This window comes from Hemibagrus wyckioides, linkage group LG08, assembly GCF_019097595.1.
Source record: "Hemibagrus wyckioides isolate EC202008001 linkage group LG08, SWU_Hwy_1.0, whole genome shotgun sequence".
In the NCBI taxonomy this organism is placed as follows: domain Eukaryota; kingdom Metazoa; phylum Chordata; class Actinopteri; order Siluriformes; family Bagridae; genus Hemibagrus; species Hemibagrus wyckioides.
The window spans coordinates 25154104-25256875 of NC_080717.1; the positions used below are offsets into that span (position 1 = coordinate 25154104).

General features: G+C 39.8%; 4 protein-coding genes across 6 annotated transcripts in view; all 4 read right to left on the reverse strand.

The window, feature by feature from the left end:
• Positions 1-6549: 6549 nt before the first annotated feature.
• On the reverse strand, positions 6550-52432 carry smpd3 (sphingomyelin phosphodiesterase 3). Of its 2 annotated transcripts, none has more exons than XM_058397707.1 (8): positions 52285-52432; positions 28527-30307; positions 19393-19468; positions 17173-17334; positions 16270-16359; positions 13713-13776; positions 12310-12472; positions 6550-9950 (listed from the first exon to the last, which is right to left on the reverse strand). In XM_058397707.1, exons 2-8 carry the CDS (start codon positions 29934-29936, stop codon positions 9849-9851), a joined length of 2067 nt encoding a protein of 688 aa, XP_058253690.1. In that variant the 5' UTR covers positions 29937-30307; positions 52285-52432; the 3' UTR covers positions 6550-9848. The 2 variants fall into 2 exon arrangements, with proteins under 2 accessions (XP_058253690.1, XP_058253691.1); XM_058397708.1 differs by lacking the exon at positions 52285-52432 and adding an exon at positions 32499-32652.
• A 13101-nt stretch (positions 52433-65533) lies between these two features.
• Positions 65534-68592, reverse strand: LOC131357512 (olfactomedin-4-like). The gene is made up of 5 exons (XM_058396497.1): positions 68429-68592; positions 68084-68206; positions 67586-67804; positions 66927-67080; positions 65534-66586 (listed from the first exon to the last, which is right to left on the reverse strand). Exons 1-5 carry the CDS (start codon positions 68483-68485, stop codon positions 65757-65759), a joined length of 1383 nt encoding a protein of 460 aa, XP_058252480.1. The 5' UTR covers positions 68486-68592; the 3' UTR covers positions 65534-65756.
• A 1366-nt stretch (positions 68593-69958) lies between these two features.
• LOC131357459 (olfactomedin-like) lies at positions 69959-78634 on the reverse strand. The gene is made up of 6 exons (XM_058396433.1): positions 78605-78634; positions 78395-78517; positions 76731-76889; positions 73480-73692; positions 71917-72043; positions 69959-70799 (listed from the first exon to the last, which is right to left on the reverse strand). The coding sequence occupies exons 1-6, from the start codon at positions 78632-78634 to the stop codon at positions 69991-69993; spliced, it is 1461 nt and encodes a 486-aa protein (XP_058252416.1). The 3' UTR covers positions 69959-69990.
• A 21077-nt stretch (positions 78635-99711) lies between these two features.
• The window catches only part of LOC131358147 (olfactomedin-4-like), a 6540-nt gene continuing 3479 nt past the window's right edge, over positions 99712-102772 (reverse strand). Inside the window, exons 3-5 of one of the 2 annotated variants that reach the window (XM_058397699.1) lie at positions 102459-102671; positions 101038-101170; positions 99712-100571 (exon numbers count right to left, since the gene is read on the reverse strand). In XM_058397699.1, the coding sequence (XP_058253682.1) occupies positions 99760-100571; positions 101038-101170; positions 102459-102671 (1158 nt within the window). In that variant the 3' untranslated portion in view covers positions 99712-99759. Of the gene's footprint in view, positions 100572-101037; positions 101171-102458; positions 102695-102772 lie in introns of both variants that reach the window. The other variant, XM_058397700.1, reaches the window with a different exon arrangement.

A 102772-nucleotide genomic window follows, 5' to 3' on the forward strand; every position in this document is an offset into this window, starting at 1 on the left:
CTTGCTGCCTAATATATCCCACCCACTAACAGGTGCCATGATGAGGAGATCATCAGTGTTATTCACTTCACATCTCAGTGCTCATAATGTTATGCCTGATCAGTGTATATTGCAACGCAGTAGAATTCCGGATTGGTCAGAAGGTGTTTATGATTTATATATATATATATATAGAACAGCAGCCCTGACTGTAGCGTAGCTTCAAATCACAGGCTTATTTTAATGCTCTTGTTATAATACGTAAACGTTTCTATAGCTTCACGTAAATCAACTTTTAAAAAATGTTATTTTTTTCCTCTCAGGAAATATTTATGGAACTTTTGTGGAAGGAGTCTCCAGTGTCAGCGCTTTATAACAGCCACAGGAATTAAAATTTTTCCGAATTCTCCAGGATGCTCAATTTTGCAGATTCTCTGTAACACGACTATCTGCATATTTTTTCTTGATTTGTTTTCTTTTTTTAACTTCAAGAAAGAGAAAGAAAAAGCTTGGTTTGTGAGATGTTTACATCTGCTATAACACAACCGAGAAGAGGAAGCTGTGTCTAAACAGATATGCCCAGTCATTTTTTAGTTTTTAAGAGGGAAAATGTCTCTTCATTCTTGGGAGAAATTCTCAGTAGGAAATTCTTCTCTGGAGAATTCCACAGCGGTTGATCTTTAGAAATTTCTTCGGATAAGGAACTTTAATTATCTGCTGAATGTGTAAAGAAGTTTTATTAAAAACAAGTCCATTATTGCATCATCATGGTTTGGCGTTTTTTTCCTTTTATTTCCGAATTTTATTTCTTCATCATGTCTTTTATTAGTAGCTGAATATTCTGTAAATAGACATTCTATTACTCTAGTATAATTCTAAGAATATATATGCATTCATGAATAGAAGTCTTCTGGAGCCGTTTTCTTTTTCCTTTTTTCTGAACTTTCTTCTGAACACTCAAATTATTGCGGATTAATAATTCATTGCATTAAATAAGGGATTTAAATCTATTATATATTTATATTTATTTAATTATTTATTATTTATTATGATTACGAAATCATTAAATGATTAATTCATCCTGGGCTCAGAGCAGACTATTATTTAGAAAACAAAAACACGTCCGTGAAAACAGTCGAATTACTCTCTAAGAAAGACTGATGATCTTTACTCAAGTGCTTTTTGGAAAAATGAGAGAGTATAGTGAATTTGTTTGTGTGTGTGTGTGTGTGTGTAAAAGATAACACCAGTTTCCCACAATTGTTCGACTTAGAATGTTGGCTCCGAGCCTAGACTCCGCTCCAGTCAGTGATGCTGGAAATTACAAAAGTTTCCCACATGATTCTTCAGCACCATCAGGTCATATATATTAATGTTTTTACTATTAAGTGGAAGACCTGTAGTAAATGACACACTGAGTCACAGTATTGCTAATCACATCACATGTTTCTACTGAAAAACAGATTAAAAACACGGTTGAAATGGAAGGAGTCTTCAGTGTCAGCGCTTCGTAACAGGGTGACAGAGACGTAACAGGCCGTAGTTTTATGTTTTCTAGCAGTTTTATGACAGAAGGCTGTTTTATTTCTTTATAACATTGTGAACTGCATTTTTCTTGTGTTACTGTAGACTGAATGACTTCATAGCTGCTACATATAACCCAAGCGAGAACAGGAACTCACTCGTCTAATGAGGTTTCAAAACATCAAATGTAACTGTAAATGGATAAAAAGTAAATGTAAAGTTATATAAATAATATTAAAAAAAAATAACATGTATATTTAATCAACACACATCGATCAGGGATAACATTATGACCACCTGCCTAGTATTGTATTGATGCTGCCAATATATACATAAATTATTAAATTAAAATTATTAAATTATAATTATCATATATAATAAAATGTTTATTATCACACATGATTATTTTTCGTTAACAGCTTGACCTGGAGTGATTCATGACACAGTCACAAAAATAGAAGAACATGTTTTCTTCCCCTAATTTGCTTCTCTGATTCACACACATACACACACACACACACACACACACATACACACACAAACCCTTTTTCCCCCTGTTCTGTGGTAAACTCCACAAGACTTGAGGCAGGAAAGCACCCACCAGCAATCCAGGAACACACACACACACACACACACACAGATTTAAAGCTTCACATTGTCTGTCTCTCTCTCAAGCAAAAAACACAAAGAGTATATAAACTGAGCTGAGGTGAAGAAAGCTTGAAGAAACCATCAGTGAACCAGTTTCTCTAGGAAGGAAAACCAAAAAGAAGAATTTAACTCAGATGGCATTTTATGGTTAAAACCAGGAACTGCAAGACGCCCTACTCTGATTCAGGAAGTGTTTTATTTCTGAACTCCATTGAGGAAGTGAGAGAGGCACGAGAACAGCCACATCACTTTTACTCATGCCCTTTGACCCTGCGGTCTGTATGAACATCTCTGCAGAGTGCAGCTCACTTTTTCATCAGTCCATTGTCCTTTAAACCGTCTTGAACCATTTGCAAATGCGCAATGCATCATGGGTGCTCTATAACATTGTGAATAAGACTGATGATCTCCTCATCATGGCACCTGTTAGTGGGTGGGATATATTAGGCAGCAAGTGAACATTTTGTCCTCAAAGTTGATGTTAGAAGCAGGAAAAATGGACAAGTGTAAGGATTTGAGTGAGTTTGACCAAAAGGGCCAAATTGCGATGGCTGGACCACTGGATCAGAGCATCTCCAAAACTGCAGCTTTTGTGGGGTGTTCCCGGTCTGCAGTGGTCAGTATCTATCAAAAGTATCCTTTAAGGTCTGTAAGTATCTGCTGCTAACATCTTGATGCCAGATACCACAGTACACCTTCAGGGATCTAGTGGAGTCCATACCTTGACGGGTCAGGGCTGTTTTGGCAGGGGGACCAGCACAATATTAGGCAGGTGGTCATAATGTTAACTTAACTTTTATCTCATTTATTTTTATACAAGTGACCAGTTGTGGGTTAAGGGCCTTGCTCAGCGGCCCAGCAGTGGCAACTTGGTGGACCTGGGATTCAAATTCACAACTATCTGATTCGTACTCCTATTACTATTACTACAATGGTTTGTTGGATTGTGGGAGTTCAGGCTTGTCAAATTAAGTCTACTTCACACATCCGCACTAAAGAGTACCGCCAATCTGATTGCTCCATTTGAAACTCATCAGAAATCTTCCTTTTTATTTTTTAAAAACAATCAAGCAAGCTACATTCATCCATTCATCTTAATAAAGCATTTATTAACTCTTTATAAGATTACACAGTCCGTCCAAAGCACCATGCTAGTGCTAGGGAGGTAGGAGGAAACCAGAGGAGCTCCACAGGAGCTGCGTCCTAAATAATGTACAAAAATCTACACACTTCCACTCTGCACTCTAGCGTATGAACGTGTCGAAGGGTCGTCTGGTCTCTAACGGAATGCTTAAGTTTGTTTAATTAGTGGAAGTAGAAGCCATTTCCCTGTTGATGGCGAATGACTCCGCCTCAGTAGCTTTAGCAGAATATGGTGGATTTTTTAAATGGTGAAAAATAAATCACACAATGTGTACGAATTTAAGAGATGCTATAAAAGACCAGCGGAATCTTGTCGGACATTTAAAAAAAAAAATTCTCACCCAGCGTGAGCGTCTGCTAGCCCCACTCCTCTTCTGCTATGTAAGTTTTTAACATTCACACTTGGTCTTTTTTTAGTTGAATCATTTGGGGTATTTGGCGTTCATGTCTTCTTGTTGGTGGAAAATTTCAGTGTGAACTTTACTTATACTACACAATAGTTTACACAAGTGTGTGAGAACACACCTAGAGAGAAACTCTCAAGCTAGCTATAGCATTTTAATATTAGATTAGTTAACCGTAGTTGATTAACTGTAATCCAGCAAGTATAGTGAATCTGTGTGTGTGTGTGTGTGTGTGTGTGTGTGTAGAAGATAACACCAGTGTAACACAACTGTTAGACTGGGAATGTTGGCTCTGAGCTCAGACTCTGCTACAGTGTGTGATGCTGGAAATTACATAACTTTCCCCACATAATTCTTCAGCACCATCAGGTTATATTTATATATATATATATATATTTTCCTTTTAAGTGGAATACATATACTAATTGACAAAATGAGTCATGGTAATCACATCACATGTTTCTACTGATAAACAGATTAAACACATGGCTAAAATGAGGAAAGGAAAGGAGTCTCCAATGACAGCGCTTTGTAACAGTGTAACCCGAGATAAAAGCTGTAGTTTTACGTTTTCTAGCATTTTTATGACAGAAGTCTGTTTTTTTTGTTAGGTTTGAGAGAAAACTGGTAATAAAATGACTTCACAGCTGCTATAAAACAGGAACTTACTTGTCTAATGAGGTTTCAAAACTAGACAGAAACTCACGGGGTAACCAGAGCTAGCTAGCATTTTAATATTAGATAACTGATTGAACAAACTAGTAGCTAATTATAATTAACGGTAATACAGCTGTAATGACGGAATCTCATCAATTCCCATCTCTGTTAGTTTCCGGAAAGGGTTCCTCATCACCTCTCACAGCCCACATTTCTGTTCTCGGTGTTTGTGATGGGATTTTAGTCGCTCAGGCTGTACGGGTTACATAAATCGATAAATCGACCTAATATATGAAGTTAGCATTGCTGTCAGGATGTTGACTCATTAGGGATTTGGGGGGGGGGGGGAGCAGTAGTGAGGCAGACTGGTAAGAAAGCATTCAGACTTCTGTGTAGTTTTTTTTGGCCTGGAAATATTTAAGAGAAGGTGAAAACCATTCTATAGTACAAGTGTGTGTTTTTTTCATTTTCTCTTACTGCAACATTCTCACTTTCATAATCACGTCTATGGTCAGATGTTCACCTGCTCCTGAGGGAATTCAGACAATATTTCACTAAATATACATTATGTGATTAAAAGTATGGGCACACTTAATATGTGGTTCTTCTGCAAACCGTTACTACAAAGTTGTATAGGACATCTCCATGTGTTGTAGCTTCCCCAGAACTAAGAGGCTAAGATAAATCCTGCTCCAGCATGACCCCAATGCCCCAATCTATCAGTGATGCATAAAAATAGCTTTCCCACTGACTTATTGTCCTTCTTCCTTTATTTTCTTCTTCTTATTATTATTATTATTGATGGCTGTGGGATTGTAAGAGATCTTTCGCACACACTGAGAGGAACATTTTCAACTGGATTATATTCATAGATAAAATTCTATTTGTTTTTCGTCACCTGATGATTCCACACCCATGTTTTTCGTCTCACGCGATTGTCCAGAAATTATCACTGGAACTAAGAGGCTAGAAACCTGCTCCAGTTTGACACCAATGCCTCCTGAGCTCCATGAAGTCATGGTGTGGAGGTAAGGGTGGAAGAATATGTTAGAGTGTCCTGCACAGAGCCCTGACTCTGACTCAACCCCACTGGGATGAACTGGAGAAACAGAGTCTCCTGAATACCAACAACCCAACATCAGAGTCTGATCTCACTAATGATCTTGTAGAACGAACGAATGAACACTAATCCCCACAGCCACCATCCAACATCTAATGGACAGCTTCCCAGAAGATAAGAGTGGAGCTGATTCTAACAAGGAAACACGGGGAATAAATCTGGAACTTTCACTGTATGAGTGTGATAGTCAGGGGTGCACAAACTTTTCAGCAGATATAAATTAGTCATCAGCCTTGGAGCTCAAACATCCTGTCTATGAAGGTTTCCAGCCGTTTGGTGTCATAGAAGAGAACTAGAAATGCTTTGTGTTTTAATCCTGAAGATGTTTTGCCACACAGTGGAGACCAAGACGTGGTGAAACATCAGAACAAACCCGGCTGCTTTGATGTACTACACTACGCTCATGTGTAAAAAAAGGTTCCTTAAGGGTTCTTCACTTTCTAAAAGGAAAACTCTTTCATGTTAAGGTCTTGCACAACACTTTTAAGGGTTTCCCCAGAGAGAGAAACCGAAAAGGCTTCAGGCTTAAATGTGTAACCTATTTTTCCCTGAATGTAGGAAATGAAGCAGCATGAAAACTGCAGCGTTTCTGTAAAAGAGCTGACCTTCCTGAAACATGCTCTGAGGTCAAGGCTCCATGTTTTGAGGTTTTCAAGTAGATGATACGTGGCCATGTAGAGCAGTGTTTCTCAATCCTGGTCCTGGAGGGTCTCCACTCTAAACATTTTGACAGTGATTCGACTAAAATCCACCAGTCTTCCTTCATCACAGGTCTGAGGATCGTCTAAAACGATGAGAACATTATCGCATGGTCTGTTATAGAATTCATCCAAGTTCAGTATTGTTTTTTAGCTGATGAGTTGAATCTAGTGAGTAAAAGAAAAGGGAAAATATGAAGTGGGTGTTTCTCCAGGAGCAGGATGAAGAAACACTGAGGCACAGCAGGAACATCAGTGTCCATAATCTCCTCAGAGAAGCATGTCACAGGTCCTAGTGGTGAAATAAGACCTCCGTGCTACACTTCAGTCACAATGGGAGGTTCATTGTAGAGCAACTAAACATGGAAAAGCAGATGGCTATTAACTTTATTTTGAACATACATGAAATCACATACAGAAAACCCATGAGCCCGAGACTGCTATCCAGGGCATCTGCAATGCATTCTGGGTAGAGTGGGGCAAAAAAAGGCTTCTGCTTTTTTAAACGGATTTCTACAAAAGAATCGCATAACGTAATGAACATATGCTCGAGATGGTACTTGTGTATGTTACAAATTCCACGGTTTTGTTTTCCTGATGGCGCTACAGAGCACCTCGATGAGAATTAAAAATGCGTGAAGTGCTATAGAAATAAAGCTATTGTCTATAAAAAAGATATAGGTTTTTGAGGTAAAAGTACAATATGAAGATTATTTCTGATTAATTATTTACATTAGATGATTTGGCCTCGTTGGGTGAAAACTCGTCATGATTGATTTAATTGACTGATTGGTCGATTTCTTATCCCATATATTTACCTGTTAGCATTTTTCATATCTTCTCATGAGCAGTGAAAACAAACGTGATTCGATTCATTTAAAGAACAGAAAGAGTTTACACTTAATCAACATGGCAACCTTTAAACATATTGTTCTATAACTTTGTAATGATTTAAACATTTAGATCAATATCAAAAAACTAACACAATCTGAAAATTTAAAAAGGAAAAAAAAAACAACAGAATATCTCTGTGGCATTCGTCATTACACACACAGTCTGGTCCGAAAGTCTGTTTTCGTTTCATCAGGCATTAAACCGAAACGCTGTTTAAACGCTCGATTCTCACTGGTCAGCAAGTGTTTCATTCCTTTTCTGATTGCGCTTGCTTTAAAACATTATGGGACTGATGCTCCGCCTACTCGGAGTCTGAAATTTAAAAAGACCTACAATACAGTCAGTGGTATGGTGAAGTTTTCTGTAAGGAGACGTTTAGAAATGAGTCTCCGTTTTCAACGCCGTCACTAACCTAAACTAACTTAAATGCTTCCAGGGCTCTTCATGTCCGATTCCACTTGTATAATCACTGCATCTCAGTCTATAAGCAACGGTCAAGTCCAAGTGTGACTTTCCTGATAAGACTGAAGAGTCCTGGTCTATGTTTTGTGTCTGATTCAAAGATTAAATCAGACGAGGGTACGGGCGTTTATAGCTGCTATAACGTAACTTCATGAAAGCTTCACAATTTTAAATGTCTAACTAGATAAAAATTGCCTCTTGTTTCCTAGAATTTATTAATGAAGCATTAATGAACTTTTCTGTGTAAGAAATTGATATTTGATGAAACACAGTGTGTGTGAAATAATTAAACTAATTACACTAAACAAATATTTATAGCATTTCTTTTCTCTGCTTATGATTATTTTTCTGTGATTTGTTTTCTGTGATTTCCCACCGACTTGGGTTTTATATTCGTGTTTATTAACGCCTGATGAAATGAAACGCTCCTTGTTCATGGATTCGGACCTTCAGACCCGACCGTGTGTTTAACTTCAGTATGTTTTGGCAATTTCACACTAGAACTTTAAGAAGGATGCGAACAGGATGCCAATTTCTGTCACAGCTGAACTGTTTAGCACCTAAGCTAATGCGGGGAAAACACTGCATTGCTTAATAATAATAATAATAATAATAATAATAATAATAATAATAATAATAATAATAATAATAATAATAATATACAAAGCATATAAAAGCAAACAGATGAATAGAAAGTACAGCAGTTCGTCTGATGCAGTGGTTTCAGGTCCGAGTCATTTCACTGTCCTCTGTAGTGTTGAGCAAGGGATTGGAGTGGGGGTTGGGGGGTGTAAACATTTGCACAGGCGCGGTCGTCTCGGGTCGGGGGGGGATACAGGAAGCCTTGTTACTCTGAACAGAGAGCCTTTCTACTGTACCGCAAACTCACTTAAAGCATCGGAGCAATAAAAAAAGTCCTGAATTTGCGAGTGACACTCTGCAAGGCATCTCTGTCTCAGCAGCGGCGGAGCTTAAACCAAACATCAACCAAACGCAACCCTGCTTCTTCAACGTTTAGTATGTTTAGCATGAAATACTGGTTTTACTACACAAAATAATTCAGACCTGGGGCGCGTTTTGCAAACAGAACGTCACAGCTTAATGTTAAGTAGCTTGCTTTTTGTTTACACTACATGTTTGCTAGACATCGTAATGACCTAATGTTAGCTTGCTTGCTAGGCAGCATGGCTACCGATTTATATAGTCTGATATTAGCTAGCTAGCTGGATAGGGTCATGTTAGCTAAACGAACTAGTTACCTCAGTAATGCGTTTAAATGACTAATAGCTAATGCTAAAGGTCTATGTAGCACAATTAAAACCAGTATTTATGCTACGGCGAATGAAAAGAAAGGTTGTCTGATGATTTTGATTGGTCGGCTGATGGACTTCAAATCATTACTGTAGCAATACTGAAGAAAAAAAAAACAAGGCGTGTGAGACAGAGAAAGTGTGTAAGAGAACAAAAACCTGAAGATCTTTTCAGGAATTTTCTAGATTTTCATGGCTGTGCATTTATCAAACTGTTAAAAATTATCAACCGGAGAATTATTCTTGAGTAAAACCCATTTCATGTTGCGCGCACACACACACACACACACACACACACGCTATCACTACTTTATTTCAAAGACTGGCTACAATAAACCTCTAGAAATAGGAGAGTGAATTATTCTGACTGTAGTTAATGAGTCGAGTCCACTCGCATCAGGTGACTCGGTGTACAAACTTTCTACAAAGACGGCGCGCTCGGCCATAGAAAGGTCTAGAAAGAGGTTTAGAAAAGAAAGACACTTCTCGCTGAGGTTCTTGAGGAGAGCTAAAGGGAAATGTCTCACTGTTCGTGTGTTACAGTAATCATCGGGACATGCAATACTCTGAATCCAGGCTTCCCTTTAAAACCTCCTTGAATCATGGCACGGAAAAAAAAAAGAAGAGTCTTCTCTTCGAGTCGTAGGTGACGGAGAAGCAAAAGTAGAGCAGGAGAGTCAAACAGGTGTGATAAAGCGCGATAAGGACGTAAAATTTTCACTGGAGATGTACAGAGTTGCGAAATGGGAAGTGAGAGAGTGAGATCACTGTGTTGGCTCTGGCTAAAAAATGAGGACAGTGTGTCCATCTGTGGTTTGTGCATGTGTGTGTGTGTGGGTGTGTGTGTGAGTGACGCCTTGCCTCCATGATGAGGATGAGGCAAGATTTAAAACGTCACACACTTCTTTTCCTTTCCACTATGCAACTGGGAAGGATTTAGTTCTGCTTCCTCTCTCTATCTCTAGCTCTCTCTCATTCCGTGGCATTGTGTAACAGGAAGCTGGATTTATGACTCTTCCTCTCCTGTAGTCACGGCCAGTCGCGCTGACACAGAGAGATGATCGGTCAGTCCGGCCAGCTGAGTGATGAAACTGAACTCCTCGATGTCCTGCAATAATACAACAACACACATGTTATGACTCACGATGCGGCCGGCTTTTTAGGAAATAAAATGACTCTCATAGAGTAACTGTCAGGTGCAGAAAAAAAACATGGTTGTGGCTAAGAGGTGGGAGAGAAATCTTTTAGACATTTGGCAGATGAACTCCACTCAAAAAAATGTACCTTCAGAGCTGTGTTATTTCCCACAGATGATCTAACGGCATTTCCGAGTCTCACATAATATTATTATTGATTATAACTATCACACAACATCTGGAAGCTCCGACCCTTTTTCACTTTTCCCACTGGTAATGTTTTGGATGGTGCAACTGTTCTGAAACTCCGCAAAATGGGTCACATGGGAAAAAAAAATCAGAATGTACCGAGACCATAAAAACATGTTGGTTTTCCTCCGTTTTTACCACTAAATGCTCTCAGATCCTCATTTCAAACGACAAGGAGTCTATGAGGAAGAAAAAACATCTTGTAAATGATCATGTCATTACCACAGTGAAAATGTTACCACATATTAACCAACATCACTAAGATAAAGCTTCTGATAGCCGGAGATCAGGAGTTCTGTTCACATGTCTATTTTAATTGCTTTTAATTTATTTCAGCCACACTGGAGAGCTTTCCCATCCTGCCACAGCATCTCTACAGGCTTCAGTCAGCCACTCCAAACCCTTCATTTTGTTTCTTTTGAGTCATTCAGAGGTGGACTTGCTCGTGTACTTTGGTTACACTTGGGCTTCAGATGATGAGCGGGGTGGGGGTTGCTCAAGTGGTTAAGGCTCTGGGTTGCTGACCAGAAGATCGGGGTTCCGCCAAGCTGCTACTGTTGGGCCCTTGAGCAAGGTCCCCAACCCACCCTGCTCCTGGGGCACTGCATCATGGCTGACCCTGCACTCTGACCCCAAAGATGGGATATGTGAAGAAAGAATTTCACTGTGCAGTTATGTATATATGACAGATTTCAGGATTTTCTGGTAGAAAGCAGAATTTGTGGTTCTAAGCAGCAAAGCATCATCACACCATTACACTACATCCACCGTTTTCTTGTTCGTATGATGCTCTTACTGTAGAATGCTAATGTAACTGGATCCATGTCTTTGTGAAAGTTCCACAGACATGCCAATTTGTTCCTCCTAGTTAGCAGTGGTCCTCACCTTTCGAGTGGATACCATTTCTTTTCTGTAACAGTGAAGTCTGAGGCAAGCCGTGCAATTAGATGCTTCCTGAATGAGTCATCACTGTGTTCTGGGAGGAATTTTGGTAGACCGGACACTTCTGGGAAGATTCACCACAGTTTTCTCCATTTGGAGATAATGGCTCACGCTGAGGTTTGCTCGGGTCACATTGCCTTCGAAATGGATTCGTAACCCTTTCCAGACTGATATATTTCTCAGCTCTGATGGTGGCATAGTGTGCTGCTTACTGAGACCCTTTCTGGCCAAATTGGTGGAAGGTGTTTACATGATGTTTAGTCTGATAAAGCGCTGGAAGAAATCTAGCCTGAGTGCGTCTTAGTCTATGAACTTAACTGTCTACCAATTAACTGGTCAATGGAGTAAATAAGGGAGCAAGGGAACTCTTTTAAAAACTGTATTCAGATTTTCTTTGTCTAGTGTTAAATGTGCTTCCAAGATCTGAAATCAAGCAAATACTTTTTTTTCCCCAGCGCTTTAGATTCATTTTAATGAAATGATTGGCTTATATTATATTTTATATATATATAGTATTCTGTTCTTCTCAATATAACTTTATCGATTTATCTGTTCATACACCGAGACACTGACTTATAAAATACAGAGGAAAACATCAACAAGATTTACTCAAAGGATCCATCAGAGGAGCAAAAAAACTAATCTGGGCAATTTTTGTCTTAATAAATAGCTAATTTCTACCTAAAAAAAAAAAAAATAAGAGAGACGATAAATGATGCCGAAAGTCACTTCAGGGATGTTGACTGCATGTAGAAATCAGTAGAACTATAAGGCAGGTAATAAATAAATAAATAAATAAAATTCAGACATATTTAGAACTCTTCCTCACATCATGACATTTTGATGCCTACAATATTTAAAAAAATATCAAATTCCCTTTTTTGCCCTTCAAGAGCACCAAATAAAGACAACCTGGTGAGGGAACTACAGTTTATTTATACTCTAATGTAAGCAATAACGTATTCTAACAGCAACTAGAAACAAATAAAAACTTTTTTTTATTTTTTATTATTTAAAATAATTGTTCTGACTTTTTTACCAATCAGGCTCGTCCTATTCTCCACCACAAGGTGGCAGCACCGAGCTTGACAGTGTTGCATAAAACAGTAAAAGTACAGTCCGTTCCTTCTTCATACTCACCACTTTCCAGTCGGCGTGCAGGCCTTCCTCTCTGTACAGGATGTAGTCGATCCTGCGTCCGTTTCCCTTCAGCGGGATCTTACGTCCCTTCTGACTCGGACACTGGTTCTTACTGGCAGGGAAAACCAAGTACTCCTTCCTGCCTTCTTCGTTTTCCATAACCCTGTTAAAGAGGAGCGTAGAGAGATGGTTAATCAGGGGAGGAGACGTGATGCGTGAGGACATCTGAAATGCCAAGTATTCATAGAAATGCCAAGCTTAAAAAAAGCTTAAAGGAAATGCCAAGGATTCTGAGAAATGTTTTAAAAGGTTGTTTCGTTCGTGTAAATGTTGGCGCAAGGGCGAAGAGGAGATGTGATAGAAAGCCTGTTTAGCAAAAATTCCAACTCGCTACAGATGACAAAAGTGCAGCGTCTGTTGATCTGAACGGGATGCTAGTGCAGTGCATTGTGGGATATCAGTGAGCATCATGAGACTTTCACGGAAAACATGCTGAACAGTGCGCAGAAAGGCACAAGTGTGCTTTTAAGCACTAAAATTAAACTGTTTCATAATGTTCGAGTTCTTTAAGTGCTTGTTGGGTTCTTAGGTTCGGTAAAGGTTCCTAGATACACCGGTCAGGCATAACATTCAAGATTCAAGAAGCTTTTATTGTCATTTCAACCACATATAGCTGGCGCAGTACATAGTGAAATGAAACAACGTTTCTCCAGGACCTGGTGCTACATAAACATACAACAACAAGTTCAATACTAAACAACAAACAACACCACAGAGCTAGGACAGAAGTTTGTCTTAGCCACGTAAAGTGCACAGTGTGCAGCTAGATGCAAACAGAGCATAGACAAGACAGTGCAAAAAAGACAATAAATACAATAAAGACAACACAAAAGAACACAGGACACTTAGCGCTGAAAAGAAATAAAAGAAACCTAACATTGTGAGCAGTGAGAGGTGAAGTGAATAAGACTGATGATCTCCTCATCATGGCACCTGTTAGTGGGTGGGATATATTAGGCAGCAAGTGAACATTTTGTCCCCAGAGTTGATGTGTTAGAAGCAGGAAAAATGGGCAAGTGTAAGGATTTGAGCGAGTTTGATGAAGGGCCATAATGTGATGGCTAGACCACTGGATCAGAGCATCTCCAAAACTGCAGCTCTTGTGGGGTGTTCCCGGTCTGCAGTGGTCAGTATCTATCAGATTTATAAGTCAGAGGAATTAAAGGATCTGCTGCTAACATCTTGGTGCCAGAAACCACAGCACAGCTTCAGGGATCTATATAAATACATACAGTCATTAAAAAGGGGTTTTATAATACACTACACAAGAGGCGTGCTTACTTTTGAACAGTGGGTGAAAGGGTGTGTGTGTCTGTGTGTGTGTGTGTGTGTGTGAGACTAACTTTTGTAGACTTTCTGGTGAGCTAACTTCTTCATCATACAAACCGCTCGTGTCCAGCAGAGTACCTGTGAACACACACACACACACACACACAGAAAGGTCGCACAATGATTCAAAGCGGATTCCTCTGCGACTGGCATTTATCTTACGTTACCACCGGCATGAACATTCTGCATGAATTTGTTCCTGGATGTTCAGAACGAAAGCCGCTGCGCTCATTACAGGAACGTCACATTTTTCTGCAATCAATCCCCCTGTTTTGCATTAATCTAAACGCCTCAGCAGACACTCCAGTCATTATGAGAACAGATCTGACATCTTTGTGTAATCAGAACCCGTTCAGAGCCTGCGCTTGAGACGCTGCACCCACGCGTGGGCATCGCACCACACTCAAAGCAGCTCCAGAGCACCGTGAGTCATAATTACGCTTCCTCTATCTCTCGTTATGCTACACATCTCGGGGGCTTTTGAAAAAATCACCCTCTCAGGTCATTCTTTCACTTCCTCACTTTCTTGTTTTGTCCGTTTTCTCTTCAGGGGCTATTATTAACAGACGATACGGCAATTTAAACAAGGAATAATATATGAAAAAGGCTGAACAGATGAATCAGAATCGCTAAAATATAAAATAAAAATACTATACAAGGGGACATGACTGTAACAAAATCACTAACTCATTTCCAAGAATTCACTGCAAGCACAAACAAGAATTTCCAAAATGGCTGATCGACAGTGCAAAAAATTTTGGCACCCCACATTTATTTATTCATTTACATTTATTTATTTAATTTTTTTGTGTGCTTTGTGGGTTCTGCAATTATGTGCTAAACATTTGTAACATAATTAAAGAAGGAAATAAATTCTATTCTTTTATTTATTTATTTTTTCTTCATGAGTTGTGCATTTTTCAGCTCTTTTCTGTGTAATCATCAGGAATAATCTTGTGTTGCTGGTGTCTGGAGCTTGGACTGAGTTTGTAAGGATAAGGAGCAGGAATCCCAGGAATGACATGATTCAGAATGACTCCACAGAGTAGATAGGGGGCGTGGTTTGGAGATTGAAGGCGGGGCTGTGTTTTTGGGTGCTGTAATACAGAGGTGTTCATTTGGCAGACTCCAGAAAAAAATAAACGTAAAAGCCTTAGTTCTTTAAATCTCTTGTAACTGTGGCAGATCCAATCATGTGCATTTATGTAGACTGATCGGAGCACTGACTAGCTCCAGGGTTAGCATTAGCACAGAAAAGGAAGAGCGAGTCACAGGATATACCTTCATCAGAATGTTTTAAGAAGGCTAGACAAAGTAGGTGGTGCTGTTGGGCTAATATATATATATATATATATATATATATATATATATATATATAAACACTTCCTATTTTCACCTACATAAGTGAGAACTTGAATGTAATTGGATATTTTAGTTGATTATGACTGACTGACCATTACTTAGCTACGTTAGCTATGTAGCTCCAACCATTTTTGACTCCATTCGCAGTTCCTTTACCACAAAAGACTTGTGTTCCTTTCACAGACTCTTTAGGGAACAGAACCGTTTTACAGTTCTGGGGAAAAAAAAAACAGTGAGGGTTAAAACTAACATACTCAGCAAACACCACCTTTTTAAAATTCAGAAGGTTTGGCAGCCGTGTTGTTTTCCCAGAGCAGGCCGTGATCTCCTGAGGCTCCTCACTCAGGGGAGGTCAGTGTTTAAAGCGACTGGACGCAAGCCACTGAACCACCGCTGCTGCCGTTTAGAGACCTGTCTGTTTGTGGAGCATGCTGGGAAGGCAGCGTCTCCACGGGCGCTTCCTGCCAGCTCATCTCGCACACCATCTGCGGGGCGAGCGGCGCCCGCGGCACGTCTAAATTTGCTCTGTGCGCTTACGCACACATGAAGCATAAAGCTCTGAAGAGCTCTCGAGCCGCGTTATACTGTTTCTCACCAAATATTTAATGGGGAGACATTTTCTGAAGGACTCGCTCGAATGAGAGGCTTTTCAGTGGAACCGCTTTCGCATGATGTTCACATTGATTTTGATTCATTTTTAATTTTAGTTTATATCAAGTCATCACGTTTCAGACTATTTACACATTTTTCCCTACACTTATTTTAAAAAAAAAAAAGATCCAAGAGCTACACTCCTATAAACCTTTCGAACCCTTTACAAAAGTTCAACTTTCCAACGTTAACATCAAGGCCATGGTGCTGATTATCTCATAGATCGCTAACTAGCTGGTTCGAGTCTCTGCCTTAACCATGTCATGTTGCTGCAATGGAACCCTCAACGTGTCCGGTACAGTTTTAACTGAAAATCATGTTGAATTTGATGCAGTCGTGCAGAAAAACTAGTTGCTTTAAATATCAGGGATATTTTATCTCTCACTGCTTTATCAGTTATGATTTGTTTTGTTTTTTTTCCCTCAGTAAATATATGGTGAGATTGAAGAGAGCAGAAATAAGAAGAAGCTGAAGCGTGATGCATAAAAGCAGGTCACAGTGTCAGTAATGAACCACAGGAGGGCAGTAATACGTGTAAGCAAGCGAGAGGCGTCTCACCCAATGCCCACGGTTTGTCCTCTCCAGGCCCCAGACGGCACGGATCTCTGTACTGAGTAAAAATAGCGTGCTGCTGCTCCAACTTATCCTCTAAAACAGAGAGAGAAAAGAGATTGAGAGAAATATAATAAAAGGGCTTTTAAATGAAACCCTACCTTGCCTTCCTCTACATTTTCAAACATATAATCATCCGGCGTTTGGATCTGGAGTGGAGATGAAGGAGGCTGGTGATCCGACTACGACTGAATGATCGACTTAATTAAGCCGAAAACCCCCTTGGAATCAAGTGGAATCGGACGGAGCCGAGGGAGGCTGACGCTGATGAGACGTCGATGTTTGTCCTAGCGATCGGAGCGAGACTAAGACACGACTCGAAAGCAAAAGTAGTTAAAATAGTCGAAATTCTTTTGATCTGATTCTGTTAAACTACTGTTAAAGTTATTAGTATTGTTTTAAATATGTTTGCTGTCATTTTTAAGGTTTTGGATTAATCCTGGAACTCTACTGATACTGTTCAGGATTTTAGGGGGCCAAGCACTGAGGCTTTCAATTTCTACTTATTTGTCATTGCGGTCATTTAAAGGCGTCCAGACGGAGAGCATACTAGAAGCTTATTGCTTTTTTATTTTGGATAATTTTATGTTTTGTGCATGCTTGGGATATTAGAAGGCCAGCTTAAATAACTCTAAGCTATAAAGTAAGGATTTCAATTTATCTTGAAATAAGAAGAAGCTGGAATAACAACGTGGCACTTGAACTCTTTTTCCCAGCTCATTGTCCAGGGCTTTCCTGCTAATGTTGTAGCTGTACATCATCTCTGCAGGGTCTCCCTTCTCTGACTGACGGTACATTAAAATGAAAAGCCGTGTATTAGATGGACACATTTTCCATCAGTGAACTCACCTGAGGAGCAGTTATCAAAGTTGAGGTCTCCGAGCACGACGTCAAAGGCGACATGGTCCTCCATACCTTTCTCCTGACCTGCGGATTGAGACGTGACCCTCTTGAACTCGGCGCCCCACTGCAGGAGCAGATCCAACTGCTCGCAGCGCACCGATGCGTCGCCTGGACGAGGCCGAGAGAGACGATGAGAACATGGAACATCTGAACAACTGTTGTGGTCTTCTTTTATCGGTCTAGCTATCTTCAACATGGATTAAAATAGCATAACTGATGCTCAGGGCTAACCAATTAAACACCGGTTTGATAAACAGATGGTGACGCTAGTGATTAACAAACTAAATGCTGGCTACTGATAAATGTCAGTCAACTCTAACCCCTAGTGGGACCCTGGGAATTGTCCAAATACTCAAGATACAAGATACAGTACATACATACAGTTTACATACTGCTAAATATGAAAGAAAGAAAAAAGAAAGAGAAAGGAAAAAGGAAAGGAAAATAAAGGAAAGAAGGGAAAGGAAAGCTTATGAAAGCAAATAAAGAAGTAAGAAAATGGAGAAGGAGTAAATGCAAAAATGCAGACTCTCTTAGTCAGTAAACATGGCTGAAAGTAAAGCACAAGAGAAAGAGTGTGAGAGTGTATAGGAATGAAAGGTGCAGGATTCCTGGAGCATATCTCAAAGTACACATTTCAAAGAGTTGTGTGTGATCTTCTGCTGCATGTGTGTGTGTGGGATGTTGTGTATCTCTGAGCATTAAGGTGAAATCAGGCTGTATTTAAAGACAGAAAGCCCATGAGTCACAGCTGTGGTGTGAGCTGAGACTGTACACGGACGATTAAAGAGCGACACACAGCCTCCTCTGCGCTGTCACAACCTCAGATCTGCTTTATATAACGCTAACGTTCATCGATTCAGAACAGCATGAATCGGGTAAAAGCTGCTCGGTGACGGTGACTGAATGAATCCGAGCTTCTCCGTATCGCTGAGGATGGACAGCTTGGCCTGGATATTTTATTATTGTTATATCGTTATGAATAGACATTATATCACATCAATTTCCTTTGAAGCATTGCTGTTGAAGAAGAAGGTGTGGCTTTTGTGCCTGTCAGTCACAATAAAGAAGGTGTGGCTTGTGTGATTTTTAGTCACAGTGAAGAAGGCGTGGCCACTGTACCTGTCTGTCACAGTGAAGAAGGTGTGGCTTGTGTGCCTGTCATTCTCAGTGAATAAGGCGTGGCCTCTCTACTTGCCATTCATAGTAAAGCCTTATAAATAGTCTTTTTTTAACCAATCACAGTGAAGTAGGTGAGGCTTTCTGATGACTTACTTAAATGATGGCTTACTTGTCAATCAAAGTAAAGGAGGTGTGGACTTTCTACCTTTCAGTCATACTGAAAGAGGTGTGGCCTCTGAAGAAGACATTGTCTCTTTACATGTCACTGACTGTGAGGGAGGCGTGGCCTCTCAACAGGTCAGTCACAAAAAAAGGAGGGTCTTTCTACATGTCAGTTACAGTAAAGAAGGTGTGACCTCTTTACTTATCAATCCCAGGAAGCAGGATTCCCCTGTCAGTCACAACAAAGGAGGAGTGGCCTCTGACTTGTCAGTTACATTACAGGAGGCATTTCCTCTTTGCCTATCAATCATGAAGAAGGACACACACACACACACACACACACACACGCACACACGCACACAAGAAGATGCAGGACTACAACAGTGTTTTATTATTGAGTAAAAATCTAACTCCAGCTGATAAAGATCTCTTTCTCATTCATATTTCATATTTCACGCACGAGTTGGGAATAGCTGAGTGCGCTGTAATTAGCATCGCTAGCAGACGTGAGTGTGTGAGGCTCCAGGAATAGCAGGGAGCTCTGTCTTCCCTACGTCCACAGCCTTTAAATAGCAGCACTGACGCTGAACTCGGCCACGACCCGTTGCCATGGTTACGCACCACTGCATGCGTGTGTGTGTGTGTGTGTGAGAATATGTGGGTAGTTGGAGGGGCTGTGATCGTTAATTTGTGCAGAAAGTGAGATCGGTGTGTGTGTGTGTGTGTTTCAGCATTGTGAATGAGCAGGAGAGGTGTACAGTGTGTGTAAGTGTGTTTTTGGTCCAAGCAGAAACACACACACACTTAAAATGTAATTTCCCTTTTAGTGCTTAAAGTGTAGGCGTAACTGTGTGTTTCATGTGTGTGTTCATAGTCACTCACCTTCTATAGCATGAAGGTGAGTGCAGGTGATGTATCCCACAATCCTCTGCTCCTGATGCGAGGTGCCCACCTGGACCTGCGGAGACACAGGGAAGTTGTCCTAAACTTGTGGAATGTGACATTAAATTATTTTCAAGCAACATGCTGTGTGTCTTTGAAGTTGTCCTGTGCGTGTTTGCACTGAGGTCATCAGCAGCGCCGACGGTGAGGGAGGATTCTCACCCAAAGACATCAGACACGTCTGAGTGATATTACTGACTCATACACCTTTAGTCATTTCCCCGCCCAGAAATCAGGAAGATCGTATGTACGAGTTGAACGCACATGAAAGCACCATAAAGTCGTAATTACGAGAGGGGATTTTCACAAAACACACCTGATGCACATTATTTGTTTTTCATTTACAGGAGGCACATTTTAAAACCTTTGCTGTCATTTTTGTAGTTAATTAAAAGAACCGCCATCTCGTTCCGACCGAAGCCACTCCAATGCTGATGATGTCGTAATCACGACTTCCCAACTCGTAAATACGAGCTTCCCAGGAGGACTCGAACACACAGTTAGCATTTGTATATGAAACTCTAGCTGGGGTGTGTTTTCCACTTGAGTCTGATGGATACTGGTTTAGAAAGTTGGGACACATAAACGGGAAGTTTTCCTGACCCTGTATGGATCATTTTGAAAAATAAACACACATCTGTTAGTTTAATACGTGATTTACATATGAATAGGTTGTTTTTCGCTCATGTTCACCAACTACATGCACATGTACATTAGCATGTCTCTCTCTCTCTCTCCCTCTCTCTCGCTCTCTCTTTACCAACTTTCACCAAAGATGTATATTCTAGCATTACGAATCCCCTATTTGCTCATATTTGCTCCCAAAAACCGGCTACCATGCTAGCTGAGTAAGCTAGCTAAATTGAATTTCATTCGCTAATGCTAGCCAGATCCCAAAGATATATATCGATAGATTAAAATTTGAAGTACATTTATTTCCCATGTACATTATAAATCATTTAAAAAATTTTCTAATGAATCTCATTTTGACAACACGTCAGTTTACAGCTAGCTAACGTTTCAGCAAGCTAGCTAAATGCGTAGGTCTATAGACACAATCCTAAAAGCTCATAGCTTCGAATTCATCCACAACTTCTACAACATAATCTTCAAAATGAGATGAATTTAAGGGACTAACGTTCATTTTATCCTCGATTAAAAGTGTTGGTACAGACATTTATGGATATTTTATCATTTAATCTCATCAATATTCCCTTAGGTGATATACGGCAACGGTGCTGAGGAAGACGGTGATGCTCTTTTGTCATTTCGATTTTTATTTCCGATTTTAAGCTGAAGAAGTCGAGCGATGATTTAGATGTGCAGTTGAGTCATGGTACCTGACACATTGGCACAGTTTCGGGTCAGTTTCCTGTATTAGGTGAAACATAAGTTTTCGAGTGTGTCATTCTCTCTCTCTCTCCTTCTCTCTCTCTCTCTCTCTCTCTCTCAGCTTCTTACTGATGATTTATGGGGAACTGGCTTAGTGAAGTCTGATGTCATTTGGATCGATGCAGGTTTTTGTTCTTAATGCAGATTAAACGGCAGCAAAGAGACAGATCGTCTCCTGTGTGAGACACACACACACACAGAGAGAGAGAGAGAGAGAGAGAGAGAGAAACACCCTGCCTGCTTCCTTCCCTTTTCCTTCTGTCGAGTTTCTAACCGACGGAAGAGCCAGACAGGAATCAAAGAAAGCTTTCAGCATCCAATACATGAATAAATAAATAAAGCCCGCAAAGGTGACTATGTGCTTATGAGTAATTATGAAATAAACAAATATGCATGTTACTATGAAACCTTCTTACACATGGCGGCGTCTGAGCCAGAGCGGTCTGTGTGCGCTGTGTGTTTATTCATGTTTTTGTTTAGAAAACATCTGTTTTATTTCATCATTTAACATCTTTAGAGAATCTCTTTTTTTTAACCACCTCGCCTTATTTCATATAAACATATGAGTAGATTTCAGAGTGGATTGAATAATATTCTCCAATCAGCGTGCAGGTTGCACCACATGACTTCACATGGACGTGAGGGGAAAGAAACGACGTCATAAAGTTTTTGGGCGTGTTTTAGAATGACACAAAACAGTAAGGAGACTTGGCCGAAATTTTGAATCCAATGTACTGAATATTAAATTCTGGACGATTTAAAATTACGAGCGAGAGTGTGCGAGAGTCATGAGACCGCATGAGTGGTTTACGCTGTCACTGATTATTTTCCCATAACAGCACACCAAGGAGTGTTTGATTCCTTACAGAGTCTTGAATTCTTGGACGCAGAGTAGCTGCGGAGTCCAGACGGATTATAAGCACTAAGACAAGTGGTTTAAATCGATCAATCGTAACAAAGATTTCCTTTAACTCACATGGTTCGTTGCCAAAGCAAAAAGCCTGGATGCTTAATTAATGCGGGTGGATAAAATGCAAGCGGCACAGTTTATAAAGGCGGGGCTAGTAAATGTAAGCGCTCCTCAGTGGTGATTTGTAGATTTAATTCCATTATGGGATCGTGATGATCCACTGCCTTAGTGCAGAGTGCAGCTTGTCTGGCTCGGTGTGTGTGTGTGTGTCCTGCAGTGTGAAATGAATATTTCAGGTACTTATGCATGCTTGGCTGGAAGTGTGTACCACCACTGAGCCCAGAAACTTTAAGCGTCAGCAAATGTAGGGGCTGAAAACAGGGAACAGCGTACGTGTGTGTTCGTTATTATAGCCGTCAAAATTCATGACCTGGAAACTTTAGGTCCAGTTATAGCATTTCATCAGCAAAAAAACTCACAATGGAAATGAAATTATTTTGACAAACAAACAGTGTGACGCTGCAAAACTTTCACAAACCTTGCATCCTTGGGCAGTAGCATGAGGGACTTTTGGATGAACTGGATCCTAAAGGGTGTATTATTTATTTATTTATTTATAATAATAATAATAATAATAATAATAATAATAATAATAATAATAATAATAATTATTATTATTATTATTATTATTATTATTAAATAAATCTATTTGTTTATATTATTTATTTATCTTTTTATATATTGTATAATGATTCTCAAGAAACAATTACAATACACACTTAAACAGAGAAGGCACTGATCCCATACCTACAGGATTGATCTATTGGATATCAGATCCTCTTACACACTTCCAAAAATCTGGATTTGTGAAATTTGGAATTTTTTGGAATTTGAAATGTTCACATATAAACAGTTTGAAACCTGAAATGTTATCAGGAACTTTTATGTAGCAGCTTTCGAGAAATGAATTAAAGAAGTGCCCTTGAAAATACACTATGAATGCAACACAAAAACCTTTTTAACACAAGTTGTGTGTTGGAAAGATGAGGTTTTAGTTTGTAGAGACTTAAGCCTACACGGTGAGCGACGAGGTTGGAGTGTGTACGGTATTAAAGTGCAGTAGGTGTGTGTTAAAGTACAATAAACACACACGTGTACACACTGATGCATGAGCTCCAGGGGCGGCAATACTTTTGTGCAGAGCAACAGATGGCCTGCAGTCAGTAACTGAACACCTACCAAGTGACCTAATATGGTGGCCCTGATAACATGGAAACACAGTGTACACACACACACACACACACACACAAAAGGCAGAGAGCAAGACACATAGTTCAAACACTAAGCGACACTTAGACAGGCACTCAGACACCCACACACACTCACACGTAACAGACTCAGGCACCAAGTGGAGACAAATACAAAGTGGGACACACACACACACACACACATAAACACACACATAATTACTGCAAGAGTAAGACAGAATCAGAGAAGTGGTGAATAGTATTGAGTAACCGAGTCCACACACACACACACACGTCTAACACAAATTCTAAGTGAGACTTTGACACACAATGACACACACAGTTCAAACACCAAGTGACACTTGGACATTCGCACACACCCACACACACTTACACAACAGTCTCAAGAACCAGGAGAAGACAATCATGTTATACTGGGGGACGCTCTCTCTCTCTCTCTCTCTCTCTCTCTCTGTCTCTCTCACTATCAGACACACACACACACACAAACACACACCCCGGTGCTGATTCCGTTCCCATTGAGACGTCAGACAGCTTTTAAATAAGAAGAAGAAGGATAAGTGTGTGCTCAGGAAGGCTGAAATTGGAGAGCTGCTGCATCCTATGGGAAACAAGTTTAATTAATATTCTGCCTCTCTTCATCCTCGCCTCACTCCATCTCTCCTGCCTCTTTTCTTTGCCTGTGTTTATTTCGCCGTCAGCCGTATTCATTTATCACATCTTGACAAATTAAAGGAAAAACCAATATGCACTAATAAGGTGTCAGAAAACACGGACCACCAGAACAGTTTCAGCGCAGTCATGAGTCATGAGCACGAAAATACAAGGCTTTTAAAGTGTGTGTGTGTGTGTGTGTGTATTGTGTATATGTGTGTGTTTATCCAGATAACATTTTCCAAGTTCTATATATTCGTAGGCTTTTATATTTTCCAAGTTCTCAGGCTGGAAATTTATAGATATTCCTAAGTTCACAGAATTAGATTTAGAATCTAGAAAACTGGGAAACAGTTTTCTAGATTCCCAAAAAACTGCTTTTTGATAACAGGATTCTTTGTTGCTCTGAGGTTCTCTACAATGCTGTTATTGTAATACAACACATTCAACAGATGTCTGCAATTGTGTTTATTAAATTTAATAAAGTTATTATTCGTATTATTATTATTATTATTATTATTATTATTATTACAGATTTCCTTATGATTCCAATCATGACCTCAAGACACTTGAAGTTCATGTATAAGTGCAGATTTAAGCTCTGAGATAGCACAGGTAGCACCCTGTAGATGATTTATATACAAAAACTAATATCAACTAACATTTCGGACAAAGCCATATTAGTTAATGAGTCACACTGAGAGATCTTCGGTGACTGATCACACCCATGCCTTATTACTTAGGCAATAAAACTTTAGCTATTATAATGAATTATTATAAAGAATACGTCACAAGGTGGTGTGATCAAAGCCGACTTACAGACACCAGCTCGGAAACCCATTATTTATTTATTTTTCTCCCCCAGTATCAATCCATCCTGCGGCGTTTCATTGCTTTCATACTGCATCACACCCAAAAGTGCAACTCTTTATTCGTTAAATAATAAAAATGTCATACTTTTTATCCATTTCTAGTTACATTTCATGTTTCCCAGATGAGGATGAGGTTCCCTTGGGAGCCTGGTTCCTCTCAAAGTTTCTTCATCATAACATCTCAGAGAGCTTTTCCTCACCGTCACTTCAGGATTAATCATTAGGAATAAATGTTAGGGATAAATAGCAACTTTATAATATTTCTTATGCTCTTTGGGACAATGTCCATTGTTAAAAGCGCTGTACAAATAAACTGAATTGAAATTAAAGAGACATTTCTTCGAAGTTATTCAGATAGAAAAAGGAAAAAATGTTTCATGTTACAGAGATACTGCAAAGTGTAAACTCCTCTGTCGGATTTATCTCTGGTGATCGTCTAGCACTGAGACTGGAGACTCCTTCCACAAACTGTAAATAAATGTCTCCTTCCAGGAAAATGCACAACATCAATATTTACCTAAGTTTTGGGTTTTTTGTTAAAATCCTTACATCTGTCGTACAACCTCTGTACTCATGAGATGTACACCAGCAAGAATACCATATTAGAACAGGCGCATTAATATAAACTTGTGATTTTAATCTGCACTACTATCAGAGATTCTGTTGTAAGAAATGAATCAACTCCTTCTGTCCAATCACAATCCAGGATTCAACAGTTTGAAGAGCAACACTTCTGCACTCCCACAAGCGCACCTTGCAAAGTGCAAATGCAAAAACAAAAGAGAAACCTGAAGATTTGACCATCTTGAGCAGTGTGTGTGTGTGTGTGTGTGTGTGTGTGTGTGTGGTGGGTGGGTGTGTGTGTGTGCTGTCAGCCACTGTCAGCCTCTGGCATGCTGTTGCTTAGCAAACGGCACTTAGTGTCTAACAACTCTCTGTCTGTCTCTCTCTCTCTCTCTCTCTCACACACACACACACACACACACACAGCATTTAGCAGGCTTGTCTGGCAGGCACTGACAACAGAACTGGAGTTCAGCCAGGGACTCAGGTGATAAACATGAGCACTACTGTTCTTCTCTCTCTCTCTTACACACACACACACATAACATGACCCTTACATCTCTCTCTCTCTCTCTCTCTCACACACACACACATACACACACAAGCATGACCCCTATGTCTCTCTCTCTAAAGACCTAGCCATTCATGACCCATTAATACACTCTCCACATGAAGAATCCCTCTGTGATGAAAAACCCAGCTCCACGCTGGAACGGCTCCAAACTCATAATAATAGAAACCAACATCAATTCCACAGTCAGAAGGAACAAAGATCAGAACAGAGGAGTCCGTCTCTCTTTGCGAATTACGGATGAGAGACTTCAAAAAGACGCTCTGCTCTACAAAGCCACGATTATAAATTATTCAGCGTGTGTACTCACAGAGCACACATCCAGAGTCAAGCCTGACCAATGGCTGCTCTAAACCGCTCTAAATTACCCTTTGAGATGGAGGCTGTTTGGTGTGTGACCATAAAAGTATCCAAGCTAGGCAGAGTTTTTATTTATTTATTTATTTATTTATTTATTTATTTATTTATTTATTTATTTATTTATTTATTTATTTTTATGCAGCCTCATTTCTGTGCTCCTGAGATTCAAATTCACATTTTTTGGTCAGATCAACTGTACACATGCTTTTTCGACTTATTATATGACATAAAAATAGAATTTATAATACAGATTTTACGCATTTACGCATACAAGTAGGAAAGGAAAAAAATATGTATAACATATCTAAAAAAGATAATATATGAATATTGCAGGTGCAGAAATTAAGATATAATTTCAATTAAAATCAAATCAATTTCATTAAGCTAAATATGATTACATGTTCCACAGTTATTCATCACTTCCCTGGAAATACTGGAAATATGACAGATTTCCAGTTTGGGAATTTTTCTTCAGCTTCAATTAAAATAATTCAGTCTCCTGAGAAGTTTCTTTTGACTTTTGAACATCTGCAAAAAATGTTCACAAATCTTTCGCATCTTTGGAGAAAAATTCTCTTCCATCATTCCCAAGCCATCATTTTTTTTTATTCATTTACTTGTTTTGTGTCTTGGTTGTAAAAGTAGTAGGTGATGAAAAATCCTGTCACACAGATGGAACTGTAATATTTTTCCTGTCAGAAATTTTTCATGGACAAAATAAATGACCTAAAAAGTCGCTAATATATAACAGGCTGCTGCCGTTTCAGTTAGCTGACATTTTAAGCCATTAAAATGTTCTTTTTTTATGGTGAATAAATGCCACATTTACATAACGTAGAAGAATTTGTGAAGATAAAGAAACATCAAGTTATTCAGACTTCCATTGTGTGACTAAAATTAGCGTATACATCTAGCATTTGCATATGGCGTAGTTACGTTCAGGTTAAACATGAGAATGTCCGATGTGAGTGGTATTATATCTCATTTTTAATTCTATATAAACTGAAATATACACTAAGATTCCTATTTTAAAATGCTATCTCCTTGTCCTCAGTTGAATCACTGGTCAGAAATCAGAGCTGCCAAAAAACCTGAACTATTGTGACTCACAATTATAGTTATTAAGACGTGAAAGCAGCAGAAGAGCTGCCTGTTTATCCATTTGTCGATTTTTTTATCAACTTGACAGCTAATAAACAGTCTATATTTCATTGCTTCCAGGTGAAATACAACATTCTCAGGATTGCACAAGAATCCAGTAACTGATATATGAGATCTTCACTAGAAATACACAAACACACCTCTACACAATTCCCAGGTTTTTCTCTTTATTACATTACATTAGCCTCTTTGTTGTTTTTAATAGTGTATTGGTTCAATGCAACAGGTCTACTTTCAGATCAATCTAACATAAAAATCCACCCATCCTTCCGGTTAAACTCAAAACCCTTTTAAATTTCCCAATTCCATCTCCAGAATTGAACATTTTTATTAGATTTGATCTACTAAAATAAAACAACAATCAGTAAAAGGCTATACCTTTATTTTTAAACAAATTGTTCCACTAGACGGCGCTGCAGCATCCTCGACATCCTGGTTGTAAGGAAACAACAGCATCTACGCTAATGTTGTGATGACACAGCAAAGCCACATGAGTCACGAACCTTCAAAGGTAGCTTGGCTTAGAAGAAACCACTGCTAAAAAAAAGCTTGGACTAGCAAAATGCATGTTGCTTGCAAGCAAAGGACCAGCAAAACCAGCAAAAAGTTGCACAAGACCTGCTTTAACAGCAAGATTTCACCTTAACAGACAATCTAGGGAAGTCAACCTGGCAAACAGTGATATGGAATTCTTGCTGGTGTAAAATGTTTTCTTTTGTTCCAAAAAGAAACACATTTTTAGACTGATGAGGACCTTTTGGTGTTGTTTTTTTATACAGTACCAATTTATTTATAAAGCATTAAATCACTAACCTTGACAAATAAAGAAACAATAAAATCATTGTTCAATCCTAGCCGACAGAGTTTATCTCTGAGGCTTCTCTTTGTCAATTGAATCCTCTCATTTGTATAGGTTTGCATGATATTTAAATTAGAAAGCAAGGAAGTGGCTGCAAGAACAAGTGCAACTGCTATCAATGTGTGCAGCAAACCAGCTTGACCACAGAAAGCCAAATACACCCCTAAAGAGACTCTAGAAAAAACCCCACCACGAAAGATCGCCATACAGTCAAGCAAATCCAAATCTTTGTAAGCGTTTCATGCTAAAACCTTCTGATCAATTTCAAAAATATGGCTAATGCAAAATGTAGACAGGTTAGTTCAAATCCACAATCGTGCAATTTTTGTAAACCTGAAACAGAACTAGGAACTTAAAACAAATACCTCTCTGTACAATGAAAAAAAAAAACAGAACTGCTTAGTCATGGTACACTACACTTGATTTAATTACCACTTTAAACATACATAAAGTGCTCCCTTACCTTGGCATAAAGAACACCTTTGGAAGCGAGGGCATCCTCTGCACGACCGTTGGGGTAACACTCATAATGTGCATCCAGGATGGGGTAGCGACTGGCCAGGAGAAGGCCACTGTTCAGGAACTTGAATCTTGAGCAGCAACCCTTCCAGCCATAGCGTCCGACATCACTCAGGATGTATGGGAAATAGCGGTGTAGCTGCCCGCAAAGCCGCTCCGTTGCCCGTCTGTCAAATGCTTCCTGCAGGCACAGGAAATCCAAATTGGCTGGAAAAAAGGCTGAGATCTCATGGTCGAAGCCATCGTCCCCATGTCGACGCTTGCGGCCTACGGGCCTTTTGAAGAGAGAGGTACGGTGCTGTGAGAGTGTATTGTTGGATGGGATTCCCCCATCTGTGGCACCATGGAAACGGGTCAAGGACTCACGGGAGGCAGTGCGACTATGCAAGCTGCCTATGTCTCCCTCACTAGGTCGATGATTTTGGTCTTCAGCCTCAGAAGGCTCAGGCTCAGGTGATGTGATGCTGATTTGGACCCCAGATGGATGCACGGGACAATCTTCTGAGTTTGTGACAACTGTGGTGGAGTGGACTGGACAATCACTGGATGCCTGCGTATCTGCCAGTTGGTGGATCGGACAATCTGAAGATGCTTCTTCCCCATTAGAGTGCAAAGGACATTCAGGAACACTTTGAACATTGTGGACAGGACAGTCTGAACTTGTTCCACCAGATGAATGCACAGGACACTCTGCAACAGGATCACTGTCACCGTCATTTACTGTTGCTGGTTCTGGACGGTGGTCTATTGAGGATGTTCGTCGGAAGCCTTGGGTGGCTACGCTGCAGAAAGATGCGGCGCTAATCGAGGTGTTTGTTGGAGAATCAATGTAGATCTTGATCTGTGGTCGACTTGCACCATTACGGATGCGCTTGCCCACCTCTCGTGCCCTGCGCTGTGTGTCTGCCAAGTTGTTAAAGCGAGCCAGCGAGTCCGGAAGAAGGCACACGTTGGCACTGCCAAAGCAGAAACTGCGGCCCTGTGGGCGCCATTCACTGATTCCTGCCCCAGATCCTGCAACAGTACCATGCTCGGCCCGATTTGTGTCTGGTTTGCGGTACGAGTAGATATATGGGTGACGGGATGCCTGCAGAGGCGCCCAGACCAGGAATCCCAGCAGGGCAAAAGGTAATGAGGCAAGGAGCAACACTAGATACAGTGGTGTAGAAATTAACATCCCTAGGGCCAGGAAGGAGCAGGGGTCCTGTGAGCGCCTACGCTTTTCAAGTGACGTGGCTACACATGAAGCAAGGAGCCTGTCCAACATCCAGTAACAGGGGAAAACTAGGGCCCAAGACAGGTTGCTGAGAAAGCTTAGAAAGGCACTTGGGTACGGGGATGTGTGCAGAACCATTTTTATTTGGCAATCTGGTTCAGAAAATTAAGACAGAAAAAAAAAAAAGACATAAATCAACCATAAAAAGGAACTAGAAAACTAACCCACACCCCTTATGAGCAGAACAAATTTCTACATGGTTCCGTTGTTATAGCCTGCTGATAAAATAAAGTCTATCCAGGCTTGAGGCGTTAGATCTGCCGTTTTCCCTCCCCAGTGAGGCTGCCTGGTGGAGGACTGAATTTCTACAATTGTTTAAAGAATCTGAACATCCTGACAGCAAAGTCGGTCCTGGGTTTGATAGTTTTTGACACTTCTCAGTTGCAGAGAAGCTTGTCAAATCGCCGGCACCACCGCTGTCATCTTTTTCGTTGTCGTTATTGCCGAACCTGCAGGTAACCAAGAAGGAGAGGGAAGAAAGGGACTTAGATGAAAGCTGAGGAGAATGTGCAATCAGCAAAAAAACAGGAACTGGAAATCAGAACAAATCACGATGAATAATGAATAATATTAGCTGCACATGGAGCACAAACACTTTTATCTAACGTTATGCTTTCACTGATTTCCATGTGTGTGTGTGTGTGTGTGTGTGTGTGTGTGTGCATGGGGGTTTATTTTGGTGTATAAGACAAATGTCTAAGACATGAAATCATTTTTATATTAAAAATAATGGTACGTGTATGTAGAAAACATTCCCGAAATCCTGTTTGATATTTCTTTTTCAGAGAAATATCAAACATCTCAGCACAGACGTAACTGTAAAATATAATCATTACGGCGCTAGTGCCGTCTTCCTCGTGCCTACCTGTACCTGCAATGCAATCCAAGGACTCGGAATTTGAAAAAAAAAAAAAATCGATATCCTTGGTCTTTTCTTGTTCTTTATGTCTAGCCTTCAGTGCCATCACATTTGTGCATTTTGATTAAGTATATACCTCCACGCTAGAGTTTATTGCGTTTTATGGCCTTGTTGACCTTCTTGACACTTGTGACTATGACTCTGATGAGCAATAATAAAATCACTACTTGCATGTACGGTTCCAGCATTCAAACAGGGCACGTCTACACAGGAAGAGATGGACACATGGGTATCCTTTTGACTGTAAACTATATCCATGTCTGTGCAGTATAAACAGTATGGAAAACGTTCCCCTAAATAAGTATGTAATTAAGGAAGGAAACTAAAATTTCTCAGAGTTTGACATGACCTTTGACCTTTTGTACATATCTGACCACACACAATGAGTAACCAGGAAGTTGGTGATAAACACAAATAAAAGCAACGTCAATCTTACGGTTCTGATGGATCTGTGAGCATCCTGAGATTAGATGCTAAAAGTCACTAAGGCTGCAGCTCATCAGTGCGTTCCTCCAGCTCCGTCACCCTGCTGTGCCCAAATCCACCCCTAATTTCACACAGCTGGCTTTCAGTTTGCTTTTTTTTAGACGCTGAAAGCTTTCGCGTCTTCCAAAATGCTAATATCAGCCGTTTCAAGAAATAAAAAATGCCAGAATGCATCGAATTAGCTCTTAATTTTAAACAAAATATCTTGATAGTCAGTATTTTAAAGTGCTGTTAGTGATCAGTGATACAGTCAAATAGTGATTCATTCATCCATCCATCCATGATCATTCCATCAATCGGCAATCCTCACTACACAATTAACTATTCATTCATTCCATTAATTTCCACCCTCCATTGATACACCAGTAATTCATCCATCCATCCTCTCATCCAGCCAGCCAGCCATCTATCTATCCATCTATCTATCTAGCTATCCATCCAATTCTCCATTCATTCACCAGTGAAGATTCATCCTATTCATCCTCAGTCTACCACTATCTATCTGTTTAATCACCCACAGCCATTTGAACAAACATCTGTTCACCATCGATAATCCATCCATCCATCCATCCACCCAGCTACCTATCCCTCCATTCATCCATCCATCTACAGATGATGCAGGATCTTATTTTATTTATGCACTAGTAATCCATTCATGTTTCCAGCCATCTAGCTATCTCCACCCACAAGAGATCATTCATTCATTCATCTTCCCCTCCATTCATCCAAACCTCAGGCCGCCAGCCATTGATCCATCCATCCATACACACACCTCTGCCATCTATACATTCACCAGTGATCCATTGTTATCCAGCTTTTTATTTATTAAAAGACACTGTATATAAATCTATCTATCTATCTATCTATCTATCTATCTATCTATCTATCTATCTATCTATCTATCTATCTATCTATCTATCTATCTATCTATCTATCTATCTATCTATCTATCTATCTATCATCCATCTTCATACACCATCTGCTACATTATTTATCCATCTATGTCCATCCATACACTCGTCTCTGCCTCAACCCATCCATCCAGTGATCTATTTACCATCCATCCATCCATCCATCCATCCATCCATCCATCCATCTCTGTCCTCTATACAGACTGAGGAATAAAAGCAAGACAAACAGTGCTAGAAAACTACTCCCACAGCGATTAGGAAAGAATAACACTTTCCCACTCAAACACAAACACACACACACACACACAGAAGTGCTGTACCCACCATGGTTGTCCCTCTGCTCTGGATCTCTGTGTGTGAGTGTGTGCATGTATGTGTGCAAGTCTGTGTGTGTGTGTGTGTGTAAGTGACGCTAATTTTGTGCGGAGGCTGATTCTTCGATCACACGTGCTTGGCCGAGCAAGACAGGAACAGGAAGATAAGAGAACAATACATACACAAAGAGGCTTTGCACACACACACACACAAACACACATGCACACAGCATAATATGCTAGCATACACATGTGCACACAGGGGAAAAGGGGTTGAAGATGAGCTTGATGAAAACCAGCAACAAGGTCATGCATCGACACTCTCTCTCTCTCTCTCTCTCTGTCTGTCTTTACTTCCTGTGAAAGCTGGCTGTTGACTTCCTATATACACACAGGTGTTTTGTGCATGTCTGTGTGTGTGGTATGTGTGTGTGCTTGTGCTTGTGCATATTTTTATGTGTGTGTGTGTGTGTGTGTGTGTGTGTGTGTGTGTGTGTAGCTCAGAGCGCAAACATTTTTAATTTGTTGCTATGGCGACCTCCTTGCCCATCATTCATTTATGATCTTTAATGCTGTAATCAATCTGGCCACACACACACACACACACACACACAGTATTTTCAGTATGGTTTTCATTACAGTTTATAATTTGGGGTTTATTGGCAGATACTGGCTGTTGTTAATTAAACACACACACACACACTGTAAATGTTTTACAAGAAAAAGCCCTCTGTTAAAGGGCTTCCACAATCCAATCCCTTTAAGTATACACTAAACACACACACACACACACTCTGTGTAACTCTGCATAATATATAATATGGAATAAGAAATAAAACACTCTGAGTCATGCTGTTAGAGGAAAATAATCAACAAATCAGAGTTACTGTTCTTTTAACATATCAGCATGACTGAGTGTTTTATTCCTTCATTCCAATGGCAGTGTTCCAGTGAGACAGCCAGATCTAATAACGAATGACATTAACTTTTTATCTGTTTCGTGTAATGTTGTGCAAAAAAAAAAACCACACAGCTCATGCAGTGTTACCCAGCAACTGACACTGGAGACTCCTTCCATACGTGCTCCATAAAGAAACACCTTTCTCCTTACTGACGACATCATCGTATCAATCATTCCCTTTTAATCCGATTATACGGATTGAATGAGCTGTTACTATGGAAACCATAACGTATCAGAACGACGATCGCATTAACATAAATCTAAGATGTCTAATCTAATAACACTAATAAATCTAATAACACTTTCCCACTAAACATCTATCTATCTATCTATCTATCTATCTATCTATCTATCTATCTATCTATCTATCTATCTATCTATCTATCTATCTATCTATCTATCTATCTATCTATCTATCTATCTATTTACCTATTTGGAGAATTTTATTACGTTATCCCCATTAAATAAAACCCGAAGCCCATAAAACACATGAATCCGTGTCTCTGTTGTTTTTAAATATAATGAACTGAACATATAAGCACACTTATCCCCCCGGCTCGAGCAGACAGATCAAAACCAGATGCCTTGACTAACCCATTACATGGCGTCTATTTAGGATGCCTAATGAGTGCGACACATTTGTAGATGGATAAGAACTGTCAGATTCTCGATAATCCTCAGTTCATCTATCAGGATTTAATACGCCATAATACTCAATCTGGCAACCGGGTCCGGTTCTGAACCGCACTCATCACAGGACGTCTGTTTCAGGACGTCTGTTTGTTGTCTGGTAACACGGCTGATACTTGGCTGTGTTTTTCTTCGTCTCTAAGACGGGTATCTTATTTATTTATTTTATTTACTTTTTATTTTTTTTAAGCCTTAACAAAAGAGCCCTTTCTCATCCCCGCTGTCTCGATTTTCAAGATGCTGCAAATCAGCGAGATCAAAGTTAATAAGAAAATGAGGACAAAATACTCACACATATAATATAAAATGACTTCTTTACGACCGGTGTTTATAAAACTGACGCATTTATATGCAAACGTTTCTCCCCTGAGATTGTAATAAATAAATGTATTTGAATATTAAGCATATTTCTAGACAAAAGTTTAACTTGGAAAATCGACGTTGTCTTGTTTTTATCATCTCAATTAGTCTATAAAATATTAAATATTATATAGATGGCAATATATTTCAGATGATTTCATGTTTCTGGTTAAGGAGACAGATGTTCTGAACTATTTGCTGGTGTAATTACATGTAATTAATTAGGCAGATTTCTGTGCACCGTTTTATTAAAAAAAAAAAGGTTTAATTGCACAAGTAGCTGATCATATCTTTTCACTGAATCTGGCTAATAATCAAATCTGCTGTGTTAATGACCTCCACGACCCCGGCTTTTTCTTTTCGATTTTTTCGGAGAACGTAATTTAACTCGCTATGTTTTTCGTCCAATTTTGCTCTTTTGTTTAGTTTTTTAAAAGGCTCACTGGGTAATTATTCCCACTTCACACTGTTCGCACCTCACATGGAGTAAAAGCAGGACTTGTGTAACTACAGCCTTTTTTTTAAAAAAAAAAAAAAATTAATTTCAGACCTTTTTGAAGCCGCAGCGTGTCACGTTTTTGTATCATACCTCCTCACTTACCCCTTCGTCTTTATCCACCACCATACACTTGACTTTATTGGAGTTCTTTAGGTCTTCAGATTGAATTTTGCTTCATTAACAATTCTGCAGTGGGGGGGTGTTATAACTGACTAAAATGTCACACACACACACACATATACACACACACACACACACACAAACCATCCACGCCTGGCTGTTATGCCGATGTAATGCAGTCTAAATAACTGCCGCTCATTTCTTTCCCCCTAATTGGCTAATTTCAAAATCACCAGCTAGCTCTCACTCATGTAACTAACGTGGGGGTGAAACGAGGAGAGTAAACCTCAGACTTCCACACGATTTCAATTCATACCAGTATCGACGATTCGCTATTTGGCGATACCGCTGAATCCGCACGTATCGCTACGATACGATACAGATAAGTTTATGATTTTTGATTCGATATTCAATGATACTACAGGATTTGAATAAATATTACACAATATGATTCGGTATCACTTTTAGGATGCTATATGATATGATAGAATTTTGTTTCTTGGGTTAATGATTCAATATTTGGTGATAGCATATCATCTGCTAGGATATAATATGACAGAATTTCAGTTTTGTTCTGACACACACTTGCTCTTTAGCTCTTTAGTAAATTGGAGAAAGCTGCACCTAAATAAATATCCATATTTTTGCTTTCTTTTTTTTTCTTTCAAAAACCACTCTTACGGTGGCCAAGAAGTGCAAAACACAATAACAAATTATAAAACAAAACCTCTGTTTGGATGAGACATCTGTCACTCAGGATATTCAGGAAGTCCAGCAGGCTGCAGCAGTAGAGAGTGGATTGGTGTGTGTATGAACACAGCTCTGCTCTTATAGCGCTCCTTACATCCTTTAATCTGGAATAGTTTGGTCTCCCAAACATACATGTGTTTTTCAGGTGTGTTTTTAGAGATCACAAACTAATCTTTACGCCATGATACGCTATCAGTATATCCAAAATCACTCCATATGAATGTTCTTCCTCTGATTTTCTTATTAATCTAAATATATATGTTTGTTATTTTCTTTAAAAGATTTAAAGTCAGACTTGTACAGGAAATGAAGTTAGATACACAATTCTACTTCTTGAGTGAGGTAAAAGAGATAAGAATTCCATTCACAAACTATACCTACCTCTTTCCGGTTTGTCTGAATTGTCCTTGTGTTTTTGGATTTGTTATTTTGTGTTGAACTTCCTGGTCATCATCGATTTTTCTTCGACCGCTAGAACAAAACAGTAGCATCTCTCAGTCCTTATACCTGAGGATTGTCTCGGTACCGGACGTATCGTATCTGCATTCTGTCTGTTTTCTTTTCTCACTCTCACTCCTTCATGAGTGTGTCTCTGTAAGGACAGAGCCGGATGTGCTTGTTGAAAGTGTAATGTGATTAGCGGATATGAATAACTGTGTAACTATTAGCACAATGCAATTAGCAGTGTAACTCAATCAGAGCTGCTGCCTCCCAGTAGAAGAGTCATCGCTCAGCCGGGTGTGTGAGCCGCTTCCACTGGGAAGATGTGCGTCTCTGTGTGTGTGTGTGTGTGTGTGTGTGTGTGTGTTTGTGCGTGCATCTGTGTATCTGAGGGATGTGAGGCACAAGAGCACAACAGGAGAGTGAATATAATTCAGAAAAAAACCCCAGAAAGCACCCTAACCCATTTCTGCCACACCCTTAAACATCCTCTAAATTGTTTACACTGTGTGTCTGTAGACTTCCTGGAATGTGTTTATACCGAGAAAAATGTTAAAAAGCACAAGATAAAGCACAATCTTTACCAACATGTCGATTCTCACAGGTTGTATTCCAGTTAAAGCCTTTATTTGAAAGCTCTATTCAGATTGGCTTAGTTTTCCCACAGGAAGTGTGATCATTGCTACAGGAGAAGCTCTGTGATTTTGGTTCCTCTCCAATTCCGCCATGTGGATAGCTGTTTACAGATTGTGTACGCACGTGTCTGGAAAGATAACCTTCTATAAAATGAGCCGTAGAAATAATTCCGGAGCAAAACAATTAAATATATCCCATCTGAACCGTCATGCTGCTAAGGAATGTATTAAGTCGTGCAGGAAAGGTTGTAAAGGATTTAGTCTTGAACTGTAGTCTAAAGTCACTCCAGAAAGGAGTAGGGAATAGTGGAAACTATGGAATAGTGGAGTGTAGAGATTAATGGTGTGTAGGGAATAGTGGAGTCTTGGAAATACTGGAGTGTATAGATTAGTTGAGTGTATGGAATACTGTATTGTATGGAATACTGAGGTGTAGGGAATAGTGAAGTGTATGGAATACTGTAGTGTATGGAATACTGAGGTGTATGGAATACTGTAGTGTATGGAATACTGAGGTGTATGGAATACTGAGGTATATGGAATACTATAATGTATGGAATACTGAGGTGTATGGAATAATGAGGTGTAGGGAATAGTGAAGTGTATGGAATACTGAGGTCTATGGAATACTGTAGTGTGTGGAATACTGAGGTGTAGAAAATAGTGGCTTGTATGGAATAGTGAAGTGTATGGAATACTGTAGTGTATGGAATACTGAGGTGTAAAAAATAGTGGCTTGTATAGAATAGTGAGGTGTAGGGAATACTGTAGTGTATGGAATAATGAAGTGTATGGAATACTGTAATGTATGGAATACTGAGGTGTATGGACTACTGTAGTGTATCGAATACTGAGGTGTATCGAATAATGAGGTGTATGGAATAATGAAGTGTACGGAATACTGGAGTGTATAGATTAGTGGAGTGTATGGAATACTGAGGTGTAGGGAATTGTGGAGTGTATGGAATAATGAAGTGTATGGAATACTGAGGTGTAGAAAATAGTGGCTTGTATGGAATAGTGAAGTGTATGGAATACTGTAGTGTATGGAATAATGAAGTGTATGGAATACTGAGGTGTAGAAAATAGTGGCTTGTATGGAATAGTGAAGTGTATGGAATACTGTAGTGTATGGAATAATGAAGTGTATGGAATACTGAGGTGTATGGAATACTGTAGTGTATGGAATACTGAGGTGTATGGAATACTGTAGTGTATGGAATACTGAGGTGTATCGAATAATGAAGTGTATGGAATAATGAAGTGTACGGAATACTGGAGTGTATAGATTAGTGGAGTGTATGGAATACTGAGGTGTAGGGAATTGTGGAGTGTATGGAATAATGAAGTGTATGGAATACTGAGGTGTATGGAATACTGTAGTGTATGGAATACTGAGGTGTATGGAATAATGAGGTGTAGGGAATAGTGAAGTGTATGGAATACTGAGGTGTATGGAATAATGAGGTGTAGGGAATAGTAAAGTGTATGGAATACTGAGGTCTATGGAATACTGTAGTGTGTGGAATACTGAGGTGTAGAAAATAGTGGCTTGTAGGGAATAGTGAAGTGTATGGAATACTGAGGTGTAGAAAATAGTGGTGTGTATGGAATAGTGAAGTGTAGGGAATACTGTAGTGTATGGAATAATGAGGTGTATGGTATAGTGAAGTGTATGGAATACTGAGGTGTATGGAATACTGTAGTGTGTGGAATACTGAGGTGTATGGAATACTGTAGTGTATGGAATACTGAGGTGTATGGAATAGTGGAATGTACAGAGTGCTACAGTGTGCTGAAAAGCAGAACTGGAAGGCGAGAATACTTATCATTTCAAACTAATATCTAAAATGAATGAATATTTAATGTACACTGGAGTCTAAAGTCACTCCAGAAAGGAGGAGTTCAACACAAATACGATATTTACAAGGACGTATCAGAGAAAAGGCAATTCCTAGGGTTCCTAACCCAGCCTACGGTCATTTCGTGAACCAGAATTGTTTCAGCCACATAATTTTAATATTAAAATCTTACATGTAAATTTATCTGACAGACATCCCAGAGATACTCCTTTATAATCGCACTACCTCAGCGAACAGGGATCGTCCAAGTAGCTACTCAAGCATTAAAATGTCACCTCCGTGGTGTAAAGCGCATCATTTGGAACACAGCCAAAGCTCAGAGAGAATCCTCTTCCTATGCAATGAACAGTAGAGGAGGATTATGACGGTGACTCTGAATTACCCATAATGCTCTCAGGCAGTGGCCCAAATGGGTGTTCTTCATGACTGCGCTCTAAATACACTCAAATCTAGATCATGGCAGATCAATACACACACACACACACACACACACACACACACACACACACTACATTCCCCCTTCCCCTTGACACTTCTGTATAACTATATAACTGATCTTTGACTACTTCATCACAGTATAGGAGCTCTGAACCATTTATCGCACACACACACACACACACACACACACACACACTTGCACACATTTGCACACAATGCCTTAAATTCATATGGAAAATGTAATACATTAGTCACTTTGGATAATTAATGTGAATTACCACAGTAATATAACAGATGTACCACCCCCTCCACACACACACACACACACACACACACACACACAGCTTGGCCCATTTTTTTTTCTTCACATATAAATATAGATCTGCTTTTATCTTTGCTTTGCTCCACATTTCTGAAGTTAGAGGTTTTTGATGTGTTTATATTTGGATTTGAGCAAACTACTGAAGTGTTAGGAATGCTGGAGTGAACGGAACACTGAAGTAGAGGGTTTAGGGAAGTTTACTGAATACTGAAATGTAGGGAATGCTGGAGTGTACGGAATAGTCAATTGTGCCGAGTCAAGTGTACAGAACAGTGATACTGTTGTGGAATACTGATGTGTAGGGAATAGTGGAGTATATGGAATACTGGAGTGTATAGATTAGTGGAGTGTATGAAATACTGAGGTGTATAGAATTGTGGAGTGTATTGAATAATGAAATGTACAGAATACTGGAGTGTATAGATTAGTGGAGTTTATGGAATACTGACGTGTAGGGAATTGTGGAGTGTAAGGAATAATGAAGTGTACGGAATACTGGAGTGTATAGATTAGTGGAGTGTATGGAATAGTGGAATGTAGAGATTAGTGGAATGTATGGAATAGTTGGGTGTATGGAATACTGAGGTGTAAGGAATAGTGTAAACTATGAAGTGTAGAGATTAGTGGTGTGTAGTGAATAGTGGAGTGTTGGGAATACTGGAGTGTATAGATTTGTTAAGTATGCGAATTACTGTATGGTATGGAATACTGAGGTGTAGAAAATAGTGGAGTGTATGGAATCCTGTAGTGTATGGAATACTGAGGTGTAAGGAATAGTGAGGTGTAGGGAATACTGTACTGTATGGAATACTGAGGTGTATGGTATTCTGAGGTATATGGAATCCTGTAGTGTATGGAATACTGAGGTGTAAGGAATAGTGAGGTGTAGGGAATACTGTACTGCATGGAATACTGAGGTGTATGGTATTCTGAGGTGTATGGAATACTGAGGTGTATGGAATACTGTAGTGTATGGAATACTGAGGTATAAGGAATAGTGAGGTGTAAGGAATACTGTACTGTATGGAATACTGAGGTGTAAGGAACAGTGAGGTGTAGGGAATACTGTACTGTATGGAATAATGAAGTGTATGGAATAGTGAAGTGTATGGAATAGTGAGGTGTATGGAATATTGAGGTGTATGGAATACTGTAGTGTATGGTATTCTGAGGTGTATGGAATCCTGTAGTGTATGGAATACTGAGGTGTAAGGAATAGTGAGGTGTAGGGAATACTGAGGTGTATGGTATTCTGAGGTGTATGGAATATGGAGGTGTATGGAATACTGAGGTGTAAGGAATACTGTAGTGTATGGAATACTGTAATGTATGGAATACTGAGGTGTAAGGAATAGTGTGGTGTAAGGAATAGTGAGGTGTAGGGAATACTGTACTTTATGGAATACTGAGGTGTATGGAATACGGAGGTGTATGGAATACTGAGGTGTAGGGATTAGTGGAATGTACAGAATGCTGCAGTGTGCTGAAAAACTGAACTGGAAGACGAGAATACTTATCATTTCAAACTAATATCTAAAATTAATGAATATTTAATGCACAATGAAATTTTGTGATAAATCGCCCACCTGTGGTTACAAACGCAAAAGAAAGACATTCAACACGACTCAGACATCTCCTGTTAATTCTACACAGCACACTTACACTGTGGGAGAGAGAGCGAGAGAGAGAGAGAGAGAGAGAGAGAGAGAGAGAGAGCAATAGACAGAGAGTGAGAGAGAGAGAGAGAGGGAGACAGAGAGACAGAAAGAAAGAGAGAGACAGAAAGAAAGAGAGAGAGAGAGAGAGAGAGAGAGAGAGAGAGAGAGTAACTCAAGCATGAGAGGGGAGGGTTGTCATAGAAACGGCCCAAAGTTCAGAGTACAGCAAACAGAGTGAAAGAGAAAAAGAAAGAGAGAGAGAGAGAGAGAGAGAGAGAGAGGGATGCACAAAAAGATAAACTCTGAGACAGGTATAAAAGAGAGAGATATGATAAACAGGCTTTTCCATATCCTCTCGTGTGTGTGTGTGTGTGTCTCCTGCTGTTTATTAACAGAATCCATGGAACAGCCATCAATCTACCTCTCTCTCTCTCTCTCTCTCTCTCTCACACACACACACACACAATGGCAGAACAAAACGATTTGCTCTCACCTAATTAGACACACACACACACACTCTCATGATAGCTTTCCATCCTCATATAACCTAAAAACACGTATGAACATACAGTATGTCCACATGTGTACAACACACACATGCACATACTCCCACAATCCCACACACACACACACACACACACTCATGGCCCATCCCCTTACATCTGTTTTAAGGTCAGCATATGGTAGATAATAACAGACCTGTTCTCTCTAACAGTGTGTGTGTGTGTGTGTGTGTGTCAGGGTGGTGTTCAATTCAGAACCAGTGTCTGTAATCTGCCTTTAACACCACACACACACACACACACACACAGAACCACAGAACCACAGAGTCTAGAAAAAGACACAGTTAGGGAAAGAAGAGCCCACAGAGCTGGAAAGCAGTGGGTGGGTGCCCTTAAATTAAGACTTTAAACACACACACACACACACACACACACAGACATATACACACTAAAGTTCTACAAACTAAAATGCAGTTCACTGAAATAGTTCAGAGTGTCTCTCCTCACAGACGTACATCTCATGACTATTAACACACAACACTGTGTCCTGCTGAGGAAGGAAAATGTCAGGATTCAGACTAAATGTACAAATCTGAGTGAAATCAAAGAGAAACATCTGTGTGAAGAAAAAAAAGTTTGCAGATAGATAGATAGATAGATAGATAGATAGATAGATAGATAGATAGATAGATAGATAGATAGATGGGTTTGTTTAGCTGCATGAATAGAGCAGGTAGATGGAAGGATGGATGGACAGTCAAATGAATTCATGACTGAATGGGCAGACAGATGAATAATTAGATGGATGGATGGATGGATGGATTGATGGATGGATGGACAGACTAACAGAAGAATGGGTAGATGAATGAATGAATGGATGGATGGATGGATGGATGGATGGATAGTTGAATATGTGGATGGATGGATGGATGGATGGATGGATGGATGGATTGATTGGACAGCCAGATGAAGAAGAACATGGATGAATGGACAGACTGACAGAAGAATAGTAGGATGGATGAATAAATGGATGGACAGCTAGTTGAATAGGTGGATGGATGGATGGATGGATGGACAAATTGATGGATGGTTGGAATGGACAGCCAGGTGAAGAAGAACATGGATAAATGGACAGACTCACAGAAGAATAGAAGTATGGATGAATAAATGGATGAATAGCTAGTTGAATAGGTGGATGGATGGATGGATGGATGGATGGACAAATTGATGGATGGTTGGAATGGACAGCCAGGTGAAGAAGAACATGGATAAATGGACAGACTCACAGAAGAATAGAAGTATGGATGAATAAATGGATGAATAGCTAGTTGAATAGGTGGATGGATGGATGGATGGATGGACAAATTGATGGATGGTTGGAATGGACAGCCAGGTGAAGAAGAACATGGATAAATGGACAGACTCACAGAAGAATAGAAGTATGGATGAATAAATGGATGAATAGCTAGTTGAATAGGTGGATGGATGGATGGATGGATGGATGGATGGATGCATGGAATAGACAGATGAACAGATTCATGGATGGATGGTTGGATGGGTCACTAGATGGACAGACTGACAGATGTATGGATGGATGGAGCAGATGGGAGGGGATCCAGGAATACATTTGGTTAGAGAACAAGTGACCTACACAGGTTTTAACATTTTTACACACACACACACAGATTAACAGAACAAAACCCACAAATCCTCTGTTTCTTTTTCTCCGTGTACCAGCTGAGTACACATAATCTCTCTGTGTTCATCCAGGCTGCTCACACTGCACTGCCAACACCAGCCATGACACACACACACACACACACACACACCACACACACACACACAGCATTGGAAGAACGTCAGCCCAAAGCCCTGAGCTAAAAATGACTCAGTGTGAATGTGTTTGAGTTGTAAGCAGGAGAGCGAGTGTAGAGGCAGCGTGGGACTGGACTTTCACTCTACTTCAAATTTGGGACGATATTCATGCGAATCCTTAATGTGAAGTTTTGAAGCATAGAACGGCAGAAGGTCTGGACTCCATAGCAGTTTTTATTGGCTGAGGACCAATAAAACCAAGACATCGTCTGACTGTAAAGCAACCAATCGGAGATAGTTTTGTTCATGTTTAGGGACGTGAAAATGTGCAACCACAGATTGTTCAGTTAAAAAAGTTTTTAGCTTCTAAACTTCAGATCATTTGTACTTCACATCACACATAGTTTTCAAGAGCTCTTGGTTGCTGTTGTAGAAAGGACATTATCAACATTTACATCATTTCCTGCCCAGTGTCACCTAGATGAGGATGAGGTTCCCTTCTGAGCCTGGTTCCTCTCAAGGCTTCTTCCTCATATCATCTCAGGGGGTTTTTCCTCATCACTGTCACCTCAGGCTTGCTCATTAGGGATAAATGTTAGGGATAAAACTAAGTAACTTAACTTTATCATTTTTTCTGTGTTTCTGTACTAAAGCTGCTTTGAGACAATGTCCACTGTTAAAAGCTCTATACAAATAAATGGAATTGAATTAAATGGAATTTGGAAAATCCAGCGTCTATCCTCATAAGACTTCTTACTTCCATGAGGGATGTAGAGCATCACAATGATTTTGTTTCCACTTGGACCTTTAAAAAAAATGCCACACATCCATCTTGCAGAAATCCGGTAGAATTCAACCAATCAGATGATGACTTTGAGACTCTATATCATAAAAACATTAAATGTAGCCAGAAACGGATAAAGAGCATGCGTCGCTCTTTAATAAACAAAAAAACTGTGATTGTTAGCGAGTTGCTGTTGTAGCGTTTTGGTGCTTGAGTGTTTTATTCACTACAAAGTTATCTCATACGGCCTTAGAAACACTGGCACAGAAGTTTACCAGGGAAGGTGAAATGCTAATCTCCTAGCTAGCAGTCGTAGCTGTGTTTGTGCTTCTACCATGTTCGTACAATTAACAGGATTGACTGACGCGGATTCACAGCTTGCTAGCCGCTGAGTCTGGATTTCTAGCTAACCGAATCTAGCTAGCATCATTATTTTGATAATCTAGTGACTTATACTGAACAAAAAAAAAGTGTGTTGAAAATGTTACTAATACAGCTATTCGCAAGAGTCTGAGAGCCTCTTCTGATGGCATTGTTGTTGTTAAAATATACCTGAACACACACACACACACACACACACATACACACACACACAGATCAAGATAGGATGTTTCTCCTAAAAATAGCTCCCGAAACGTCAGAGCTGAAATCCAGCCTGCTGTTGTGTATGATTATGACTGACATAATCAGGAGAATTCCCTTTCAGCACAGCGCAGAACAAGGGAGAGAGGGAGAGAGAAAGAGAGGCAGAGACATGGTGAAAGAGAGAGAGAGAGAGAGAGAGAGAGAGAGAGAGAGAGAGAGAGAGAGAGAGAGAGAGAGAGAGAGAGAGAGGCAGGGTGAAAGAGAGAGTGCGAGAGAGAGAAAGGCAGGGTGAAAGAGAGACAGTGAGGGAGAGAGAGAGAGACATGGTGAAAGAGAGAGAAGCAGGGTGAAAGAGAGAGTGCGAGAGAGAGAGAGAGAGAGGCAGGGTGAAAGAGAGACAGTGAGGGAGAGAGAGAGAGAGAGAGAGAGAGAGAGATGGTGAAAGAGAGAGAGAAGCAGGGTGAAAGAGAGAGAGAGAGAGAGGCAAGGGTAAAAGAGAGCGTGAGAGAGGGGGGTAGGGTGAAAGAGAGAGAGAGAGAGAGAGAGAGAGAGAGAGAATCTGGAAGACTACGTTTTGTTCACTACAGTTTCTGTTTGATGAATAACTGTTGCTCGCTAGGTTAGTTTTGTGCTGTGCTAGTTTTGCTAGCTTGATTAGCTTGAGGTTCATAAGTGCTTCTTAGGTCTGCTTTTGCTCGCTAGTTTAGCTTTTGCTCAATAAATTAGCTTGCAACAATTTTCATTGTGTTCTTAGTTTTGCTTAAAGTTTTTTTTTTTTGTCCAAAGAAAATTTTCTCTAAAACCTGTGTGGGTGGGCTGAGCGGCATCAGCCATGTGATTGGTCAGTTTGAGCCTGAGATTAGCCCCATCCACTTTACCCTGGTGAAGGTAATGTAAACAATGGAAGATTCTTCATTTTTGTGGGTTCTTTTCTTGTCCCTCAGGAAGAACAACACTTTTAAAGGGATTTCTCTAAGGGTTACAGGTAGCAGCCCAGGAGCTTTTAATTATCCAATAAACCTTTAAAGAAACCATAAATAATCCAAGAGAGTTTAGCTAACTGTGAAGACTGGAGACTTTCCCTGTTAATACAAAAGGTTCTTTAAAGCTTCACTGGATAATTAAAGGGATTTCAATGTTCTCCTTAGAATCCTACCTAATCATGAATCACTTAAACGCTGTAAAACCTCCATTTAAGTTTAGAAAACACACATACTGTGCTCCATTTCATATTTCTGATTTTATTAGCATAAAAATAACATGCTTTCGAAGCTAATCCCGAACATCTGCTCGCTCCCTACAGCCTGCAGCAGTGTTCTCTTTCTACATCTACACTTAACAGATATAAAATAATAATAATAACTGTTACACTGCAAGTAGTGCGCTAGATATCAAAAACTGCCATTTGGGATCGAGCCTCTGGTTCTGATTCTTTTCTCCTCGGTTTAGTCATGGCTGAAGTGTGAAGTACTCAGCTTCGGCTGTCGAGAGAGAGCAATCTCACACCCGACAGACGAGAGAAACGAAACAACACTCCCTATTCTCCTCCGGGTTGTAGTGAGTATTATAAACAGCTGATAGTAAATCTCTCTTCGGTCATTAGGAATAATAACAAACCCACGACAAAATTAAATACCTAACGTCCTTAACGTCACAGCTGGACTGAAAGCCGTAAGCAAACGAAAGTCCCTGGGTGATTCCATTCAATTCAGTTTGATTCAATTCAGGTTTATTTACACAGCATTTTTAACAATAGATGTCGACACAAAGCAGCTCCAGGGCGAGATCTGGAACAATATTAATTAACCAGCCAAAGATGATAAAATAAAAAATCAAACAGTGGGATTAATACAGATTAATGCCTGGGATTATTACAGATTATTTTATCATAGTGAAAAGACAAAAAGTAGAAAATGTATTTACAGAGCAGAGTAGGAGTGCTAAAGTAAAAAATATATATTTTAATATTATTAAAAAAAAATTATTAATAAATAAATAAATAATTAGAATTATGTGAAATATAATTATGTTTTTTAAAATAATATTTTTTATAATAATTAAATTAAAAAAATATTGTTATATACTTATTCAATGGCTACAAAAATTTACATCATCATCACGATATCGATATCACAGTGTCATATCCGTCAACCCGAGCTATAAATATAGAAAAGGTTAAATTCTGCAAATTCTATCACTGGAAGGACTGAGAGATAAATCTGACATTTCCCATCTCAAAGAGATGATGTGCAGAATGCTGGGGTTACGTTACATGACATTTACACACACACACACACACTGAGAGAAAGTGTATTAAATCTGGCAAAGCTTTTCTGAATGATAAATTAAAAAAAATAATAATAATAATGAAAATGATTCAAATTGTGCCTCTTTCCAGTGAATCAGTCCATTTGACTCAGCTCACTAATGAGTCGACTCATTAAGCTTCCAAGTGACTCACTGCTATTTTTTCCTCCTAAAAAGTATGATATTTTTCCAGTAATTGTTCTTCGTTGGCTAACTACATCTAAGACCGATTCATTCTTCTGCCCTAATGAACAAATAAACACATTTTTATATAAAATATATTTAAATAACTCACAAATACCACAAATTCATGTTATTTTTCATGTTTTTTTCTGTTTTTCATTTAGAAGATTGATTGTTTTTTATCCTGATAACCGATCTCCTCCTGTCTGATCACGCCATGCTGCCTCATACACACCTGCGTCGAGCGCACGAATCAGCAGAATCATGATTCATGAACGACTCAAAGAATGACTCTGATGCTAAAACAGCTCAAAGAATGACTCTAATGTTAAAAAGCTCCAGACTCCTTTGAGGCATTCTGATTTTATTACGAAGATATCAGCAAAAAAAAACGAAACCTCAACAACAGCAACAAAAGGGTCATACATGCGAGTCATCATTCAGCATTTATCTAAAATATTTGAATCAAGGAGTCATTTGCAAATGATATGTAATTACTTAGAACCTTCTGAATGCATCTGAAATTCTTGCTTTGCTCGACCGTCTGAGAGCCTCATTGTACTGTGGAGTTGACACTAGCATGGTGCGAATGCAGTGATAAAGTGACACAATCCTGAATCAATCCAATTAGAGGAAGTGAACCAAACATGCTGCGTGTTTTTGGTTTTAGATGAGAATTTTCTTCAGATTTGAATGCTGCAGAAATACCATGTGTTTTGAAGGTTTGGACCTGATCCACATATACACCGATCAGGCATAACATTCTGAGCAGTGCCAGGTGAAGTGAATAACACTGATTATCTCCTCATCATGGCACCTGTTAGTGGGTGGGATATATTAGGCAGCAATTGAACATTTTGTCCTCAAAGTTAATGTTAGAAGCAGGATAAATGATTTGAGCGAGTTTGACAAGGACAAAATGTGATGGCTAGACGACTGGATCAGAGCATCTCCAAAACTGCAGCTTTTGTGGGGTGTTCTCGGTCTGTAGTGGTCACTTTCTATCAAAAGTGGTCCAAGGAAGGAACAGTGGTGACCCGGCAACAGGGTCATGGGCGGCCAAGGCTCATTGATGCATATGGGGAGCTGACCCCTGTGCACCACTGAAAGCGCCAACAATGGGCATGTGAGCATTAGAACTGGACCACAAAGCAACAGAAGAAGGTGGCCTGGTCTGATGAATCACGTTTTCGTTTACATCACGTGGATGGCCGTGTGTGTGTGCACCGCTTACCTGGGGAACACATGGCACCAGGATCCACTATGAGAAGAAGGCAAGCCGGCGGAGGCAGGGTCATGCTTTGGGCAATGTTCTGCGGGAAACCTTGGGTCCTGCCATCCATGTAGATGTTACTTTGACACGTACCACCTACCTAAGCATTGTTGCAGACCATCTACCCTTTCATGGAAATGATATTCCCTGATGGCTGTGGCCTCTTTCAGCAGGATAATGCACCGTGCCACAAAGCAGAAATGGTTCAGGAATGAACAACAGGTTTGAGGTGTTGACTTGGTCTCCAAATTCCCCAGATCTCAATCCAATCCAGCATCCGTGGGATGTGCTGGACAAACAAGTCCGATCCATGGAGGCACCACCTCACAACTAACAGGACTTAAAGGATCTGCTGCTAACATCTTGGTGACATATACCACAGCACACCTTCAGGGATCCATGCCTCGAACTAACAATATCAGGCAGGTGTTCATAATGTTATGCCTGATTGGTATATGTGTATCTAAATCCAGTAATATATTACAGCAAGATTTGTTTACACATGTGTGTGTTTTATTCAATGATGTCATCAGGAGATCATTAGTTTATGTGTAACAGGAGTGGAACGTTGTGGAACACAGAAGAGGTGAGAAGCCTTACTAAATATAACATAATATAATGTAATAATAATAATAATAATAATAATAATAATAATAATAATAATAATAATAATAATAATAATAATAATAATAAAAGAGTTGATATGGTTGATGATATAAGAGAACCACAAATGGACCAGGGTTCGATAGAGTCTGGCTCAGATTCAGACCGCAGCAAAAGTGTGAAAAGCTTCTTTTTTTTGTACTTTATTTTCCAGTCTCGGGTTCATTTAAGCCTGGACTTTTCTGTGGCCAGTGAAGTGTGAATGTTGTGTTTGAGCCACGGATCGATCCAGATCTCTGAGTCCCTGATCCTCTTCAACTGAACCATGGAATAGCGATTAGTTTTTATCCCATTACTTCCTGTTTCTGCTTTACTGACACCAGACAGAAGTTAAATACAATAAAAAAGATACAAGAATTCATCACAGCACAATTTCACTGCATGTACATCACCTTTCACAATACCTATGTAGCACAATCAAGCACACACCCCCCCTTACACGTGTTCTATATGTACCCTCTCAGAAAAAAAGGCTACTACAACTTGTCATATTACTTCCTTTTTGTACGCTAGGGGAATATTTATAATAGCTGTTGATTTCTAAAACCAGACAGGATCCTTGCTTTGCCTGCAGAATCATCTGTGAGTGAGGACAACGTCCTTAGATCCGTAACGAACAAACCAGCAAGGAGGAAAAACCGCCTGAGACGACAAGAGAAAAAGACTCGCCAGGGAGCATGTCCTCTTCTGGGCGATGCTGTATAGCGGGATAATAAATCATTACAGTATACAATACAAACAGGTCCTGGGATGAGAGAGACGGAGACTGTGCATTGAGATTATACAGAGCAGTGTGGACTGCTGAGGAAAAAAGAAACTGCTGTACTTCCTCTCAGTGGGATTATTAGACTAAACAGTAGGGGATGGTCTAGAGATTTACGGTACACTATCACTGCGTGCGTGTGCATGTGTGTGTGATAGAGAGAGAGAGAGAGAGAGAGAGAGAGAGTGAGAGAGTGAAAGAAAGAGATCAATATTTCAGTCTGCTCGTGAGTCATATTCAACACTGACTAGTGTTTTTAGGTCATCCCCAACAGTGTGCATGGGTTAACCTATTTTGCATCACATATATGCCATGTGTGTGTGTGTGTAAGTGTATAAAATACAAAAGAGGATTGCTGACACAGGCAGAACCACACCTCATCTATTTAGTCCAACCGGAGAGTACATCATGCTGATTATAAATATATACAGCGTTTAGGTGGCGTAATGAATAAACAACATGGCAAACATCTGGGAAACACGGCAAGGCAAATACAGTCACAATAGACACATCTGGAAAGGCACAAAGGAGGTTTGATATTAAAATATTAAATGAAAGGGCTCCGGAGCCAAGGGACAAATGAGACACATAACATAATATAATATGATATGATATGATATAATATAATATAATATAATATAATATAATATAATATAATATAATATAATATAATATAATATAATATAATATAATATAATATAATATAATATAATATAGAAAGTAGAACTAAACACAAGTTGTTGCAGCAAAATAATGCACTGTATCCCCCCCCTTACACACCAATGATTACAATTTTTCATTTAATAATTACATTTAATTTTTATTCTTTTATTGTTATAATTAATGCTAATTTATTTTATTCAATGACCATCTGTGAATCAAGTCAGTTCCAGTTCTCATTACACTACAGCAGCTATAAACATTCGTTCCCACGTTTCCCACAACTCCTCAGGTCTGAGGATTACTGTTACGCAGCTCTGACACTGGAGACTCCTTCTATAAACGTCACACGAACAGAAAAATCGTTGTTCCAGCATGTTTTATGCGTTTCCTCTTACAGTAATTGTTAGAGACCCTGCGAATGTGTTGTTACTATGGCGACGCTTACTTGATATATTAAAAGGTTATTGAGCAACACCTTCTGATCAAATCAGATTCAGTACCATCTGTGTTATAACAGTGTAATAACAATCCATGTGCAGACAAAATTAACACCAGGGGACCCTTTTGGAGCTAAGTATAGAATTCCAGGGTTCTATGTAGAATCCCTATAATCCATTTCCCCCCTAAAAGCGTACCATCAATCGTACACCGTTTCCTTGTGCATAGCTTCTGCCTTATCAGAAGAGCCAGAAAGATAAACACTAAAGTTACAAGGCGTGCATGAAAAGTTTCACCTCAGCGACAAAAAAAAACTGACATTAAATCTGGCCTACTGTAAACTGGTCTATTATTTATTGTACAGTCCCACAAACAGGCCAATAAACACACACACACACACACACACACCTGCTCCCGGCTTTGTCTTACAGCCATGCAAATCAACATTCAAATGATTTCGTTCACATGTAGCCAAAACTGACAGGTCGGTAAAGGTGAAGCTGCAGCGCGCGCGCGCGCACACACACACACACACACATAGACACACATAGAGAGAATACAAGGGTACGAAACTAACTCGGGTGCCTGTCCTCGTCACTGGGGTGGTACCCTCCAGGGAACATCTCCTGTACCTTTAATGTGCACCTGTTAGATGGTAACATGGATAAAGCGCGCACTTAACAATGATTAAGGTGCGGAATTGAACCTGAAGACCACTGGAGTCAGACCCTACACACACCTTTCCAGATGATGATACAAACTAAAGGTACAGAAGACAAAAGGAATGGTGCGGTTCCTGAGATCATGAGCTCTTTTATGCAAATTTCTTGGCGCACAATCAGGCAGGAACATTACAGAAAAACAAGGAATGTTGTGCTTTATATGTCATATATATAGGGCACAATATCAGGCCCTGGTGTGTGTGTGTGTGTGTGTGTGTGCGTGTGTGTGTGTATGTGTGTGTGTGTGTGTGTATGTGTGTGCCACAGTGGCAACGTGGAAGAAATCCAGACTAAATCCATCCACACCACCCATCATCTCCCCTCCCCAACTTTATCCTGTTTTGAGAAGAATCATACTCACACTTCATGCTTCCGGTGGGTCTAATCTCCTGAATTTCCTGCTCCGGTTCTCGGTATCAGAACCCAGTACCCGATTTTTCTCCCCCCCTCTTTCTTTCTGTCCACGCTGATCGAGCGGCTGAAGAGCGGATGCGTGGCGCTTCTCTCTCCAGCACCAGCGCGCTTTGAACAGCGCCGTTGACGTCATCCCATACGAACCTCAAACCACGCCCACTGAATATGGAAGGCTACGAGGGTCAAAAGATTATAATTCTCCGTTTTTAAATCAACCAGATTGTTCATTGTTTTCAGCAGGGGCGGGCCCCGGGGAATTAGAGGGCCCCGACCAATACCAAGAAGCACACCATATATTATAATGTCTGTCTATAACCATTACGATTTTAACGTTATTATTACATCTTTTCAAATGTGGGGCCCCCCCATGATTCATGAATAGTGGAACGTTCCTATCGTACTGCACGTGTGAGATTCCCATACATGGAATCGCTTAGGGCCCCCAAATCACTAAGTCTGCCCCTGGTTTTCAGATAAACAGGATATATGCTGTAAGGAATAATTCAACATTGAAGACATTGCTTTGTGTGTGTGTGTGTGTGTGTGTGTGTGTACATAGAATATAACTTATTCATTTGTATTCATATGGTCTTCATTGTTTCATCTAACCCAATCAGGAGCTGCACCTAATTCCAGCCATTTAATTAGTTCAGCTTGGCCTTCATTCGACTATCTGGGAAGCCTCCTCTTAGTGGTCGTTAAATTATTTGGTTGTTTATTTGCAAATAAATATTCTAGTTATTCCTTTATTCTGCTTTATTGCGGATTCAGAGCCAATTCTGGGAACATTGGTCATGGGACGAGAAAATTCACCTTGGATGGGACATCAGTCAAATGCAATGTTTTTGTGAGATGGAAAGAATCCAGAGAACCCGGAGGAAACCAATGTGATCATGGGGAGAAGATGAGCAGAAACTCCACACAGACAGTACAGTAACTTAACCTCTGTGCCAATCATAACAACAACAACAACAACAACAACAACAAATGTATAGAAAATAAAATGTAGAATATAGAGTATAATTTGTATATTTTTATTTTGACCTATTAGCAGGTTATAGTTATTTTATTATTATATTTATTATTTTTATTTATTAATCATTGTTTAGAAATGCATTAATTAAATTATTTAATACTTTGAGCAAAAAAATATTTAAAATAAAAATATATATATTACACAAATTTTTTGTTGCTGAATAATGTCTCTGATGCAGTACAGTTTTTAATGATTCAAAAAGCTAATCAACAAAATCCATAACACAGCAAAAAAATAAGATAATAAACAATGTAGGTGGTTAATGGTTAAGTAAAATTATTTAACACACTCCAGAAAAAAAGGGAACAGAAACGAAAGGAAGTTTGGACATCTAGATATCTTACATGCAAATCCACAATCAACAGGAATAAAGACATTTGCATGGCTATGAAGATTTCCTGTTGATCTTCCTCTCTGTTCTACATGGATAGATGTGGTGGACAATGGAAGGGGGGGTTTGTTGGGTCTAAATGACAGTGGTGGTGGGAAATTGCTATGTTTAAATCCTTATTTTTAGCTCAAGTGATAACACTTAGTCAGTGTGGCTATTATGGTTTCTAGCAAATGTCCTTAAATTGCTTTGGGGAATGGGCTAAAAGCCATTTCACCCAGAGAAAAAAAGGCTGAAATTGATTCTAAAAGGCTTGAAAACTTTCACTATACAGTAAACAAAAACAAAAAAACCCCAACCCCAAACCCTAGAGCAAATACTCACATAGCAAACAGTTTTTATAGCGTTTGAGTTTCTCTTTCTAAAGCTAATTGATGATAGACATCTGTGTAGCGTATGAATTTTAGAAGTAATATCATAAATCTGACTTTTTTTTTTATCTTAATGGAAATATTCTATTAAGATTCCCAGTTGACAATAAATGGCATCAAATCAGGCAAATGCGATGCTGCTAGCTTTGGAAGAACACAGTGAAATATAAAAAAAAATAATGAAATCACGCATCAGATAATTGAAAAGACAATTTACAGACGTCTCATCCACCGCATTGTCTTCAGCCATCTTAAAAAAAAATTCTCGTTCAGCGTCAACATCTGGTAGCCCCGCCCCTTTTCCAGCTACATAAGAAAAGTGCGACGGTTGAGTGTCCAAACATTTTTGTTTTTTTACGGTTGAATAAGTACATCATTTATGTGGTTTGAAATGACAATAAAGCTTCTTGAATCTTGAATCATCCAGGTACTTGAAGTGTGAACACGCTATTCACACTATTTATGATACAAAATGGCATAGTATAGTGCCAGTGTGTGCGATTTGGGACAAACCTTATATGTGTTTAGCAGAAAACGTGATTTTCATTGTTAAAGCATGAGTCCTAATCATTTCTGACAGCGTTTTAGTATACTCAGAGGCTGAGGGGAATACAAATCAAAGATTTAGTCATGAAGATGTGTGCGTTTTGTTCTCTTTGGCTTTCCATAGTGAGGTAACTAGCGGGGCACAAACTCATTTGATCAAAACCCCACCCAAGCGTTTTACAACCTCGGATTTTGGACCACTACTACTATCTTTCTCTACGCCCTGGATAGAATATAAATCTCATACTAAATAAATGTGCTCTTAATCTACTGAAATGACTGACAGAAACATTGCATCCTTGTTTCCACAGAGAGCAGCAGCGCGCGCTAGCAAGGCGCACGTGAGGAGCTCGAATTAGCACTGCGCGTGATGCGATGTGTAACCGACACGCACGTTTCCATGGTTACAAGAGCATACTTCATATATATATATATATATATATATATATATATATATATATATATATATATATATATATATATATTAGAAACATTGTTTAAAAGCTTATAATGAAGCTATTAATTAAACTAAGACCTGGTATATATTGACTGATTTTAGGTTTTTAACATATTACTGCGACAAAACTTGCCAACTCTTACAACAATTTATTTATTAATAAACACCTCATCTTTTTATCCATTTATGATTGAACTTTCAAAAACCTAGTTATTTACTGTTCATCCTTACATTACAGCAGCTATAAACAGTGTTTTCCTCACCTGCTCCCATAGTGCTGTTACAAAGTGCTAAAACTGGAGACTCCTTCCATAAATGCTGGATTAATTCTCCTCATCGTAAGCTGTTGCTATAGAAATGGTAACAAGTGCATTAATATAAACCTGTGATTTTTAGTTAGAGCCGCTGTTCTAGAAAACAAATCTTTTCACCGCTGTGGGATCTCTAGGTCACTATGCCTACCTAGTTAGTTTCCATTTTTTCCTCTCGTTTTAGGATTGTATGTAGCTGAAATTGACGACTCAGGGTGGAGGTCAGAGCCGTAAGTCTGCACAGTGATGTTCCTGCCGAGCATAACGAGCAGTTTTGGTCATTTTTACCACCCAGGCTCTCAGGGGTAACTTTGTTGAGCTCCTACACACAAAGGATGCACCACTTCGATTATACACTTATCCTTCTTCCTCCTGCTCCTCCACCTTAACTGCTAATTCAACATAGCCTTAAGTTATTATAATTTAACATTTACACCTAACTCCTAGCATATGGTGTACGTAAACCAGAGTAAAAGAAGCGTGTTCAGTGACTGTAAATGAATTGTGCTTTTATTTTGTTTTATTTTAGTTTCATGCTCCGATCACTGGACGCCCTGAAGTAGGTTATTTGTAACAGCATAAATAAACAGAAGGGATCATAATCTGGTATGAAAATCTGGGCTATTTTTCTATCAGACAGCTGAGAAACCTCTCTCCTCAGCTGGGACTTAACAAATTACTTGAAAAATAATTGACTATTCAACATGAATGTAATGGAAATGTCATTTGGTACATCAACGGTCATCAACCGGTCATTTGGAATGTCAACAGGATGGTGGTAGCTCAAGTGGTTAATGGCTCTAGGTTGTTGACCAGAAGATCGGGGTACAAGCCCCAGCATCACATTTATTTACCTTATTTATTTCTTTATTTATTATTTTAATAATAAGGGGGGAGGGTGGGAGGATGCAGGCATCAAATCATCATGTACTTAAAACTGCATATCTTTGACTCACTTTCCAGTATCTTATAGAGACACCAGTTTAAAGAGTTAGGCTTTAAAACTCACTTAATGGATCATTAATGAATTATTAACAACTCTAGTCCTGAGTCCATTAAGACGAACGGTTCTTATGTCATCAGTGATCAGAAGACAATGTAAATTCTTACTCTGACATTCCATATTATTCAAGAATACTATTTCTTTCTGTGTGCTGGTACAATTTGATCTAAGACACTTATAGAGGCTGCCTAAGAAATGTCACCACATCAACAAGATGTGTTTAAAATCTGTTTAGTATAAATCTTAGGTTCATGTTACAACTGGATCTACAATCTGAGCCGCACTTTTATACGAAAGCAATGCACCTTTCCCGACCGGTCAGATTTGACCATTCAACCTTGCTGAGAATTCAGCTGTTCTGACATTAAACCTAAAACGTATTTGGGAACAGTGTATATAGATGTGTCATGAAGAAGAAAAGGAAACATCAGCTCTATAGTAGCCTAATCAGTAGCACTTAGGCTAAATAGTGATTAGTTAAGCAGTGTGTCATTCTGCTCTGCTCAGTGTGTTCTGGGTAATAAATTTCCATTTGGGATGAATAAAGTATCTATCTATCTATCTATCTATCTATCTATCTATCTATCTATCTATCTATCTATCTATCTATCTATCTATCTATCTATCTATCTATCTATCTATCTATCTATCTATCTATCTATCTATCTATCTATCTATCTATCTATTTAATATGGCCAGTCCATTGGACACACTGAATAGCAGTCTAAGCCTTTCAAAACGGGCAGTAGCATAATATTTGGGACGGACCATCTCCTGATATTGACTCAGTTATGATTGACACTGAGCCAAATTAATTACAGTTAATAAAAACACACTTCATGGACTTGTGTAACTGATGACTGAAGGTAACTGGCATGAGAAATTCAATCTGGCAAAATGGAGTCCATACAGGACCGCAGATTGTTTCCCACAGTCTTAAGTTTCAGAAGTAATCGATATATTTGTCTGTCTGACTAACTGGAGAGCGCTCGGAGCACAGCTAGCAAAATGTCTCCTGGGATTTAGTGTTTGCCACTTCTGAAAGAAAGATTGCTGAGGTGGGAGCTCAGATTGGAAATTCACAACAACAGATGCCTCCCCGCATTGCGCAAACATATCTAGGCGTGTTCTGTGTGTGCGTTTGTGTGTGTGTGTGCATTCTTTCATACTCATATTCCTGTGTGGTGAAATAGGCCTGCTGCTATTTTAGTTTAAGGTTCTATGTAATCTAGAACTCTGACCTGTGATTACAGACATTAAGAAGTAAATTAGAAGTGCTGATATATGTTTGAAGTGTGTGTGTGTGTGTGTTCTGAAGCTGGTTCATGCTTGTGTTCTGTCATAGACCAGTTTGAATGTAAATCACCACTGTGTTTGAGTTTACACGGAAAAAATTACAATGAAAAAACACTTTTGCATGTACTTTTCTTTAGTTTTTCTCAGCTGAATAAATGTCGTACCATTTTATTTACAGTTCAGAAAAACACCCAGAATATGTATCTTGAACTAAATTTGGCCCAAGGTTTTATATCTTCAAAATACTACTACAGTACGACCATGGCTGTGGTATTTTTCTTAATTTATGTTGGATCACATCACCGATTGTGTTTGTTTGTTCTTTCCCAGTATGTGGATTAGGACTGACCCTGATTGATGGTTGCATGTACGTTCAGCTGATGCACTTGATTGCAGATAGTTCTCAAGCACGCAGGAGTGTTTTTTGAAAAGGCCACTTCTTTTTTTTTTTTTGCACTCTCAGCTAGAGATCGAGCAGCGATACTTTCGTTCAAGCAGAAAATAGAATGCGTAATAGTGGTGTGTATCCCTGTATCTTCAAGTGAGAAACGATGGATGAAAGATCACTTCAAAGCAGCTGTGCCTGAGAAGCATGATGTATGAGAGAAACACTCATTTGTTTATGCATTTTTATAGAAGCACAGCAAACAATATGTGAGCTTTCGGGCTAAAAAATGTATCTGTCTGTCTGCCTGTCTCTCTCTCTCCTTTGGTATGAGGAGTACAGGAGCCGAGCATAACAAAAGCAGAGAGGGTGAGACGCTGAGCCCAGAGCTTCAGACTTAGACATTCAGTTCTCTAAAGTCTTCAGTAAGTGTGACTCAGACTCAGACCGTGAGCTCAGGGTTCAGATGAAAATTACATCATTACATCACTTCTCGTGGTCCATTACAATTCTGTTGTTTTGTTGCTGCCCCCTTGCAGGGCCTAATTGACTTTTTAATAAATGATATTCAGGCTGCTCTGACTCTCGGTCAGTTCAGACTCCTGTAATTTCTCTAGTCCTCCACTGTAGTAAATACCACGAAGTGACAAAAAAAATGATAAAGAATGCACTTCCACTCCTGGGCACACTGGTCTGGTAGAGTTAGCTTGCCAATATTTTGCATTACTGCAGGGGGGTGGAAAGTGAGATGAGACTGAGCTCAGTGGCTGAAGCGAGCACCGCATTCAAATGCAAATCCATAAGCCAACGATATCGACATTTATAACAGAGAAGCATTATTTCTCCGACTGAGATAATGAACAAAACCGGCAGCTCTATGAGTAAATGATGGCAGGTTTGTGACCAGAGTTTTCCGAGACGAACTCGAATGGATGAATAAACAGGCAGAAACGTACGGGAGCTGTCATCATGCCCGGGTACAGCACTGAATACAAAGCAGTGTGAATTCAATTGAGAAACCCAGCCACTTCGGCACTGAACAAAAAAAGCATTTCAGGGTTGAAGGAAGCCAGAAAGCATGAAATTCCTAAGTGTCGTATGCTTAACAATAGACTGGTTTGAAATTGAGTCAAACAGACAAAAAGTTTTTATGGAATTGTGATTTTTACCCCTTGTGTTTTTAGTACTTGTTGACTTTGTGCTGGTTGCTTCCATGTGCTGCTAGCAATGAGCTCCTCATGCTGAGTTTAGCCTGGAGACCTGACTGCCCTGGAGGTAACTAGTCACTAGTGCTTTTACCTACTTGCAGGGTATCTTCTACATCACATTTAAGCATGTGCGATGGTGTTGAAAACCCTGGCTTGTGTGTTTGTTTTTGTGATTGTGTGCTGCCACTGGTTTCCTGCCCTCGTACCAGCTGGAGTACACCAGGTTTTGATTAAATATCAGTGGAGGTGAATGAGTGGAGAGTCTGTGTGGAAACATAAGGAGATTAGGGAGCTTTATCAGCCCAGCGCTGTCATTCACATAACCCTCCACTCAGCAGCTCACATGACCTCATTGGATTACTCCCAACTTCCTGGAACTCCTGTATTATTATCAAATAGTATGAGCATCTTATAGTGTTATGTCATTTACAGTCAGTTACACCATGTTAATTCACCCACATGAGCAATCATTATTACAGATGATTTTTCATGATGAAATGAAACTGGGTCCTAAATTCGTCCGGGGGAAAAATTGCATCTTTGAATGTTATGATTTTGTTTTACTACATTATTAGATAAGAGGGTAATGTAAATGATCTACAGAGTAAAACATTTGACAGCATGCTGTTATAGGACAATAATCAGTGACAGGGTGGTGTAATGGATGGATGGATGGATGGATGGATGGATGGATGGATGGATGGATGGATGGATGGATGGATGGATGGATGGATGGATGGATGGATGGATGGATGGATGGTGAAGTCCTTAGAACAGACAGCCTGGTGGATAGATGGATGGGAGGATGGAGGGAGTGATGGATGGATAGATAGTCTGTCAAGTATGGAGGGAAAGATGGATGGATGGATGAACTGATAGGCTGATGGGTGAATAAATAAATAAAGAAATAAATAAATAAAAAGATCGGTTGGACAAATCCTTAGAGCAAACAGAGGAATGAATGGATTGCTAGATGGAAAGATTTAGGGATTGATGTAGTCTTTAGAACAGAATTTTGGTAGATTGATGGATGGCTGGATGGATGGATGGATGGATTGTGAAGTCCTTCAAACAGACAGCCTAGTGGATAGATGGATGGAAGGATGAAGGGAGTGATGGACCTATTGAAGTCCTTATAACAGAACATCTGGGGGTTGGATAGTTGGACGGATTTATGCTTAAATGGATGGTAAAGTCCAGAGAAAAGAAAGGCTGATGGATGTTTTGATGGATGGATCGTGAAGTACTTAGAACACACAGCCTGATGGATGTACAAAGAATAAGCCTTTATTATAAAAATATATATATTACAGCACAATGAAATTATTTCTTTGCATCTGCTAGCTTTGGAAGTTAGGGTCAGAGCACAGGGTCAGCCATGATGCAGTGCCCCTGGAACAGAGAATGTTAGCGGGTCTTACTCAGGGGCCCAACAGTGGCAGCTTGGCAGTGCTGGGGCTTGAACTCAGACCTTAACTTCTTGGATGGATGGATGGATGGATGTGTGACTGGATGGATTGATTATCTTGGAGATTCTTCTTCACTTTGTGAGTTTATCCACAGTACAAACACTCACCTGAGAGCTTCATTATATATATTATATGTGTTCCTGTGTGCTGTGATTAAACACTCTGCAGCTACGTGCTGAACTGCAGAAGAGGAATAGAGCACCTAGCAACAAAACCAATTAAAGACAGCATTATACTATCATCTGTTGTTTTTAACAGTGCTCTTAAGGTATCCATTTCAGCAGTACTTAGGTGAACAAAAAAATTTCAGGATGTGGCGCATGAGAGGTTAAGTGCTTAAGTGCTTGATGTATTAAAAGTTTGCAGGGTTCATTGTAAAGTGTAGCTCTCACTGAAGGGATTTTTCAGCTCATTTAGCTTTGCACTGTGTGCTAATTAAAAAGACACTTTAAGTTAGTAAATATATACTGATCATATAAGGGGGAGTCAAGTGCAAAGCTTTTTCTTTTTTTTTTTGTAATTTCGCACTGTGTATTGCAGATAGTTGTCAGAAAAACGTAGAATTTTTCTACTTAATCTCCATTTCATTCAATACATGAATAGTGTCCCAGCACTTAACACGTGTCTACACGTTTCCTCTAGATAAAAAATTAACTTCCGTTTGATAATCTTTTAAGATTTTTGTTTGACTATATATATATATATAGTTGTTTGAAATTGTGTTACTGGGTATGTGATGTGGCCTGGGAGTCGTATCACACTGACTGATCAAATCATCTGCCCCGAGGGCCAAATTCCCAGTAATATTTCATGTTGTAATTCAGCCCTGACTTCAAGTAAACAGTATTAACCCCATAACCTGCAAACATGAGACAGCAAGAGGGAGTTCTACGCTCTATAGTGCTGCTACATCAATATCAGAACTGTTTGCACTGCCAAATATGCATGCCGTCGTTGGAAATAATCCACGGGTTGCTTGCAGCACAGGTCTGTTTGCCAATGATTTGTCATCATTTGATGCCGTTTAAAATAATATGTATTTATGTATATTAACAAAGGATCTTTTTTATTTGATACAGAATTAAATGATATCCATATTTGTGTGTGTGTGTGTGTGTGTAACCCAGCCATACCCCTAACCCTCAACATGGATTTCCTTACAGATTTGTAAAAGAACGAGTGTTTATTTTTATATCTGAACTTGTCATTATGTTTTGGCGCTGCAGACTGAGCTCCACCCGTCACTATTTCCAGTAAAGGAGTGTAGAGAGACGCGAGCCCTGCCCTGCACTCACACACTCTACTGTGTTATTATCATGTCCCTCTCTCTGTCTCTCTACATCTGTCTCTCTCCACTGCTTTTCCCCCACTCTCTAATTTCTGTTTCCTTGCTCAACTAATCTCTCTCTATATATCTCTCTTTCTCTCTATATCTGTCTCTTTCTCTACGTTGTCTCCTCTCCTTTATTTATCCTCCATGATCAACTTTGTTTCCTAGTTCTGCAGGTCTTTCTCACTGTCTATCTTTCCTGTTACTTCGTTGTCACTCTCTCTATATTCCTCATACACTCATACAATCCTGTCTTTCAGTTCTCTTAGATGTTGATTTTGTTCTTATGTCCATTTCTGTGTCTGTCTCTCGCTTCCATCTTACCTGTCTTTCATTTTCTATGTCTGTCTGTCTGTCTGTCCTGTATTTACTCTCACTCCTGCTCCCTGTCTGTCTCTCTCTCCTGTCTTTCCTTTCTCTAATCAGTCTTTTTCTCTGTCTGCCTTCCCCCCTTAAATTTCCTGCTTCTTCTCTGTCATTCTCACTGTATGTTGTTCTCTTTCTCTCTGCATCCTCCTCTCATATTTCCTTTCAATCCTCTGCCTTTTCCCGTCTGTCTCTTTTCCACTTGTCATTCCTCACCCTCTGTCTCTCTCTCTCTCTCTCTCTCTCTCTCTGTCTGGTTGTATCCCTCCTTTCTTCACATTCCTCTATGTGTCTGTCTCTTACCTGCTTTTCCTGTCCCTTTGCCGTCTATCTCTCATCTTCTCTATCTATCTATCTATCTATCTATCTATCTATCTATCTATCTATCTATCTATCTATCTATCTATCTATCTATCTATCTATCTATCTATCTATCTATCTATCTTACTGTCTGTATCTTTCTTCTGTTTTTCTGTATCTCTCCTGTCTTTCGTTTTTGCTTTTATCTCTCTGTTCTCCACTGTCCCGTCTCCCACACCATCTCTTTTAGCTGCCCCCTGTATTTGTACAAATGGGTTCCATATGACACACACACATACACACACACACACACACACACAGCTCTGTCATTTTTTTACCTAATGAGCATGTTAGGTTTTTAGGGATCAACATGGTAATATAAGTGTAAAGCAGCTTGCTGAGTGTTTAGGGAATGTGGCAGTAAGTGCTAGATGGACGTAGAGTTTAAAAGTTCTTCCCATAAGGATTTTAAAATGTTCTGAAAAGTTGTATTTCTTTATCTTTGTGTGCGTGTTTTTAATGTAAAATAATACCAATAACTCCAATAACTCTGGCCTGATCAAATCAATGTTCCAGCTGTTGCTTTGTACATACAAGTCATTAAGCGAATGTCGTGTTCCTCTCATCCTGAGGATCGGAAAAAAACACATCACTTATCCAGCCTTTCTGCTAAGCACGAAGTACATAAACAGGAAGTGTACAATGCTAAGCATGAGGATGAAAAACATAATGGCCTGTTATTCATGATGAAGACCAGCACTCACAGCACTAATGCTGTGGAACATTAACACAAGCGAGAGAGGAGATATGGGGTGATTTCTCTCTCCATCCTTCTTTCTCTCTGTCCACCTCTCACTTTGAATATTGATAGAAGATGAAATGGCTGCAATTGTCTCTATTAGCTAATGGGGTAGAGACTAATTGCTTTTCTTTCTGATTTTCATCTGCTCTCTCTCTCTCTCTCTCTCTCTCTCTCTGTATCTATCTGTTTATCTTTCTTTTCAGGTTGATTGAAGAGAGTGTGCTTGTCTGTTGGTCACTAGTAAACATTATTGTTACTGTGGGCTGGGCCAGAAAAGGGGGAGGAAAAATAAGTAATAAAATATTGAAAGGTACATATAGTACAAGCATGTAAGTACCAATCAGTGCTCCCTGTTCTTTTCAAAGGGTTAATCACTGATCACCATCATTCTCAGACACCAATCACTGATCACTGTTGATCTCAACAACCAATCCCAGTGACCAGTCACCGGTCACTGTACTACTCCAATGACTAATCACTGATCACTTTTATTCCCGGTGACTAATCACTGATCACTGTAATTCCCGATGACTAATCACTGATCACTGTTATTCCCAATGACTAATCACCTATTACGGTTATTCCCAGTGACTAACCACGATCACTGTTATTCCCAATGACTAACCACGATCTCTGTTATTCCCAATGACTAACCACGATCACTGTTATTCCCAATGACTAACCACGATCTCTGTTATTCCCAATGACTAACCATGAACACTGTTAATACCCAATGACTAATCACTGATCACTGTTATTCCCAATGACTAATCACATATTACGGTTATTCCCAGTGACTAACCACGTTCTCTGTTATTCCCAATGACTGACCATGATCACTGTTATTCCCAATGACTAACCACGATCTCTGTTATTCCCAATGACTGACCATGATCACTGTTATTCCCAATGACTAACCACGATCACTGTTATTCCCAATGACTGACCATGATCACTGTTATTCCCAATGACTAACCACGATCTCTGTTATTCCCAATGACCAATCACTGATCACTTTTTTATAGTTTGTCAAAACTATATAAAAAAAAAAAAAGTTTGATGCTAAATCCACTACTTTTGTCATCATCAATTAAAAGCTATCTAGAAATGCACAAACGACTGACAAACTAATGCTTAGCATCCAGTGTGCTTTTTATAGCATTCAGGCAGCAAATGAGTGGAGTAACGGAATAAGTGGTTAAATATCAGTAGGAGGGTGCCCTCTTGTGGTCATCAGGGAAAAAATCTAGGCCGGATGTGAGCATGAAATTGAACTGTGTGGGTTTAGCCTTTTTGCAAACTGTGATGAATTTAAGGTTCTTATGGTCAGTCAGGATAAAAGAGAACTTTGGGTCACCAAGACACGTATTACATACATGTGCTCATGAGCTGAGCTTATTGATCCATGTTTGTGCATGTGTGTATGTATATATAAATGCTAGAATCTGTATAGAAACTACACTTCCCTGAATTCAGCATGGCCTACAATTTAGAATTGGCCTACAAACATGGCTGCTGTGGAATACACACCCAAATTCTGTCATTTTCAAACTTTTTTACTGATTACACACATCACCTTCATAACAACAGGACAGAATCAGACAGTGTCCCAGGCTATAGGCTGTTCTCATGTCATGTCACTTTGTACTTATTTTTAAGAGCTCACACTCTATGTGGTTTCCCATCCCTGGTCCTGCACATTTTATTTGTGTTTGATGTCTATATGTATTTTTAATCAATAGGTTTCGTTGTGTCAGTACACGTATAAAGAGCAAAATGTTACTCAGTTGGATAAAAAATGTTCCTCAGTAGGAGTTGTAAATGGCTGGATAACTATAATCATTTGAGATCACACGTCAGTGTAATTAACATGGAGCCTTGTTTCATTGGTCAAGAGGTGTTTTCAAAATACTGGAGTTTGTAGAGGTATGATTCTGACAAGAACATACATAACTTTCTTTAATATAGAACAAAGTCACAAACTGAAACTACAGAGAACTTTAAGAAAAAATTCAATTCAATGACATTTTACAGAAGCTAATTTTCTGTTGGTATAAATCAGTGTCTATAGAACAGAGGAGCCATATCATCGTTACACCACTGTATGACCGATTCATTCATTTATTCAGTAATCACAGGAGCATGTATTTACTGAAAGACAGCATAATACGAGACGATGTACGAGTTGCTGTAGGCGTAAAGCATTCGGTCTCGTGGGTTATAATTCAGAGATTGGATGTTGGTCTGCATTTTCTTGAGGTGGATCTTCAGATCGTAACGCTCCTCCATTGTCTCCGTGTCGAAGGAGTAGAAAATTTCCTCCGTCTGTTTGTCCAGGAAGCGTGTGGCATAAAGCACTCCACATGCCATGAAGGTGTTAGTGGCAGTGCGCTTGTGCAGTGATGTCCGCCACGACCGGCCCAAAGATGGAGGACTTCCTTCTAACACCTCGCTAAGGATCACGTTGCCAAAATTGTCCGGTGTTGTGTAGACGACCCAGACACCAGATTCATCTGTGGCGAAATCCAAGTCTGTGTAGATGTACGTGGCGTCCAAGTGGCCGAAAGGAAACTTGTTATTGAAGCCGGAGTTTTGTGGAAGTGGTGTTTTGGTGACGGTGCGGGTGGAGATGTTAAAGCGACACACAGATGGTGTATTATAGCAGCCATAGTATAGTGCGTCTCCATACTGCACCACATTAGGACCCACGATGGTGTTTGTGCTGGGATTTGAGGAGGAGATGGGGCTATCCACAGGACCTACACCTCCCAGTATAGTGCTTAAACTGCTATAATGCCGCACAAAGTTAGCATAAGCGTTGCTTCTGGTCAGAGCCACCAGCCAGTACATGCCCTCCTTTCCTGGAGCGGGTTTCGGGTCTTTTCCCCAGGCGCCGTAAGAGTATGAGGTTCCGTACTGGGTGAGGCCGTAAGTTCTAGGGCCATTCACATTGACCAGTTGGCCTTGTGGACAGCGTCCTATACTCATACACACACACACAAAGAAGAGGTTGTATTATTATATATTGCATTTCTGCAGTGAGACGTGAGTAAACAAGTCTATGACAGGTTTTCATTCATTATCTTCTCTAACCACTTGATCCTGGTCCAGATTCTATCATGGGAAAACTGAGGTGGAAATACATCCTGGATGGGAAGACATTCCACACACTTACACCTACTTGGGAAGGAAACTGGAAAACCCGGAGGAAACACACACAGTCTTATGTCAAATATGACAGGATAAGTTCTGTATTTTTGCTGGTGTGTTCCTTATTACAGTATATGAAAGTAAGGGTAAATGCTAAAGTGTACGTACGTGGGTGAAGAGTGGGAGTCTGAGGGGTAGTGTGAAGCTCCTGCTGACACTCAGCCAACTGTCTCTTCATGCGCCGATTTTCTTGCTGTTTGCTCACCACGTACGAAAGATCGAAGCCCTCCAGCTCCTGCATGCCCTCTGTCATGTTTTGCAGCTACAGACAGATAAAACATCAATCATGATCATCTACTTACTTAATTATTCATTCAGCAGATGCTTTTATTCAATCATTATTGCAAACCAATCACTTACACAATGCACCATTCAGGTAAAACAGCCTCATTTAAAATGTAGATAATACAAACGAGGTAAAACAATGTTAAAACATTTTACTGACCGTCTGGATCACTGGGATAGCACATAGCTGTCATGAACAGAGAGGGGTTAGGACTCAAATTCAGGGAATTTTGTGGTGGAAATTGCCAAGCAGACAAACAAAAGACAAAATCTAGTGGTGCTATACAGACAGCACTTTCAGAACCTTGGCTCTATGTCAAGGAATGTTTGGCAGAGAAGAAAAAAAAATGAGGTAGCTACTGATTGGCTAGTTATAGCCACCAGCTTAGTACTTTATAAAGATGCATGTTGTGATGATGTTTGGTGTGGTGTGGTGTGGTCTGGTGTGGTGTGGTCTGGTGTGATGCAGTGCAGTAAGTCACCTTGGTTGCTGTGATCTCACTGAGCTGCTTGTTGGACTTGATGGTGTTCTTCAGTTTACCCAGAAGCACCTGGACCTCGGCGAGCTCGAGCTCGATGATTCTCAGTGACACGGCTCCATACAGATCACCATCATCCTCATTCTCCAACACAGACACGCTCTTCTCCAGCTGATCCAGACGCCGCTGCACTCCCAGCATCAGTACATCCACCTCTGTTATCTTTTTATGTATTTTTAAGTGAGAATTAACTGATCAAAAGTACAGATTCAGTAATACAAACTGTTGACAAAGTGCTGTGATAGAAGAGTAATAAAACCCTACAAGATGTGCCCCTGTATGAAAATAATTAACTTTGCGGTGCTTACGATAACTCACACTTTCATGCCGTAAATTATTTTTCCTTTAATAGCACAACACTAGCAGTTTTATTCCTTACCTGTCAGCTTCATGAATTTCATAATGTTTAAAGTATATAAAAGTGTCCTTTAAGCCACACACCTGTGATGAAGTGATGCTCCTGTTGCATTGGGAAGCTTCAGTAAGGATGGTGTCGAGTTTCTCGGTTGGGAAAGGACGCTGCAAGTTCTTCAGCTCACACACACAGTCTTTTCCGCTCACACTCTAACAGCAAAGACATCTCAAATGAAAAATACACGCTTACAAATGTACATGAGACACGCCAGTTTCTTTGAATGTGGCAATTCGGCAGATATATTATAGAATACACTTTTTTGCCCAGGTTGTGACTGTGACGTCTATAAACGAACAACAGTGATGAGATGATTCCTTACATGTCAACCCAATATCTTAAATCTGTTTTCAAAGTGTAGCTGTGGAACTCACCTGAGAGAGGGCGAGGAAATATGCAGCCGTCCACGCGGACACCAGAGACGGTTTCATGTTTGTTTCAGAAGACGAGAAGAGCGAAGACGTTGCAGCTTTATATGAGGAAAAGTCTAGGTGATGCCTGAAAGCAAATCACGGCCTCCTCTTACAAAATCAAGGTCTACTAATAGAAATTTCAGTTTTTACAGAAATTGTGGAAGTGAGAGATGGAAAGCTTCTTTTCTTGGCTGGAGTGACATAGTACAGGAGGATGTGGGGAAAGCTTGGTTTTGGCATTGGCGTAACTGTAAAAACGTTCATGTCGAAATTAAAACGTTCTCAATCTCAAAACAGGTCTAGTTTTCGTTCCTCCGCTTCCTAATACGTCTTTTCCAAGTTCTTGCTTTCGTTATTTAAATATTTATGTATACCCATGATTACAAACAGATTTGGTTGATAGTGCATCACACATCATATTTATCTGTTAATGTACATGAACTATAGAATTACATTAGAAATGCAATGTATTAGCATATTAATATGAATCTTGCATGGATTTACAGCAGCACTATTGCCAGAGCTGCTAAAATTATATAACACCTTCTGGTCAATCAGAAAGGAGAATTCAGCAGTCCTTAAAAGTGGTTTAGATGATTGGTAAATACATATGTCAATCTCTTGTATCACATTTTAGTGTTGAGTCTGCAGTTCGGTCAGAGTATGGAACGTGTCCGAGCTGATTTTATTTACTTAGTTACAACTTAAGAACAAAAAGATTGAAGGTCCAAGTCTTGATTCTCCTGAGAATGTTATTGGCATAAGATTGTGTGTGAATAATATCTGGATTTGTAATCATACATTTGTGGAACTGTGAAAAACAGTAGCTGTGTGATGTTCTGCTTGAATCATGCTCTTTCACCTCCTTGTAAAATTCCGTTAATATTTTAGTATTATTTTACTATTCGATATTTTTTTAGATGTTGGTCTTCGTCACTGGATCATGAACCAGATCTGGAAAAAGCTGGAGGAGCTCACTGGGGTTTCTAACTCATGCAAGTACTGTGTTTGACTCAGCCTTTACTTTACCTGAGGTGTTCTTTGTTTTATTGCATTTTAATACTCACCCTCTACTCCCAGTCAACATGTGCCTGATCATGGTGGCTTGTCTACTCCAGAACACAGGATTGATCTAACCAGTAAAGACACAACTGCAAGAATTGCCGCCTTTTGTGTGCCATTAAAAACCAAAACACACTTTTAGATGCAAACCATTTTATTTTCTTAGCCGGGATTGTGAAGCATTACTTTCAAAGAAGACTCTGAGCATACATGGAGAGAAGTATAAGACAGTGAGAAAACCTCATATAGCTAAACTAATAGTATTGTGTATCAATACAGGTATTGTATATAGATTACACTTTTCATCAAAGTGTAAAAATTAGACAATAAAAAAGTACTTTAGATTTAAAGTAGCTACAGTTGCAGCGTTTTATGGTATCAAATAAAGTTTCAGTCAAATGCTATACTGAAAATCATGTGGTTATGATGATCATACAGTGAATTTATTGCATGTTCTAACTTCAGAAGTAAACTTGGTAGGCGAGCATGTAGCCACCGTTGTACATGTAGAGCCTCATGTCTGTGGGGTTGTAGTGAAGGTTGGCGACGCTGGCTGCCACCTTCTCCATAGGGATGGAGAGCATGTTGTCCTCCATCCCTGTGGTCGTGTCGAAGGCGTAGAACACTTCCTCTTTGTAAGTGTTTATGAAGCGAGTTGCATAAAGCACCCCACACACCATGAAGGTGTTGGTCACCGAGCACTTGAACAGGCGAGTCTTCCACGTGTGTGTCACGTTGAAGTTTTGGGTGTCCACTAGACTCACGACCATGTTCCCATGGTTAGCTTCTGTGGCGTACATTACCCACAAGCCCTTATCATCAACTGAGAGGTTGATGTCCGTCCAATCGAGGCAGCTGTAATAGCAGTAGGGGAATTTGTTATTGAATCCAGCACCAGGAAGCTTGAGACGTTGGACTTTTTTGGTTTTCACATCATAGGCACAGAGTTCTGGCACGTTATAGCACTGATAATACACAACACCCTTGTGAAAGATGGTCCCTGGACCTTGAATTGCGTTAGCATGAGTGTATGAGACCGTCAGTGATTCATCTCCGTGGTTCCTTGCAGCCATGAAGTCTTCAATTGTCTTATAGAAGCGCACAGTGATGCCCAACCCGTTGTCCTTAGCTAGAGGCTGGATCCAGTACGGCTCTGCAACAGCAGCACCCGTGTCATGACCCCACGCTCCAGTGGTGTACGTACTGAATGGATTCAACTTAGTGACCACTGGCGCACTGATATTTGTCATCATGCGGTGAGAACAAGAGCCTGTAAAGCAGAAAATATCAAAAATCTTTTTAAAAATGCTTTTAAAATAGAACTGGTTTTAATGAAAATAATAAACATTATATCTATTGTTTAAAAAATATGCTGCTTTAAATGAAAGAACTAAATATGAGAATTAAATTTATCAGAAAATTTAAACATTTTGGTTTAACATTAATAGAAAGAGAGAGATGTCACAAATAAATAAAGATTTAAATATATGTTAATATTATAAATAAATCTAATTCTAATTTACTGAAACAATGATGCGGCTGCATAGATTCACCACCTACACTATATTGGCAAAAGTATTGGGGCACCTCTCCAAATCATTGAATTCAGGTGTTGTTTTTCAGGGGTTTGGGCTTGGCCCCTTAGTTCCAGTGAAAGGAACTGTTAATGCTTCAGCTTCATACCAAGACGTTTCGGACAATTTCATGCTCAACTTTGTGGGAACAGTTTGGGGATGACCCCTTCCTGTTTCAACATGACTGCACACCAGTGTACAAAGCAAGGTCCATAAAGACATGGATGAGTGAGTTTGGTGTGGAGGAACTTGACTGGCCTCAATCCCATAGAACATCTTTGGGATGAATTAGAGTGGAGACTGTGAGCCTACATCAGTGCCTGACCTCATGAATGCATTTCTAGAGGAATGGTAAAAAATGTCCATAAACACACTCCTAAACCTTGTGGAAAGCCTTCCCAGAAGAGTTGAAGCTGTAATAGCTGCAAAGGGGGAAACAACTCGATATTACATTCATGTGCATGTAAAGGTAGATGTCCCAGTTTTGACCTGGCTTGCAGTCTGCACTCTAATTCATCCAAAAGGTGTTCTATGGGGTTGAGGTCAGGACTCTGTGCAGGCCAGTCAAGTTCCTCCACACCAAACCCGCTCATTTATGTCTTTATGGACCCAAATTAACCAATGTCTGACCAGTGAAATTGTCCAAAATGTCTTGGTACACTTTCATTAGAACTAAGGGGCCGAGTCAAACCCCTGAAAAACAACACCTGAATTCAGTGATTTGGAGGGGTGTCCCAAAACCTTTGGCAATACAGTGTATAAGTAACTCTTGTGCCTCCTTTTAGGAGGCAAAAACTTAAAGGCAGAACTTACTCTTGAAGTCAGGTGGGATGGTCCTGCAGGTCTGGACACGGTTATTGAGAGAGCGCAGCTTCTCCCTCATTGTTTCTAGGTTGAAGATGTTCTTATTGTACATATTGTCCACATCTTCCTGAAACTTCTGCAAGTGAGGTACAAATACAGAAATATTAATTTATTTTCATACATCAATGTGACATTGGAGGATTGTGCAAGAAACTGAAGATACAGATGTTACAGTAACATCAGGGGGAGTTCATCCTGTAGGGGCAGGTGTGGCAGAAGCCGTTCAGCAAAATACTAATCTGCATAAAGTCTTGGTTACTAGTAACATTTGCAGATTATACAGATGGATAAATGTGACTTTTTAAGACCCCTAACCCTTCTTTGTAACACCTGCATCCTTATTGCTGCATGTAAGGTTTTAATTGATGCCCTTATCCAAGGCCAGATTTATCTCATTCATACAAATGAGAGGTTGAGGGTTAAGGGCCTTGCTTGGGATTTGAACTAATGACCTTCTGATCAGTAGTGCAACATCATAATGACTTTCGAAAGGAGGTCAAGAATGAACACCAAAAACACACAGATAACAGATAATCAAAGAAAATAGTTATAATCAATGTCGCAATCCCACGTGACTGACACATTTTAACGGAACCAATATAAGAAGTTGGTGAAATACCAGTATCTGAAAGAGAAACTAAAGAAAATGACAAAAGGTCGATATTGAGATTGAACAGAGCACTTGGGGTCATAACCTCTAGATACAGGGTTTTAGCCCTGGTCAGCTTTTTAGGACAGTTGAAGTTGACAGTCAGCACATGAGCATTGAGAATAGTGCCAGGGGCTCTGACCTGCTCCAGTCAGAGCGAGTCGGGTTCTTTTCAGTTTGTTTCATTGATGAATCTGTTAGTAAATGCTAGTCAGTGACATCGGTCTCAACTAGTCGCATAACAAGCAGTGAAAACAAATGAGTAAATAAGTAAGAAACACAGTGGGGTGGTGTGATAGCACTCAGTAGATGAATTCTATAAGAGCACATCCAGATGTGTTTCATTTCTTTTATACCACAGCAATCCATCTGAGCCACAAGCTACTGTCTCTGCTGCCCTCAGGAAGGCGATACCACAGTATCCATTCCAAAACAAGCCAACTGCAGGACATATTCTTCCCCCATGCTGTCAGACTACTCTTGAACGTACTGTATCTGTGCACTGTACACTGTTATTAGTGTTAATTATTATTATTATTATTATTATTATTATTATTATTATTATTATTATTATTATTATTATTGCAGACTGGGAACAACACACAAGAGCTGCAGTTTTGGAGATGCTCTGATCCAGTGGTCTAGCCATCACAATTTGGCCCTTAGTCAAACTCGCTCAAATCCTTACTCTTGCCCATTTTTCCTGCTTCACATCAACTTTGAGGACAAAATGTTCACTTGCTGCCTAATATATCCCACCCACTAACAGGTGCCATGATGAGGAGATAATCAGTCTTATTCAATTCACCTCTCACTGCTCATAATGTTATGCCTGATCGGTGTATATGAGTGTGTGTGTGTACCTCTGTATGTATCTTCTGTGCCTCCTCTCCATCTTTGTCGAGAGCTTCATCATCCATGGTGTCCTGTAGGTGCTGGATCTCTTGGCTGAGCTCCTTCAGGTGTAGAGCGTTGTACAGGCCCCGAGTGTTCAGGTACTGGAACCTTCCCACCCGCTGTGTCACATTTTTCAGAGTGGCCTCCATCTTAGGAACCGTCTTCTCACTCACCACCGTCTGTCAGCAGTAATGCTTGTGGGTTGATGCAGTGTGTGATGTGTGTTTGAAGTTGATGCAGTGTGTGTGATGTGTGTTTGGTGTTAATGCAGTGTGTGTGATGTGTGTTTGGAGTGGATGCTGTGTGTGATGTGTGTTTGGAGTTGATGCAGTGTGTGTGATGTGTGTTTGGAATTTGAGTAGTGTGTGTGATGTGTGTTTGGTGTTGATACTGTGTGTGTGTTTGGAGTTGATGTAGTGTGTGTGATGTGTGTTTGGTGTTAATGCAGTGTGTGTGATGTGTGTTTGGAGTTGATGTAGTGTGTGTGATGTGTGTTTGGTGTTAATGCAGTGTGTGTGATGTGTGTTTGGAGTTGATGCAGTGTGTGTGATGTGTGTTTGGAATTGTTGCAGGGTGTGTAATGTGTGTTTGGTGTTGATGCAGTGTGTGTGGTGTGTGTTTGGAGTTGATGTGGTATGTGTGGTGTGTGTGTGATGTGTGTTTGGAGTTGTTGCAGTGTGTGTGATGTGTGTTTGGTGTTGATACTTTGTGTGTGATGTGTGTTTGGAATTTGAGTAGTGTGTGTGATGTGTGTTTGGAGTTGATGCAGTGTGTGTGATGTGTGTTTGGAGTTGATGCAGTGTGTGTGATGTGTGTTTGGAATTGTTGCAGGGTGTGTGATGTGTGTTTGGTGTTGATGCAGTGTGTGTGGTGTGTGTTTGGAGTTGATGTGGTATGTGTGGTGTGTGTGATGTGTGTTTGGAATTTGAGTAGTGTGTGTGATGTGTGTTTGGAGTTGATGTAGTGTGTGTGATGTGTGTTTGGAGTTGATGCAGTGTGTGTGATGTGTGTTTGGAGTTGATGCAGTGTGTCTGATGTGTGTTTGGAGTTGATGCAGTGTGTGATGTGTGTTTGGAGTTGATGCAGTGTGTGATGTGTGTGTTTGGAGTTGATGCAGTGTGTGATGTGTGTGTTTGGAGTTGATGCAGTGTGTGATGTGTGTGTTTGGAGTTGATGCAGTGTGTGTGATGTGTGTGTTTGGAGTTGATGCAGTGTTTGATGTGTGTTTGGAGTTGATGCAGTGTGTGATGTGTGTTTGGAGTTGATGCAGTGTGTGATGTGTGTGTTTGGAGTTGATGCAGTGTGTGATGTGTGTGTTTGGAGTTGATGCAGTGTGTGATGTGTGTGTTTGGAGTTGATGCAGTGTGTGTGATGTGTGTTTGGAGTTGATGCAGTGTGTGTGATGTGTGTGTTTGGAGCTGATGCAGTGTGTGTGATGTGTGTTTGGAGTTGATGCAGTGTGTGATGTGTGTGTTTGGAGTTGATGCAGTGTGTGATGTGTGTGTTTGGAGTTGATGCAGTGTGTGTGATGTGTGTGTTTGGAGTTGATGCAGTGTGTGTGATGTGTGTTTGGAGTTGATGCAGTGTGTGATGTGTGTGTTTGGAGTTGATGCAGTGTGTGTGATGTGTGTTTGGAGTTGATGCAGTGTGTGTGATGTGTGTGTTTGGAGTTGATGCAGTGTGTGTGATGTGTGTTTGGAGTTGATGCAGTGTGTGATGTGTGTGTTTGGAGTTGATGCAGTGTGTGATGTGTGTGTTTGGAGTTGATGCAGTGTGTGTGATGTGTGTGTTTGGAGTTGATGCAGTGTGTGATGTGTGTTTGGAGTTGATGCAGTGTGTGATGTGTGTGTTTGGAGTTGATGCAGTGTGTGATGTGTGTGTTTGGAGTTGATGCAGTGTGTGATGTGTGTGTTTGGAGTTGATGCAGTGTGTGTGATGTGTGTTTGGAGTTGATGCAGTGTGTGTGATGTGTGTGTTTGGAGTTGATGCAGTGTGTGTGATGTGTGTTTGGAGTTGATGCAGTGTGTGATGTGTGTGTTTGGAGTTGATGCAGTGTGTGATGTGTGTGTTTGGAGTTGATGCAGTGTGTGTGATGTGTGTGTTTGGAGTTGATGCAGTGTGTGTGATGTGTGTTTGGAGTTGATGCAGTGTGTGTGATGTGTGTGTTTGGAGTTGATGCAGTGTGTGTGATGTGTGTGTTTGGAGTTGATGCAGTGTGTGTGATGTGTGTTTGGAGTTGATGCAGTGTGTGTGATGTGTGTGTTTGGAGTTGATGCAGTGTGTGTGATGTGTGTTTGGAGTTGATGCAGTGTGTGATGTGTGTGTTTGGAGTTGATGCAGTGTGTGATGTGTGTGTTTGGAGTTGATGCAGTGTGTGTGATGTGTGTGTTTGGAGTTGATGCAGTGTGTGATGTGTGTTTGGAGTTGATGCAGTGTGTGTGATGTGTGTTTGGAGTTGATGCAGTGTGTGATGTGTGTGTTTGGAGTTGATGCAGTGTGTGTGATGCGTGTTTGGAGTTGATGCAGTGTGTGTGATGTGTGTTTGGAGTTGATGCAGTGTGTGATGTGTGTGTTTGGAGTTGATGCAGTGTGTGATGTGTGTGTTTGGAGTTGATACTGTGTGTGTGATGTGTGTTTGGTGTTAATGCAGTGTGTGTGATGTGTGTTTGAAGTTGATGCAGTGTGTGTGATGTGTGTTTGGAGTTTATGCAGTGTGTGTGATGTGTGTTTGGAGTTTATGCAGTGTGTGTGATGTGCGTTTGGTGTTAATGCAGTGAGTGTGATGTGTGTGTTTGGAGTTGATGCAGTGTGTGTGGTGTGCGTTTGGTGTTAATGCAGTGAGTGTGATGTGTGTGTTTGGAGTTGATGCAGTGTGTGTGGTGTGCGTTTGGTGTTAATGCAGTGAGTGTGATGTGTGTGTTTGGAGTTGATGTAGTGTGTGTGGTGTGCGTTTGGTGTTAATGCAGTGAGTGTGATGTGTGTGTTTGGAGTTGATGTAGTGTGTGTGGTGTGCGTTTGGTGTTAATGCAGTGAGTGTGATGTGTATTTGGAATTTGAGTAGTGTGTCTGATGTGTGTTTTGTTGCAGTTTGTGTAATGTGCATTTGGTGTTCATAATGTTCATAAAGCTCATGTGTGTGTGTGTGTGTGTGTGTGTGTGTGTGTGTGTGTGTGAGAGAGAGAGAGAGAGAGAGAGAGAGGGACAGAGAGAGAGAGACCTGATCTTGGAGATTTTTCAGTGAGTCCTGGCAGCTTCCCAGCAGTTCTGCCACAGCATCATACTTGGGAGCAGGAAAAGTCCAGACTATGCTGTTTGCCTCACACACACACGCTCCGTTTTTCTCCTGACCTTGAATGCTGTGAGCATGACCACTCTCCTGATACACACACAACAATGTGTTCAATCATGAACACACGATTACACATCATACACACAATAAATCATACAGATATTATATATATATATATATATTGGACTACTTCCCAATCTCCAGATTTGAACCCTTTTGAAAACCTCTGGAATGTAATCAAGAGGAAGATGGATGGTCACAAACCATCAAGCAAAGCTGAGCTGTTTGCTTTTTTGCAAAAAGAATGGTATAAAGTTCCCCAGCAACAATGTGAAAAACTGGTGGAGAGCATGGAGCCAAAACGCATGCAAGCTGTAATTGCAAATCGGGGTTATTCCACCAAATACTGATTTCTTAATGTTATTTAGCAAAAGCATTAACCCAATTTGTTTACAAATTATTTGCATTTTGTTTTATTTGAGTTATTAAAGCTCTGCAAATACTGCATGATCTTGGGTTATTTTGTGTGTTGTCATTTCCTTTAAACATACACTCTAAATAACAATAGTTATATTTTGAATTTAGGAGAAATATTGTCAGCAGTTCACAAAAAATGAAACAAAACTGTTCATCTCACCAATACATGAACCTGGAAGAAAAAAACATAAGAAACTGATTATTTTGCAGTGGTCTCTTATTTTCCAGAGCTGTATGTATGTATGTATGTATGTATGTGGAAAAAAAATAAGAGACCACTGCAAAATAATCAGTTTCTTATGTTTTTAAAATTTTAACCTTACAAATTATTATTTATAAATACAAATTATAAATACAAATTATTATTTAGCATATTATTATTATTATTATTATTGTTATTATTAATATTATTATAAAACATTATTATATAATTTAAAAATAATAAAAATAATAATACAAATTATTTTTTAGCATATGATATTATATAACTGACACTGTGCATAGTAGTCCAGACCATCAGAGGGAGCCCTCGCCCGAATATTGACTGTGTACACCTGGTTTCTGGTTTCTAGGGTTTTTAAGCAGCGCGCTCCCTCTATTGTACGCAAAATATCGTTTCCGAGTGTCACGTACCAAACCTTGATTTCTGATTTGTCTTTGATGTGTATGATCCTTGCCTGTTTGCCTTGATTACAAGTTTCGGTTTCTGTTTCTGTTTTGATCACCAGTGTTTTGCTTTTCCGGTTTTTGACTCTGCTTGCTTACCTGTTTACGATTCTGCCTGCCGTCTTCAATAAATATCTGCATATGGATTCAGACACTCACGCTTCCAGCGAGTCCTTACAGGATACTTCACCAGACATGAATCCAGCGGATATCCTCTTTCATGCAACCCGAACTCTTTCATGCAAAGTTTCACTTCCTGTTTGTTTGTCTGGCAATGATTCATGCTTCTATGCCATAGCTCTAATTGACTCTGGCTCCGCCGTAAATCTCATAGATCATAACCTGGTTAAAGAATTCCATATTCCCATTATTCCATGCACACCACCATTGGAAATCACTGCTATTAATGACCAGCTGATTGGAGCGGGTCTGATCCACTACCAGACTACTGCTGTGTCCTTGTGGATTGGATAATTCCACCAGGAAGCGATTTCATTCTTCATCATCACCTCTCTATCGAATCCCATCATTTTGAGGCTTCCCTGGTTACAATGCCATGACCCGTTGATCTCCTGGAGAGAGGGGGACATCCAGAAATGGTCTGCCCACTGTATTAAGAATTGCTTTTTGTCTCACCCTACACTTCCATGCAGATCTACCTCCATAGGGAGCCCACCCGCTGCTGCCATGACTACACTCCCCAGGGAATACTCTGATCTCCGAGAGGTGTTCAGCAAGGAAAAAGCTACCAATCTGGCTACCAAGGCTGACCATCACTTATACGTCAAGCTGGAGAAATGTGAGTTTCAATGCCCGTCTGTGACTTTCCTGGGACCAGAGCAAAGTGTCAGCAATTACATCAAGGCCCAAGCCATCCTCAATCAAAGACAGACAAAGATTCCTGGTTTTACCAACTTTTATCGTAGATTTATACAAAACTACAGTACCGTTGCAAGCCCCCTCACATCTCTGTTAAGAGGGAAACCACGCCACCTCAAGTGGAACGATCAGGCTGAACAAGCCTTCCACCGCCTGAAACAGAGCTTCACCTCCACTCCCATCCTCTGCCACCCGAAACCTGATCTGCCCTTCATAGTAGAGGTGGACGCCTCCAGCAGTGGGATTGGGGCAGTTCTTTCCCAATGACAACCATGTTCAGGAAAAGTACACCCGTGTGCATTCTTTTCACGTAAGCTTACACCCGTCGAGGTGAACTATGGCGTGGGAAATCGTGAACTGCTGTCGATGAAAGCTGCCCTAGAGGAGTGGAGGCACTGGCTAGAGGGAGCCAACCACCCATTCCTTATAATCACGGACCATCGCAACCTTGCATACCTCAGAGAAGCCAAGTGGCTCAACCACCGTCAGGCCAGGTGGGCGCTGTTCTTCTCCCGATTTAAGTTTTCTGTCACTTACTGACCAGGCTCTGAAAAAGGTAAAGCTGATGCTCTTTCCGGGCTCCATGATGCCACAGACCAACCCACTGACCCCGAACCTATCCTCCCTCCATCAGTCCTCATAGCCCCTGTTCAATGGAGTATTATACAGGAGATAGAACAGGCCCAAAGCTCGGAGACACCACCATCCAACTGTCCACCATCCAGAATGTTCGTTTCCACGGCTCTTCGTACTCGTGTGATCCAGTGGGCTCACGAAAGCCCCAACACCGGGCACCCAGGTATACCATGGACGACGCAGTTACTGAGGCAAAGATTCTGGTGGCCATCCCTTCCCCGGGACATTGAAGAGTTTGTCCGTTCCTGCGCCATATGTGCTCAAACATGTACCAGCCGCCAGCTACCTGAGGGCCTCCTTGAGCCGTTGCCTATACCCCAGCACCCTTGGTCCCACCTCTCTGTAGACTTCCTGACTGACCTTCCCGAGTCCCAAGGTTTTACTACGGTCATGGTCATTATTCTCAAAAGGCTGCGGGCTTCCATTGTCATTGGAGACTGCTCAGGCTGTGTTCCAGCATGTATTCCGAAATTTCGGTCTGCCGGAGGACATCGTGTCCAATCGTGGAACACAATTCACGTCCCGTGTCTGGCAAGAGTTCTGCCGGCAGCTGGACATTAACGTCAGCCTGAGTTCTGGTTACCAGTCAAATGGCCAAGTGGAACGCCTTAACCAAGAGCTTGGGAGATTTCTCCGTGCCTACTGCAGCCGTGATCAACAAAGATGGAGTGAGTTACCGTGGGTCTACCCTGGACCGAATACGCACAGAATTCCCTATGTCATTCCTCTACTGGACTAACCCCATTCCAATGCATGCTGGGCTACCAACCGCCGCTCTTCCCCTGGTCAGGTGAACCCTCGTGTGTCCCTAGCGCGGATGAATGGTCCAGGAAGAGTCAGGAGGTCTGGGAAAGGGCACATGTGAGACTTCAACGTGCGGTAAGAAGGCAGGAGCTCCAAGCTAACCGCTGGCGACGCGCTCACCCTGCTTACCAAGTGGGCCAAAAGGTATGGCTTTCTACAAAGAACCTGAAATTAAAGTTACCCTGCAAAAAACTCAGTCCTAAGTACATCGGCCCATTCACAATCATCCGACAGATTAACCCTGTGTCTTACCACCTAGAGCTGCTTCCGGCCTACCACATTTCTCCTACCTTTCATGTATCCCTGCTCAAGCCCTACCATGACTCCACATGCAATGCCCCCGCAACTCTGGAACCGCCCCCTCCCATCTACCCATAGATGGCTCTCTGGCGTACCGAGTTCACACCATCTTGAACTCCCGTCGCCGGGATGGCCGGCTACAGTACTTGGTGGACTGGGAGGGTTACGGCCCTGAGGAGTGGTGTTGGGTGAACGCCGCTGATATTCTGGACCCTGCACTCACAGATGAGTTTCATCGCAACTTCCCCAGCAGACCTGCCCCTTGTCCTAAGGGTCGTCCACGGCGTAGAACACCGGGAGGTGTTCCTAGAGGGGGGGGGTTCTGTCACTGTGTATACTAGTCCAGACCATCAGAGGGAGCCCTATTAATAATAATAATAAAAATATAATAATATAATAATAATAAAAAAATAATAATTATAGTATAAATTATTATATTATTATAGTATTTATAAATAATTATAGTATTATAATTATTATTATTATTATTATTATTATTATTATTATTATTATTATTATTATTATTATTATTATTATTAGAATAAGTATAAAATTAATAAGTGAGGATTTTTATTATTGTTATTAGATAATTTTTATTAAATGATATAGGTAATTAAATTGTTCATAAACATGCTTAACATCCTTAATTAATATTTTATAAGTTCCTTGTTTGTTCGTTACTTGTAATAATTATTAGGATCATGATCAAACTGAGTGAAACTCAAAGAATGTGTCTGAGCTTTCATCTGAGTGTGATCTCCATCTGCCTTTATATACACCCATACACACACACACACACACACACACACAGAGAGAGAAATGTCGCAAATATTTTGAAAAAGCAGTTTGGGTAAGTTTGATAAGAAAGTGTTATGTTCATTATTTTCTGAAGAGGATGTGAAGATTTTCCCCAAAGGAAGATGAATCTGACAGAAAATAAAGAACAGTTCTCAAATTGCCACATTTGCAATTTTTGCAAATCACTTTCATAAGATATTTGCAAATAAATTTATTTATAAAATAAATAAATAAATATTTTTTTAAAAAATAAAAGCAAATAAAATACAGACTCCAGCAAAAAAAAGAAAGAAAGAAAAAAGCTTGCCAAAATTTACTGGGTGTTAAACCAGGAGAAACATTTAATTCAAAATTATTAATAATTTTTTTAAACTTATTTTTATTATTTTAAACTAGATGTTATTTTCAGTTTAAAAATATTTATTTAAATATATATTTAAATATTTTGCTAGTAAATTATATGTTCTTTAAATCACATTCAAATACATTTATATAGACCAAAGAAATATTTTAAAAAAAAATATTATTATTATTATTATTATTATTATTATTATTATTATTATTACTATTATTATTATTATTATTATTATTATTATTATTATTATTATCAGTGATAGTCTGATCATTTTATTAAATCAAAATAAAAAAGAAAACACTGGAGAGTGTGGTTATAAATGATTATAAATACTGGAAAGTGTGATTATAAATGATTATAAACACTGGAGCTAACAACTGCACGAAGAGCATCACTTCAAAACTGGCTTAAGGCTCATTTTTATATCATCTGAACATCCTGAAATTTGACAGGTTGACAAGTTGACGGTTGATACATTAAACTCTTAGTCATGTCGTTAGAGGACAAATCATCAACAACAAGATAGATAAACATCTCAAACCTATAATTATAATTTATGAAGGTCTTGCACGGTCTCCTTGCTCCTGTGCATCAGGAGAAGAACGTTGTAACTTTGGGGAATTGAGGACGATTCTGGCTAACTGATGTGTCTCTCTTTCTCTTTCTCTCTCTTGCTAACCGATGCCCCCCCTCTAACTGATGTGTGTGTGTGCGTGCCTCTCTCTCTCTCTCTCTCGCTAACCGATGTCTCTCTCTCTCTCTCTCTCTCTCTCTCTCTCTCTGTCCCTTATTTAACAGAGGTGGAGAAGAGTGTGTCTGTGTTGGAGAATGAGGATGATGATGATCTGACCAATCAGAATTCAGCAGCACTGTGGTAATTCATTAATAAAACAAATTCAAATCTGTTTGTAGTTGTGGAAGCGTAAATCCTCTATGATTCAGATACAGAAAACAAGAACATGAGAAAGATGCATGTGGAGAAAGAAGAAGAAGAAGAAAAAAAAAGAAGAAGGAAATGAGAGCCGTGATGAGTTTGAGAACGTGCTGCCTTACCATGAGGTGAACATGCTTACAGTTATGCAAGCACCAAAACCTGGGATGTCCCACATTTTTTTCCTCCATTTTTTTTTGTAAACACAGAAACCGAAAACACACACACACACACACACACACACACACACTGAGAGAAATGTCGCAATTATTTTGAAAAAGCAGTTTGGATAAGTTTGATAAGAAAGTGTTTTGTTCACATTATTTTCTGAAGAGGATGTGAAGTTTTTCCCCAAAGGAAGATGAATCTGACAGAAATCACAAAACAGTTCTCAAATTGCGATATTTGCAATTTTTGAAAATCACTTTCATAAGATATTTGCAAATAAACAACCAAATCCAGACTCCAGCAAAAAAAAAAAAAAGAAAGAAAAAAGCTTGCCAAAATTTACTGGGTGTTAAACCAGGAGAAACATTTAATTCAAAATAATTTTTTTAAACTTTTTATTTTAAAGTAATGTTATTTTCAGTTTAAAAATATTTATTTAAATATATATTTAAATATGTTACTAGTAAACTATATTGTCACAAATCATCAGCATGGAACAAACTTGGAGTTTAAACCCAGTGATGGGTATGTTTATTAAGCACAACGGAGAACGGGTGGTAAGAGGAACGCGTAGGATACTCAGCCCAGCACGCAGCGGCAACCAGAGAATGGAGGCAGAAGGAACCAGGAGAAGTCCACGTTGGGGAAGGAGGTAAGTAGAGCTGGAGAAGGGAGTCGGTGAAGAGAAAAGGGACTACACTGCTGCTGGAGGAGCTTTTGGTGTACGACAGGCGGGTGGACATCTCCAGTGTGACCATCCCTGCTCTGTCCAGGAGTCTCATCTCCTCGCGCATTGTGACGAGCTTCTGAACATCGTGGGGTCAGACTTGTCAAGGGCAGAGGACCTGGCAGCACGTATGGGACTGTGTGTTGTCAATCAGCTTCTACACCGCTGGAGATCTGCACATCTGAACATCAGTTCTTTCCCAATGACAACCATGTTCAGGAAAAGTACACCCGTGTGCATTCTTTTCACGTAAGCTTACACCCGTCGAGGTGAACTATGGCGTGGGAAATCGTGAACTGCTGTCGATGAAAGCTGCCCTAGAGGAGTGGAGGCACTGGCTAGAGGGAGCCAACCACCCATTCCTTATAATCATGGACCATCGCAACCTTGCATGCCTCAGAGAAGCCAAGTGGCTCAACCACCGTCAGGCCAGGTGGGCGCTGTTCTTCTCCCGATTTAAGTTTTCTGTCACTTACTGACCAGGCTCTGAAAAAGGTAAAGCTGATGCTCTTTCCGGGCTCCATGATGCCACAGACCAACCCACTGACCCCGAACCTATCCTCCCTCCATCAGTCCTCATAGCCCCTGTTCAATGGAGTATTATACAGGAGATAGAACAGGCCCAAAGCTCGGAGACACCACCATCCAACTGTCCACCATCCAGAATGTTCGTTTCCATGGCTCTTCGTACTCGTGTGATCCAGTGGGCTCACGAAAGCCCCAACACCGGGCACCCAGGTATACAATGGACGACGCAGTTACTGAGGCAAAGATTCTGGTGGCCATCCCTTCCCCGGGACATTGAAGAGTTTGTCCGTTCCTGCGCCATATGTGCTCAAACATGTACCAGCCGCCAGCTACCTGAGGGCCTCCTTGAGCCGTTGCCTATACCCCAGCACCCTTGGTCCCACCTCTCTGTAGACTTCCTGACTGACCTTCCCGAGTCCCAAGGTTTTACTACGGTCATGGTCATTATTCTCAAAAGGCTGCGGGCTTCCATTGTCATTGGAGACTGCTCAGGCTGTGTTCCAGCATGTATTCCGAAATTTCGGTCTGCCGGAGGACATCGTGTCCAATCGTGGAACACAATTCACGTCCCGTGTCTGGCAAGAGTTCTGCCGGCAGCTGGACATTAACGTCAGCCTGAGTTCTGGTTACCAGTCAAATGGCCAAGTGGAACGCCTTAACCAAGAGCTTGGGAGATTTCTCCGTGCCTACTGCAGCCGTGATCAACAAAGATGGAGTGAGTTACCGTGGGTCTACCCTGGGCCGAATACGCACAGAATTCCCTATGTCATTCCTCTACTGGACTAACCCCATTCCAATGCATGCTGGGCTACCAACCGCCGCTCTTCCCCTGGTCAGGTGAACCCTCGTGTGTCCCTAGCGCGGATGAATGGTCCAGGAAGAGTCAGGAGGTCTGGGAAAGGGCACATGTGAGACTTCAACGTGCGGTAAGAAGGCAGGAGCTCCAAGCTAACCGCTGGCGACGCGCTCACCCTGCTTACCAAGTGGGCCAAAAGGTATGGCTTTCTACAAAGAACCTGAAATTAAAGTTACCCTGCAAAAAACTCAGTCCTAAGTACATCGGCCCATTCACAATCATCCGACAGATTAACCCTGTGTCTTACCACCTAGAGCTGCTTCCGGCCTACCACATTTCTCCTACCTTTCATGTATCCCTGCTCAAGCCCTACCATGACTCCACATGCAATGCCCCCGCAACTCTGGAACCGCCCCCTCCCATCTACCCATAGATGGCTCTCTGGCGTACCGAGTTCACACCATCTTGAACTCCCGTCGCCGGGATGGCCGGCTACAGTACTTGGTGGACTGGGAGGGTTACGGCCCTGAGGAGTGGTGTTGGGTGAACGCCGCTGATATTCTGGACCCTGCACTCACAGATGAGTTTCATCGCAACTTCCCCAGCAGACCTGCCCCTTGTCCTAAGGGTCGTCCACGGCGTAGAACACCGGGAGGTGTTCCTAGAGGGGGGGGGGGGTTCTGTCACTGTGTATACTAGTCCAGACCATCAGAGGGAGCCCTATTAATAATAATAATAAAAATATAATAATATAATAATAATAAAAAAATAATAATTATAGTATAAATTATTATATTATTATAGTATTTATAAATAATTATAGTATTATAATTATAATTATAATTATTATTATTATTATTATTATTATTATTAGAATAAGTATAAAATTAATAAGTGAGGATTTTTATTATTGTTATTAGATAATTTTTATTAAATGATATAGGTAATTAAATTGTTCATAAACATGCTTAACATCCTTAATTAATATTTTATAAGTTCCTTGTTTGTTCGTTACTTGTAATAATTATTAGGATCATGATCAAACTGAGTGAAACTCAAAGAATGTGTCTGAGCTTTCATCTGAGTGTGATCTCCATCTGCCTTTATATACACCCATACACACACACACACACACACACACACACACAGAGAGAGAAATGTCGCAATTATTTTGAAAAAGCAGTTTGGGTAAGTTTGATAAGAAAGTGTTATGTTCATTATTTTCTGAAGAGGATGTGAAGATTTTCCCCAAAGGAAGATGAATCTGACAGAAAATAAAGAACAGTTCTCAAATTGCCACATTTGCAATTTTTGCAAATCACTTTCATAAGATATTTGCAAATAAATTTATTTATAAAATAAATAAATAAATATTTTTTTAAAAAATAAAAGCAAATAAAATACAGACTCCAGCAAAAAAAGAAAGAAAGAAAAAAGCTTGCCAAAATTTACTGGGTGTTAAACCAGGAGAAACATTTAATTCAAAATTATTAATAATTTTTTTAAACTTATTTTTATTATTTTAAACTAGATGTTATTTTCAGTTTAAAAATATTTATTTAAATATATATTTAAATATTTTGCTAGTAAATTATATGTTCTTTAAATCACATTCAAATACATTTATATAGACCAAAGAAATATTTAAAAAAAATATTATTATTATTATTATTATTATTATTATTATTATTATTATTATTATTATTATCAGTGATAGTCTGATCATTTTATTAAATCAAAATAAAAAAGAAAACACTGGAGAGTGTGGTTATAAATGATTATAAATACTGGAAAGTGTGATTATAAATGATTATAAACACTGGAGCTAACAACTGCACGAAGAGCATCACTTCAAAACTGGCTTAAGGCTCATTTTTATATCATCTGAACATCCTGAAATTTGACAGGTTGACAAGTTGACGGTTGATACATTAAACTCTTAGTCATGTCGTTAGAGGACAAATCATCAACAACAGGATAGATAAACATCTCAAACCTATAATTATAATTTATGAAGGTCTTGCACGGTCTCCTTGCTCCTGTGCATCAGGAGAAGAACGTTGTAACTTTGGGGAATTGAGGACGATTCTGGCTAACTGATGTGTCTCTCTTTCTCTTTCTCTCTCTTGCTAACCGATGCCCCCCCTCTAACTGATGTGTGTGTGTGCGTGCCTCTCTCTCTCTCTCGCTAACCGATGTCTCTCTCTCTCTCTCTCTCTCTCTCTCTCTGTCCCTTATTTAACAGAGGTGGAGAAGAGTGTTTCTGTGTTGGAGAATGAGGATGATGATGATCTGACCAATCAGAATTCAGCAGCACTGTGGTAATTCATTAATAAAACAAATTCAAATCTGTTTGTAGTTGTGGAAGCGTAAATCCTCTATGATTCAGATACAGAAAACAAGAACATGAGAAAGATGCATGTGGAGAAAGAAGAAGAAGAAGAAAAAAAAAGAAGAAGGAAATGAGAGCCGTGATGAGTTTGAGAACGTGCTGCCTTACCATGAGGTGAACATGCTTACAGTTATGCAAGCACCAAAACCTGGGATGTCCCACATTTTTTTCCTCCATTTTTTTTGTAAACACAGAAACCGAACATGCACACACACACACACACACACACTGAGAGAAATGTCGCAATTATTTTGAAAAAGCAGTTTGGATAAGTTTGATAAGAAAGTGTTTTGTTCACATTATTTTCTGAAGAGGATGTGAAGTTTTTCCCCAAAGGAAGATGAATCTGACAGAAATCACAAAACAGTTCTCAAATTGCGATATTTGCAATTTTTGCAAATCACTTTCATAAGATATTTGCAAATAAACAACCAAATCCAGACTCCAGCAAAAAAAAAAAAAAAGAAAGAAAAAAGCTTGCCAAAATTTACTGGGTGTTAAACCAGGAGAAACATTTAATTCAAAATAATTTTTTTAAACTTTTTATTTTAAAGTAATGTTATTTTCAGTTTAAAAATATTTATTTAAATATATATTTAAATATGTTACTAGTAAACTATATTGTCACAAATCATCAGCATGGAACAAACTTGGAGTTTAAACCCAGTGATGGGTATGTTTATTAAGCACAACGGAGAACGGGTGGTAAGAGGAACGCGTAGGATACTCAGCCCAGCACGCAGCGGCAACCAGAGAATGGAGGCAGAAGGAACCAGGAGAAGTCCACGTTGGGGAAGGAGGTAAGTAGAGCTGGAGAAGGGAGTCGGTGAAGAGAAAAGGGACTACACTGCTGCTGGAGGAGCTTTTGGTGTACGGCAGGCGGGTGGACATCTCCAGTGTGACCATCCCTGCTCTGTCCAGGAGTCTCATCTCCTCGCGCATTGTGACGAGCTTCTGAACATCGTGGGGTCAGACTTGTCAAGGGCAGAGGACCTGGCAGCACGTATGGGACTGTGTGTTGTCAATCAGCTTCTACACCGCTGGAGATCTGCACATCTGAACATCAGAGGAGCGTGTACAGCTGATGGACTACCCACATGCAGAGACTGATCCTGCAGAGGACGAACCCTTTCCCCAGCTGAACATCGCTCCTGACCTCCTCAGGCCACCTCCTGGAGTGCCAGGGCAAAGGGGAGATCGACTTTGGTCAGTGTCAGGAAAGCTGTTCCACAGAGCATGTGTAAAGGTTTTAAATAAGAAAAAGCTGAGTGGGAGGGTGGACACCCCATGGAGAAATGTACTTGGTTTTAATGATGAGGTTAAGCCAGAGTGAAGGGCACTGTATAAACCACCATTAACCAAAAAAGACCTGCTGCAGACCTCCAATGGAGGATTTTACATTGTATTGTCTCTGTGAACTCTACTGACTGTCCATTGTTTGTGTTTTTACGGAGCATTTTAAGGTTTTTTAATGTTGTTTTTACTTTTCAGTGTTTTATTCTTGGTTTTAAATATGTCAGGAGGAACAGGTTCAAGTGCCAACTAATCAATTTTATATTTGGTCAGGCCAAAATGGCAATATACTTGAGCAGAAAAGGCAAAATTGCACAAAACTCAGACTGTGATGCAAAAAGAACTTTTGTCAGACTTGTTAAATGAAGAATTTTAATTGATTTTAATTTCTACAAAAAGATGAAGGGTTTGAAGATGTTTGAGACAGTGTGGTGTCATGCTAACATGCTGTGCTCTGTAGTAGAAGAGAAACTCTGCTTTGCACCAGAACTAAACTAAATCCACCCTTCTCTGATATGTCTTAACTTAATTTATTGAAATACTTTAAAATGTATTTATTGAATTACTGAGTCACCCTGATTTTACTACACATTATGTGACTTATGTGTAAATAAAAGGATTATAAAGTCAAAGTCTCACTCTGTCTCTCTCTCTCTCTCTCTCTCTCTCAGTTAACAGAGGTGGATGTACTGATTCTGGGAGTGCAGCGGCGTCTGGATCAGCTGGAGAAGAGCGTGTCTGTGTTGGAGAATGAGGATGATGGTGATCTGTATGGAGCCATGTCACTGAGAATCATTGAGCTCGAGCTCGCCGTGGTCCAGGTGCTTCTGGGTAAACTGAAGAACACCATCAAGTCCAACAAGCAGCTCAGTGAGATCACAGTGACCAAGGTGACTTACTGCACCACATCACACCAGACCAGACCACACCAGACCACACCACACCAGACCACACCGCACCACACCACACCACACCACACCACACCAGACCACACCACACCAGACCACACCACACCAGACCACACCACACCAGACCACACCACACCAGACCACACCACACCACACCAGACCACACCAAACCACACCACACCAGACCCTACACTATACTACACTACACTACACCAGACTACACTGACCACACCACAACAAACTACACCACACTACACTACACTACACCACCCCAAACAACATTATCTCACAGTCATTTATGGTGTATATAGTTAGCACAGTGCTTTACTCAGCTCTCAGTAGCTTCATTACTTTTCTTTTATAGTAATAAATAGTGTCAAATAGAATCATTAACAGTTTTAATGAAAATTTGTTTTTTTTATATAAGTGAAAAGTTCAGAAATTGAGTGCCAGATGAATACATTTTGAAATATTTTGTTAGACAAATCTATACTAAGTAAATCAGTTTATTTTCACTGTTAAAGGACTCTCTGAGTCTCAAATGTTTATCCACCCCTGCTTTAGAGAACACACCATGTTAAAATGAAACCCTGTTTCTTTTTTTTTTTCTCTTAATTTCTTTTTGTTGCATTATAAGTACACATGTACATATAAATTTCAATAAAAGATAAACAAAACATGCTCACATACGCAAAAAAAACAAAACAAAACAAAAAAATTAACTAAATTAATAAAATAAAACAAAACAAAAGGCTTCTCAGTATTTTACATTAATATACAATATCACCTCTGTTTTTAGTCTTCTATCAACATATTTCCAACTCCACCACTTTTTAAAAACAATTTGAAAGGTCCCCAAACTACATCAAAAATTATGTATTTATCACTTAATATATGTTATTTTTTCCATTAACATATTTGTTACCATTTCTTTATACCATGTCCTATATTGCATATATACTTTTCCAATTTAAAGAAATAAGCCATTTCGCTTGAAGAATATATATATATTTATAAATATATATTCTTTCTTGTTACGGTTTCCTATTCAGTTGTTACTCTCGCTCTTGATGTCTAGGGGAAATAGGAAGCCGACATAAATAAAATTAAAAAAAGGATGTTAATGTAATAAGCTGATTACGAACAGGGGAATGGACTGTGTGAACTCGAGACTTGCAATAAGCGTTAGCAAACTTTAGTGAAGAATTTACATCAATACACCCAACTGCTCCTTAATTACAGTGGAAACCAGAGTTCAAATAATGAAAGAAACAAAATTTACAAAAATATACAAGCATTTCAAAGTGGCGAACTCAACGGTGAGAGCCATGAGTGGAGCTTAAATCAAAGAAATGAATAAAACAAAACACATTCTAACTGACACGAGAATCGATCTAATCTAACAAACAAAAACAAAAGTAAGTCTTGGGCGTAGTATGCCCACTAACTACGCTGACTGACTAAACATAAATACAACAGTTAGCTCCCTCTCCTAACTAATGTTTCTATACAGGTTTGCGCTCTGTGTGTATATTATGTAGACCCTTGGGCATACTAACCTTGACTCAACACCATCAATTGGAAATAAATCCAACACTTGTCCTTAGTGAAGAAAGAAACCGTAACCAGCACACAGCGCAGTCGGATAAAACAACGTGCAAAGAAAACAGAGCATGGGTATGAGCTAATGCTGGGTAACCGCCACAACATAAAAGACATAAAGAATGATGAAAACAATATAAAGGGAAGAAAGAAGCCGTCCACTCCTGTCACTTCCGCTCTCTTATACCAATGGAGATTGACAAGGGCGATGTCCAATCTCAGGACCTGAAAGACATAGGAACCAAAAACACCAAAAGAAACTACACTACACTATGTAACACCCACAGCCTTAAAAACAAACATACATGTTTGATAAACCAAAACAATATACTAGTTTTTACATTCCAGAAAGAGCATCTGCCACTATGTTATCTGTACCTCTTTTGTACTTAATCTAAAGGTTGTAGTCCTGAATGATGAGAGACCATCTCATCAATCTCTGGTTCTGGTTACACATACGTGAAATAAAAGTTAGTGGGTTGTGGTCTGTGTAAATAACAACAGGACAAGTAGAGGAACCAACATACACCTCAAAATGCTGCAGCGCTAACAGCAAGGCCAAAGCCTCCTTCTTTATTGTTGAATAATTACGCTGACATTTGTTGAACTTTTTTGAGAAGTAACAGACGGGTTGGTCGATTCCATCCTTATCCTTCTGTTACAGTACCGCACCAGCTCCTACTTCACTTGCATTGACCTCCAGCTTAAATCCTATGGAGAAATCTGGGGCGGACAACACAGGCTCACTGCACAACAGGGCTTTAATATTGTCAAAAGCTGTCTGGCATTCGGGTGACCATACAAAAGGTTCTAGAGGACTAAGTAGAGCAGTCAGCGAAACTGCCACAGAAGAAAAATTCCGGCAAAAGCACCAATAGTATCCGGCCATACCCAACAACTGGCACAGGGAAATCACTAATAGCTGTAATCTATGCTGTTACCGGTCGCACTTTGCCTTGTCCTACTTGTCCTTTACCTAAATGGGTCACTGTTGCTTTGCCGATTTCACATTTAGCAAGATTTAAAGTCAAATATGCTTTCTCTAGATGCTGAAATACAGCAAGATAGGAATTGCAATTAGGAACGTCTGCGAGTACTAAGTTGACCAGTCTTTGAAATGTAGCAGCAGCATTTCGCAACCCAAAAGGCATAATGTCATACTGTAAAAAACAGTCCGGAGTCCAAAATCTTGGATGCTCTGGCGCTCAACAGAACTTGCCTGTATCCTTTAAGGAGATCCAGCTTGCTGACGAACTCTGCTACACTGTCAACACAATCTTCCATTCTCTGTATTGGAAACCAATCGGGTATCGTCTCGGCATTTATGCGTCAATCATCAGTACAAAAACACTTAGTACCATCAGATTTCTCCACCAACAAACATGGGGAACTCCAAGGACTAATACTGGGCTTAGCCAATCCCTTCTCCAACAAGTACTGAGTTTCTTGTTTCAAGATACCTCTTTTAACAGCATTAACTCTATAAGGATGCTGTTTAATGGGCTGTGAATTGTTTTAATTATAATATCTTGTTGTAGGACGTTTGTTATTGTGGGAACATTGCCTAAGATAGAATAAAATCTGTTCAGAAGTTCAACCATATCTTGCCTTTGATCAGCATTAAGGTGCCTTAGAAATTTTGACAAGTTCACCAAGGTTTTGGAGTCTGATAGCCTGGCAGACAACGGGGCTACCTCAGACTAAAAAAAAAGCATTCAATTCTGTATTCTCTTGCTCCACATTTAGGCCCTTGTCACAAGCAACACTAACTGGGAAAACTGTATCTTATCCGTTTCCCCTAGTAAGAGATCCCACAGCATCTCTAGCATGATATGCTTTCAGCATATTAATATGGCACATCTGTTTTTGTTGCTTTCTATCAGGAGTCTTGACTACGTAATCAGTCTCACTCTTTTTCTCTAGAATCTCATATGGCCCCGAAAATCGCGTAGATAATGTAGACCCTGGAACAGGAAGTAGAACCAATACTTCATCACCAATTGCAAAAGATCTAGCCACAACACTTTTATCATAGCATGCTTTCATTTCCCCCTGAACTTTGGATAAAGAGCCAAAGCACAAGATTTCTGTAGCTTTTCCTGAAACTTGCTTATGTAATCTAACACGTTGGTTTTCTCACCCCTCTCAATGCCTGATTACCAGATTTAGACTTTGGCAAAGGCCCCACACAGTCTACTATGACATGATCAAAAGGTTCACCCAAAACCGGGATCGGGATCGAAGGAGCCGGTGGAATCACCTGGTTAGGTTTACCTACATACAGTATTGACTGATGTGACAAGTCTTACATCACACTTAAGGCCATGCCAAAGAAAATGTTGTAGGATGTGATTATAGGTCTTTGTTATTCCTAGATGTCCTATGGTCATGCGCCAGGGACAAAACCTGCCGACAAAAGACAGTGGAAACTACCATTGGTAAACTACATTCCACTCATCCTCTGTAGGATTACTTTTGTGCCATTTTCACATAAGTAATCCATCTTTAACAAAGAATGAAACTTTATCCAATTTTCAGTTCTCCACTGATTTAAAACATTTTATCAATGAAGGGTCATTGTTTTGAGCTTCAGTAAGCTTCTCACGAGTTACTGCCAAGGGCAAAATATTGCCCACCACAACTTCCCTCATGTGGTCATTGGCACCAAACTCGGTTTGTGCAAGTTCCCCAGACTCAGCATCTGTACCAAAGAAAGAGTCAGATAAAGATATGTTGTTTTCTTTCTTAGCTTGGGCACATGTAACAGCACATGTAGGAAATGCACTCGGGTATTTCTGAAACAAGTCGTCTGTCCTAGGTTGGGTCAGTAGACTATCTACTACCTCTAGTAAAGTTATCACCTTCCCAACAGCTAAATCATTATCCAAGATGAAAGATACACCTTTTACTGGTAATGCAGGACATACTCCTACCTCTACAAAATCCATAACCATGTCCAACTGAAGGTGAATGCGATGTATGGGTACTTTCATAACCTCCATACTGAAGCTTTGTACTAACCTACTGGATCCGGCTGATGATTGATTCGAAAAAGGAAGAATGTCAGTACATACAAAAGACTGTGCAGCTCTTGTATCGCATAATATCTGGACTTCAACTTGGTCCTCTTTCTTCCCTGTCAACGAGTCATCTTCTTCCCAGTCATCTCACCATTATCAGCTGCATTCTTTGACGGCATGTAGAGTTGTTTGAAGAATGTAGAATTTTGTGTTACTTCCTGATCATCACGTTGTGTCGTGATCATCGACCCTTTCTTTTCAATAACCGTGAACGGTTCTGGATCAAACGATGTTGAGAGCTTGTTCTGTCGAGCTTGTTTCAGAAGGACTTTGTCACCAACACTCAGATCTTGACGCTTGGTATGAGCAGCACATTGTTCCGCATGTGCTTTCATCTTGGATTTTCCAGTCGCATCCCTTGTCCTGATATACTGATCATCCAATGTTTGTGTGATTTCGGGATTTACGTTTGGTACATAGGTTTCTTCCAAACATACACTCTGCTGGTGCAATGTTGGTAGTACTGTGCGGTGTAGCTCTGTAATTGCGAAGAAATGTGTTCAAATCTTTCTCCCAGTTGTGTCCTTCTGCAACCGATGTTTTGATGTACTTATTGAGAGTCTTCATAAAGCGTTCAGCTTCCCCGTTTGCTCTGGGCCAGTATGGAGTTATTTTGCGATGCTGAATTCCCATCTTTTCACAAAAGTCTTTGAATTAGTGGCTCTGAAATGGTGGTCCATTGTCTGTTTTCAGTACATGTGGAATTCCGAAAACATTGCAAATATCGAATCCAATTTGTTGATGGTGATTTCCGTACCAGTGGATTTTACCACTTCTACCACTGGGAATCTGGAATATTCATCCATTACAGTACATATGACCCATTCGGAAATGGTCCACAAAAGTCCATGCACAGTTGTGACCAGGCGCTTTCTGGCAACAGAAAAGTGTTGAGTGGCTCATGAGTTTTTGATGGCATAGCCACCTGACAGGCAGCTATGACACAGTTCCTCCACAACAGAGATAAGTCCTGGAAACCAGACTTTCTGTCTCAGAAGTTGCTTTGTCTTCACAATTCCTTGATGTCCCTCATGTGCAAGCTGTACTACCTGCTTCTGTAATGATAGTGGGATGGCAAGGACATTGCCTTTCCGGATTAAGAGTCCTCCTTCATTTTCAAGCACAGCTAGCTCTCTGCTGCAGCTTTTGTTAGTCTTGAGAACTTGTGTGTTGATTCCTGGTTGTTTTAAGGCTTTGTGCCACTGTCCAGTCTGTACTGCCTCTTTTACAGCCTAGAGTGTGATGTCTGTTGTTGTCTCTCCTTGGAGCTCTTCCAATGTTAATGCTTTGGGCAATGAATGTTCTGCAATGAATCGAACATAGTCTTCTGCCAGTTTGTCTTTTGGTTTCTGGTTAAATGGGTTTCTCAACAGAAAATCAGCTGGTTTGTCTTTTCCTGGACGGTATATTGCTTTTAGTTTGTACTGTAATAGTCTCAGGTTCCAGCATTCAACTCTTGCTGGCAGTTTCGAGTATGGTTTGCTCAGTATCAGCTCAAGGGTTTATGGTCAGTTACCAGGTTGAACTCAGTTCCAAACAGATAGATGCGAAAATACTTACAGCCCCACACAATGGCCAAGGCTTCATGCTCTGTCTGTGAGTAGCGCTTCTCTACTGGGGTTAAAGCTCTACTAGCATAAGCCACTGGCTTGTGTTGCTATATGGTCCACGCATATCTAAACAAAGTCTGATATCATTGTCAGCTTTTGGTACACATACAAGTGGTACGACCCATGGCATTGCTCCTTCCTCGTCTTCAATCAGATCTTGTTTCTCCATTTCATGTACTTTTTTGTTTGATCTTCTTGCTTTTGCTGTCTTATTGCTTTTGGTGTAACTTCTTTGTCAATCTCTAGTTTCACTTTGTAGTTTTTTAGTTTGCCAACATCCTTGAATAACTGGGGAAATTTGTCACAATTTTTTTGTACAAAAGTGTCAGAGTGTGAACTCTCAGGATTTATGTCACAGTGTTTTTCAGCATTCGTGTTCCTATGTCCATGTTGTTCATCACTTGTGTTCATGCTCTCATGGTGTGTATCAAATGTGCTTTGCTCTAACACAGACCTGATTGGACATCCTTTACTATTGTCAGTATTCACTTGTTGTTTTCTCCCTGGGTCTCTGATGGTGTTGATTACATCCATGATACCAAGCTCCACAGCTGTGTCATAGCCAATCAGTGAACCTTGATTGCCATGAATCACAAGGAATGTTGTTGTAATGCTTTTGTCATGCTATTCTATGGTTGTGTCAAACTGTCCCATAATTGGAATTTGATTGGATGATGCTAACCTCATGATCAGCGTTCAATTGTTTTACTTTTTCACCATTTCGTGTTGGCAGTGTTGTACCAGTGAATGTCTTGTTCTTTTTTCCTTTGGCTTGTGCATCATTTTCTCACATTTTCTCAAAATGGTTTTGTTTACCACAAAATTTGTATGTTGTTCCTTCAGCTGGGCATTTCTTGCCTCGTGCATGAGGATATTCCCCACCACAAAACCAACAGTTGTACACTGTCCATGCTGGGTGTGTTTTGGCTTTTTTTTTGTTCGATTTGAATCTCACAGCATTCACAGTGTGACTGGGGTTCATGATTTGAAGCTGTTTTTCAACATTCTCATAAGTTCTTGCAGTTGTGAGGAGAGTTATTAAGTCCATCCCCTCTTCAAGTGCTTTGCGTTTCAGCATGTCTGACAGACAAGTCTGTATTATTTGACTCTTAATCTCTGTATCAGGTTCTGTGACGTGACATCCTGCCAGTGCTTGTCTAAGTCTTGTGTGAAATTCATCATCGTTTCAGTTGGTTCCTGTCTGATTCAGTGGAATTTGAATCTGCAGAATTTAACATTTTTTTCTGGATTGAAGTGTTTTGTTAGACACTGAACAGTCTTGTCAGAATCACTCGGCCCTCCTACCTGTGTTGGCTCTATTGTTTTGTAGATTGTCTGAACATCCGATCCAGTGTAGTGTAACAGCATAGATTTCTTTCTTGTGTTTACTTTCGTGTTCTGCGTTTCTATTTGCGTGTGTCTTTGATCATTTGCATCGTACGGTCTTTCTTTGACATTTAAACCAAGAGTGCCAAAAAGAAATGTAACTATGCAGCCACTTTTCCCACCTGCTGGGCCGACGCAGGTCGTTTGTTGCATTAAACTTCTCAAAATGGGGTAAAAACATTGCCATCTTCAATTTCAAGCCGCGGTTATCCTCGTCGCCATGTGTAGTATATCCGATGATATGTTTACTTAAAGATACAGCGGGATATATTGTGAATAAATGCGCACCAGCCTTTTTACTCCGTAACCAAGCTCAAAAACATGTATGTCGCAAAACAAATAAACTAACACATTCTGGTGTCGTGAAATATACTTTTCTATATAAAATGTAGGACACTACAGTATTAACCAGCCTACTTGAGTCAAATGGATCCAAACTTTAATAATTTAAAAACAGCTGAAGATAATATAAATAATTAAAAATTTCATTTTTAATGTAAAATTGAGCCTAATGTGTCAGTGTCATTAAAAAAAATCAGGAATGAGAACACTCTAGAAATAAAGACTAGTGACTTTAGAATGTATTTTAACGTGCCATATTCATCTTATCTGCATTTAAAGTGAGTCATTTTGATCTGAACAGTGTGTTGTGTCAGTAATGTTTTAAGTGTCGGACAATAGTGCTGTGCTTGTGTCTGAATCATTTAGTAACCATGACTGTTGTTTTTTTGGGTAATTAAAGATGCAAACGTGGCAAAGAGCATGCAGGAGCTGGAGACATTCAATGTTTCGCAGGTGGTGAGCAAAGAGCAGGAAAATCAGTGCATGAAGAGAGACTTGGCTAAATGTCAGCATAAGCTTCACACCACCCCTCAGCCTCCCATTCCTCACAATCGTATGTACACTTTAGCATTTATTATAATTGTAAATTCAAATAAATTCACTAGTTACATTGTACTTATACAGGCAGTTTGATTCATTGTTATTTATTTATTTATTCAATTATTTATTATGTTATTTTAGCTTTCTGACATAGTCTGACATAGTATATTAAAATAAACCCAAATGAATAATGAATCCTTAAGGGCATTTACATCCAAATTTGCTAAGTATTTTTTTTTATCTTTGCAACATTTATTAGATGGAAAAAGCTTATCCCAGTAATATAATCTACATTAGCTTCAAATGACAGACTGGGGTTCAATAATCCATAACCAAGGTCACACTGTTGCACATGATGTAACTGAAAGGCCATAGATAGTTACTAAGCAGGTCATTTACAACATTACTTTAACCAACGCTGTACATCTCAGTACTGTCAGGGGTCCTAAATCCTGACTGATAAATCCCATGAGTGTTAATTCTACAGTATTCCAGCATGAATATAAATGCTGTGCTACGACCATTTCTAGGATTCTGGAGATGATGAGAGAGATAGTTAGACAGGGTTGGAGTTGGGTTTTAAAATCTGGAGTTTGAAAACTGTTAATTTGAAGGATCTAGGCACATAACCATTGCTAAGGCAGGAAGATAATTTATAATAGAGGTTTGATTAGTGTCTGCATGAAGAAATGTGTATGTAAGTGATAAGTAACACATTTTATATATGATAAACACTTTAGATGTAAGAGTGATCAAAGGTGCTGGCTGTGTATTCAATATGATCTAAATTTAGGCTAAATAAGTTACTAAAACAGAGTTTTTGAGTATTTATTTATTTATTTGTTTAACTTGAGGAACAGACATACTTTCAGTATGGTAGAACCAGTGAGGATTGAAGGCAGGTGGTCTGTTTGTCAGATCCTTGGCCTTAGCTCTGGACAGTTATCGATTCACTGGGCCTGTTCTAAGGCTAAGTATGCATGAAATGAGAACAGCATTTTCCTAGGTGGGATGGATATTGTAATGTCCTAAAAAGCCACACAATAGGATGTCTTCTAAATGTCTATAAAGCCCACATTATTCTTGGAGCACCAGCTAGGCATTTTACTTTACCGTTACAGCAACAGTGCCTGCATGTTTGATATCTGCTTAAATTTATCTATAACAATAAATTCCAACCACTGACTCAAACATATGAAACATGAACCATGTGACATATTCCTCCAAGCTCCAAGTGTGATGTCCCTGGTTGAATCATGTGTCTTAACTACCATGTATTTGTTTAGTTGTCCTCTCTTATCTGGTTTTCTGGGGGAATTGCACATTTGTGATATTAATTGTTTTCATTGTTAATTGTATTTTCTCATGCTCTATACTGAAACACTAACCTGAGAATTATAATTTAATGAATGAATTATATTTGAATACATTCAATTTTGCTTGTATGTTAATGGAGATTTAAGCTATTTTGGTCTTTTTTTGTATGTACAGAAATTTTTTTCTTGTGCATGCCATAAACAATAAAGCCAACTGAATTAAAACCGAAACTCACTTTTAGATGTGAAACACATTTAGCAATTTTATTATTCAATCTTTTATTGTTGAAGTAAAAGATTTTTTTTTTAAGTGTGCAGTGTTTTATGGTATTAAATGAAGTTTCAGTAAGATTCAATACTATACTGAAAATCATGTGGTTATGATGATCATACAGTGAATTTATTGCATGTTCTAATATAACTTCAGAAGTAAACTTGGTAGGCGAGCATGTAGCCACCGTTGTACATGTAGAGCCTCATGTCTGTGGGGTTGTAGTGAAGGTTGGCGACGCTGGCTGCCACCTTCTCCATAGGGATGGAGAGCGTGTTGTCCTCCATCCCTGTGGTCGTGTCGAAGGCGTAGAACACTTCCTCTTTGTAAGTGTTTATGAAGCGAGTTGCATAAAGCACCCCACACACCATGAAGGCGTTGGTTACCGAGCGCTTGAACAGGCGAGTCTTCCACGTGTGTGTCACGTTGAAGTTTTGGGTGTCCACTAGACTCACGACCATGTTCCCATGGTTAGCTTCTGTGGCGTACATTACCCACAAGCCCTTATCATCAACTGAGAGGTTGATGTCCGTCCAATCGAGGCAGCTGTAATAGCAGTAGGGGAATTTGTTATTGAATCCAGCACCAGGTAGCGGGAGACGTCGGACTTGTTTGGTTTTCACATCATAGGCACAGAGTTCTGGCACGTTATAGCACTGATAATACACAACACCCTTGTGAACGATGGTCCCTGGACCCTGAATTGCGTTAGCATGAGTGTATGAGCCCGTCAGTGATTCATCTCTGTGGTTCCTTGCAGCCATCAAGTCTTCAAATGTCTTATAGAAGCGCACAGTGATCCCCAACCTGTTGCCGTTTGCTAGAGGCTGGATCCAGTATGACTCTTCAACATCAGCATCAGTGTCCTGACCCCACGCTCCAGCGATGTAGGATGTACTGAACGGATTCAACTTAGTGACCACCGGCGCACTGATATTTGACATCATGCGCCGAGAACAAGAGCCTGTAAAGCAGAAAATAGCAAAAATATAATGCAAAAACATTCCTGATGTGATGCTGGTGCAGAATCCTGACACTGCTGTGGCTCCTGCCCCATTCATCCTGATGCTCTACTGCCTTCTGAATCAACTGCTGCTGCTGCTATAACTGGTTCCTCTGGGATGCCCATCAGGACTATAGTTATTGTTAAAACTGCTTTTAAATTAAAACTGATTTGAAGTAAATTTAACTGTAAATGATCAACTTTATATCTATGACACATTAATTTAATCAGAAAATTAAAACATTGGGGTTAACATTAAGAGAAAGAGAGAAATGTTACAAATAAATAGAGATTTGTTAATATTAATAATGTTAATATTAGAAATAAATTTGATTTTTATCTACTTAAAGGTGATATAGCTGCACAGATTCAATACCTATAAGTCACTTTTTTTTTATTTGCTGCAAACCTTAAAGGCAGAACTTACTCCTGAAGTCCAGTGGGATGGTCCTGCAGGTCTGGACGCGGTTATTGAGAGAGCGCAGCTTCTCCCTCATTGTTTCTAGGTTGAAGACGTTTTTAGTGTACATATTGTCCACATCTTCCTGAAACTTCTGCAACTGAGGCACAAATACATACAAAAAATTGTATTTTTATACATTAACATGACACTGGAGGATTGTGCAAGAAACCAAAGATACAGATGTCACCATAACACCAGTGGCACTTCATTCTGTAGGGGCAAGTGGGGCAGAATTTTTTTTTTCAGCAAAGATTGCTAGTAATATTTGCAGATAATGCGTTATACAGATGGATAAATGTGATAAATGTGTCATTTTAAGAGCCCTAACCCTTCCTTTTAATATCCTGTTGCTGCATGTCAGGCTGACTAACTTTATGCAGTCATAAACTCTTATTCTCATTGATGCCCTTATCCCATTCATATGACTGCGCAGTTGAGGGTTAACTGCCTTGCTTGGGATTTGACCTCATGACCTTCTGATCAGTAATGCAACATCACAACCACTTTCCGAAGAAGGTCAAGAACGAAAAGGCAAAACCAACCACACAGATACTGTATAACAGATAATCTGAAAATAGTCATTGTGATCGATGTGGCAATCACAAGTGGCAGACACATTTAAACAGAACGAATATGAGAAGTTGGAGAAATTCTAGTGGCTGAAAGACGAACTAAGGAAAATGACGAAGGATAAAATTGAGACTGAATTGAGGACTTGGTGTTGTAACTGCCAGACACAGGGTTTTTGGGGAAGTTAAAGTTAGCACAATAAAAACATTAAGCCCAATCTGTCAAATTAGTAAAATCTGTAAATATTAGATTATTAAATATCAGCTTCAACAAGTCCCAACCACAAGCAGTAAAAACAAGTGCATTCCAGATGCGTTTCATTTCTTTGAAACCACAGAAGTTTGCCAGAGATTATTCATTTTTGATATGTTTCTGCACTGTCATACCTACATTAACAAAGAAACCAACAACAACAAAAAGCTTGTCACTTTCCTAAGAAATTCTGTCCTGAAGAATATTTGGGAAACGGATTGTTATAAAGCACTGACACTCCTTAGAGACAGCTTCTCCATACCAGTGTCAGTTTTATTTTATTGGTTTATTGCTAATCTTAGATTCTTTAGATTCATCCATCGCAGAAGTTCGGTGAATTCCGTATGCTAGAACATACAGAACATAACAAGAACCGAATTCTATTTAGAAGACAAATTAAAATTGATGAGTCGAGATTTCTCCAGTGCTGTGGTATAAAATCAATTTATATACACAGTTACTTTATGCAGAAATATTAGTAAGCATATTCTAAGTAACATTGTGTAGCAGGCTTTATGTGTGTGTGTGTGTGTGTGTGTGCGTGTGTGTGTGTGTGTGTGTACCTCTGTATGTATCTTCTGTGCCTCCTCTCCATCTTTGTCGAAAGCTTCATCATCCATGGTGTCCTGTAGGTGCTGGATCTCTTGGCTGAGCTGCTTCAGGTGTAGAGCGTTGTACAGGCCCTGAGTGTTCAGGTACTGGAACCTTTCCAGCCGCTGGGTCACATTATTCAGCGTAGCCTCCATCTTAGGAACCGTCTTCTCACCCATCCCCGTCTGTCAGCCGTAATGATGGTTTACTTATTTATTGGTGTAAACAATACAAGATATTGTATTATGAAATCTGTAATAGTGTAGTAGTGAGAGCAGCGTGTCTG

What these genes read in the sequence shown, in the direction of transcription:
- LOC131357512 (XM_058396497.1), bottom strand. Translation starts at nt 68,485, where the DNA reads ATGAAACCGTCTCTGGTGTCCGCGTGGACGGCTGCATATTTCCTCGCC. An exon ending in ATTTCCTCGCCCTCTCTCAG is followed by an intron (nt 68,207 to 68,428) that starts GTGAGTTCCACA and finishes CTTTGCTGTTAG; the next exon opens with AGTGTGAGCGGAAAAGACTG. An exon ending in GTGAGATCACAGCAACCAAG is followed by an intron (nt 67,081 to 67,585) that starts GTGACTTACTGC and finishes ATCTGTCTGTAG; the next exon opens with CTGCAAAACATGACAGAGGG.
- smpd3 (XM_058397707.1), bottom strand. Translation starts at nt 29,936, where the DNA reads ATGGTTCTGCACACATCCCCGTACCCAAGTGCCTTTCTAAGCTTTCTC. An exon ending in AAGGTGTTCTTTATGCCAAG is followed by an intron (nt 19,469 to 28,526) that starts GTAAGGGAGCAC and finishes GTGTCTCCGCAG; the next exon opens with GTCCAGGTGGGCACCTCGCA. An exon ending in CTTTGATAACTGCTCCTCAG is followed by an intron (nt 16,360 to 17,172) that starts GTGAGTTCACTG and finishes TCTCTGTTTTAG; the next exon opens with AGGATAAGTTGGAGCAGCAG.
- LOC131357459 (XM_058396433.1), bottom strand. Translation starts at nt 78,634, where the DNA reads ATGGCAGCAGCGGGTGGGCTCCCTATGGAG. An exon ending in CGGGTGGGCTCCCTATGGAG is followed by an intron (nt 78,518 to 78,604) that starts GTAGATCTGCAT and finishes CCCTCTCTCCAG; the next exon opens with GAGATCAACGGGTCATGGCA. An exon ending in CATCCCACCTGACTTCAAGA is followed by an intron (nt 70,800 to 71,916) that starts GTAAGTTCTGCC and finishes TCTGCTTTACAG; the next exon opens with GCTCTTGTTCTCACCGCATG.